The sequence below is a fragment of the Ischnura elegans genome, chromosome X (genome assembly GCF_921293095.1).
Source record: "Ischnura elegans chromosome X, ioIscEleg1.1, whole genome shotgun sequence".
Taxonomy (NCBI): Eukaryota; Metazoa; Arthropoda; class Insecta; order Odonata; family Coenagrionidae; genus Ischnura; species Ischnura elegans.
Window position 1 is genome coordinate 14003015 of NC_060259.1, and position 144179 is coordinate 14147193.

Sequence of the window (144179 nt, forward strand, 5' to 3'; positions counted from 1 at the left end):
TTCAATATGTTTTTCATTGTACTTGCAGTTTTTCTAGTGTTCAAACTACTCATTTATCGCTAGTGCTATTCTTAGGTTTGTTTAATGCTAATCATTTTGTTGGTTATGTATGTAATTTGCTATTTCAACTCTGTCCTTTCAACTGTTCAATTGTCATTAATTGAGCATTATTCATTAAGTGTTCTACGATGTTTGCATTTCTTAAAACTTTAATCTCTTTCCCTTTGAAGTAAGAACTTAATTTCTACTACATTGGTATAAAATATTCTTCACTTTTCTTGTTTTCTACTTTTGGGATACTTTCTTTCGTATAAGTGATGGATATAAACTTACAAGAACCTTTCATTTTAAGACTCCTCTGCCGACATATGCTATCTTAATGGGTACTCGTCATGAACTACTTCCTACGAAATAATGTCCTTCTCCTTTCATAATTAAATAATTATCTTCCATGAAATGATATTCAAAATTGCATGCTTATTTCTAGTGAAGTAATGTTATGGTCTATGGTTTCAGGATTAGCATTATTTTCCCTGTCCCAGAGGTGTTGCAAGATACATCTACCTCAAGGAATACTGGGTCACCCTCTTTGTCTGTAACTGTGGAGTGTTTACTTAAGTAATGGAATCTTTCTCCTATTACGCAAAGGCTGCTATCTCATGTTGTAATTGATATTTGTTGCTTGTGCATCTCATGTGCTTGTAGAATTGTTAACTTCCACAGATTTCATCTCTAGTATGTCATATTGAAATTGTTATTGTTGTATTTCTTTTACCAGTTATTGTATCAATAAATACCAATGTCCACTGAAGTAAGTTTCCGAGATCATTATTCTTACCAACCACCAGATCGCCAGTTGACTTTGTACATGAATCTTGTATTGTGGTTACTAGTTAAGTAACCTGGGGAAGTTCATCAGGAAGATTTTCCTACATTCATTGCTTTTAAGTTTCTCGCAATCGCAGTAGCATTATTAAGCCTGAATAGCACGCCCTATCGTGACGCGTAAAAGAACAGGCGCCGAGATGTCCATTCAAATTTCGCGGCAGCCTTGGACCACTGGCATAGATGGCACTGATGTATCAAAACCTATACGCATTATCCTTATGGGTATGTCGCCCCCTTGGTAACAGCGAACAGCAGAATACCGTATCGTCATGGCACGAACAAATGACGTTCGACGTTGCGAAATCAATTCAAATTGTTAAAAGTTCATTGATGTTTTGATACAGGGATTGGAATTCGTAATTTGATAGATATTTTTGACTCGACAGCTGCCTCAATGGATGCTGAAAGAAGGAATTGATCTGCAATCCCTTCCGAAAATACATTTGCAATTGTTATCACGACCCTCATGGTACTGGCGTAACTGAGGCCATGTCAAGTAGGTACCAGGGGTTTGAATACTTTTGGTAATCATCGTATGGTTTCTTAAGTGCATTGAAATTTTCTATTGTAGGTGAATGTGGAAGTTCCGAGATCATGCAAAATATCAAGGAGTGCATGTACGGCGAACTCTGCTATCGAAGAAATGCCCAGCATTTTCAGGAGTATCGGCATTCTCATTGTAAGACGGTTATTTTAATAAATAGGTATTGTTATTTGTGTGTATATACCACACAATAAATCGCCTAGTTTGATCATTGGAACTAACAATCACTGATAAATAAATTCATCAGCATCATAGACACACTTACCGATATAGCAAGTTCGGTATTACAATTATAAATTAAGGCAAATATATTCCATTTTATGTTATCGAGTAGCTTATTCAAAAGCCTGTGTCCCGTATGCGTAGTAGTTTTGTTGGTGTGAAAAATGTAGCATCAATTTTATTCCTATTCCTTGTTGTGTACTCTTGGACATCAGTCCCTAAAGGGAGCATATGAATATCTCCCACATAGCGCAAAATATCTTCTAGATTTCTACAAAATATCTAGAATGTCTTCAATCATGGCTAGAAAATATCTTGTAATATCTTCTAGACATCTTTTAAATATTATGTAGGTTTCTGAATGTCCGCTTTTCTGATTTCTACAAGATATTTTAGAGAAGATATTTTCTAGACATTCATATTCAAATAGATCCATTGGGAAAATTCAGGATAAATGACTAAAATATGATGCTTCAGTATAAAAAGAGTTTATTTTCAACGGACAGCAGGAGATGATGGTAGGGTGTCTCCTGGGGATTCTTCCTGAATATTGGAACCTCTTTGGAGGCTTCACCAGGGATATGAATGAATGATATTTGTATGAATGTGTAATGTATAACTGTGATTCATAAAAGGTTATGGCAATATTTGTTACGATAGTAAAAAAATTAGTTTTAAATTAATTGTAAAAAGCAGAGACTAGAATTTTGGCATGCCTTTTATTCCATCAAATTTGATTGGTTTAGTGATGGTAACTAAGCTGAGACAGTCCATAGTTACCTATCAATTTTGTTTTCATTAAATAGTAATAATAAATTTTGCTCAAATTGTCGATGTCTGTTCTTTCATCACAAATATTTTTGTTTTTTGAAATATATGCATCATTTCTTCGCATAATCGTTTTGTTAACACCTTGCGGACCGGTCACGGAGATCTCCGTGTTTTGCGTGCCGAACGCTGAGGACCGGCCACGGAGATTTCCGTGTTTTAACATGTGATAATAAAACTTACTCTGCTTCTTTTAATATTAGTTACTTATGTTCGCATTTGCTTCTGGTGTGTTTCAGAATGTGCTGTCATTGATTTAGATTAGTTTTATCCCATTCGAATTATAAACTTATTAATATTTTTACGATGAACGTAATCCACCTTTAGAGATTAGTAATGTATAGGAACAAAATGTCACTGAACCGTAACCTGTGTAAAAAACTCGAATAAACATTAATTTTTCTGTAACTGCATCTCTCTAAATTCAACAATGTTCTGAAATTACAAATTATTATATTTTAGATGATAAGGAATAATTTTGGTTGGATTTCTTCGGTCCTTTTCATTTGGCTCTAACATAATCTATTGTCGGTAATTCTCTCATCGCCTAATTTGCGTCATACATTATAATGTATGGAGCAAAGTAATTAATGCATATTTCACCTCTGGGTGCATTAGGCTGTCTTTCATACGCGCCATGATCTGGATTCTCACAAGACATCCTATCTCCAGCACTCAACGTAAACACATCAACGAGTCTCGAGGGCCAAGGGTCATTTCAGCGGGACCCTATCTTTTGGTCCTTGATAGAAAAGGACCAGATGGCCACAACGCTTATCTTTGTTAGTCTCTAATGTTTCCCTTTGCTTAGAAAGCATATTAGTCTCCTTTGGAACGTTCTTGAGTTCTTTACTCTCTTCGTTAGAGATCTGAAGTCACGTTGTTTAGTGAGGAATCATTTCCTTGGATGAAAGTTTGTGTACGTTTACCCTGTGAAAGTATATGCATACGTAGCCTACGTAAATTTCATTAATTTCCAGCAATAATTCCTGCGTATCTTGTCAACCAAAAAATTACTCCAAAAACAATAAGACCTCATCTATAGTAATGGCGTCAACTAGTGGTGGTGCTTGCGGGATGACGGAGAAGGATATATACGAAGAACTTTGTGTTGATGCATTATCAGACGTGCCAATGATTGTGTAGACGAGTGTGAGAGCTCAGATAGTGAAATTGGTTTTGATATTGGTGGAAGACAACCTAAAAGAAAAGCTGCACAGTAGGTTTACACTGATGATAGTGACTCGGATGCAAGTGATAGCGACGGTAGCTTAGTGAAAGACACCTCGGTGACATGGAATAAAATTGACCTTCCAAGAAGTTTGGAAGATTTTCACAGTGGCAGGAATTATCAATGCCCCTGATAATTTTGAATGTGTTTTAGGGGGGGGAAAATGTTTTTTGGAGAGGATCTTCTCGAAATGATGTGTAATGAGACCAATTTGTATCGAATGCAGAACGAAGGCAGATACAAGTCTTTGCAGAAAACTGGGAAGTGGAAAAATGTAACAGTGGGAGAGATGAAAGTTTTCTTAGCAATTATAATTTTGATGGGAAAAGTCAGGAAAGATTCAATCAAGGAATATTGCAGCACTGATGAATTTATCAATACACCCATTTTTAGTGATTTGCTCAGCAGGAACAGATTTGAACAAATTTGGAATTCTTGGCATTTCAGTGATAACGAATCAAATTCTGAATCTTCCGATAGGCTACATAAAATTAGGCCAATGCCATCATATTTAGAAAAATTTAAAACTGTATATGCCTAAACGTGATCTCTCCCTAGACGAAGGAGTAATACCTTGGAGGGGAAGATTGAGAGTTAGAACATACAATCCAGGGAAATTGGTGAAGTACGGATTATTGGTGTGAATGGTGTGTGAGAGTGAAAGTGGTTATATTTGCAACATAGAAATATATACAGCTGAAGGAAAAAAATTAGAGGAAACCATATTGACTTTTCTAGATCCGTATTTATGCCGTTGGCATCATGTGTTCCAAGATAATTATTACAATAGCGTACAAATAGCTGAAAATCTTCTAGTGAAAAGAACTCCAGTTTGTGGAACCATCCGTTCCAACTGGGGGCTTCCCACTGAATTTAGGTATGAAATAAAAAGTATGAAGAAAGGTGACTACACATTCTGTAGACGGGGGGAAGTTCTGCTGCTTGCGTGGAAGGACAAGAGAGAGGTGAGGATGATTTCCACAATCCATAACTTGAGTATGGGCGAAGGAAAGCGAAAGAGATGGACGGGACAGATACAGAAAAACCGATTTGTATTTTGGAGTACAATAAGTACATGGGAGGAGTAGATAAAGCTGATATGTACTTGGCTTACTTTTCAGTGCTAAGAAAAACTATGAATTGGACAAAAAAAGTGGTGTTGTGGTTGATCAATTTTGCCCTATTTAATTCTTTTGTGGTATACAAAACATTGAACACTTCTACCCGTTTGACCTTCAAAAAATTTTTTTTGGAAGTAGCCAAGGGCTGGGCTAAATGTGAGGAGGGAGGAAGTGCGTCTTCCAGCGATGATGACACAGAGGGCGGGATAGAAAGGCCGACTCAGCGAGCGCCTCGGCAGGATAACCCGGCAAGGCTAGCAGGGGAATGATGAAGCACACTCTAGAGAAGATAATGGGGTATGGGAAGAAGAAATATCCATCGTGGATGTGTCGAGTTTGTTCTGCTAATAAACTTAGGAAGGAAACTCGGTACAGTGGAACCTCGTTAAAGCGAGTACGGGCTATAGCGACACCCCCGCTATAACGAGAGATAGCCGATGCACCGTCAATTGACCCTATAATAAGCGTGTTAAAAAATTCGTTTTTACGAGATCCTTTCGGTGTTGGCTCTCGCCATAGTGAGGGTTTCACCGCCGGAAGACTTTCATCAAGACTCCTTAACCTCTGTAATTGCTAGCGATCTGTTAGAAATGAAGTTAATGGAGTGCTCAGTCTCAAATTTATGTGGTAAACTGTCGTTCGATAAATATAATGATTGACGAAACAATAGATAAAAAGTTGAGCTCTACGGCCTCAAGGTCAAATGGGGAAAGAAACACTCTAATGGCCGTAACAAGGGACCTCGTCACAGGTATAAACAAAACACTGTGTGGTATGCTGGAACGGGAAAATTTGCAGCAGTGACCAACCCCAGCCTCTCAACCGGAAACCCTTCACTTACACACGATCAACAGTGTAGAAACCTTCGCGAGGGTTGTGGGACCTCGCTAAGGCTGCTCACGTTGAAACCAATCACTCGCTTAACTATGAAGGAACCTTCGCGAGGGTTTTGGGGGGCCTCGCTAAGGTTGCTCAAGTTAAGAAACACACACACACACACAATCACACAATCAACACTTACTCCGTGGGTATAAACTCCGGGAGAATATGCTCAAAACTGAGCGATGGAACTGCCACCTGGACGGGAAAAGCGTACCGGTTTCGGAATCCAAGATTCCCTTCTCAACGCAACTGAGGACAAAGCTTCACTTCAACAAGGTTGAGTGACGAAAAAACAATAGACACCGCTGAAATATATGTAGAGGAGAGTGAAGGGGAGGGGAATGGTTGTGGTGTAGAGGGTGGAAGAGGAGAGGGGGAAATTGTGGTTGGACGTAAGGTATGGGGGGGGGGGCGGAATAGGAGGGGAAGAGTTAACGGACGGAGGTAAAGAAGGGGGGGGGGAAAGGGACGGTTTAACTTGGACGGAGGGTGGGGCAACGTGACGTAAGGATGACCGTTACGGAGTGGAAAATAACTGTGGGCGTAACGTTCTCAGTGCAAAAGAGAAAATAGAGAAGAATACGGGATGGGACCTTCGTCACTATTAAGGAGTTTCCCTTTGTTTTTATAAATGTAAATGCTCTCGTATGCGTCGAGGAAGTGTTTTGATGTTTGTTTCAATAGAGATAGGTTGTCTTGGGTAATTTCGTGGTCTGTGTCCGTAAGGTGTTGTGCAATGCTGGATTTCTCAGGTTTATTGTTTTTGTAATATGAGAGGTGTTCTTTGTATCTGGTGAGAATGTTGCGTCTTGTTTGACCTATGTAGTTCTTCAAGCTTCCTACATAGGTCAAACAAGACGCAACATTCTCACCAGATACAAAGAACACCTCTCATATTACAAAAACAATAAACCTGAGAAATCCAGCATTGCACAACACCTTACGGACACAGACCACGAAATTACCCAAGACAACCTATCTCTATTGAAACAAACATCAAAACACTTCCTCGACGCATACGAGAGCATTTACATTTATAAAAACAAAGGGAAACTCCTTAATAGTGACGAAGGTCCCATCCCGTATTCTTCTCTATTTTCTCTTTTGCACTGAGAACGTTACGCCCACAGTTATTTTCCACTCCGTAACGGTCATCCTTACGTCACGTTGCCCCACCCTCCGTCCAAGTTAAACCGTCCCTTTCCCCCCCCCCTTCTTTACCTCCGTCCGTTAACTCTTCCCCTCCTATTCCGCCCCCCCCCCATACCTTACGTCCAACCACAATTTCCCCCTCTCCTCTTCCACCCTCTACACCACAACCATTCCCCTCCCCTTCACTCTCCTCTACATATATTTCAGCGGTGTCTATTGTTTTTTCGTCACTCAACCTTGTTGAAGTGAAGCTTTGTCCTCAGTTGCGTTGAGAAGGGAATCTTGGATTCCGAAACCGGTACGCTTTTCCCGTCCAGGTGGCAGTTCCATCGCTCAGTTTTGAGCATATTCTCCCGGAGTTTATACCCACGGAGTAAGTGTTGATTGTGTGATTGTGTGTGTGTGTGTGTTTCTTAACTTGAGCAACCTTAGCGAGGCCCCCCAAAACCCTCGCGAAGGTTCCTTCATAGTTAAGCGAGTGATTGGTTTCAACGTGAGCAGCCTTAGCGAGGTCCCACAACCCTCGCGAAGGTTTCTACACTGTTGATCGTGTGTAAGTGAAGGGTTTCCGGTTGAGAGGCTGGGGTTGGTCACTGCTGCAAATTTTCCCGTTCCAGCATACCACACAGTGTTTTGTTTATACCTGTGACGAGGTCCCTTGTTACGGCCATTGGAGTGTTTCTTTCCCCATTTGACGAAACAATGCTTTGCACGATTTTTATTCAGTGCGGCGCTTATAAATTGTTTGAATAGTTAGTCGTTATTTGAGTAAGGAAATTTAGTGATGCAAAAAAACATCGCCTTTCGTCTGGATTTATGCTTACGTTTATCGGATAGATGTTTATCTGTCGCCGCACCACTCCTGTTCCTGTATATCTGTTCGCAACAGGTATATTGGCTATTATTTGCTCCACCTCCGGTAAAGCCACAATTCGCTATAGCGAGTGTTTATTAGTGTACCGTGGGGTGTCGTTATATCGAGGTTGCACTGTATATCTGTGGATTCTGCAAGGTTCCCCTGCACAAAGGAGCATGTTTCACCAAATACCTTACAATAACTAAGCACTAACACCTCTGGTAAGTAAAAAGCTTCAAATTTTAACGTTAAAAAGTAAACATTTTATGAGGGTTTTCGTGTAGAAGTGTCATTCAGGTTAAAGCTCCTTTAAATGCCCGGTCCTACCCGATGAGATTGGAATTAAGTACCCGGTCTGCAACGTGTTAAATTACGTACAGTATCTAAACTTCAGGTGCTTCTGAAGGCTAAGCAGTAGCCATACAGTCATAGAATAGACCTATTCTAGACATCTAGTGGATATTTAAAAAAGAAGGTACTGTTACTTTAAATCGCCCCTATAAACATTTGCCCGAAGAGTTGCCTTCACTTTTTTAGTCCAAGTGCGTACAATTAACTTATCTATCCATCCACCAAAAAGGTTAGCAGTTACAGTTTTTTTCAAGATTTGGGTGCTTTTTGGCTAATTTCATGGGACATATACAAAAAGAGTCTCCGCTCAAAAAGACATATGCTAGACATCTTTAGTAGATATTTAAAATATCCGAGGCATTGAAGACATTTTCTATACTTCTAGTAGATGTTTAAAATATCCTAGATATTGAAGATATTTTCTAGATATCTGGAAGATATTTAGTGCTTTGTGGGTTTGTTTTCAACATGAATTAGTGATTGTGGAATATATTGCCCATGTATTTTCTGCAATGGCAGCACTACTTACGAAAAGTTTTTTACTTTGTGGTCATTGTATGTCAAATCAACCTGGCCTGCACACCCACCATCTAAGATTTTCACAAAACTTGTTATGGTCTCATGTTGCTGCACGAATATGGATTATGTAAAAATTTCCCCTCCAAATGTCAGTATTGTGTGAAATATAAGCAATAGCAATTTGGCCATGACCTACGGTGCTGCTACACAGGATGCATGGTGATTTTTGTATTCACATACACTTCCATTTATGTTGGATGAAAAGTGATGTTTTTTCCTGCAGGGAGAAATCCTAAAATGATCCCATGATTAACACTAAATATTTTCTGCATGAAGTAGTTCAGCAACAAAAAAATGTAATTATGAAAAAACTCACTTGTTCCATTTTCATTTGTCTCTATCCACAGAGAAAGGCCATTCAAATACACATAACAATATCATGTAACGATCATAATTCATTTGCTTTTCCAAACAGGGGAAGCTGTATTCCATATGTATTGCTATTGCGATAAGGTGTAAAATGTCCTCAATTGTCATTGAGTAACGATTGTATTACAGCTCCATATTACAATCAAATTACTAATGAAGATTTTACTGCAAAGTGAAATTACAAATGCATATGAATAACTATTTTTTATAGTGTGCAATAACAGTGAATACCATGATTTTACGTGAGAAAATTAGAGGGTAAGTGGTAAATGAGTGGGGTTAAGATGTTGGACTGGTTGAGCTAGTCTCCCATGGACCCTCATCAGCAGGATCCTCCCTTGCTTGTGTCTTCAGCGGGGATATGGGTGACTTCCATGGTTGCAGGGGAAATGCCCCGAAGTAATCATGGCAGTACAGTTTTTAAATTCATAACTTTTCAATTTACGTGGTTTCTTGTGTTGCCATCAAATCAGCCATCTGGCAAATCAAACTACCATTTTTTGATGGATTTTCTGTAATGAGAAATAAGGTATTTAAGAATTGCATCGGGAAAGTGCCTATCAGACGTGGCAATGCTGCTGAGCAGGGCATTCTGTGGCAAGATTTCAAAAGGGGGGACTGTTACGCATGTCGTTTCCTACGGAAAGCCATACTTTTCGAGGTGATATCAGAAATTATGTCCTATGCATTAGCAGGTGATGGCATTATAGAAAAGATTGTTGCAAGGGTTACTCACATCCATTTTAACAGTGTTCTTGGTGTGACACCTTTATGTTCCTTGCATCACCTCCTGTATGGAATGAAAGTGAAAATTTGATCTATTATGTAATATTATTCTTGCTGATAAAATATTCAGGCTGCTATACACTGTGAATGATCATGCCATAATTCACGGGATCATGCGAGCAAAATGGAACATGTTCTAATTTTCACTGAATGATCATGCGCATGACGGTTCATTTGCAAATTTTGCCGCTAAGGCCACTATGTGTAAGGTGAATGATCATGTGGATGAAATCATTCTCTGTGTATAACGGAAAAATTCACAAATGAAATGTCATGCGCATGATCATTAAGTTAAAATCTGAACATGTTCTACTTTCTCACATGATCCTGTGAATGATGGTATGATCAGTCACCGTGTATAGTGGCCTTTATACTCTGCGAATGATTATTCAAATTCTTATGCAGAAAAAACAATTGTATACATGTTCAGGCAGCAGATTTTGACGTCTCCATGTTACAGATTTACCTGCTGAAAATTGTCTTTCGCAACACATTTGTGTGGCTGGACAAGAATTTCTCACCTAAATTGCAAGAATTGGAAACCTTTGGAATTTTTATTAAAAGTTTTATCAATGATTTTTATGGATCAATTTTTCTTTATTTTTTACTTTGTTAAAACAACCACAGTAAGTGATTTTTTTGTAAAATCAAGACGGAAACCATGCGCAATTAAGGAATAAATGAAAACTAACATCGGAAGTATATAGTATTCAAAAAGGCTATAAGGTAGCACTCACTTGTGGCATCAAACACCTGGAAAAATCGAAATTGTCCACTAAAACCTAAAAGTTGCATTACTTACATAGAAATATTAACGACTTTTATGTATTCTCTCAGTGTTAAAGTAAAGAAAGTGGAGTTAAGTACAAAAGTATTGGATAAAAAGTATGAGCTGTACAGTGGTCCACTCCGATTAAGGCGCTGGGTCGGAAGACGATTGGTCAGCCACTGCGGATAGGTATTCGGTGTCCACACCCACTGCTATAGTGGTTGACTGCTACATGTACAACAAGCTGAAATTATTAGCCCAAGGGACTAGAATGACTTATCGACTTTACAAACGATATTATTACGAGTTTCCTGATAGCACTTCCTGTCAACAGATTTCTGGACTTATTGGCCTCGACAGTTGTGCAACCAAAACTACGCGACTCGACTCGACATTGGTAATGCTACTCCAAGCACTTGAGAGGAGTACCAACGACTCGACTTGAATTTTTGAGTACTCGCATATCCCTGCTATTTTTAAAGAAAATAGTAGGCCACGGTATAGAGAAGTTCCTTGCCTTCCTTTTGGTGCATTTGATACATTTCATTTAAAATCAATGGTCCCAAACAAATTTTATTGGTCAGCCTAACTCAGGAGTGTAAACTTGGTCCATGTCCAAGTTTACATGCTTGCTTTTTGGGTGCTGTACAGCACATTGCGTGAAAGATTCCATCTGTTTCAGGGGCCATCGTCCTTAACTTTTAACTGAGCCCTTTTATGTGTTTTTGGAAATCAATGTGATGTAACTTTTAGGCGATTATAATCGTATTTATGCAAATAAATAAAGCATACTCTAAAATGTCCCTAATATTGCAGAGGACTTAATGAAATTTTGTCAAGAATATACCCCGGGATTATTTGAATCAATTGAAATCACTGGAGCTCAGACTTAAGCAAAATTCAGCCATCAGAAAGTATCTCCTACACACAGCACAAAATATCTACTAGACTCTACAAAATATGTATATAGAATGTCTACAGGGGTAACTGATAAAAATGGGCTCTATATATTTAGAGTATGGATGGGAGAGATAAAATGCCCAGATCTTTCGCTGCATAGCCTTCTCTCCTCTCGCCCAATGTTTTGGCTCTAGTCACACCATGCACACTGCTCCACGTTACGAGGGGCACACGACAATTCTGCCTCGTTGCTGTGAGTCAGTATATTCTTGAGGTAGGCCAGCACCTAGCGGCATCTCTAAATTATTACCAAACAACGTCTTCAGCTAACATCTGGAAAATATCTTGTAATAACTTCTGGACATCTTCTAGACATTTTGTAGGTATCTTAATGTCTGCTTTTCGGATATCTATAAGATATCTTGAGAAGATATTTTCTAGACATTCATATTCAAATTGGATCCATTGGGAAAATTCAGGATAAATGACTAGAATATGATAGTTTTTGTTATAACAAGAGTTAATTTCAACTGACAGCCTACTGGTGGAGCAGAAGATGATGGTAGGGTGTCTTCTGGGTATTCTTGCTAAATATTGGAACCTCTCTGGCTTTCACTTATTTCAAATGGGGGCTTCGTCCTCTGATTTCAAATTTGAAGTTTTCAAAGCAACTTATAATTTCCTTTTAGATTTCTCTAAGGAGTCTGCAGCATTATCAATGAATTCAGTGTCTTGCAGTATAGGTCTTGAAGAATTTTTAATGCAAGTTTTTGCCAACGTATTTAAACACCTTCATCAGGGCTATGCATGAATATGAGTTCATAACTGTGATACATATGAAAGGTTATGGCTATTTTTGTTACGATACTAAAAAAATTAGTTTTAATTTAAAAAGAAGAGATTATAATTTTGACATAATTTTTGTTCCACTGAATTCGATTTGTTTATTGATGGTAACTAAGCTGAGACAGTTTATAGTTACCTATCAATTTTGCTTAGTTAAATAATAATAAATTTTGCTTAAATTGTTGACGTCTACTCTTTTATCACAAATATTTTTTTGAAATACATATGTATCATTTATTGAAACAATCTTTTTCTTAAATTACTTTCAGTATCTAAAATTCTGGTATTGTTGACGGCTAAGCAGTAGCCATACTTTCGTAGACTAGATATATTCTTGAGATGTAGTGGATATTTAAAAAACAAGCTATCGTAGCTTAGAATAGCTTTTATAAACTTCTGCCAGAAGAGTTGCCTTTGCTTTTTAGTGCTCGTGTATACATTGATTTTATCTATCCATCCACCAAAAAGCTTAGCAGCACTTCTCTTCAAGATTCTGGCGTTTCTTGGCTAATTTCAGTGGACGTATACAATCAGTCTCCGCTCATAAAAGACATATTCTAGACATCTAACAGATATTTAAAATATCTAAGGCATTGAAGACATTTTCAAGACATCTACTTGATATTTAAAATATCCAAGACATTCTCTAGACACCTATGTGGTAGACATTTAAGATATTCAAGACAATGTAGACATGCTCTAGATATCTGGAAGATATTTTGTGCTATGTGGGTATTTACCTCAGGGAATGCTTTTGTGAGAAACAAAGAAGATCTGAGGGCTGAGCATAAAGGTACACCCCAAATCACATCACAAAATGAACATAAATCACTAAAATACACACCCCAGGTAGCACATTATGAGTCATTGAGACAAGTTTCGTGGTAAATAGAGCACAATATTTAAGATACTCCACCTCACTTTAATCTTCGTCATCACTGCTGTCATATCTAGCCCCGGCCGCTGCTTCTACTTATTGCTACTATCTACTGTTTGCTGCTTAGGCACTCGCTAGGCGCATACTGAAGTCATTCCTGCATTCTCTCATGAATTTCGTTCAAGCCCATACCTTACGATCCAGCACTTCCAGGACAAAAGACAGCCAGACACCGCCTCCCTCGTGGATAGATAGCAAGGTAACTACGTGAAAACTTATGCAAACTTATGGGCTCGGGTGTAAAGTATTATATCATGTGTGATATCCTTACTACATCTCCCCACCTAGTCGTTGACAACCGCAGTCTTTTCCCCCTCCTATCCCCCCTCCAAAATGTAATGTTGTCTCTAAAATGAAACTTAAAAATGAAAAATATTTCCTCTATCGTTGAGTGACCTAATTCTCTTCCTTCCTCTTATTTCCAACTGTGGATGTGAAAAGTGGTGTCACCCGGTCGCTTATTTACCAGCAGGAACATTGAAATTTGAGCCTTTTTATGGACTTGCAGCATTATTTCGGTATTATGTAGAGTTCAAGTAGGATTGTAAGAGAGACCCCACACGACCTTCCTCACATGTTGTCACTATGAAGTATTGTTGATGCGATGTTTAAGAGTATGCACATAAATGGGGAAATTGTGTCAGCCACAATATTTTGATAAAACATATTGCCATGTATTTACCATAGGCTTTAAGCCTGGTCCACTATTTCTCTTTGTGTTATCGGAAATTTCATATAATCGAGCGTTTACTGTAGCATGTACTTACCATTGCACTAAGCGAACTCCAACGAACGACTAGAGGAGTACTCTACCTTTTGTCATAACCCTGTTTCAACTGATGCATTTCTCAATCTCCTATTCTATCGTCTCTAAAATTTAATTCATAGTAAGCTGAATTCAATGTCTACTAAGTAAGACTTTCATTCAACGACATGGGAATGACCTGGCCCTATATTGATTCCACATGGGCATGCAACGGTTTGAATCTATGAAGTAACAACTCATAAAGATGGCGATCATGGAATTCCAAATGCCATTCAGCCATTTCTTTGTTTTCTCACAACCTGAGAGTAGCAAAAATGCAGCTTTACTGCCATTAGAAGACTACGTTGTCTAATTTAAAAGCCATGTTGACGAGCTGCTTATGCTTAGAGAAAAGCCTTGTGGTCTACCAGAGAATTTTCATTGTTGCATAAACGCAACAGTATTTACTACAACTAGTTTAATCCCAGCAGCGATGAAAGTGAATGACAAAAATAAACATGATTAATAACAAAATTTAGAACTAAGATTTAAAAAATTACAGATTGGAAGATTCCTCAAGAAATCTTTCAATTTATAGGGCTTCAATTCCAGGAAAAAGGCAAATTTTGAATTAAAAAAATATAATTATATTAATGAAAAAGACATAATAAGAACTAGGGATATTTCAAAAAGTCAGTAAACCAGAAAAAAATTATCTGAAGCTAAAATTTGTTCTGAGAATTATGATTCAATAATGTTACATTTACGCAACGCTGGGGATTAATGGGTTAAGAAACCATACATACATTGAGAGATGTAAAGTTTTCTAACTACATATGTACTCATTATATCATTTTTTGATAACAGAATTCAGTGGAAAATTATAATATAGGTGCTAATGGTGAAGTCAATTTTTGAGTTGTAGTGCTTTTTGTTTCACTTTCTAGTGGAAGATTTATTGGCACAGCAGAGGGGAGATGAAATCACGCTTCCCAGAGGATTCAGCTCTACGATGGAGTCTCATGTCCTCATTGAGCAGCTTAGAGTTCTGTCATCTATAAAAAGAAGTACTGAAAGGTCACATGTCAAACAGCCTGGCAACAACAGTGGGAATTCAAAGGAACATGTGGCTAATATTGTCAAAAAACCCCTGAAGCAAGTGGTATCAGAAATAGAATGTAATGCAGGAACGTCTACAGAGAAAAGGAAAATGGATCCTGACACAGTTGTATGGGAGAAAATGAAGAAGAAATGCAATGGGCCTGGGGAGGAAGAATCGGTTTCTAAACATGAATTGCCATTAAAAACTTTGGAAAAATGTAGGGCTTCCAAGTCATCAATCGACGCAGAAGGTGGGACTAGTGGAGTGAAAACCTACACCAATTCAAAGGGAAATTTTATTGAAAAGTGGGAATGCTCTCAGCCTTATAATTTATTCTTGACAGCAGTAACTGATTCACCTAGAACTCAAGCAGAGGGTCTCTCAGTAAAGTTCAAAGGTGAGTTGCATTGAAGTTTCTAAGATGAATACTGATAAACTTGGAATAATCTCTCTTGCTGTATTGTACACTAATGAATTCTATTTATATTCTCTAGACCTAATAGATCCAAGTATGGGAGCAATAGAATCATCAATGCAAATTAACTTCATGGTTGAGTTGGAGTGGCTATTGAATTATTATGAAAGGGCTGGTATTAGGTATGAAAAATTAATTTTTTCTCTACCTGAGAGTAACTATTAAATTACATTGAAATACGAATGGAAGTTCATATTTCGGTGCTGGGTGTAATGAGTATTACCCATAGAAAATATTTTATCTATGTGTTCATCTTCCTAGAATGTTTAGAAAATTGGTACTTCAAATTATTCTCTATGTAAAGTATTAAATTTGCATCTAATTTTCAAGAGAAGATCTTGGAAGTACAGCAGACTCCTGGTTATCCGGGTGCGGTTTATCCGTGTTGTGGATTATCCGTGCATGAGTTTACACACCTTCGATGTTTTCCACAATCTTTTTTCTTTCAATAAAATAGGACGCAAAAGCAGCAGGATATTTGCATTTTAATGCATGGCTACACCGGACCCATCATTTCCATTAGAATTCCCTTCGTAAAATGAATTTATTTACTTGCTGACAAGGAAAGTTTCAAGTCTACTTGGACGTCTGATCTAGCATTGCAGACTACGATCTGTAGCGGGAAAAAAACTGTTGAGTAATGTTAGAAGTTTTCTTCAATGATTAACCTATCGTAATTTGATAAAAATTTTACCTACGACCAATAAATGTATACTTCATGTAGTAAAAGCGCAATTATTGCCATGGATTCGCATCGCGGTTGAATACAGCCCTAGGGAGCCAGAGATTTTGTCGCACTCGGGCATGGTGATACCATGACTAGTCAAGGTCAAACTGGAGAGGAAGGGAATAGTGGAAGCAGATGCGTAGAAGTGAAGGCAATGGGGGAAGTGGAAGTAGAGATAGTGTGAGTCATAGCAATGCATCTGCTTGCATTGACAGTTTGCCATAGGCCCTGGTTTCCCATAACCACTGCTCGGCAATGAGGTGGTTGCGTGCCTTTAGCCATCACGGGAGATCCGCGTTCCAGTTTTCCAAGCATCGCAGTGCACAAACATGCTCAGTGATCACGGAAGTGCGTCCCACAGCGGCTGCATCGTGGGCAACTTGTGCGAGATGCCTGACAGTGTTGTTTCCAGTGTTGCACAGTGATTTTGAAGCATTCGTGCAAACCACTTTTCTGAATCCATGATCTTGCAGCATTGGATGTGTGGTTTTTGGAAACCAGGTATTAGGTACTGAGCAGTAAGAATAGGAGTGCAATCACTTTTTAGCTGCAAAAAAGATCGCACTCAGGAAAGGAAAGCTCTTAAGGCCACTTTACATGGTGAATTTTTATTTGAATGATCATTCAAATGAACCTGCAAATGACCATCATTCACCGTGAATAATGGAAATTTCCTGCATTCGAATGAAATTTTAAGCATGTTCTAATTTGCTTGAATGATTTCCGTGAATGATTTGAGTGCATGGCATCCATCTTGCCATTGGCACCACCTCGGAATTTTAAGATCATATGTGAAAACTTTGGAAACTTAAACTATATTTAATGATTTGAACGCTAAAGTTTGGGGTGAGAGTCCCATTTAATGACAGAATCTCTGTTTCTTCGGTGAACACATTCCAACGAAAACGAGCCGTGACGTAATAGTGGCCCACCTAGGAAGTCCCAAGATAGCACTGTCATTGCTGCGTTTGCACTCACAGGGTCTGTCGTGTTTTTTAAGTATGTAGTTAATGTGCGGCCGATGATTGTTACGTGATCAATATTTCTACCTAAAATGGCGTATCAACAGACCGTGAATTTGACGACATTCAGACCGTGAAAACCGGGAAAAAACTGAATTTTAACTTATTTTAGTGAGAGTGGGAACCCTGGTTCGTGTGGAACTGCTTTCTATACATTTGGAACTCCTTTTGAACGATTCGACAGGATTTCCAGACGTCATAATTGGTATTGTAACTGCTGTGCACTGAGAAGAATAATGTGTAACTGCTTTCCATACCTGTACTGTATCCTGTATCGAGACTCTTGGTTGGTTAAATTAAGGTATTCAATAGCAACTTCATGGCAAACGTCGTTTATAATGGTGTTTTTTTTTGGCGTTTCCAAGTAGATTATTAATGTAAAAACATCAAAGTATATGCTTTCAAAGTATATTTCGCACATAGATAAATGTTGAATTTTACAGTTTTTTTTTGCAAATTTTTTGTCAATGCTCTTGTTCTTTAATACATATTAATTATTTTCAAAAAAGTAGTATTTTGCATCGATTTATATACATAAAACAAACTGGTCGACGTATTGCCTTCCCGATCCCCGGGCAATGGTTTATGTCCATCTTTTGTTCCGTATTTCAGGACTTTTTTTTTTTTTGCAAAAAATGAATCCCTCCTTCGAAAATCTGTTTCAATGTCGTGGTATTGAGACAAGTTCAGATACCTGGAAAGGCCTTTTTTTGCATTTTACATAGGATTTTCGGATATTTAACATGACTTTTCAAGAAAAAAATATTAAAAAACGGAGGCATTTCACTCAGAAATGAACACCAAATGATCCACGCCAACCAAGTAAGACCGGAGTTAAGCTCTCGATGTGGACTTTCTTGACTACGGAATTGACTTTCCCCCTCACTTCCATTTGAAGTTGTACTCTGTGCTAAAACTGCAACTGCGTGAAGATCTGCGAGTGTTTTGTAATTGCATTGGGATTATTTATGGAATTGTGGCTTTTCCCTGTATAGGACCATAATTACGACCGCGCTCCACATCGCCACCGTCGTCTTGCTGAAATTTTCCAAACTATCGCCAGGAATTTTAAGGGAACTTTATCAGCCATCTTGAACTGCGACAAAGCAGTTTGCATGGTGTACAAATGAGTTCCAAAAGGGTGTCTGACTAGTACAAATCAGTTCCAACGTTAATTCCAAATGAGTTCCAAAGGTTCCAAAATTAGTTCCATAGCAGTTTCCAATGGAAATCCAAAGCAGTTCAAAATGTGTTACAAATGAGTTAGAAAGGTGTACAAATGAGTTGATGAGATGGTAGGACGCTATGACGTCATGAACTGCTGTGTACCGTGTTTCAATTCCACAGCAGTTCGAAAGCACATACAAATCAGTGGTTACAAAGCAGATACATGACAGTTCCAAATGACTTACACAGAAAAAATTTTTCCCTGAATCATAAAGCCTTTAACTTTAATTGCGAGCAATATCCTACAAGATATCTTGAGAGCATTCATAGCCTTGGTTATGGGGAAGTAGCAAGCAATGAGATAACATGGAGCCAACTTAATGGTAGAAAGTATGAGGATGCTGAAGCGCACTCCTTCAAAAATAGAGCAGGTCCCTTCCTTTTTTTCTCTTCCCGGTACCTTTCTTCTCTCGCACAGGAATGACCTTTGCTCGACTGCTGTGCACACGAAGGGACCCCAAACGTAAAAACTCATTGTCGACCGGCCTTCACCCATGTGGAGCCTTTGCTTTAAGCTTATTGTGTTTTTTTATTGGAGCTGGATGCTGCGGCATCAATACGGGACTCGTTCCCATAAGTTAGGATTTTTCTGAGCGAGAAACAACGTGCAGTTCTGCCCCAAATTATTTTTTCACTCACTTTATATTTTACTGAATCGGAAGGGAAAAGACTTCAGGTAACCATTTGAAGAGCAAGTTTCCTTATGATCATGTTCTAGAGTGCACTATCTTGAAGCATAATCATGGTTGCACTGCAAGGAAAATAACTTATTACTTCGTTACGGGGTCACAAAATGCACGATTTAACAGAGTGGTTTTCCGCTATCAATTCGTACCATTTTAATCCCTCTCATTACTTAGTACGTCATACTCCACTGAAAGTCAAAGCAATAAAAAAATATAATCAAGCGCACATGTAAACAAAGCATTCTGCCGTCTGCGACTTCCAAAACAAATCATGTGGTCAGAAATGGTCAGAAATATCATTAGAATCGAAATACATTATCGATAGTCCCATCAGTGCGCATCATTTCTGCGCAGAAAATTCATTGAAATCATTTACCAAAATCTTTCACCGTGTAAAGCCAGTACCAGCAAATGGATTTAATTCGAATGATCATTCGAATGAAAATTAACCGTGTAAAGCGGCCTTTAATGATTTTGGAAAGAAATAACAAATATCATGAAATGAGCATAAAAAATAATAGACTGATTGATTTACATAAATTAGGGATGGGTCGAATAGTAGATTTCTCGAATTCGAATATCAAATCATTGCTCGAATACCTCGAATATCGAATACCTCGAATACTAAACGATGAATGTGAAAATGTTTGACTAGGTCGCCTATGCAGCAGGAAACCCAAGATTTTGGCAAGTAATTGTGATTGCCTTTAAAGGATTCAAACAGGAATTTAGCTGATTAATGGAATATTTTAATTTTATGTAAACAGTAGGGTAGTTTCCTTCATTAAAGAAAACGAAAGGCATTGATTGTGATTCGTTACCCACCATTGGTGTATTCATAATATACAAATTATTTGGTTCTAGAAATACCGGTTTAGACCAATGGCAATGGTCAAATTTTATCCTCATTTGAAAAAGGCCAGATTGGCACCCATGCGATGCCACTCCAGGTGACATCACAGGGACCTAGTTTCTACACGAGAGGATAGGAGTTTTACATCGTCTGAGGTTACCAATGCATGCATGAGGCACAGAGCTCAGGGAAACATGTCTTAATAATCACTTATTAAAACTGGCTAAGGTCGGAAAGTTTTCTTCGTTTGATAAGGTATTAATAATCCTTATTTAAGCCAAGCGCTACTAGCTAGCATGGTACTCGGCTACCTGCTAGCATCCTGCATCGTATTAGTGCTCAGAGCCTCGCCCCAAGGTCACCTCACTCGCGGCAGCGGGAAGCAGAACGACGTCACGCGGAGTTTTTCCCGGCATTCATACTTACCTGTCGCGTTTTCGCGCGCTTGAAAATTTTCACTTTTAATTTAATCGCGAAAAATAGATATCGTCTTATAAAAATTTAAAAGCGTTAAATACGTACTGCAGGAGTATTAATATTTCGATTTAGGCAATAAAAAAATAATAGGAAAGCACCCTATTTGAGCATTACGCCAAAATGCTAAGCCTCCGTCGTATTTCTTCGTCTTTCCGGCATTTATTTTCCTGCGTAAAATGATTAAATGAAGTCAGAAATATGTCGTGTTTGGTCTTATTCTTTCTTAAATTACGCACATATTACTAATATTTCAATCCAATAAAAGTGTAATAACAATTGCCGAAAGTCATTGTTAGACTACTTTTGGGCTAGTAGATGACTCATGCAGCAGTTGACCTCCAGAAATGGGGAACTTCGAAGCAGGTAAGCAGAAAAAGGCCAGTGGGTGAGTAGAGGGGGGGGGGGCGTGAGACACGTTTTTATTGTTCTCGTGTAACTTGATATTTTTTTCGAAGCTAAGGTCTTCGTAATACGATCCCTTCAAGAGCTGGGACCTTTTGTTTGATTTCGGAGGAAATCGTCAGATTGGGTGGGGTGAATGCTGAATGGAGGGGATAGCGTAACGTGCGAAATGCACCAATGTTGCTATCCCACGGCACTGAGGTTCTCCTGATGGGGGAAACCAGGGATTTTCGGATTTTTTCACCCAATCATTTTAGGTTCCCCACGTCAAACTCTTTTCACCGCTCTAACCCGCTAATTTGATGTAGTTCGTCAGCTTGCCTAAAACCGTGCTGCATGCACTAAACGACTAGAGTTCTCCTCATTTTTCTGAGTCAACTACCAACGACGTGCGAGCGACAGTGCATGACGCGAAATTCAAAGTATTCGAGGTATTCGAGACGGTACCTTTGGCATAACTATTCGAGATCTCGAATATCGAATACTTTCTAGTATTTGAGGTATTCGAGTATTCGCGGATACTATTCGCACATCTCTAACATAAATGATGAAAGTAACGAGAAATTAAAGTGAAAGTTCAAATTATTCATGTCTTCTGATTAATTGTGCTGCACCTCCCCATCATTAGCCCGAATAATCGAGAGTGTACTGCGTTATATAATATACATACAGTGGAAGCCCCTTATGACGAGTACAGGATATAGCGATAAGCTCGAATTAGCGACAGCTACCCAAGGAACCATTTTAAACCCTATGATTTAAATGTAAAATAAATTCGTATCAGCGATAATGGCTCGATTACTCTCCTGCACCATTCGTTATTTCGGCAGGTTGACTTTTTGACCACATGCCGCATCTCTGGCATTCAATGCTATTAAAACTGCATTTTTTCCGCCAACTTCGACATCTAAATGTTCAATATTCCCCTATTCTTCTTTCCATAATTAATTTCTCGTGTATACTTTTCATTGCTCTTTTGTTGTCTCCTTGCGCATCCCGCAGTCAAGTTAAAAATTATTCAACCCATCTGCTAGCACCATGGCTGGTAAACGCAAGTCCTTGGATTTAAAACCAAAATGACAATTATTGCAGATTGTGAAAGTGGAGATAGTTCAAAGAGTGAAATAGCAAGGCGATTTGGAATTATTGCATTGACATTATTCACCATCTTAAAGAAAAAGGAACGATTCATGTGGCAGTGCTTCAAGAAGGGCGTCCAAGCACCCAAAAACACCTGCAGCCCGGAGAACATCCGCAGCTAGAAACTACCCTAGTAGAAAAAAGTGTGTTCATTCAGTGTTCTTTTTATGTTCATTTAATGTTCAAATTGTGTTCCTTCTATGTTCACCAAATGTTCACTTTATGTTCTTTTTATGTGTTTTGTGACAGAAAGAACATAAAAAGAACACAAAATGAACACTCGTCTGTGAACATAAAAAGAACATAATTTGAACACAAAATGAACACTTTTTTGAACATCAAAAGAACACAAAATGAACATAAAAAGAACATTTTGTTGAACAACAAAGAAAATGCTTTCACGGAAGTCCCATCATTACCATGAACACTTTCACATCTTTGTGAATCAGATATCAGTGTTTGGATAAGTTTCAGATCATTTTATTTCCAGCTTTTTTTATTAGAAACGAACTTATTTGTAGAAGCCAAATGCTCAGGCCTTATCCCTGTTTAGTATGCAATAAAGTACATATTGAGAGTGTTTTCAGGTGTTCCTTGATTGCATTCTCGGATCGTTCAATGTCCATTTTTTGATGATATGCCTTCATTTTGGGATAATTTTCCCGGAAATTCATTATTTTAAATTTCTAGAAATATTATGGAAAACTGCTAAAAAATACAGTTTTGTGGATTTCAAGATGGCTAAATTCAAACTAATTTTTGGTAGACAAAGTCTCCAAAATCATCTGTATTACTTGTTTTATGTAAAGCTACTTGTCATGACACATGAACTGCAGTTATCCACAATCACCTCCAAGGAATGAGAATTTTTATACTGGTTTATTTTAAAGAACAACAAAGAAAAATGTTCATTTTGTGTTCAACATAGTGAACATAAAATGAACATATAAAAAAAATGTTCAATTTGTGTTCACTATGTTGAATACAAAATGAACATTTTTCTTTATGTTCATTTTGTATTCCCTTTGAGTTCATTTTATGTTCACCATGGTGAACACAATATGAACATTTTTTTATGCGTTTATTTATAGTTCACCATGGTGAACATAAAATGAACTCAAAGGGAACACAAAATGAACATAAAGAAAAATGTTCATTTTGTGTTCAACATAGTGAACATAAAATGAACATATAAAAAAAATGTTCAATTTGTGTTCACCATGGTGAACATAAAATGAACACAAAGTGAACATAAAATGAACGCATAAAAAAATGTTCATATTGTGTTCACTATGGTGAACATAAAATGAACTCAAAGGGAACACAAAATGAACATAAAGAAAAATGTTCATTTTGTGTTCACTGAGATGAACATAAAAAGAACATAAATTGAGCATCAAAAGAACACACCAAGAAATTGGTGAACATAAAAGAACACCAAAAGAACATCAAAAGAACACTTGAACACTGAATGAACATATAAAGAACACCAAAAGAACACAATTTTTTCTACTAGGGTACCCTTTTCTCGTGGTTTTGCCAGCAAATAGCTGCGGGGATTCCTATCACTGGCCCAATAAATAGTGTAAACGTGTTATTTTGCATGAATGTCAGTTACTAAAGTCATATCCTGCCGCAGGTAGCCAAGTCAGTTGCAGTCAGCATTCTTATCAAAAAGTGTGCACTACTGCCGCTAGAGGTCTCTACATCTGCTGATATTGTATCTGATTGCGTGAATCTCTACGAAACTTAAATATTGCACTAACAGACAGACAAAGTGTGGACTAAATCTATCATTTGTCCTTCTATTTATTTCAAAATAGATTTCACGTATTTCCACCGAAGATAATTGATATGACTAATATGCTTTTAGATGCCGTAATGCTGGTGTTATTAGGTTTCATGATTCCGATAGCATTTGAGTCAGCTGTTTTGAAACACGATAGTAAACCATTCATACAGGCAGACTTAAAGCACATGAAGATTATTTCCACCTTTATTCCGCCATTAACCTGAAAAAGATAGAATTGCAATACTCATGTGGAACCCTAAAATTTCATCACGCTCCTTTGGTCGCCCAATTGCAGCCGCCACTCATCATTTTCACTACTGCTTGAAGGTCACTCTGCATAATTACATATGATTTGATGATAGATTGCAAGTGAATATGATCATTAGTGAATTAAATGTTCGAAAGTATGATTTAAATGGCTATCATGAAGCAATTTTCGCCTCTCGGCAGAAACAGCCGTAGTGATGCCTGTTGAGTGATTCTTTTGTGGTGATGTAATTGCCTTTGGTAACAAGGACAACTCACTATAGCAACAGATTTCTCTGTTCCCAATAGCTGTCATTATAAGGGGCTTCTACTGTATATATGTATATTTTATTCCACATTATGGTACATGAAATTTTGACAGTTAAGTTTTTGCAAGGTGGAATATAGGCACCCCTGTGGTAAGCACCAGTGTTGAGGTTGCCACTTCTAAAATTAACAAACTGACTGCTGGCTAGTGCGGCCAAAACAAAAGAATATGCTGTGACTTATAGGTCAAAGTACGCTTTTCTTTAACGTGTGTTCCTTTGAGAAAATTATGTTTTCATAGAACTATGTATTCAGAATCAAAGTTTGTCATTGGTCATATGTGGCCAAAATTGGTCACCTGTCGTTTGTGGCCAAAGTGTGATTTCAATGTCAGTGAAATGTTTCTTTTGATGGGACCAATCTGATGAGCAGGATGATCTCTTCGGCCGTTTGTGGTTCAATTCACTGGTTGGTCATTTTGGATAAATAATTGTCATGCATTATTTGTGATTTAGGAAGGATTTCCAGTTGTTTGGAACTGAAAATAGTCTATGACAAGGAGCTTTCACTGAGCCTCTCCTTTGGTTTTGCTCATATTTGGTCAGGTGGTTGTGGACATACACACTATGAAAACATGAATAAGTGCTAAATTTCAAGTTCCCTCTTGACCTCCAAGCCAAGGTTTGAGCATTCCCACGCCTACAATTGATGAGTGGCCCTTAGGGAACGACCCCCAGCAAGGCATCTCTACCGGCTGTCCCTGAAGGGAATTTATGCTTGTATAATACATATGTAATAGATATAAACGTGGAAACACAGAAAAAGGGGCACACAAATTTTTTGTTTTAGATGTTTCAGAGGGATAAACTACTATTCTCAATGAGAGAGAATGTATGGCTGCAGGCCTCTCTTGTTGCACTCTTGAGTGAGCTTGGGGCTGGGGGAGTTGGAGGGTTGGCGGAGGTGAGTGAGGAAAGGGGAGGGATTGGCTAGTGTGGCTTTGTGAGTGGTGCTTTGCGCGGGTGGTTAAAACGCTTGTTCCACCCAGATGAGTGCCGATCCTGAGTTTCCTTTGGGCAAGAAGTTCCACCGTTTAGTGGTGTCTCGATTCCTTCATGGCGAAACGCTGCCTCAAAGGTGGCCTCCTCATGCCCTCCGCCTGCCTGCTGCAAGGTGCGACGTGCCTCTCTTGATTCGCGGACACTCATTAGTCCCCTGGATCTTCCCTCCTTCCCCTTACATGCTGGCAGAGTGGATCTAGAGCGAGTGATAATGACAAGCCGGGGCCCAAATGATTCATTTGTCAATACAATTTTATAGTAAGTACACTTTAAGTGAAAAGAGGGAGGGAAAATAGGATTTTCACATGGTAAATATGTTGAAACAACTTTATGAGGTCTCGTCACTTTTCATGTCTAACAATCAAAGTTGACATTATGTCACCGGGAAAGGTGGTCCTCTCCATCCCCTTTCACTTAACCCATCTCCACATGTTGGTTTGCACCCTATCTGTGACAGTGGTGACTGGCGTGTAGTTGCAATAGTTCTTAGGTGAATGTGAAGTTAGCTTATGAATTCATGAAAATATTGTCAAAGTTGCGGAAAGACAGTGAAATCCACCAGATAGGAAGTGCGTCATAAGTTCTGCCACATTGCTTGGAACTACCTTCAATGAGAGGGTCCATCAAGGTGATTGTCTGCCACATATTGAGGACGCATGATGTTAGGCATGGCTCCAGAACATCAAATGGTGGTTAAAGTTTGGCAGTGAACTAAGGTGCTCCTCATACAGGGAATACGAGCTATGGAAAGGGTAGAAAGTCTTTATTATTAGCGCTACGACTTGTTCCAAACGTGCCATAAGGAATGACAAAAACCCCTGCAATGATAGTATTTGGATATAGTTCAGATAAATTATTTGACTTTCCAAAATGGACACTATAGACTAAATTATCTACTGCATAAACAATGAGAATCTCAGTCACTAAGCTTGGGCATTAAAAACAGAGGACTATTCTTCTCCATTCTTAATATCAATGCTTCCTTTTTCAATGTTGATTTCAGCCATGACTGAAGCTAGGATTTATCAAATATTTTGTGGAGACGTTATTGGTATTTATTGCATTGGATCCCCTATATTTCAATTTTTGGGCAACATATGGGTAATATCCAAAGAAAAAAGTTAGGTAGGTATGTCACAGGGATTAAGGTGCAAAATATGATAAATACTCAGCCAATATGTATGTCATAAATGAATGTTAGTAGTTGTTTGAAAAATTTTGAATGCTGTATTTGCAAGGGGCTGTCTAGTCATGTGTCATTGTATTGTTGTTATTAACTCTTTCAGCAATGCCTATTGAATGAAATTATTGAAATAAGGAAGATATAACAGTATGCAATTGTGCATTTTATTGATCTTGAATCAGCAAGATTGTTAGTAATTTTTTTAATGGAATTTAAGGAATTTAGCAAAGATAATTACAAATCCAAATTTTTAATTTGATTTTTGACAATGTAGCTACCCTGGTGGGATTAAATTTTTCTCATTTTTTTAATATGTTGTGGTTGTAATCCCCTACTCAATCTATAAGTAAAAAAATGTAGATATGGAGTGAAAAATATCACTCTTTTCATCCAATATGTCACACCTCCTGTAGATGCCCCATAAGTATGTAAATCAGGCTGCCTATCATCCTTCAACCACTTCTCGATATTGCCATCCTTGGGTACCTGCCTCAATGGTGCTGGAAGAGATGATAAGTCCTCCTGCTGCTCCTCTCTCCATTAAGAGAGGTGAAATATCACAGTCTGTGACAATAGGAAGGTATAATAGGGTGGTTTCCTATTATTTTTTTATTGCCTAAATCGAAAGATTATAACTCCTGCAGTGCGCATTTCATGCTCTTACATTTTCGAATGACTATATCTATTTTTTGCGATTAAACGAAAAGTGAAAAATTTCAAGCGCGCAAAAACGTGACGGCTAAGTATGAATGCTGGGAAAACTCAGTGTGACGTTGTTCTGGTTCCCGCTGCCGCAAGTGAGGTGACCTTGGGGCAAGGCTTTGAGCACTGATACGACGCCGGATGCTAGCAGGTAGCAGAGTACCCTGCTAGCAGGTAGCGCTTGGCTTAAATAAGGATTATTAATACCTTATCAAACAAAGAAAACTTTCCGACCTTAGCCAGTTTTAATAGGTGATTATTAAGACATGTTTCCCTGAGCTCTGTGCCTCATGCATGCATTGGTAATCTCAGACGATGTAAAACTCCTCTCTACTCATATAGAAACCCTGTGACGTCACGTGGAGTGGAATCGCATGGGCGCCAATCTGACCTTTTTCAAATGAGGTTAAAATTGACCATTGCCATTCGTCTAAACCGGGATTTCTAGAACCAAATAATTTGTATATTATGAATACACTAATGGTGGGTAAGGAATCGCAATCAATGCCTTTCGTTTTCTTTGATGAAGGAAACTACCCTATTATTGAAAATATCCATAAAATACAAAATTATCTGAGGTTGCTTATTTATGGAGTGAGCATTCAGCAATTACAGCAGTATTACCATCTAAGTTTTACCTAAGTATTTGAATCATCTGGTTTATTCCAGGAATCACTCTAACCTATCTCAGATCCTAATTCTTGATACTATAAAGAATCCTGGATTTCTAGTGGAATGATCTGGCAATGAGGTCTTCCACTGCTATTATCTGGATAAATGTCATCCACCAAGGGCTCTAGAGATGGGGTGAGTCATTCATTTTGCTGATTCAATCATTTTGATTCAAGTCACTTGAATGATTCAATCATTGAAGAATCATGATTCTTCTCTCACGTGGGATTCACCATTCCCCTTCATGAATCTTGTTCTCGATCCTCCTTCACGATTCGCGCATTTACTTGACTTTGAACTGCGTATTCGAGCACAGAAATATTTGGAGAATAATTGTGAATTGGCCTATCTATATTTCTTTAATAGTTTTCTATAATTAATTTTTTATCACATCATTGTCTGTGTCATTGTTTTATCTGGTAGGTCCATGAAATATTCCAGTTTATATTTGTATAGTAATATGGAAGTATCAATGTATTTTTTAAAAACAGTATTAAAATTAATTGTTTGAGGCGTAACTATGTGAAAGCGATTCATAATTAAATTAAGAAAGAAGAACTTTGTACTTTCACATTAATATTTAATCACGACCATGGTTTCAACGTTAGACGTCATCATCAGGTGACGTCATCGTCACCTGATGATGACGTCTAACGTTGAAACCATGGTCGTGATTAAATATTAATGTGAAAGTACAAAGTTCTTCTTTCTTAATTTAAAAACAGTATTTTTGTTTCTTCCCAGAGAAAACTTGAAATGGAAATCATACGAACAATCTTATTGTAAATTAATGTAAGAATTTTAATTTACACCGCGGGGATATTAATTAATTAATGGTGATATATTTCACCATTATTGGTTATATATATTATATAATTGTTCTCGTATTCCTTCTGTTCCATGTAACTAGTTTCTGAAAACCACACACCCGTGTCTGCAAGATCACGGATTCAGAAAATTGGTTTGCATGAATGCTAAAAACCGCTGCGCGACGTCGAAAACTATTCCTTCAGGCACCACACCATGTAGTAGCGCCTCATGCAAGTTGCCAAGCAACTGCTGTGGGATGCAGATCCGTGATCCCTGAATGTGATCATGCACTGTGATGTTTATATAACTTGAACACAGAGCTTATGTGAAGGTAATGGGTGCGCAATCATCCCATCACGCCACTGCGGTTATAGGAAAACAGGACTTTTGGCAATTTGTCTACGCAGGCGAGTGCCTGGCTATGACTCATGCTATCGCAACTCCCACTTCCCTCGCTGCCTTCATTTCTACCATTCCCTTCCCCCCAATTTGACCTTGACGAGTCATGGCGTAAATATGTCTGAGTGCAACAAAATCTCTGGTTCCTTTGACACGTCTTCAACTGCATGCAAGTCAACGGCACTAATTGTGCATTTGCGAATTGAAATATACAAATGTAGATCGTAGACAACATCTCTTAATTAGAGATTCATTAACAATTGGAGAATCTTTTAAAATTAATCAAGAGTTTTTTTTCCCGCCGCAGATCGTCTTTTGCATGCTAGAGCAGATGTTCACGTCAACTTGAAACATTCCTTGTCAAAAAGGAAAGAAAATAATTCCGTTTTACGAAGAGAATTCTAATGGAAATAATAAGGCTGCTGTAGCCTTGCATTAAAATGCAAATATCCTGGTGCTTTTGCATCCTTTTTTTTTAAAAAAGATTGCGAAAAATATTGAGCGAGAGTGAAAGTCATGCATGGATAATTCGCAAAACGGGTATATATATATATATATATATGTGTGGATGCTAATGGCTTGCTTTCGTGGCAACTTGCACGGGACTGTTCTATGATGGTCTATGCCTGGCAAGTTAAGTAAAAGCAAGAACTACAACTATGTTAGTGGCCTCAGGTATAATAATAAGAAGTGCAAGTTATGTTGAACTGGAGAGTACTCTAAATTGTTTCAAACCATTATACATAACAACATGAAAAAAACACAATGTCCATATCATATACATATGCCATCTGCTGCAGGGTATATGAATGCTGTGTCACTTTTGGGGTAGTGTTGAAAGTATTTGTAGTATAGTGTTATTTGTAGTATAGCAATAAAAATAATTCTTGTTTAATATATCACTGGGGAAGTCTTAGGATTATTAGGGAGAAGGCTGGGAAATTGGAATCTATGGCCACACTGATTTAATTCAGTTATTTTGTTCTTGATTCAACCTTAGTGACTGTAATCTAATCACTGCTGTTGCTACTCTGGTTTGACAAATTTCTCTTTCACACCAGGAAACAGCCCCTACTTATTCTGTATGGAGTTGAAGACAGTGCCCTCAAAGACAAGAGGATCCTTGGAGAGAATATCAAAGCATTCCACGTCAAACCATCTCACCCCTTTGGCCATCATCACACGTAAGCCAGAGTTTTTGCCTCATTTCTGTTTTTATGAGAGTGAGGTGCATAAAAGGATTGCTATGTCCCCACTGTCACTTACGTATGTATTTGTTTTTGCAGGAAGATGAGCATCTTCAAGTACACTGATGGGAGTGTTCGTGTGATTGTATCCACTGCCAACCTGATTGAATCGGATTGGGAAAATCGAACGCAAGGGTACAGTTCTTTATGCTTTCAACTGAACTCGATTATATGTAGGAATCAAGAGAGAGTGCATTGGGGCTAAGCTAGGTGAACTGTGCTTGCCAAGGCACTTTGAGATCACCTCTCATCAAAAGCTCTGAATTTTCTGGTGATGGTCAAGAGATGGCTGTGTGCCTGGCCATTCTCTCTGTTGGAAGCCTTGGGTCACGAGTGGGCTCAGTGACCTGAGATCCTCTGCTAGGCCATGGGAAGTGGTAAACCATTACAAGAGCACTACCTAATGCATATACCATTCCTTTGACTGGTTGGCTATGAAATCAATTGCCTACAATGCCTTTTTGGAACAAAACCTGTTCCATAATTATTGATAAACATTCACTAAGCGATACTATGCACCATTTCTTTTGAAAAACAGCTAAGTAACAAGGACAGTATTCAAAATGGCACTGGTTTTTCATTAATTTATGCCTAGAAGGACTATTATTAGTGTATGGTCTTCATTTATTCAATTAATCTTTTCCAATACTTCAATGATGCTTTCATCATGTTATTTTACATAGTTGATAATAGGGATTATTTTTTTTGCCGGAAATGGACATTTGGAAATTGTGCAAGCACAAAGAATCTAAGCGTTAGTGCATTATTTTTATGTCACCCATAATGGAAAAACTCCTTGGCTTGCTGAATTTTCTTCTCTTGGAAAATAGTTTTGTTGCCTCTGTCTCCTCTTCTCAACTGATTTTAGAAGCCATATTTGCACTACAAGGCACTTAAAGATAATGCCATTTACTTACTTTTTATCCCAATGGTTAGTTTGAAGGAGAGCCCACCTCAGATTTAGAAAATTTCACACAGCCAAGATGGAGGAGCAAATTCCTTTCCCTGGACCACCTCGCCCAGCAGGGATTTTGCTGGAGGAGTCCAAAGGCTTCATCAGAGATGTGAACCCCAGACCCTTCGGCCTAATGCTCTTAACTTATAAGCAACCATGCTCCCCAAAATGTAGTAGGTTTTTGCAATGAGGAATAGGTATTTATCTTACTCTACCCATACAATGGTTATGTAAATTTAGCCTAATTTTTTAACTATCACAAATTAATCTTGGAAGAGCACTGAGGTCATTCAAATGATGTAGTGTCACAGTATATATCCAGCTGTACATTGAGTGGCCCTCTGTTATGGGTATATTCTTCCCTTTTATTCGTGCTGAAGGTTAAGAGATTGAGTTGGATATGAGTCTTTCGCGCCCTCCTGAAAAACTTTCAGTTGGGCATCTTCGGCTCTCACGCTCATTGAGGAAGCCAGCCTAGAGCATCTGCTCCAATATCAAAGCATAGCATTGCGTGTCTAGTGATAGCATGGTGCCTTGATGTCCCTGGCTTATCCAGATATCTGTGGCCCACGAGGTTGGTTGGCATGCCAGCATTGTTTCTTGGTTTTGGCTAGTTTGCAGTTAGTTTGATCATCCGGTAAAAGTTACTTTGTTTCAAGGGGGGTGTTTAAAATCAATGATAATACAGTTCAGTGTATTGCTTGGCAGTCTCCAAGGGCAGTCTCCATTAAAGGCAGTCTCCATTTTTATGTAGTGCTCTCGAGGGGGATATTATTCAGTGAGTCTGCTTGAATTTATTTGAATGACTGGATATTGCACGATGACAGCTGTGCTAGCTAGGAGGTTCTGGAAACTCTATTTGGGCATAAAGTAATGAGGATTAGAGGAAGATTGTTGATGAAGTCTGATTGCTATTGGAAATTTATGGCTTTGTTGTGCAAGCACAAAGAATCTACAAATGAATACATTATTTTCGCTTCAATCGTTGTGGAAAACTCTTTGGCTTGGTGGGAAGTCTTCACTTGGAAGATAGTTTTTTTGCCTTTGTCTGCTCTTCTCTACTGATATAACTGTGTGAAACAAAGGTGGCTATGATGCAATAACCTTTTGATGCCGTAGTCAAGCATTAAAAATCAGAGGGGCAAAGCCGTTCTTTCACAAAACCAGCTCAGCAGAATGTCCATTGAATCAAGCTGGAATTCCCAGTTCTTTGCAAATGCAGAGTGGCATAATAAAACCTGGGCCAAGAACAGGGAAATCATAAATTTTTAAAGTTATAACATTGAAAATTTACTTCTTTTTTGGCCTTGACTGAAGAACCATTGATCAGGACTAACCATTATATATTTTTTGGTGTAATATCAATTCCTGGCATATTATTCTTTGTGAAAATACTTTTGTCATATTTTTCCTATCACATAATGGCCATCGACAAAAGCCACTTATTTAGAAATATAAATGGGAAATTAAGCCTTCAGTACATATAGTGCCAACTAAAGGAAAGGAATGAGGTTTAGCAATACCCTTCCAAAATCTATTTTCTTTTCTCGATCCATAATCCAATGCTCACAAAAATAACCCGAGTAGTTAAACTTAAAGGCTTCTTAAGTTTTGGAATAACTGTGCAGTATCCAATGATAATTTAAAGTAATATGACCAAAACACTTTGATGATGGAAAGAATAGTTTAAAAAGAATATGGTAGTTTCCTTCATCAAAGAAAACGAAATGCATTGATTGGGATTCCTTACCCACCATTAGTGTATTCATAATATACAAATTATTTGGTTCTAGAAATCCCGGTTTAGGCGAATGGCAATGGTCAGTTTTAACCTCATTTGAAAAAGGTCAGATTGGCGCCCATGCGATTCCACTCCACGTGACGTCACAGGGTTTCTATATGAGTAGAGAGGAGTTTTACATCGTCTGAGATTACCAATGCATGCATGAGGCACAGAGCTCAGGGAAACATGTCTTAATAATCACCTATTAAAACTGGCTAAGGTCGGAAAGTTTTCTTTGTTTGATAAGGTATTAATAATCCTTATTTAAGCCAAGCGCTACCTGCTAGCAGGGTACTCTGCTACCTGCTAGCATCCGGCGTCGTATCAGTGCTCAAAGCCTTGCCCCAAGGTCACCTCACTTGCGGCAGCGGGAACCAGAACAACGTCACACTGAGTTTTCCCAGCATTCATACTTAGCCGTCACGTTTTCGGGCGCTTGAAATTTTTCACTTTTCGTTTAATTGCAAAAAATAGATATAGTCATTCGAAAATGTAAGAGCATGAAATGCGCACTCCAGGGGCAATAATCTTTCGATTTAGGCAATAAAAAAATAATAGGAAACCACCCTATTGGTTATTTTTTCCACTCTAACTGTACTTTTTACATGCCTTCGCCCGTACTCAAACTTCCTCTGTATCATAAACACAATAGGGTGGTTTCCTATTTATTTTTTGAATGCCTAAATCGAAAGATTATTACTCCTGGAGTACGTATTTCACGCTTTTAGATTTTTAAATGACGATATCTATTTTTTGCGATTAAATGAAAAGTGAAAATTTTCAAGCGCGCGAAAACGCGACACTTAAGTATGAATGCCGGGAAGTCTCTCCGCGTGACGTATTTCTGGTTCCCGTTGCCGCCCTGCGAGGTGACCTTGAGGCGCGGCTTAGCGCTGATACGACGCAGGCTGCTAGCGGGTAGCCTAGTACCCTGCTGGCTGGTAGCGCTTGGCTTAAATAAGGATTATTAATAACTTATCAAATGAGGAAAACTTTCCGACCTTAGCCAGTTTTAATAAGTGATTGTTAAGACATGTTTCCCTGAGTTCTGCGCCTCATGCATGCATTGGTAACCTCAGACGATGTATAACTCCTATCTTCTCCTATAGAAACTAGGTCCCTGTGATGTCACGTGGAGTGGCATCGCATGGGCGCCAATCTGGCCCTTTTCAAATGGACCATTGCCATTCGTCTAACCCGGTATTTCTAAAACAAAATAATTTGTATATTATGAATACACTAATGGTGGGTAACGAATCGCAATCAATGCCTTTCGTTTTCTTTGATGAAGGAAACCACCCTATTTCTTAACCATTATTAAAATATTCTACTGGCTAAGGTAGCTTTACATGGGGTATTTAATAAGTATTCTAGCAGCCTACCCTCCCTTCATGGACTTCCCTCTTCAATTTTTGATATGGCCTACTCCCCATCATTCTATAACAATGAATCCTATTCTCTTCCTTCCTATCCTTTGTTTACCAACTTTCTACCCACTTTTTCTAACAATGTTTTCGACATCCCTGCTCAGTACTTGCTCCATCTATACCATCTGTCTCCTCAGTATCTCATCTAGAAGCTACCTCTCCTCACCCACCATGTCCAGCACTTTGTCGTTCCTCCCCCTTTCCATCCACTTTACTTTCTCCATTCTTCTCCACACCCTCATCTCGAATGCCTCCAGTCTTCTCTCATCCCCCTTCCTAAGTTCCCATGTTTCCTCACCTTAAAGCTTTACTCTCCAGAGCAGGCTACACTTACCTTTTCTTTAAACTCTTACATAATGATCCTAGATGACTAACCTAACCTATTTGTCCTTTGCTTTTCCACAAAAAGTTGATGTAATGCATCTCATCTAAGAGCATACAATGTTGTTTGAATTTCAATATTTATTAGTGATCACCTTGGAATTACACAGAAATAGTAAATATGTATGTTTAGGGTCACTCCATTTATTGGGAGATTTGCATTATCGGGAGTGGAGGCATTTTAGGGAGACATTTTGCTCAACTATATGGGAACGTTGGAGTTAAAAGCTGTTGCTGTTAAAAGCTTGTTGAGTGGGAGGGTAATTAGCTTTGGAGGAGATTGTGGGCCTTCTGCTGGACTGGGAATGTGTTTAGAAGATTTTACACTGTCCTTTGGAAACACTGTTTTTTCTGATTCACGCCAAACATCATGGTAATGGAGATTGTTATCCATGTGTTTTATGGAAGTGTTATCTATCTATTATCACCAATTAATTGTGTAAAACATTTGACAGATATGTAGCCTTTCTTTTTTCCATTCTTACAGGGTTTGGATCAGTCCGAGATGCATGCCCCTGCCAGTAGGTGCCAATACCAGTGATGGTGAATCACCAACCAACTTCAGAGCTGATTTGGTGCGCTACTTAAGTTACTACAAATTGTCTGCTGTTCGGGAATGGGTGGTCTTGCTGCAGAAGATAGATTTCTCACCTGTCAGGTATGTGAATGGCCATTCAGTGAGTTCTCCACAACAATTATGTATGTAACTGTCCTTTTCCACTTGCAAACGCTGTGGTTTTTCATCTAAATCAGACTTTTCAACTGAAATAACTGCACCCTGTTCTACTCTACAGAATGACTGCCACTGGCTCTTGCTTGACTCATACCCCATGATGCTTGAACTCTCAAAGTTAGTGGAATTTTTCATAAAGATTATTCCTCAAATTTCGTTAAACTCTGGTCACAGTCTGGCATTTAAAAAATAACCTTTCAAGAAAAAATATTATGTGTGGGTTGGCCACTCTCTGAAGAACCTGAAAAGAAGTTGGCTAACTTCATTTGCGTAGTGGAAAACCTGCATGGAAAATGATAATTGCAGAAAATTCATCTTTGTTGTAGAAATCTAAAGATGGTGATGTCTCATCATCCTCGTTATTTTAAGTATCTTTGACAACTGAACATCTGCTAATATGCGGACAAACATTTTGACACCTGTGTCAGTATCTGACTAACAACTTATTTGATCTCTAGAATTTTGGCTGCATACTCCATTTCTCTGAATTTACAGGTGGTCCTCGACTTTCTTACAATTCGCACTTTCGTACGTTCCAAATTGACACCTTTCACTTGACTTTGGTACGCTAAATTCGGACTTTCCGACATTGGCCCGTAATTTTTTGAAATTCCCACGATGTTTGCTGTGCATCCCAACATTCAACTGTTTCACATGGCAGTGTATGCAAAAAATAAAAACGTATACAATCAAGGGAATTGTTGGTTGTTGACTTTAATCTAGGTGATTTATTTGAGAGAGACAGTGCCTGCTATAGGCTCCTTCATCAAGAGAAGAAGAAAGCTGCAGTTCAGCCTTCATTGGAGAGACTTTTAAAGAATTTGACTAGACGTCATTAAACAGCTTTCAATAAAACTTGTAAGTTCTTCTTTCTAATTGTGTTTTTCCGTTTGAGGGCTGTTTAATTCATGTACACCTTCAGCAACAATATCGCAGGAAATATCATCCGCATTCCATTTGTCTTTTGTCTTTTTTGAATAACATATAAAATATCCAAAGTGAGGGTTCAGCAATTACATTGTGTTATGGTTCTTGATATGTCTTCTAATTTTTGTGGACTTAATAAGTGGATTGTCAACTTAAACGCCAAGAGGAAGTTTCTCTCATTACCCAACGGAGTTCTTTTTTTTTTTAACTTTTATTTACATTTGATGTGTATTTTCAAAAGACATTATATAATGTGAGGAATTTTATTAATTTATTATTAAACATTGGTTAATTTAAAAAAATCTGTTCAGAAAATAAGGTTTTAGTATGTATATTTCACTCTTTTGGAACATAACCCCTGATAAGTATGGAATTCAATGGTTCGACTTTCATATATTCGACTTTCGTACACGTTTTCAGGAACGCATATTTTGTGTGAAAGTCGTGGACTGCCTGTAACCACTCCCAATCCCCTTATTTTTGAGGCTTGATTTTTGGAAAAAATCCATTTGTGCAAAGTTACCCTTTAAGAATTACATGCTGAACATGTTTAGTACTCACGGTGTACGACTGGATAGAGGGAAACCACAATGCAACGAATTTGTTGGAACTGGGAAAACCATGTCTTTGCTCTAGGGGGTTTCGGTGTATGGAGGGAATATGCGGGTTGCGTCTCCGTAGGGGCACCCAAATGTTCCGTGTGCCTTATGATTCAAGTTGAATAAATTTTTCAATCTTCCTTAATTCACCTGTACTATAGCGATTTTTAACAATTTTTATTACTTGCCATCAAATAACGTGATTTTAAATCTGCCTATTTTCTTGGCATTTGTTAGAGATTTATGTTTATTTATGTACGATTAACGCAACATTGTTCATGGTTTACACATCGCCTAAATTACAGTAAAACCCCGTATTTGCGTTATCGGAATTTACGTTTTCCCGCAAATTGCAAGTTTTTTTCTGGGTCCCGTCATATTCCCTATCTCTCCAATGTTATTAGAACCCTGTATTTATGCCGTGTTTTTTTCGTTTTCCCGCCATGTGCATCACGACGTGCCGACTAAAAAATTTTTTTTGCGTACTAAAACAATTAATCGCGCATATCAGCCCTAAAAAACTGTCTTTTGGCTTCCTTTTGCGCATTTTTATTTAAAAATCCAAGAGAAAGAGACGTAATCAGAACTATTTTCGGGAAGAATTTGAATGTGGCGGGACAGAATGCCACTAACGTCGGAAAGTTGAACTACGTCATCTCGTTTTCTATCAGCGGCGAAAAGATTCACGATATGAAAGTAGGTGTTTTGAGCAATCGAGCTATGTATTAATTATAATGCAAGAACTCCTGAAGGAATGTTGACAATAATCATGTAGTCGATAATTTGATACGAGAGTTTGAAAGAAAACCAGACGTGATGAAACGTGATAAATGCCGGAACTATAAAACTTGGCCGACAACTGGGATCATTTGCGCTGACTTCATTCAACAGTTGCGTAGCAATTATGGGTTAATTAAAAACTTAAAAAACTTATTTAAACTTGAATTATCCCATTCAAATAGCAGTGTATAGCAAACTATTGTAACTTTCAAAAATTATGAAGTCCCATGACAGTTAGTACTACGCATTTGATCGCCGAGGGGTAGTTCAGATACTCGTGTGTTGCCGAGTTACCCTCAATTCGTACGGGAAATAGAATTGATCCGGCTTGAAAATGGAAATTCGAGGTGAAAAACGGACATTTTTAATTGACGAGAAAATGAAAATTTTAGAGATGGTTGATTCCCACACCGGAACCCGCATCGATTCAAACGCTGGCGAAGCAACTAGAATGTTGAGACTGGCAATCCGATCGGATTTCCAGTCTCAACATTCAATACCGTGGTGAAAAATTGCGACGCCATTGTAAAATATGCAAACCAGTGCGGACATTTATCGAAAAAGAGAATATATGTGAAGAATTCCATGTAAGAATAAATAGAACAAATTCTAAAAGAGTATTTTTTAGATGCAAAATCATCAAATGTCCCTGCAAATGGTGTCATCTAAAGGCCTGTTTACATAGTACATTATCCCGTACAAGTTAATGTCTAAATTATGAACACGGAAATGCACCGTGTATTCACCCAACTTGTGCGTATGCATGAACAGAAAATAGAACCTGTTCAAATTTGGTTCATGCATTCATAGTCGGATTTAGGGGCAGGGGAGGTGCCCCCCCAGATGCTTAAAAAAATAGACAAAATTTGAATACGGTTATCATAGGAGGATCTATGGGAAGGGGAGGGCACGTGCCCCCCCAGACACTTAAAAAATATGCAAGATTTTAAATACGGTCCGGTTATCATTGCGTTCATTTTGTATAACGTGGTATCATTGTGCCCCCCCCCCCCTCCAGAACAAAATCATGGCATTGGTTGTGCCCCCCAGCAAGAAATCCTGGATCCGCCCCTGATGGTCATCATTATGTTCGCTTTGTTTTGTGTATTACTCAAGGAGGCTCAATCATTTAATTCAATAAGAATAACTTTGATATAAAAATAAAGAGAATTTTGTAAAGTCATTGTTATATCTTGTTTTTAATCTCAATTAAGACAAGATCTTTTGCCTGTCAGGCCCTCTGTGCCCCTCCCAGAAAAAATCCTGCATCTGCCCCTGCCTACATTCGTACATGTCCCGTTCCGGCCCACAAAAATCATTCATGCAAGCAGAAATTAACTCATACGTGTTAATGTATCGTGTAAACAGGCCCAAAGGCCCTTGAGAAAAGGTATTTCCCCACAAGATTGGGAATCAAAGATTCCACGGCATCTATAATGGTTGGTTGGATAGATTCAAAAATAGGTAGTCTTGTATATAAGACGGTGAGTGGTGAAAGCAAAGATGTTAACATAGAGACAGCAACTCAGTGGAAAGAATCTGAATATATTAGAGTTCTGGAAGGTTACAGCCCAAAAGATGTTTTCAGCGCAGACAAAACAGGATTACATATTTTTTAATTTTTGCTGCCAGCAAAAACACTGTGCTTCAGAGGGAAACAATGTTATGGAATAATGCCAAGTGAACAATTAAAAAATTAACATTTCCAAAGCCAGTATATGAATAAAAGTGAAAATTCTCTATTTCCCACAATTTGCATTTTCCCGCAATTTACACTTTTTTTCTTGGGTCCCTAGAAAAGTGTAAATAAGGGGTTTTACTGTATATGAAAAATATATTCTAAATTCTAAATCTTCAACTATAATAGATAACATATTCACAAATCTGACCTTCAATAGTGGTACTGTGATAGAATCCCATCTTTCTGATCACAAAGCCTTAATAATATCTGTTAATATACCAGTTGCTACAAATTCCTCAACCAACAGTGAAACTCGCCCTAAAAAAGGGTACTTTACAAAAGAAGCAAAGGATGAATTTTGTAATATTTTGCAAAAAACCAATTGGGAATTAGTGTATGGCACTAATTCTGTCAATGAAAAGTTTGACACTCTTCTCAATATTTTTCTCACTATTTTCAATGGCTGCTTTCCTCTACAAGCAACCAAATCAAGAAAGCTCCATAATAAATCTTGGGTAACCCCAGAGATTTCTCGTATATCAAAGGAATTAAAATTCCTTTGGTCAAGATTTAGAGATACTAATGATAATAGAATAAAACACCAGTATTCAAATTGTAAAAAGTTCTACTCCAAATTAATAACTGATACTAAAAGAAATTTCAACGTTAACTCCATTTCTTCTTCTGAAAACAAATCCAAATCAGCTTGGAAAATCATCAACAACTACTCTGGTAAATCACAGAGAAAAAATTTTATTGACTCAGTCCTTGTTGATGAGGAACTGGTGTCTAAACACAGTGATATAGCCAACCATCTTAATCACCATTTTCTTAGCTCCCTTGAAAATTCCTTGCCCACAAATCTTGCTCCCCAATCACCTAGAGGCCAAAACATAGTCACATCAGTAGCCAAAAACATTTATCTCTATCCAACCTGTGAAAAAGAAGTGGAACAAATTATAAACAAAATTAGCAAAAAAATTTCAGCTGGCTGGGATGAGGTGCCATGCTCACTCCTTAAGGGGAACTGCAGTAAATATATTTTAGCTCCCATTACCCACATTATCAATGCTTCTCTGTCTTCAGGTGTATTTCCCGAGAAATTGAAATTTTCAGTTGTCATGCCTCTATACAAAAATGGGGATCACGAGGTAATGGATAATTATCGCCCTATATCAAAAATCTCTGTATTCTCTAAAATATTTGAAACTATAATTGCTAACAGAATAATGGAATTTCTAATAAAAAATAGTATCTTATCTAAGTCCCAATTTGGCTTCTTAAAAGGGCATTCTGCTGAGCTTGCTTTTTACAAATTTCTTGATTCTGTACTTGATGGTCTAGACAAGCACGTTCACACACTCTGCATATCCTATGATCTTAAGAAAGCTTTTGACTCGGTTGACCATGTGATTCTTCTTCATAAACTTCACTGCTATGGGCTAAGAGGTATTGCAGCAGATTTAATACAATCTTTCCTGTCAAAGAGAATGCAATGTGTAACTATTTCTAGTAGTAATATGAAAAAATGGTCTTCCTCCTATCGGGAAGTTGTCAGAGGGGTTCCCCAAGGCTCCATCCTGGGACCACTGCTATTTTTGGTTTATATTAATGACCTACCTAAATCGTTAAATGGTGAAGTATTTATGTATGCAGATGATACTAATCATTTGATAAAGCAGGCAGGAAATGTTGTTCTACCAGCTCAGGAGGCTGTCTCAAATATGGAGAGATGGTGTTCCCTGAATAAGGTTGTAATAAATAAGACTAAATCATCCTAAACGTTATTTCATCCATTTCAGAAAAAAATTGACCATAGTCCATACATTAAGTTTATGGACAGTAGTCTTAGACGTACCACAGATACTAAATTCCTAGGCTTGTATTTAAATGAAAGCCTCAGTTGGGACAGTCATATTGACTATCTTGCCTCTTCAATTGCCTCTGGTTGCTACTTGATCAGAAGAATGATAATATTAACAAATACTGACACAGCCATCACGCTATATTATGCTCACATATATAGTAGACTGAAATATGGCATTGTAGCATGGGGAAATTCCCCTAAATCCGAACGAATCTTCAAATTACAAAAGTGGGCCATACGAATTATTTGTAATGCAAGACGAAGAGACAGTTGTAGAGACCTATTTAAAAAACTGAAGATTATGCCTCTGTCTTGTATTTACATGTATGAGTCAATATTATTGGTAAAAAATTTTGGAGGTAAATTTAACTTGAAGACAAATGAAAATGTTCATAATCATGATACGAGAAAAAAATCTAATTATATAACTAGTACTCACAACCTTTCTCTGTTCAGCAAAGGGCCTGCATATATGGGATGCAAATTGTTTAACAATTTACCAGATGGAATAAAAAATGTGCAAAGACTAGAATGTTTTAAACATAAATTAAAAGAATATTTACTTGACAATTGTTTTTACAATGTAAAAGAATACTTGTATAAAGACATGTAATATTGCTGTATTTTGTTTAAATTTCTTTATATATGTACTGTCACTTTATTGACGGGGCCTATATATGTCACTACATATCAACGGGACCAATAAAATATTTATTTATTTATTTATTTATATTGTAAAGGAACATTTCAAATAATAGACTATTTTTGGCCTTTTTGATCCATCTCACATCCAATCACTGCACCGGCGAAAGTGGTCGTTTTAGGCATAACATGCTCATTGCTCTCGGGAATGCATGTACTGGAAATGGTGTTTGATGGATAAGAATTATAAAATCAGACTGAAATCCATAATAGCAGTGTAAATGCGGAGTGGAGAGCAAACATTTTTTTTGCAAAGTGGCGTGTTCCTTTAGGATATATGTCAGAGATATTAATTGCATCAACAATATGACCTAATTGTCTCGATAAAGTACTAGTATTCCTGTAATTAGCTAAACTCTTGTATGAATCCTTTAACGAATATCATAATTACACGGAAAAATCCTGTGTTTCTTGGGACATAGGCAACCTAGACGAGCATTTCCAATTTGATCGTTTAAAATAAAAGATACAGTGTCCAGTGTGATGCAGTGGAAATCTTTGATATTCAGCTTAGTAGAACCACTTGTCTGTTTCCACACATTTTTATTAAAACCGACCATGGTTTCGGCAACTTGTGCCATTATAAAGGTACATAGCCTTGGGTGACAGCCTTTTTATATTGGTTTTCAGGAGTAGGGGAGGGGAGAGGGAGGGAGGGGTTATTGGGGTGTGTTCATTCCAAGGTTACTGACGCAAGAGGCTTTCGGGGCAATCCAAGGCCAACTTTTGTCCTTCGCTGAGAGCGCCAAGGAAATGATGCGGTTATACATCATGTTCATTTTCAGCGTTGGAAAATCCCGCCTGGAGTAATACAAAGTTATGTTCTTCATTCATCTCAATGAGTTGCAAAAATGATACACAAACGGTTGACATGAGGTCATGCTGTTGAGCGTGAAACTGAAAACATCGCAAATCTAATTATTGCTTCCCCCCTTCGGGCTCTCAGTCATTTTTCAGCCTCATTTAAGTACTTGAATATCCCCCTTGGTTCAGATTTGCCGCAGAAGGATACCAAAACCACAAAGGTATGGCAATCGCCGCCTATGCCCAACTACTTTTGATTAAGAAAGACGATCGCCGCAGATGTGAACATAATCACGAAAGGTCCATAAAATCAGTGATAGCATTTGCTGCTTTTTTTTACTCTCCTTAGAGTAGAGACCTATCTATAGACGACTATTCTACATCAAAGACGCAGCCGCAACGCGATCGATCACTGATTTTTTCCGCCAATCGAAAGCATGCAGAGGAGAAAACTTAAGTTTTGTGCCTGCAAAGTTTGGTATTGTAATTACCTTGCATTATTTTTGATTTTTACCTTGAGCTTACTGCTTGAAAACCAATACAAACCATTATCATCGAAGCAGTTGGCAGCCCTCAGATTCGTACATTGTGTTGCTGACATATTTTCTTGATTTATTAGCAAAAGGAGGAGGCATATTTGGTTAAGGACATTATTAATTGTTGGTAAAGCTAAGGCATAAATATGGAACCCTCAAGAAATAAAAAGAACGCAGAAAACTTATAGTGAGAAAATTACTTATGACATGGAGCACAATATGTCCCTTTCCAAAACAGATATTGCTAAGTTCAATGGAATCTCATTTTCAATGTTAAAAACAATGTTGGCATCAAAGGAGAAGATATATTCCTGACCCTGTCATACGAAGTCATCATGTGTGTCCTCAGGAAAGTATGCAGGACTTGAAGAGATATTGTTTGCCTTTTTTAGGGATTGCTGCGGAAACAAAATCCTTGTTGATGGTCCAATTTTGCAAGAGAAGGCAAGAAATGTGGACCTCACGCTAGGGCTCAACGGAATGGTTAGGCAATCTCAAAAAGAGTTAAACATTAGCTACCAGGGTGAATGTGGAGAAGGGAAAGTAGATCATAACTTGTTTAGCAAGTGGCATCAAATTAATGAGTCAATCATTGAATCCTTTGCACCACAAGACTGATATAATGTGGATGAAACAGGTGTCTTCTGGAAAGCTCTTCCTGACAGAACAATGCATCACAAAGGAAAGAAATGTCATGGAGCACAAAGCAACTTCGGTATGTTTTTGAGGGGAGTAGCAAGTGGAGCCTTCACTTCTCTGCGTTGGTAATGGCACTGCTTAAATACTTAAACGCCGCTATGATGATAAAAAAATAGTCTCATGTCTATGCTTGTCACAATTAAAATTAACGAAAAAGTTGACGCCGTATGATCACATTGAAGGCAACAAAATATATAGCCATCATGAAGCCTTGAACCCTGGTCCCCTGGGTGGTAGCCTTAAATGCTACCACTACCCCACCTGATCCTTCTGCTGAGTGGTGCGATATTATAAAACTATACGTGGATTGTGAAAAGTACGGCATGTAAATTAATTAATTACAGCCAAACTAAGGCCCATTCAACAGAACCACTACTAGTTCAGGGATGTGTCCACCATTCCGAAGGCAATAAAAAATACAGCATTGAAAAAGGTGGAGCAAGGTTCGTGGTCTCCCCTCGTAAGTATTGTAATAATTAAGGGCCATTTTTATCCTGAAAAATATACTCCTCCTCAATACCAACACTTGATTTTAAATACCGTATTTGACGGCATATAAGACGCACCCTTATTTAGAAGGCCACACACAAGGGGAAAAAGTATCGATAGTCCGCGCGACAGTAACTTAAAGTGTGGTCTCTTTTTGTTCTCACGTTTCGTAAAAGCCAAATAAACAATCATTGAATGCAATTACCAAACGTATTTTTATTAAGGAAAATTAACAAACGGCACGCTATTTTGAACATGATATGTAAATTTCAATAATGAATAAATGAGTGAACGGCAAGCAATCAAACATAATACAAAATAAAGCAGAAACAATAAAAAACACAGATTCAAGGAAAACATTGCCTATCATGAGATTAGACTTTAACCACTTTCAAAACCATAAAAATCCTTTTCACTATCATCATCATCATCAAAAATGAGAATATCGTCATCACTACTGTTTCCGTCATCGCTAGTATCACCTTCTTCGAATAATGCGTCATCTTCTGTTCCGTCAAGAGCATTACTGATTCCGCACTTCTTAAAGGACTTAACAATTATTTCAGCCTTTACGTCCTCCCAAGATCTTTTTACCCACTCGCACACTTGTGAAATAGAGGGCCGCTTCATTCTACCTGAGGGTGTGAGGGCGTGATGTGCCTCTCCTATCCACTCGTTCCATCGTTCTCGCACTTTTTCCTTAAATGGCTTATTCACCGATGCATCTAAAGGCTGCAATTGGCTTGTCAGTCCACCAGGAATGACAGCTACCTGGTTTTTTAATTCTCTCGCTTTATTCTTTATGGTTTCAGTTCTATGGGCGCTAAACTGATCCAAAACCAAAAGAGAGGGTTTTCTTAAGAGTCCACCAGGTCGCCTCACCCATACCTTCTGTAACCACAGTTTCATTCCAGCTTCGTCCATCCAGCCTTTCGGATGAACATGAACAATTACATCTGTTGGAAGTTTTTCTTTCGGATGAGTTTTTCTTTTGAATATGAAAAACGGCGGTAGTTTTGTGCCATCAGCAAAACATGTTAGAACTACCGTATATCGGGTTTTTTCATGACCTGTGGTTTTTATGGTTATTGATTTAGACCCTTTAATACTCACAGTCTTGTTGGATGGTACAGTCACTTTCAAAAGTCGGTCCACATACCTGGCGCAGCCGTCTCTGTTATTCTCCGAAGTCGTCCTTCGCGTATTGCTAATGCGTTCCTTGTCCGATGGGGACCGATTTGATTGGATCGGGTTGTGCAAATGGTGCAAGTTGACTACTTTAACCCTCGCCAAAAGCCCCAAGCACGATTTCAGAGGTAGGAAGGTCCCGATGAGCCTTCCCTCCACCCAGCCAAACAATTCCACCATCGAAGAAAGCGGAGAAGAATTTAAGCATTTTTCTGGTTAGTAACACATCGTGAGAGGAAGTGAGAGGGACATCCGTATCGTTTGGTGCATTTATACAGCACATTTAGTACAAATAAAATTTTCAGAACATTTCAAGCATGATACTCCAATATTTTCTTCTAAACATGGTCTTCATGAAATACGAAAATATGTTACGCCAATGTTAATATTGTCATTTGTGTCACGGCTACTATCATGCTCGCGTTCACCCATGTCGAAGGCGAAGGATTTCAGTCATTTTTCAATGTTTACAAGTGAAATATCAGTTACTCCCCAAGTTTAAGTTTATAAGGAGTTCAAGTAGTGCCTACATTTTGAATACAGTAACTTAACCCATTCTGTTAATATAAAAGAGGAAGAAGTATTTTGAATTTTTACCTAGAAATACCACCGGCAAAGAAATTGTTTTATGAGAGAAGATGATTTTTGCATTAGATTTTTCAGATGAGCAATCGGATTGCCTTAAAATTGCTTTAAAGATAAATGTAATTTTTCAGTGAAAGAAGTAGCGAGATATTTATGGGGATTGAAAAAAATTGCAAGCTTTCAGGCCGCAATGCGTCGTAGGAAATGTTGTCCTTTTCTTTCTGTGGAATACTAGTGCATTAGTATTGTTCGGTGTTTCTTAAGAAAATTAGTGCGAGCAACATCAGCCTGGCATTATGATTCTGAGTCAACCATTTACGGTGGTCATGAAAAAACAAAATTTACCTGCCCATCTGAAATGAAAAAGGGAGTATATTTGATTATTATGAAAGGTATCTGGATAATGTTGGAGTACATGAAAGTATTTACGAATCACCCCGCCTGTGCCCCTCCCAACTTGAACTTACCACTTAAATTAACAGCGACGCCCATTCACATTAGAGCCCTTTCATTCTATCTATATCATTACCTTCACCCTTCTCCTCCCTCCGTATATCAAATCTCTCCTCTAAGGATAGCTCTTCTTCATTTCTTTTCCTCTTCGTGCATCTCACCTTTTCCGTTGTTTTTTTTAACTCACATCTCGGTTCTTTTCTTGTCCATCTTTCGTCGTCGTCTAAGTTTCCGCACCGTCAATCGCTACATCACAAGCTTTATATGTAATAGCTAATACATATCGTTTTAATTAATTGCGCAGAAACAGTCACCAGGTACCCGACACGGTATATTTTTATCGGATGAAAACTATGCATGCGTAGTTTTTTGTTTGTAGGATAATGATCAGTATTTGTTCACCCGTAAGACTGCCACAAGGTATTCATTACGTGAGTGTAAGTTCTATTATTGGAGCGAAACCACTGATACATAATAATGTAGAAGACATTGACATGCATGTTATCACTGGGCGCCAATTACGAATGACTTTAGCTGAAAAAAAGAAACAAAAACGGGAAGGACTTAGGACCTCTCAGCGAAAGGGTGAAAGATAAAATATGTACTAAATGTGCCTTAAAATGGTAAGAAAAAGGCAATCAAGTCATGTAATTAATGTTTCCAAAGGTTTTTTTATCTATCGGAAATATATTTATGATAACTATTTAGACATTCCAAATTTCGATGAACACGAAGAAATGTTAATTGCTTACTGATACCTGGAATATATTAAACATTATTACGTCCTCGCAGCAGTCGTATAAGCAGTCGTTACAAGCATTTTCTTAAGGAAATGTTTGTAACTACTGGAATAAATATCATAACGAATTAAACGTAATAATTTGGTGCACATAAGTATTTTTATTTCTCGTATGATGAGACGCGTATAAATCTGTAGGATAATATATATCCCAAGAAAATGCCTAGGAGTGATGAATGCGCCTATCAGTGTGTCTAAAGCACTAACATATAGAACAATATGCATTGAACGTGTTTGGTAATAATGTGTTAAAGGTGTAATCTAGAATGTTATTTTGGTGGCAACTTTTAGAATACTCTTTCAGACGTAAATTCCGATTTTCGTTTCTTCCTTATATGTGCATTGCGACGCAGATACGTCCCGGTATTTTTGAGTACAAGCCAGACTACAGACCATATGTCTCAGAGTACTATCATGGTGAGAATAGCGTGACTGAGAACTTTGCTTCGTCTGTGTTCTGGCACCGGGAGTCGGGGAGGTCGGATAGGTAGAATCTAGGAATAAAGAGGAATGCCTCGGTAAGATTTTGCGGATGGCGCGAGTAAGTCAAAGTGGCCCATTTAAGGCACAGAAGGCATAAGCAATACACGAAGTTCGAGCGTGCCGGAGAACGTAGTTGCTCGCGCTGGCCGTGGGGACCGACTTTTGAAAGTGACTGTACATCAAATGTGAGTGGAATTTCATCCAAATTTCCTATTTGACCGAGCTCAAAAGAAGTTTTCTTGCGTGCATTTATAACAAACCTATGAAATGCTAGTATTTTTTCTTCATAATCTGCTGGCATTTTCTGTGCAATAGTTGTTTTTGTGTGCATTGATAAGCCTTGCCTTTTCATGAACCTGTAGCACCAGCCCTCAGCCCTGAAAAGTTCTGATTCCCATGTTTTTCTGCAAATCCTTTGGCCTCATTGATTATCATTTTGGTTGAAACACTTATCCCAGAATTCCTCTTATCTATCACCCACATTTTTACGGCATTTTCAAGTTCAGGCCAAGATGGAGCTGGGCATCGAAGGTTATATTTTTGTTTCTTAGCAGTCTTCAGTTGATCTTCCTGCAGTCGCCAAGTACGTATCATTTTTTTGGTAGGTGGTGGACCGAAATGCCTTGCTGCTGCTCTGTTTCCATGCACTTTGGCGTAGTTTAACACTCCTAGTTTATACTGAATTGTATAGCTTAATCTCTTGTTTCCTGTAGTCATATTTTCCTGGGTATTTTTTTTAAACAAACAGTTTTAAGCACCGATACCGACACATTTATACAGAGTAGCACCGATACCGACACATGTGTCGAGCGTCATACGTTGAACGAGTAGTACAACTATGTGCTACTCCCCGCTTCTCCGCGCCGAGGGCTGAGTGAGCGCTACTAGTTTCGTTTACTTTTTTACGGGAACGGTGCGGTGTCGGAAGGAAACCACCCCAGTTCTCTCTTTTGAGCTATATTTTTGTTGGCAAAAATTGATAGCACCAGTTTTGTATAAACAATGTATGATGGTAGCCCCAAAACAATTTCACTAGGGGTACCTATATATTCCGCCATACTTAAAGGATTTCCTGTTGTAATGTAATTGTATATGACTGGAGTAAAGTTATATTATTATAATTATTATTTGTCACTCTCGCCAACATTGTAACATTTCCGTAACCGCGGCCACTTTCAAACAAGATGACTTTTCACCAGCTGCAGTTCAAGGCAAGGCGCCGTCTGATTCAACTTATCATAGGTCTCTATGGATGTCTTCAAATGAGTCGAATCACACCGTTGATGTCATGGCGCCCAATTCCAATTCGATCCCGCGATGCACCGTCTATGGCATAAAATAGACGCAATGCTACATTGAGGCCGCTTTCAGATGATAGGACTTTTCGCTGGCCACCATTCATGTGAAATTCAGGCAGCTTTCAGATGAGACGACTCTCTACAACGTGGTGTGCCATGCCGTGAACAGTGGCAAATCGTTTCGAATGAAAGTGGTCTTACGATTGAATCATGTACCCATACAGTAATTCTTCGACATACGAGCAAGATGCATTGCAAGAGCTTGTTTGTACGTTGATGAATCTATGCAAGGTTTTATTTTGTGTGGTTATCCTGCAGAATGAAACACTGCATTAGAATTTTGTGTTAGCTCTGGGCTGCTCAGTTTATCCATGGTGTCCCTGTACTGGCGTTTGGAGGAGTTAATTGTTGAGGTTATAAGAACTGCAACAGTGAAGCATGCGTATAAGTTGTCAATGAAAGTAACAATTTAAGCTACATCGCAGAATACAGAATATATTTTGAACTGATTCACAAGTTACAACAGATTAGCGGATGATGTTGACAGAAGTTGGGGAAGTTTCACTATTGATCCTGAAGCTATGCAGCATTTTTGCGCGGCCCTTCAAAATCAACATTGACCACTACTGTTTACAGGGAACGCCTGCTCAGTACTGCAGGCAAAATTTCTGCCAAAAAAGAAGAGATAATACTCAGGTAGGGTAAAATTGTTGAATTTTTAGAATCAAAACCTGGAGAAAGAACCAGTAGCTACCTGATGTAATGTGACATATTGGTAGATCATGCATTTTTTTAGCAACGTGTTATGTAAACTTTTTTACTCTGCAAATAAAATTATGGAGATGATCTTAAGTTTTTTATGGAGCTATCCTGCTAATTTTATGTCTTTAGTGAAATTATTTTCATTCCCTTCTTGCGGTTGTTCATTTAAAATTGCCATTAATTCAGATAGTAAGAGTTCATCCTTGTAACTGAGTATTGAGAAACGAGAACCAATGGGGGAGAACCAGACCGGTACCGAGAACCACAAAAATTTAAGAAACGACTCATCCTTAATATTAAAGTTAAAAAGAAGAGCTTTGTGCTTTCACTTGAATATTTATTCACACATTTACTCGACCGTGGTTTCAACGTTAGACGTCATTATCAGGTTGAACGTTGAAACTGTGGTCGTGTAGATGTGTGAATAAATATTCAAGTGAAAGCACAAAGTTCTTCTTTTTAATTTTACTAATGAATTGCTTTCACAAAATTACGCCTCAAACAATCAATTTCATCCTTAATAAATACTCTAGCATAAATATAAGTAGAAAATGTTGCCATATGTAAATATGGAAACATACTTATAGAAAGGTGAAAGAAAGAGATAAAAACACAAATGCACGACATTGAACACAGCAGTCATACTGAGATGAAATGATTGCTGAAAACAGATGGAAAAAATTTCACTTTGACCAAGAACCGAACCATGGACAACTTGCTTTCCAGGCAGTTGCTCAGACCATCTAGCTACTGAGATTACTGTACCACCATCCTCGAGACAATCGTACCTTGCTTTAAACATCGAAATATCAATTGGTTGTCCTAGTGTGAGGGTATGAAGTCTTTCAATAGATTGAATTAACGTGTCCCTACGAGCTTTCTTCAGCTTAAGGAAGTGTTGACCACTTGCTTCATCCATAACTTCACCTGCTGTTCCCTTTACCTTTTTCATTATCACACAAATATGAAATAGATATAGCACTATTGGATCACAGATCCAACCATGAGATATGCCAGATTCTCATCCGGCTCGAAGGACCAACAAATGTCTGGGCTAATATAATTTCACAAAAATATGAAATTTAAAAATTCGCCCTAAAAAAACAGATAAAAAATAGACTGTATTATGATTATAATAATAGGAGAGAGAGAGATGTCCACCTACCTTTGGCTGCATTGCCTTCTCTCCTCTCCCCCGATGAGTTTGGCTCGCGGTCCTCGTCACACCACGTAATGCACTGTACTGCTTCGCCCACACGACCCTACTACCTAGTGAGTCGGTTGAACTCCCTCGCTCCTCTATACCCTGGGAGCTCTTATGTCATCCATGGGAGCAATTATGTGATAGGCCGATACCTAGTGGCCTCTCTCTCAATTATTACCAAACAGTTACCCAATAGCCCACTGAGTTCGCCAAGAGATTGAGTTGGCTGTGGGGCACCTAAAACTATACTATTTGCCTCAATGAATTTTTCATCCTCTGAATCACTTCATCTTCACACAAAATTCACCCCTGTGGATGAATGTTAGCAGTTAGTTGTGCACTTGAGGGGAGTTGTGCACTGCTGCCTAGACTGCTGTTCGTTTCTTATACTTGTGCCCTCCTGTCTCCAATCCTGTTTTTTTTCAGGGTTTGCCTGGTTGCATCTGTGCCTGGCTCTCACCAAGGCCCTGACTTTCGACACTGGGGCCATCTGAAAGCCCGCCATCTCCTACATAGACACTGCTCGCGAGCGTGCCGAAATGAAGGGGGTGGGGGCGATCCGTGGCCCTTGGTAATCCAGTGCTCATCTATTGGATCGCTTGGGCCCTCTCCCTCAGCATGGCTGTGCGGGGAATTCAGGTCAAGCCTTTCAGAAACCATTGCATCTAGTGTGGGGACAATGCCTAACCTCAAGCAGCCCACTGTCAAAGTTGTGAGTAGGACAGTTAACTCTTAATTATTCTGGCTAATGATGGGGAGCAGGAGTAAATCCTCTTTCATATCTTGGTGGAAATACAGTAGTATCTCACTTATGAAACTTTCAGCGGACTACCAAATAAAGTTTCTTAAGTGAGGAAGTTTCATACGTGAGGTTTTACGATGAGGGAGAGTGAAACTCTTTTCATTCCGGTCTGTTTTTTCCAGGTTGCAATTGCTCATTTGGAGGCAAGAAAATGAAGCCTAATAATCTTATTAACTGACAAGTAGCACCACAGATGATGTTTTAACTGAAGAGAAACATAACTTTGCATTCCTGAACAATGTTTTCCACGGTTGAACATCCTGGTCGAATTGTTAACATTTATGGCACTAAGCCGTAGGCCTGTAACACTGGAGAAATTTCAGAATGGTGGTACCAAGTGTTCAAGGAGAAGCCCTTTTTCAAATACAGTTGGCTCATTAATAGCAGTTTTTAGGCAGTTAATTTTATCACCTGTTGACTAACCAAGATCAGAGGTTGAAAAAATGAGATACCTAAGGAAAATCATCCAAATTAGCCTCATAATTAGGGAGCAAAATTTCACAAACGCATCATGAAGGCTTTACACCATAAGGGCCCAGGTTCAAGTCCTGGCAGTATCAGAAACTTTTCAGAGATGGCCCTATTCCTGCTTGATTGTTGTGTGAAGGGCACTTCCAGTGCAACACTGCCCAGTAGATGAGATGTTAAGCCGTGATTGCTTTGACACCTTTGGTTAACTAGCTGGCTAATGCTGACACAGGGTTTCTATCAACCATTCCCTTCCTACCCATACCGAATGGCAAAAGTGACCTCAGCAGTCTGGTACCTCCTCCAAATACAATACCATAGACAATCCAGAACGCATGGAACTGGGAAATCCCAAAATTAAAATTTTCTCGGTGTTTATATAACTTTTTTACAGTGAGCAATGTAACTAACTGCTCAACTGCCATTAGGGCCGCGAGTGATGAATGAATAAAATTATCTTTAGATCCTAGATAAATCTCTCCTCTTTTTATGTCTACTTATGTCATTTTTCAAGCATTTTTGTAATATTTCACGCCATCAATTGTAATCAGGGTTTATTTTCTTTTCTGTCATTTATTAATTGTTGTTACAAGGTACCTAACTGGCCAGTAGCAGTAGTTTAATTTTTGTTATTCAAAGAGTCATTTATTTATGTATTTTGTGGAACATTTCCTAATTGAAGTGCACATTAAACGTGTTGTTAGAATTGTAAACTGTTACGTAAGCCTTCATTATTTCGTACGCGCCAGCCTCCATTCAGCAAGTGAACCTACCCCAACTTACTTTTCCATTTCCTTTTCCCCCCCCTCCATTTCTCCTTGCCCTCGAACCACGACCCGCTTACCTTGAGCGATCCCTTCCAAACTATCCTCCCCCTTCCCCTCTGAAAGTGAAACCCGGACGGACGGGCTGGGTTACAATATCTTTTCTTATATTACCAATTTTAATTCAAATAGTTTTTATTGCAGTGCTGTGGAAACATTTCATGTATTTTTTCAATGACGTTGCGGGCGTTACACTCAAAATGGAACTTTCTTGAAACAAGCAATTTTAATCATATCGTTATGAATATTGAGTAGGCTTTTCATTGTAGATAATGAAGACATTACAGTGGAAGATAGAAAAGGTCTTCCGAGACAGGATCGTTCTACCACCTTCCACCTTTTTCATCTGCAGAAACAAATGCGATAAGTTATTTCACATAACTTCTGCGAAAGGTACAGGAACTATAAACGTACACCAAATGAGAATTTGGGGCATTAAATAGCTGTGATACTGTTTTATCAGCAATAGTTTGAATTTTCAGCAGAAGTTACCAAAATAATAGATTGATCACGTAAATGCACAGCATACATAGAAAAATGGCTTCCTCGTTTGTGCATTGGGATAATATTGACAAAGTAATGCTTTGGATGATTTTTATTCAGTTCGGCGCTTATAAATTGAATGGCTTGTTTGTTATTGAGGTAATGTAATATAGTGATGCAACAAAAACACTGCCTTTCGCCTGGATCTATGCTTATGTTTATTGGATAGAACTGTCTCCGTCGCTGCACCAATCCTGTTCCTATATAAGTAGAGGTCCGTGAAAGTGGTTTTATTTTTTGCTTAAATTTATTTTAAAACCATGTGATTTCGGTGTTATAGAAAATCTTGGTGGTTTTATCATAATGCTACAATTTTTCCATGTTTATAGGAGTTTATTTTATGGTACACGTTTCATGAATACTTATACTTTTATTAAGCATTTTAAATAACATTTAACACAATTTTGATTGTGCAAAATTTCTGATAAAACTAAGTGAAGGAAATGGTTCAAATTATTTGGTTCAAGGCATATGAATGGTTCAAGTATGTAGGCTTGGTGAATACGATCAGCAAACGGCAAATTCCCACTACCTCATATGTGTATACTTCGAAAGCCATTCCAGAATTTTTGGATTATCAAGTTTCTCTACACTAAATAAAGCCTATAAAAATTCTTCAGTAGTAGCAACAACAAGCTCCTCCTTCGCTGTCTTTGACTGAGTGACTGTGTGTTCAAATGATAGCTGTCGTTTTGCGGGTCCCCTTTCTTTCGCACATTTATGTGTATTGCTACTGATGTGCTTTAACAATGTGTCACATCTTTCAAATTCAAATCTTTTATCACAAACCTTGCTCAGTAATACTCAGTCTTTCACATAAAATTCTTCTGAGCTGAATTCACTTGCCCTGGTATGAGCAGTATCACTAGCTTTTGGCATTTTAAAATTTCTATCCTTCGTTCAATATTTAAAGCTGGAACCATGTTTAAAAAAAACTGTCATTATGGTGTTTTCAAACTGAGTGCTGGGTAGCTATGGTATAACCGTAGTACTGTATAATTGACCGAAATGTTTCATTTCGTGGGTTCCCTTTCGATACCCCTCACCCAGGTGTTGAGGGAAGGTAGGACAGCAGCTAGAAACAGCAATGCGTCGTCTGCTGCTCCCCACTGCGCATGTGCGGCTCAACCAGCTTCGCTCAGCTGGATAGGTGCGTGCCGCTGGGAAGGTGGGCGTGAGGTGTGTGCTTCAACCGAGTGACTGGTAGTCATTGTCGACAAGTAACCCAACCGCGGTCTACTGAGCCGCAGCCAGCTTACATATATTTTGCAGTTGAATTATTCGAGGAGAATAAATTAAGTTATAGCAAAATGAAGCCAGGATATCTTTTATTCCTGCACTCAAGCATTAGTACAATAATTATTACAATTACAAAAATTTTGAAAGTGATTGTTCATAATATATGTTGCTTTTTAAAACGTAGGACTGAAAACCTGCTAATGTGAGTATTGAATTTTGGACTAGAGGGAATAGTGAGTGTGACTCAATTGTGAGTCCACCCTAGTGCCTACTTATCATTTTTGTTTGTTGATTGAAATTGGTCTGCTCCCATTGCACAGGTTTACCCAAGTCTGAAAAACGTCTCCCAGAGCTATGATGGTCTCCTTGGTGGTGCTTGCCTTCCATACTCCATAAAAACTCATGTGAAACAACAATGGCTTTCAGATTATTTACAGTAAGTTTATGGTATTAAGTGTGTTTGGCATTTTAGCCCTTAAGATGTGGTGGCCAGTTTTCTACAGTGTTTGATTCCAAGGCGAGGCCTCCTATGTAGTAATCCTTAGGTAGTAATGCCCTGTTTTCTTGAGGATCTTGGCAATTAGGTAATGTTGAATGTGACTTGTGAAATATCACAAAGCTATTATGTTCAATAGACCCCATGGATCCCATAAAACCAGTACATATTAAGTACATGTTAAGTTTTTTTGTGATTTTACGCTTGTTTCACTACTAAACGTCAAAGGAATGTATGAACTTTTAATGATAGGCTGCAACTGCTGTCCAGGAGCAGATTTTGACCGTGATCATAATTTAATGATGATGAAATGCTGCTAAAAATTCAACTGTGCAGATAGGATGGCGAGTAGAAAATCTGAAGAGTCTGAAAATCAGCTGATATTACTAAAAGTAATTGGGAATAAAATAATGTAGGATCTTACTGGAAAAGCTGTTGACTACCAGTAGAACAAGCCGATCAAGTGAAATTATAGATAGGCACCTTAAAAAATGAGAAATGTTCCAAATGTTTGACTTGACTGACTTTATTTAGTTGGAAAAAATCATGAAAAAAAAAATTGTGAAATTTATAGATTCAATGTTTAAAGTCTCATCAAATGAACTTACTATCATGATTGGGTACTTTTGTCCCTGGGTGCCTCAATGGCAACACATAGGGAAATTTTTTATGCATCTTATTTTCAAACCATTAAGCTGGAAATAATTTTTTTATATGGGTTCAATTGTATATTTTTGTAGTTTGTAATTTTAACTGAGTGATGCATTACCCATTCCATGGAAATTGGATTTATTGATTTATAAATCCATGGAATTTTCAATCCTAAAAATTTATACTATTTATGTCATGATTTATGCTCCTATAGCAAGATGGTAGATAAAAATCGGTGATCCACTGGGAAACAAAAGATATTGATTGGGGTTACCAGGGAAACAAAAATGATATTGTGCCCATGGGGATGATGCTGAAAGCATTGCATCTGATGTAGAGGATAGCAGGGTGAATTCGATGATACAGGAAGTGGAAGTTGAAAATTTGGTTCAATTTGTTGCCATGAGAAGAAATTCCCTTGGACCTTTGGTTTTCTGGGCCTCTGTGCTCAATACTGAGCCATCCAGGCTCCTGAATTCTCATGGCATTGTACCAAGGCTGATGATGCTAGATTTTATGCCCTCTCACTCCATCAAGGAAGGCAATGCAAGGGACTTGAATGAAACCACTACCAGTTGAGACCCTCGAACTTGCACTTAAGCTGCAAATGGTGGTAATGTGTAATCAATAATGCACTTAACCTGCACGTGGTGGTAATTCAACCCATCCCCATGAACGGTGGTGAAATTGACATAAATTGGAGAAAAAATTACCCTAGGTCAGGAACCAAACCACGGACATTTGCCTTTCTGGGCCACTGTGTAGACCACACTGCTCTCTCAGTTCCAGAATTCCCATGGCAATTGTATCAAGGGTCATGGTGATAGATGTTGGGCCCTCGCAGTCCATCAGGGATGGTAGTGAGGAATTTAAGACTTCAATGAAGCCCCAAGTGGTGGAGAGCCTCAAACCTGCACTAAAGAATGGCTCATGGCAGTAATGTGTAATATTTCAAGCCTGCCGCATGTTATATGTGAGTACAGTAGACTCTCGTTAATACGAGCAACATTATTACGAAGTCCTTGTTATTACGAAGCAAATCTTTGTTCCTGACGAAAAGGCCTATCCAAGCTATAGGAGAAGTAACGTAATTACCAAATTACAAACCTTAGTCCCGGTCCTGGCAGTCACAAAATGAACTTTATTACGAAGTTCCACGCATAAGCAATGGCATTTAGGTGGATATTCACTACGCTAAGTTTTAATAATCCTGCCACGTTTAAGTTCTCCTTGTGCACTGTGACCAAGAGCGTCAATTATGATTCTTTCTTCACCATACACACAACATCATATAATAAGCTTCATTCCTGGGGAATCATAGTGACCAACTCATTACAGCTCGTAAATTTTATGTACTGTTAGTCCTCTTCCTATGTACATTCGATTTATGAACTGTCAGAGATACCAGCATTAATTCAGAGATACGAGCATTCAAAAATTTCAAATTTAGAATTTGGCCCCTTTTGATTTGGCCGTCGCTGCATGGTGCGCTCAGATTATGCCTCGCACTCGGGGCATTATCGGAACAATGTATCATTGAATCCGGTGTGAAGTTAGGAACTGTTTAGCGTTTCGTCCGTTCTTCCTTGCCTCAGAGAGCAATTTTTTTTTGCTCTAGCTGCTTTGCACGCCCCGCTAGATCAGTTCGTCACAATTGTTATGCTGTGTTGCATTCTGCAGGATAACCGTACTCCTCGATGCCTTGCATACAATCCAGCCGGCGAGAGTTGTCCAACAACAGCACAATAGGAGGGGTGGATAACCATGCGCCAGCATGGTTTACAGCCAATGGCTGTCCCCCAAGTGCACCTCACACCATCGCCTAGTCATACAGCATTGTCAAATGTATCGAGAGCACTGAAATGAGCATGATCCACCAAAACATGCCCTTTCTTCGAATCACCCAAATGAGCGATTCTCCTTCTGGGTCCTTGACGCTCGTCCTCCCTTGCGGCTCCCCTCTTCACCGTGCCCTTTGTAGGTGTTTCCCTTTCTTACCTGGCAACGCTGCCCCGATCTAGACCATTCTGCCTCTCATCGGATAACTCTTGCCGGCCGGACTGTAGGTTTATCAACTTAGGAACAAGGTCTTGGAACGCATCTAGTTCGTAATAGGACTTACTGTAGATATCAACCCTCGATTACGTCATGCCGCATTCTTCTCTCGAGAAGCTGAAATGAATCTTCTTGTTTATACTTATTTCCACATAATTTAATCGCATTTATCATGTACGGTTTTTGTTTGACGATTCCTAAAAGAAATTTTCATACAAACATTGTTAATACGAACCTCCGGTTTTTCAGTCCCGTGAACTTCGTAACAACGAGAGAGTACTGTATTATGCATATATTTTAGAGATGGGTCGAATAGCAGATTTCTCGAATTCGAATATCGAATTCGAATATTAAATCATTGCTCGAATATTCGAATACCTCGAATACTAAATGATGAATGCTGGAATGTTTGACTCGGTTGCCTATGCAGCAGGCAACACAAGATTTTGGGGAGTAATTTTGATTTCCTTAAAATTATTCGAACAGGAATTTAGCTGATTAATGAATAATTTAATTTTATGGAAACGATTGGGCATATAATTAATTCAACTAACATCGCTTTACCCCCACTCCTGCTGCCAAGTGCTAGCTGACAATCTGAGGCATTTTGCAAAATACAAGCTCTTTTCCACCGGATTTTCTTCAATTATTTTCAGTCCATCTTTGGGAGTTCTCACGAGATAAGAAGATGAATTGGAATTGCTATCAGGGAGACACCAAATATTCTGAGGAAATATCCTTTTGCCTGTGACTGTAACAATACAGATTTATAGCACCACTCATAAATTGTAACTTGATATATGTTTTCGGAAAAAAATACCGCATCAACTTCCGAGAAGCTCTGCTGCTCATATCGAGTTTCGCCAGAATGCTAAGTCTCCGTCGTGTTTTGACATTTATTTCTTTGCGTAAAATGCTTAAATAAACTCATAAATACGTTGTGTTTGGTCTTATTCTTTTTGAAATTACGCGCACATTACTAATATTTCAATTCAATAAAGGTGTAACATCAATTGACGAAAGTCATTCTTAGACACCCTTTGTGCTAATAGATGACTCATGCAGCGGTTGACCTCCACAGAAATGGGGAACTTCGAAGCTGGTAGGAAAAAAAAAGGTCAGTGGGGGAGGAAAGGGAGGGCCCGAAACACGTTTCTATTGTTCTCGCGTATTTTTTCGAAGCTAAGGTCTTCGTAATATGATCCCTGCGCGAGCTGTGACCTTTTTTTTCTTTTGAAGAAGAGGAAAGCCTCAGAGGGGGGGCTAGTGCTGAATGGAGAGGGATACCGGACCTTGGGAAATGCGCTAATGTAAGTATCCCACGGTACTCACACAGCAGTTGACCTCCAGAAATGGGGAACTTCGAAGCAGGTAGCCAGAAAAAGGTCAGTGGGTGAGAAAAGGGGGGAGGGCGTGAAACACGTTTTTATTGTTCTCGTAACTCGATATTTTTTTCGAAGCAGGGGTCTTCGTAATGCGATCCCTGCGCGAGCTGGGACCTTTTGTTTGATTTCGGAGAAGAGGAAAGCGTCAGAGTGGTTGAGGCGAGTGCTGAATGGAGTGGGATAGAGGATCGTGGGAAATGCCCTAAGGTTGCTATCCCACGGCACTGAGTTTCTCCTGGTGGGGGGAATTGGGGATTTTCGGATTTTTTCACCCGACTACTTTCGGTTCCCCTCGTCGAACACTTTTCACCGCTAAAATCCACGAATTTGATGCAATTCGTCAACTTGCGTAAAACGGCGCTGCGAGCACTAAATGACAACAGTTCTCTACATTTTTCCGAGTCACTGCCAACGACGTGCGTGCGAGTGTATGACGCGAAATTCAAAGTATTCGAGGTATTCGAGGCGGTACTTTTCGCATAACTATTCGAAATCTCGAATATCGAATACTTTCTATTATTCGAGGTATTCGAGTATTCGCGGATACTATTCGCACATCTCTAATATATTTACTTGGATAATTCTAAAAATGATTTGCCAAAATGTTGTGTCTGAACAAGTGACACAGTCATTAGTAAGGGTGCAAAGATAATAACACAGTCATTTGACTTGAAGTACATTGGAATTGAGGAATTCTGGTGATAATCCTAATCATATCAAATTAATTTCCACAGGTAGTTGCTGTCTTTGCTACTCTGGTGACTATAGGTACTTGGAGTGGCATTTGAAACCTATAATTTGACTATACACCCATGTCTCGTATAGTGCAATTTCGATTAGCGCAATTTCGATATAGCGCAAATTCGTTCCTCGGGGAAACATTGCAACGCAGTGTAGCCTAATCAAAAATCTTAAACGCTCTCGTGATAAAATGTGAACTTGCGCTAAGTACACACGAAATTTCTATCATTTTACGCATATTAATATTATTACTTGCCTCAAATCTTCTCTTTTGTTTATATATTAATCGAAATCCTTTGCTGTGCAATCGCCAAAAGTATTACTCGTCATTGGGTCCAGATAGCCGGCCTCCCATAGTAATTTATCTCGTCTCCTTAACAGAATGACAATAGTTAATTTAAATCATTAATTAAGAGTTAAACTAGAGGAAATGAGTTTTTTAAAAGCAATACGGTTTAAGACAATTTTTGCCGTCATAGGTTATCGGTTGATTGACTTCCTGGGAGAGGGTCTACGCTAAAGCCTTCAAGGTCATCGGTATTCACGGGGGAGAAATGGAGCGGTGGCCAAGTTGCGCATGAATAGCATCAACATATAAGAGGGTCCCCTATAGAGTCTCAAACACAATAGTTTCGTTCCCTCCCCGCAGTCGTAGGCCCTATGCGTCTCAAGAATACTCGCACAGTTCAGCAGTAGAAGGTGATTTCGATAGAGCCATGCAGAGTAAAAACCAATAGAAAATGGCAAAAAATGGGAATGCGGGTAGAAAAATCAAGAATTTATCAAGAAAAACCATAAACCTAGAAGAGAAATTGATATAGGTCAATTGCTTTGAAAATGGAGAACGTCAAAGCGATATTGCGCGGTAGTTTAAACGCATGATGCCTTATTCTGAATAAAGACGAAGTTAAAACATCAGTGACCTCAGCCGCACCAACTTCAACCGAGCGGTCTACACATACGGAAAGTTCATAGTGAATCAGTACAAAAAGACGAGAGTGGTAATCGCTCCGAGACATTTAGTGAAAGCTCCGGTTGGTTCCAGAATTTAAACGGCAAGCAGGTATTTTCAGTGCGGCGATATCAGGTGAATCTGCAAGTGTTGATAGCGCAGCCACCACAACATTTTCTGATGAACTCCAAGCTGTGATTGAAAGTGGCTCCTTTCCCCCTCAACTAGTTTTTAGTGTTGACAGGACGATATTCTTTTGGAAAAGAATGCATTCTCGTTCATCCATTTTCAGGGAAGGAAAACCTAGGTCAGGTTTCAAGGCTTTTAAAGACTGTTTCACGTAGCTGCTAATGCCTCGGAGGACATCAAATTAAAATGATTTATCATTCATAAACTCCGCTAGCTATGAAATGGCATTCAAAGTAGCGTTTGCCTGTCACTTCGATGAGCGACAAACGGGCCTGGGTGACACAATAGTTGTTTTTAGACTGGTTTGAAAAATCGTCAACTGCCGGCAATGCATTACGAACCCCTGAGATATCAGATGTTAGCCCACCCGCACAACAGGAGGGAATTTCAAAAGCACGTACAAAATTTTCTAACACGAATTAAAGTCTTTGAATATTTGCCTACTATTTTTAAAGATACTTTAAACTATAAACATTTATATAAATAATGTTTTTTAAGGCTATTTATGGGAATACATATGTTTTAGAGGAAATTCAATACCCAAGACCTATGCTACCAGGAACGCATCCCTATCTTCCCAATGTTAAAACGCTCTCGTATAACGCAAATTCGTATAGCGCAAAGACCCCAAGGAACGCATCCCTTGTGCTATACGAGACATGGGTGTACATATCTAACCAGACCACAGCATACTTATTGACTTTGCAGTACACTGGCAGCTTTAGTTATTAGGGCTAGTTTTGCACTAATACTCAAGAACGTCCATCCTTAGGTCTCATGATATGCTGCAAATATGGTTACTATTCTAAGGTACTTTGTTACTTCTTTGAATTGGTCTCCAAAGTATTCCTACAGTACAAAATCTATGTATTTCTTCACGTGCAATTTCTATTATCAATGAGTCTATTATCAATTTCTTATAAATAACATGTCCAAATATGGCAAAAGTGAAAGTGAATAATTAATGAGTTATTTGAATTGACCGACAAACCTCTGCAACATGATTTTTTGATCTATTATGCTTGAGATACTCTCCTATTTCATTCTGTTTATGTTGCTTTATCATCACAATCCATTGCTTCCTTCCTATCAATAGCTTCAAAAGCTAAATCATGTTCCATTCACATTCTTATCCAGGTGATTATGGATTCTTTTGGTAATTTAGAGACAAGATATACTTGCTGGTATGCAGTGGCAGATATGTATAAATCTTAATGGAAATCATGCTTGATTGAACCACAACCTATACCTGGCAACAAAATTAAATTCTTTAAAACATACTGAATAAAGATACTGGGTCAAAATTTTCAAATTGAAACATAATTTGTTATAGTTTAGTCGGTAAACTTTCTATATGCATGGATGTTTTGTGGAATCATCTAGAGTAATTCCAAGACAAGAGATTTTACCTATTTTTCTAGGTCTAAGAAATTTGGGGCTTGAATTGAAATCCTTAAATCATTATCAAAGAGATTTGTTTTTATATCCTGGAGATATTCAGGAAGTTCTTTATTCAATCAAGTCACTAAGGATTGTGGAATTCTGTGTTAGGCTGAGGAATGTTAGTGATTGATTTGTTGCAGTGGTTGGAGGAGTGAGGGGAGGTTCCGATCTCGAGCCGTCCCTCACATCAAGACCTACCTGAGGTGGGGGCTGGGTGCGGGGGGACGGCGGCACCTTGCTTGGTTCCTGCTCACCAGTGCCAACTTGTCCAAGGCGGCGTGGGGCTCTGTCAACAAGGCTGGCTCCAGCCTCTACATCATGTCATATGAAGTGGGCGTCCTCTTCCTCCCAAAGTTTTTCACACCTGCAGAGGTAAAGTGGTGCCAATTGTGGGATACGATGAAGCCCACTTCAATTGCCACTTTTAATGCTTTCCCCTTTTTATTTATTTTATCCTCCCATCTTTTTAATATCACTGTGTTCAAAATATTCAGGTGTTCGTTTGTATTTTTCATTCATTTCATATTTCATTCAATTCATAATATGTAATGTTTAATTCATCTGAGTTCTCCATTGGCCTGATGAATAGATTAATACCCAGAAAAATACATATCTCCTGATTTGAGGCAGATGTTTGATTGCTTCCATGAGCACTTGATTATCGTGGTAATATTTATTCACTCAATTATTTTTGGTTGAATAGGCATAGAATGTTGTCATCTGGCCACTGGAGGGCTATAATGAGCACTTGAGGCTTCTTGTTTCTGACTGGCCACTTGAATTCCTAGTCATAAACCCCAGTCACTCACAGAGTACACTCATGATAAAGAAATAGGTCAGTACGGCTGAGCCCTGGAAATTCCTGGAAAGAAATGGAAATTCACACCAAGGACTTCATTTTTCTGCTGATTTTGTATTCTTCTGCTAGAGACAGCTTGATACTTGATACAGTTGTTAGTTCATTATGGTGCTGAGATTAGCTTGTTAATGCTATTCTCATGATAATGATTTTGAAAAAGTGCTTGGATTCAAGGTGGTTTAAAATTCAATCAGATATCAAATACAGAAAAAGCACTATTCATGATTAAGTGACGAGAAAATGAAAACAGTGTCAGCCTCCCGGTATTACTGATCATTTGTCCTAATGGATATGGTGATGTGGTTATATGCCTTTTCATCAATGGCTCATGATGGTATTAGCGACGAAAGAAGAGTCTACTGCATTAATACAGTACACTCCCGATTATCCTAATGGGCTAATGATGGGGAGAGACGGCACGAATAATCAGAAAACATGGATAACCCAAACTTTAACTTAAATGTCTTGCAATGTTATTAATTTACGTAAAACAAACAATATAATATTATTTATGCAATTATTCTGTTATTTTAAAGTGCTTCCCGGACTCAATGAGAGCTTTCTTCGCCAGTTCGCGATCTTTTTAGTGGCGATAGCATGGTTTTACTCGTATTATTAATGCTCCATGTAAGACCTGGTTTCGAAAACCACACTTCCGTGGCTGTGTGATCACGGATACAGTAAAGTGCTTTGCTCGAATGCTTCAAAACCACTGCTCGATGTCAGAAACTACACTGTCAGGCACCAAACCACGTAGTCGCGTCTCGCACAAGTTGCCCGGGTTGCAACTGCTGCGGGACGTGTATCCATGATCACGGAGCGCGGTCGTGCACTGCGAGGCTTGGAAAACAGGAACAAGGTGCTCCCGTCAATGCAGCTAGTGCGCGATCGCTTCCGTTTCACGAAGGGGATTCTAACGAAAATAATGAATCCGGTGTATCCTCGCATTAATGCAGCAATTCTGATGATTATATGTTTTATAAATATTGCAGAAAAAATTGAGCAAGAGCAAAAATCATGCATGGATAATCCGCAACCTGGATAAACTGCAGCCGGATAAACGGGACTCTGCTGTACTAGCACCCATGAAGTATCCAAAACTATTTTAAACTTGCACAGATGTTTGAAAAATACCAGTAAAAATATCACTATTGAAATTTTAATGACTATGTAAACTCGTGTAAGAGATGTACCTTTTTTCCCAGATATTGCTGCCGAAAATGGGGGTGCGTCTCTTACATGAAATTGTTATCTGCTCGCTGGTCGCAAATCCAAAGGAGAACTGAGTGGCCTTGGTTTTCAGCATGAGTGAGTCATCTAGAAACTAGGTCAAAAACAAGTGGGAGGCATGCTGCTGTGTCGATACCTCAGAGGTGAAAATGGGAAAGGTCGTAATGGGTTTTCACTTAGGCCCTGCTCCGGTGGGCTCACTAATTTTGCTGCCATGGCATCCCTCAGCATTTGTACTCCAAATAGTAATTGCATATCAAACTTAGAGAAAAGCACAGTTCAGAAGGACAATAGCTGGTTAATATTCAACATCTGTCTTACTGAGTAATTTCTATAACACCAAGGGGCTGGTTTTTCAAAAAACATCTTCAGATGCTATGTTAAGGATTATTCCAATTGAAAATTATATTGGTATTTAAACCTGCGGTTTGAAAAATTCAAATGAGTGTGTACATTGTTGAACTAAATGGCAGATTGAAAGAAATTGGAAATGCTTATAATTGAGGAGCACTTGCAAATTCTCTAATCCACTAAATTAAATGCCAAACGTACTGCACCAAAAACTGAGCTTAGTGGCAAGCACGCCTGCTGAAATATTTAATCTATGCTTCCACTTATGCATTAATTGCATTACTGAACGTGAACATTTACCCCTTATAGAATAGGTAGAGGGGAGGGAGCATGCTCCCTCTGTCTTTCAAGCAATGATGAAGCAAGGTATGAAGTCGTCCGATCTTGCATGTGACATCGTTGCCTTCAAAGCGAAGGCAGGTGAGTTATGTGATGTATGCAGTTGGTATTGCCAATAGTAGAAATTGTGGTGTTTGGACTACGTTGAATATTAGTAGCCTCTTTGTCACTAGAATTCTTTGTGTCGATCAATTTGAGCTTAAACTTAAATGTGAACAGGAATGCATTGTGTTTGGTCTCACTCTTTTTTGAACCTCATGTGTGTCATATAATTGGCAAAAGCCATGGAGATGTCTTCAAGCCCAGTAGGTGACTCACCCAGTAGGCCTCCAGAAACTGGGAGAATTGAAGCTGCTAGGCCGAAAAAGGTCAGTTGGTGAGGCGAGGTAGAGATGAAATACGTTTCCATTGTTCCCGTGTAACTTGATATTTTCAGTTGAAGTTCGTGTAGTCTCAGAAAGGAAAAAAGTCAGAGGCATGGGCTAATGGAGGGCAAAGGGTGGTTTTGTGAAAGCTATGACGTGGTTACTTTTGGCGTGGTTGTTATCCTATGGCACTGAGATTCCCTCGATAGTTGTTCTATCTCTTGGGAAGATTAACATAATGTGCCTGTTGCATTTTGTCTTAAAATTTTCTGCAGCTGAAATTCTGTGGCAGTACTGACTCTTTTGATATTGATGTTGCTGACAATTTATTTATAAATACAGCAGAGTCCCGTTTATCCGGCTGCAGTTTATCCGGGTTGCGGATTATCCATGCATGATTTTTGCTCTTGCTCAATTTTTTCTGCAATATTTATAAAACATAAAATCATCAGAATTACTGAATTAATGCGAGGATACACTGGATTCATTATTTTCGTTAGAATCCCCTTCGTGAAACGGAAGCGATCGCGCACTAGCTGCATTGACGGGAGCACCGTGTTCCTGTTCTCCAAGCCTCGCAACGAGTGACCATGCTTCGTGATCATGGATACACGTCCTGCAGCAGTTGCAACATGGGTAACTTGTGCGACACACGACTACGTGGTTTGGTGCCTGACAGTGTAGTTTCCGACTTCGAGCAGTGGTTTTGAATCATTCGTGCAGACCACTTTTCTGTATCTGGGATCACAGAGCCACGGATGTGTGGTTTTCGAAATCAGGCCTTACTTGCAGCAACGAATGAGTACAACCATGTTATCGCTGCTACAAAGATTGCGGACTGACAAAGAAAGCTCTCAATGAGTCCGGGGAGCACTGTAAAATAGCAGAATAACTGCATGAATAATAATATATTGTTTGTTTTATGTAAATTATGAACATTATAAGAAATCGAGTGGAAGTTTGGGTTATCCGTGTTTTCTGATTAATCGTCCATTCCCTCCCCTTCACTAGCCCATTAGGATAATGGGGAGTGTGCTGTACTTTCAGTACTATTTCAATTGTGCCATTCCTATGAAATGTGTCGGACAGAAGTCAAAATTTCCAATGCATCACTTTTCTAATGAACTGATAAAAGCCCAGCGTAACTTACACTCTCAGTGTAGACATTTCGATCCATCTTTGAAACCTCTGGACTTGCAAAAGGTTACAGAATTCAAAATGGAAGTCTCTTGCTCTTGGCGTAAAAAAAATGAAAATATATGTAATTCAATCTTCTAGAAATACTGTGAAAGCTGCCTGGAGCTGAATTAATTCTAATACAATGGCAGTCATCATCATCATTCAAATGTTTTGATTCTTTTTCCATCTTGCCTTTACATAATTATGAATTTTATGAATACAAATGGATTTTTCTCATTACTTGACCCTAGTGCATCATTTCTGCTCACACCAACACATTCCAAAAACTGAAATCTAGATATAATTTATTATTAATGTTTATATAATTAATGTAATTAAATGAAATCTAGATTTCATTTAAAAGTTGTAAATGATGCTCAAAAGACAAAGAATTCAATTCTTACTTTATGTCTGTTGAGAAAGGAACAAATATTTATTTCGAAAACTGACTGAATGAACAATTGAATGACCTTACAACAAAGATGGGTTTTATAAGACGAGGGGGTTCGGGTACCTGCTCTTGGATGTCGATGGATGTTTGATGGATATCTTGGATGTTTTTTTCGTTTTTTATAGTAGTGCATAATGTTGATGCATAAATTCCAAATCTCCTTGCAATCTCACTCTCACAACACTAAACATTCTCAAAATTGTCAATAATTCCGATTTTGGTTTATATTTTGTCAATAATTTCGACTTTGGGAGGGTTGGGGAAGGATAGGTGGCTGGCACAGAGAACTTCCTGCCCATTGAGAAGGGAAGTGTATGGTATGTGCTATTGTAGTGCTGGCTTTGGTTCTACTAGTCTAGCTTATCCCACATACCTTGAGATTCTGCATATAAGATTTTATAATTTTCCTCATTGACTTAGCATTAAAATGTTGCCAGATTTATTTTCATCAAAAATCATCGTTACCGCAAATAGATCATGCTACTTAATTTTGAAGTAGGTAAAACAAAGCTTTTTTGCGTTTTCAAAATAAAATGGTAAGATGATTACTGAGCATATACCTTATTGTTGCCCTATTGTGGATGTAGAGCATTGTAAAGAAAATGCATAGTTTCAGTGTAAAGGAAAAACCTCACAATTTCTTACGTAAAGCTTGCAGATTTGTTGTAAGGAACGAATATGCGAGTAGGTGTCATGCAAAAATGCACGTGATAAGAGCCTTGATTAGTGAAAGATGATGAAAGGGCATTTTGTTACAGGGCAATATGGAGACGTGTGAGCAGACATTTCCATTGGATGAAGCAAGCGGTGGATCATCAGCACGTGTGTTTCCATTGCCGTTTGACCTGCCGCTCACCCCATATGGCCTTGGCGACAAAGTCTGGACTGTTGAGAACCTCATGTGATATGTGCTCCTTTGAGGAATTTCATTCCAGTCTCCTGATTGGCTTTGTTATATCACTCTATTTATTTTGAAATATAATTAATTTTAACATAAATGATTAACTGGTTCATTTAGATGTAAATATTTAACTTTCCTGTTGGACGACAATTCCAATATTGAGACCTCAAAACATTGGTGTTTAAAGGCATGTCGAGGAAATATTTTTAATACAAACTTTTTACAACTGAAGAAATCCAAAGGGATTGACGAAACATGATTGGCATTGTCATCAGTATTAACATCTGGTCATGCATATTTAATGCATAACATTCGGAGTTCATGTGATCTAGAAACCATATTATTCATGTAACGCCAGTGGTGGCGATCAACGGATTCGGCTGAAGGAAGGAAGGGAACCAATGGCAATGACAGACAGACAAACGGTGGATGGCGCTTATTGTCTATACTCGATTACTTACCACGTGCGACTGCCACGTGCCAACAATACCTCGATGTCTCGGCGTACCCCTCATGATATTCTCCAAAGCCCTCATTGGCTCCCGATGTCGTCATTGCATCGCGCATCTAGGTTCAAAGTGCGCTGCTGACTCTGTCGGTGAGAAGGAGGTACAGAAATGCAAGTGGGAAGAGGGAAAGTGGGCAGGAGTGGGTGGAAGAAGGAATGCCTACGCAGGCAGAGGCGCATCTAGGGGACAGGATGGGAAAAGTACAGGGGATAAATGATGAACACAAAGTCTTAGGCTGGTCAGCAACATTAAAGTAGGGATATTTTTAACTATGACAGCTTGGGAGACCAAATGTCAAGTTTTTCCCTAAATATTTTCAGTATCTGGGTGATATTGTTAAATGCATTCTCAAAGGCAGTCTCTCTGTTAATCATAACACATGACTCTAGCATATGATGCTGCCTTACATTAATAGCAATATCCCATTTTTCACCATCACTATCAATAATGCATGTTATGTTCAGGCAAAGTTAATGAGTTACTTGTTACTGTTCTAAAGGTTGTATCAACAATCATGTCAGTAAACAGGCAGGGAGATTTCAGGGCATTGGGTTGGTGTGGTGACAAGTGCGTAGGCTTCCTACCCTGTGGGCCTTTGTTCGAATCCCGGTGGTGGCAGAGAAATTTCAATCTCTGCTCGACTGTTGTGTGGAGGGCACTGGAAGTGCAGCACTCGGGTGGGACATTAAGCGGTGGTACCTATCCTTGGTGCCTATTGTGAAGAGCAGGCTAATGCCGGCATTAGGTTGCTCTTCACCCTTCCTTTCCCTTATGGTGCAAATAACCTTAGCTGTCGGTCACCACCACTAAATACTATACCACACTCAGTGTTTCAAAGATAAAAATTATTTATTTCTTTCGGAAATAACATGTATCCCATGATGTACTCAACAATGTGAAGATCTAAATGGTAGTTATCTGAAGAAACCATTCAGTTGCGATGGAAAATAACTATGGTACAGGTTGTTAGCACAACAAGGACTGAAATTGTCACGTTGACGGGCTGCGGTATTCCTACTATTTTATGGTACCGCCTCAATTTTTTCTGACTTTTTAATATATATAAGTAAATTGATCAGTTTGAGAAAATATTATTGCAACTTACAGCACCCTAGTACCTTGAAGGACTCTTATCCATGAAAATGACGGGTAGGAAGTACATATTTCCATTCATTGTTATTTTTCCTTATTCAAATTACATACATGATTTCTTCCATTTTACCTTTAGTTACTATTCTTGCTGTATTTAGTAGCAATTTATGCCTTGTAGTGTATTTTTTAAAGAAAGCATATGCTATTTCATGTGCTGAAAACATTGGTGCACCAAATTTTCCATGCTCCTGGTTTTATTCCTTTCTTCACATTGTTATGATCACGTAAACCTGCTTGTTCACTTCTGTGTCATCAGTATCAATGCCTCTTATCTCTTGGTTTTGTGATAGGAAGAAAAATATTGTAGGCTATGTGGGATGGAACTGATGGGCTAATTCACTATTTTTTATTATTGCCGAATGCAATTGATTGATTTTCTTTTTTTAATCTTCTCGAGCTATGTGTGGTGGAATATTGGTGGGCTTACCTGTTTCACTGAAAAGTTCATTACATCACCGATTCTTGGCAAGCGGCTCACCTATTCCCAGCTTCTCCTCAGCCTTGCACACCCGTCTCATGTGGTTCATTGTCATTAGCACCCTCATGAATGATTCTTTCCATCAAGGATAGGGTATCTGTGAACAACATACTGAAACAGAAATTTAATAGCCTCAGTTACTCATGGGTGGCAACTATGATATTTTTTCATTTTAAAGTTATGAGAAAATGGCTGAAGGATGAAGACTTTTTCTCTAGAACTGACCTTCTCCATCCATCTACCAAATTTGGAATCAAATTGCAATTTTGGGTGTGGAATGAATGACCTCATTACTATCAGCTCATTGAATAAGTAAACCTATAGAAGCAGGTAGGAAAACAAAGGAAATTGGTCTATTATGCCTAAATTCTTGTTTTTTCTTAAACATTTTACTTTTTTTGAACTCTACCAAGGTTATCTCCTGTTATAAATAAGAAATTGATGCCCTGAAATACTTGAGAGACATGTCCAGTCAGCAATTTTTGTAGAAAAGTGGGTGGGGTGGACCTCTTATCTCCCTCTAGGGAAAATGCTAGGTGTTCTAGCATATGATGAAATTTTACTGAAAGGAATATCCTTTGTGATTCCAAATGTTAAGTAAGAAACAGAATCTCCTTGGCAATAGTTGGAGCTTGGAAAAAAGGCCCAGGAAGCGGTAGCAACTACTAAGCATGTGCAATGGGAAATTGGTTCAGAATATTTCTATTCTTAAATTGGTCGCAAACCTATCTAACTTTTTTCAGCTGACGACTAGCTAGGGGCAAACTTTATGAAATTTTTTTTACCTTCTTTGGAAATATGACATGCCCACGGCAACGTGAAACTGGCTGTGGAATTCCTTCATAAGTTAGCAGACAAAGCCACTGCTTGGCTGTTAGAAACATCATTGTGAAAAAATATAGAAGTACTTCCATGTTATGCTCTCTGTCAAATTGATAAATAGGAGAAATTAAACTAAAAAAGAACTTTGTGCTTTCACATTAATATTTATTCACGACCATGGTTTCAACGTTAGACGTCATCATCAGGTGAACTCTACAGAGGTCCATCACATCCTTTTATACCAGGCTAGGAGGGGGGGGGAGGTAATTAGGTTGGACGGATTGGTCAACAGAATGAATCGCTTTCACCAAGTTACGCCTCAAACAATCAATTTTTAAATAGGAGAGAAATAAGCTTTGCACCATGTTTTGGAGCACCAGAGAGGCTATAACTAGCTATAAGCTAATGCTGCACAAGCGTCCATGTCTCGGGAGAGATCCATTGAGCCCAATGGAGAACTCTATCAATAGATTGTCATGCTTAAACATCAGTTCACAGTGATTATGTAATAAGAAGCAAATTAATTGATAGCTTGGCACTTTTTAATCCATTACTATTCTATTTACTAGTTAAAATGAGTTTTTATGTTGACATATGTATTCCATTTTTCAGAAACATTCACTAGAAGATAATGAGGATCTTACTGTCTTTCATTTGATCTCAACCTTCCTTGACCATGGTCTTTGTAACTTTTCCACTCATCGAAATCCATTGAAGAGTGCTCTCTTATTCACAACACCGCAATTAACTGTGATACCCAGAATTTTATGCTTCTCCCACAAAGTTTAAATTCAAAATACAGTAAGAGATGGGATGATGATGTGAATCATTTGAGAGCAAATTGAAGTTGTCGGTGTAAATGATTTGAGGTTGGAGGTGAAAATTAAATAAATGATTGTGCTTAATGCAATTTACAACAGCAGCGTTTGAATTGCATTATTGAAATTAGCTATGATTTATCTTTATCTTTATTCATCCACGGCGAGGATTGGCCCTCGCGGATGTTGTATACAACACATTTATAAAAACATTCGATACAACGAAACATACAAAACATGTACATTGGATGGGGTCACCATTACAACGTTGGTATTTTCAAAATTATAGACATTCATATTAAGATTTTTTTTTATTCATCCATACATTATTCAATTTTGCTGATGGTATTGAATTACATGGATATTGTTACAGTAACATCAGATTAGGATACGTCTGCATGATGCCACAAAGCCATTTATCATCATTTGCAAATTTAATAATCATTTGAGTATTTGATGCAATTTAAAATTGCTATCTCCCTTTTCCTGTATTCTTTCTTTGAATGGCTTTCTTCCTGCAATGCAGGTGGTCGTGTTAAATCCCTTCAGAAATTTGCTACTGGCTATGATGGCATGTTAAGTCAGTATCCCATGGTCAAATTTGCATCAACATTTTTGGACCAAAACTGTATTTACGGTAGTATTTAGTATTGCTGGTGGCATACCTAACTGAAAACCACAGTCAAATCCTGATCTAGATTTAAATTCAAAATCTGAATTTTTTAAATACAAATTTTATGCAGGAGTATAGCTTCTAAAAAAAACGAATTTTGAATATTCAGTAGAGCTTCAATTATCTCTGATTCGGTTGATTGTTATTAGGATTATCAATAGCTTACCTCCCCAGATAATCCTCCATGTACTCCCCTCCCTTATTCTCCATTTCCCACAACAACTATTGTGTAGTAAATTCAAATTGATATCAAGTCAAATTACACGGAGAAAGGATGACAGCGGAATCAGTAAAATTTGCAATGAAAATGATCACTCATGCATTTTTCGTCCTTTGATTTTATCTTCTGGTTTTCAGCTCAATGAGAACTGACAGTCAAATCTGAACAGTAATTAAAGCAAACAAAAATTTTAACCCAATGATTGAAAAAGATGTTTAAACCTATGACAAATACACATGAAACCAATTTTCTGCTTTGAAACCTGACTTTGGCTGGGTGATAACACATTTACCACTCTTGAGTTCACACAAAGAAAAATTAGATTTAATAACATCGTTATTTTCTGAAAAATTTTCGGAAACGTAGTTGAAAGGAAATCATCATAGGTTAAATCTAAAAAATGGGAATAAAAAGGATTGTATCTATTAAAAGAATAAAAAAATAACCCTTAAAAAAATTAAAGTGAAATTTTCATTGGTTTATGCACAAAAAAATTGAAAGCGGATTTCCAAAAATAATACATAGGTATCCACTGAATGATACATTTAGGGTCTTTGAGGGTTATCTCGAGCGAAATAACTACGTGTCGGTTGTGCGCTGCTGAAGGGCAGCGCCGATGGCGAAATCCGAGGCATCTGTAAATAGTGCCAGCGGTAGGTCGGGGTTGGGGTGGGCGAGCATGGTGGCCGGTGCCAGGCTTTGTTTGCAAGCCTCGAAGGCTTGTCTTTGTTCGGAAGTCCATTGCACTGGGTCCTTCCCTTTCACTTCCCCCCCCCCAAAAAATCACTTAAAGGAGCCTGGAGGGTAGCTGCGCCCGGGAGGAAACGCTGGTAAAAATTAATTGCCCCTAAAAAGTGCCTCAGGCCTGTGATTGTTTATGACAGCGGGTACTCCATGATCACTTCACCTTTTTCAGGCAAGGGAGTCGAACCATCACGAGAAACACGATAACCCAAAAATGTCACCTCTGGTTGGGCGAACACGCACTTGACTGGATTTATAACAACACTGTATTGATTGAGGCGTGTGAGCAGTTGGCGGAGGTGCTCTTCATGTTCTTCCTCAGATGCGGAAGCAACTAAGATATCATCAACATAAGCAAAACTAAAGTCTAATCCTCCAAGCACTTCATCCATAAAACACTGAAATATCTGTGCAGTGTTACGTAGGCCAAATGTAATGAATTTAAACTCAATAAGCCCGAATGGAGTTTTAATGGCGGTTTATGGAATATCCTCGGGAGTAATGGGTATCTGGTGATACGCCCGCACTGCATCTATTGTTAAAAACACGGATTTTCCAAGAAGGTTGTGGGAAAAATCCTCAATGTGAGGCACGGGGTATTGGTCGGGCATCGTGCGTAGGTGCAATCGCCGCAGGGACGCCAATAATCTCCCTTTTTGGGCACAAGGTGGAGGGGAGATGCCCAACAGGTCTCCGAGGGGCGTACCTCTCCGTCTCGCATCATGGCCTCGAATACCCGTTTTGCAAACCGGAGTTTGTCGGCTGAAAAACGCCTCGCCTTACAGGTGTGGTCCGTATGTGGTGCACAGTGGAATGCGATGTCTGCCTGGGTGTACCACGAGGATGGATCACATTAGGGAACTCCGCCAAGATACTATGATACTTGTTTCCACCGCATGATGTAGGGGAGAGGGTTTCGCACTATGCCGCCGCTAACCTTCAGTGAAGTCGTGCTGTCGAAGAGCCGTTGATTACGGATGTCCACCAGGAGGCCGTAATACCTCAAGAAATCGGCTTTGACACATCCGCCACCACGAATCTCCACACAAAATCCCGGCGAAGGCCAAGATTTAGGTGCTGCTCAAGCCAGCCGCTAGACGCTACTCTCTGGTGATGGGTTGCTCGTGATGGATTCGTTCAAAATGATTGAATCACCCAGTGATTCAAATGACTCATGATTCATTGCGCAAAATAAAGTCGATCATCAATCAGCCCAGCCCGACTTCCGGTTCCATGGTCGATCATCAATCATCAATCAGTCCGACTTCCGGTTTGTTCTGTATTTGGATCAATCATCAATCAGCCAGACTTCCTGTTTATTCAGTGATTGATTCTAAGTTCTTACATTTGGTGTGAAAATGTCTGGCGTTGTACTTTTGTGAATCCAATTGATGTTTTCATCCGTACCTATACTTCCAGAAAATCGCTTTTTTCACCCACTTCGAAATATATTTTTAATCTCCGTACTGTATTAGCAGCGAATTTCATGAATATCAATTGACATACGATAGAGAATTTGTACACGTATTTAACCCGTAATTCCCCTGACTGTACGTTAGGGCGGATCGGAAAAATCGATTTTTTTTCAAATCCATCTGGCCCAATGAAAAAAGTTGTGGGACGGATCAAAAATAAGGCCTGAAAATTTTGAGACCTCGCTCAAATGCAATTTAGGGGGGGAGGGTCAAAATTCGAAAAATATAATATTACATGGCCATTCCCTACAGATTTTGCCGAGTTACTGCTTTATTCGAACAAAAAATTTCAAGCATTGTGACATATCTGCTACCGCTTAACCACAAAATGCCTCATTTGAGTCCTCGTCCGCGAAGAAAATATTTCAACGCCCACGCAGCGTCGCGGATAGAAGAGCGGCAGGCCGATCCCTTCCCCTCCCCGCTCGGTTCTTCCCCTCCCACTCCTCGAATACAGCAAAATTCATCCCGCGTGTACTCCTGGGAGGGCGTTCTTCTTTGATAATATAAATCGGAAGATGGTAGAAGGTAAAAAAGGATGCGTAGTGAGACGACTTGTCCCTTATTAGGCGCCTCGTCGGCGTTAAACAAATCGATGTCACTAACTTTTAGAGAAGTGAAGAAATATTTTTAGATCCGAGAACGCAGAAAAGGAGTCTACGGTCTATGAAGAGGCCTCTCGAGTGGCTATAAAGGTGCGCGAACTTTGGATGTGCGCTTCTCTTCCTGTATTGTCCGACAGCTGTGACTAAATGGATATTGGGTCAAGGCCGCTCGCCTCTCCCACGCCGCAAATGCGCCAAAATTCACATCAAGTGCGTCTTCCTTTGTCAGTCTAACTAATATTTGATGTTTCAGCATCGTCTGTGGAGGAACAATCACGAAGTAATTACTCAATTTACTTTCCAGTCTGTATTTCTTATGTCAGTGTCATTCCTCGTCTTTCGCTATTGTCAACAGTTTGGGTGAATTCTTTCACGAATCTCTCGTCCGCTTGTATAATAATGGAATATTTAACTTCAAATTTGAAAGTTCATCAATAGATTTTTGAATTTCCACAGGGATAAGGCCAGATGTAATTGGAGGTACCGTGGTCTCTCTCCAATATATCATCAGCGGGTAGTCCTTTACGTCGATATTAAAATCCAGCAATTAAAAAATCTCGGATTGGTTGCCATACGCATCCTTCATCAACGCAAATTGGGTCCCTAGATTGCCCTCCCAATGTTTACGTCGCAAATCTAAGTCAACTCAGTGCAATTAGCAAATTGATCACTGCAAGGGATGAAGTAGGATTTGATGCTTTCCCGGCGAATGATGCGGGTAAACTCTCCTCGGGATTCAACGAAGCTCATCCCTGAGGATGAGCCCTGAGTCGGAGCTTGAAACGTTGGCCATAATGGAAAAAATAACCCGGTGGGAATCCCGAGAAGAGCTTACCCACACTGCAAGTATGTTGGAATTATGCTGGTAGCAGAGGGATGATGCCTCATTTTTGGGCGGTATTCACTTGGTAACATCATATTCAAATCCTTATTAATTTTGTGTATCTACTTTTCACTCGGAAAGGAAGCGAGAATCGCAGATTTTATAATTTTTGCTAATCCTCCGACTGGGGAGGCAAACCCCAAAAAGTGGGACCCTGTTTTTTTCAACGAGCATCACATGTTCCTCTCTTTACTTGGATTGATAAGTCCTCTTGCCCTTTTTCATCAGACAAGAGTATATCTTTCATTCCATCAAAATGGAGCCCTCTAATGACACCCTTTGATACCTCTCTTTCCGTATTCTCATTAATTAGCAGCCTTTTCTGTCCACGTAAGTAATTCTAGTGCACTACCTTGGGTGTATCTTACGAAGTTATGATTTTTGCGTCAGCTAAAGTTGCTCGGACGAACATTGTTGTTGCTTGGTTCTTGCATATACCTCTATCACAGTAGGCAGACGCATTTTCCCCGTAGAAGTTCCAGTTTGAGTTTAGTCCTTAAAGTCCTTAATGTTCATAAGGAACGTAGAGATACAAATCGGCTGATTTCTCATCAGCTTAATTTTATTCGCACAAATCGATGAAGAAAATTTTTGATACTATTTTCCCGTACAAGAATTTGACGATGTAACTCAGCGCTCTCCGATGATTCCATTTTTTCCCTCTGTTTTAGAGCTTCTTTAGGATTCAATCCAGCAGCCATCACCATTCGTTTCGTCCGCTTGTCTCTCAAAATATTTCTTAATTAGGGGGAACCTAATGCTCCTCCTTGAACTTACACGCATAAATATCGCATAATTGCAAATTGCAAATATAAAGGAGAGCGCTGTCAGGAAAACGGCAAATACGGCGTGGAAGAGAAAATACGCATTTTATTGGAAATATCTTTTTTGCCGACTTAAATCTGTCTAAAACTTTTGCATTCCCTATTTCGAAAGATTGAAAATTGAAGATACGAAAAATGTAAAGCGTTCTTCCAATGCAAAGATTCTTTCATTTAAAGATAAACGACGCTTAATTATAAAAATTACTTTCCCAACCCCATGAAATATTTCCATAGTAAACATGAGTCATAACCAAGAACTGTCTCCGGAAAACAGCCCCGTGGAAGAGAAGAGAGACATTTTGGAAATTATTTTTTTCTCATGACTTTAATGTGCGAAAACTTGAATGCCCTAGTTCATGGTAAGGACATATTTTAACCTGAGTTAAAAATACATGCGACCCAGTGACGTCATGACAACGAACGCACTTTCCTTAATATTTTTAGAAGTGAAATATTACTCTATGCGTTTTTTATTGCAAGTTATTATGTGCATTTTATTACAATTGTTTTTGTTATAGTTACGAATGTATATATTAGAAATTTTGATGCAAAAAAATTAATAAAAGTGTTATTTGACTGTTATGTCTTTTGCTGAACCGGGCGGCGTTCCGGCGCGTTCTGGCACCATGACACCACTGATCTCCATTTGTTTTAACTTTTCCACATCCGGCCATGGGCTTGGTGGTGAATCGTTGACTGCACTAACTTCGCCTCGAGAAAGATCAGATTTAATAAAATTGTTTTGAAATAAAATGGCAGTTACAATTTTTCATTGTGTAAAATCAATGACACAATGCATGAAATCTTAAAAAATGATTAAAAAATCTATGCAAGTTAAAAATAATTAAATTACTCTCTAAATAATTCGCAATGACCTTTTCATTGGGTTATTCACGGAAAATTGAAAGCAAATTTTCCAATCGAAAGTAATTTTTACAGATAGATGAACGATGCTTATTTATGAAACTGAGCATAGGCGGATTTAGGGGGTGGGAAACCCCCAGGCGCTTAATTGTCCCCCCAGGCGCTTAAAATAAAGACAAAATTTTTAATATGGTTATAATTACATTCGTTTTAATTTGTGTATAACGGAGCCTCAGTCATTAAATTCCATATTATTAGCTTTCATGTTAAAATGAAGAGAGTATTTCTGTTCTAGTGAAAGCATCTTATTAAAGCAAAATGTAAACAATGTTGGCGGCACAGTTGTACACTAGATTGGAAGTAGCGGGGGGAGGGGTGGAGCCGTGACGGTCGCCTGGCGGCCATGTTGCCATCTCCCAAATATGAAGCCGGTGTTTCACGGTCAAATTTGCATCAAAATTTTTGATGCAACGGAACGGGGGTGTCCCACGATGCATCTCATTTGGACGAAAAACAAACGAAAGACGATATTTATGTAAACAAAAATGGAAGCTTGTGGGATTGATGGATTTTGTCTATTTTAGCTGTCGAAATTGTCTGAACAGGCCTCTTGAACATTAAAGAGGCGAAAAAAAGAAAACAGAAGGAATGGTGAACTTGGCCTTGGCTGGAAAGGGTGTATGAAAGCGTTGGAATAAGCGTGCTAAACCTGTTGGAGGAGTTGGTCGCCGATGCTCCCGTATATTATCGATAATAATTGACGATAAGAGAGGATATTTTCGTGTCCCTTATCAGCAAGGTTGAGGGCAGAATAAAACGCCGGGATACAAACGTGAGGCAGTTTATTCCCGCGAGGAAAATGTTATTAATAAATGCTGGACGTTGTAGTTGAGAAGATATTATGAATGGTGCTGTGAACGTGCATTGATATCACATTTTTCCTCTCCTAATCTAGTAGTTGCTAAAATAAGGTCCTTATCCTATAATCATAGTGATCGAAACGGGCAGCTGTAGTGTTTCACAGGTATAATCGTCATTTCATATTAGTCATTTCTCCGGTTGCTCACTCGCTGGGATTGCATGCCCTCCACAAAGCTAACCTGTAGAATTCGGCCTCGATACCTTAAGTAAATCTTTTATTCTTTCAAAAACATCCCTCCTTGTATTGCGATTCTAAAGATCGCTCCCTTCTTATTTAATGTCAACTCATTATTTCTGTTTTCCTAGTTGAGAGTTTCCATCGCCTATCGAGGCGAATTTTTGCTCATTTTTACTTTTAGGACCACACCAGGCGATTCACAACAGTAAGTTTTTCATTTATTTTAATTGCAGCAAGCATAGACATGAGAAATTTTTTTTTCATCATAATGGCGTTTAGGTATTTAAGCTGTGTCATTTCAAACGCGGAGAAATGAAGGCTACACTTGCTACTCTCCTCAAAAACATACCGAAAGATTAACGGGGAGCTATAACAGTGGCTCTTTTTCGAAAAAATGACATTTTTCGGGGGGCTTCTTGTTATTATATTGGAAGGGCTACGTAAGATTTTTGGTAGCGGCGAGCACAAGACACATTTGGCGTAATTGTTGGTTTTAACCCTGCAGCGGGCGTGACTGCTATTTTTACACGACCGGGCGAATGGCGTACTTTGCCCATGATATGTGCATATATGATAACACTCGATTTTTGTTAAAATTAATATTTATTTGTAGTAATTAGTTCAATCATGTACATTTATAGGTGATACAGATATAAAGGTACACAAGTGGTACCGATGGTACACGTCCGATCGCGCGGCGTTATTTATTCGCCACGGGGCACAGTGGGCTGAAATCGAAAAAAGCTGGACAAAACCTCGAAATCGATTGTTGAGTGCGAAAATTGAAACCTTGCAAAGTCGTTATCAAGACATTAGTGCATTTTTTGACGCAAACCGTTTTTCATTTTTTAAACAAATGTCTTAGTCTCAAAGTTGAACAAATTTCGCCAAAATTGCCCGCATTGAATTTTTTTCGAAATTCAGCATGTTGAAATTAATGCCACACCTTATTTAGTAATTTAATAGAAACAAAAATTTACAATATTATTAAACAGGTTATTATCATTAATTCTTGTCAACTTTCACGACTTAGTTGTATTATTTGTGGCCGATACGATACAAAATGGCGGACCCTGTTTTTCGTCGAAATTTTGTGTTCATGTAGGATTATAAAAAAAGTATCACCGAGTTACCTCGAGATATTTACACCATATATACAAAAAAACCTATAGGGTATGATACCAAAAGGAGAATTGCGACCACCGGCGACGCCGAAATTGAGATCGAGTTTTCGAACGTGCGGCACAGTTCGCAGCTGGCTGTTGGCCACGGGGAATGTCATGCTCGACAGATGTTGCACCTTGAATATTTTAAAGCAGATTAATTGTATAAAAGCTATAATATCTTAGTACAACTTTTCATTTCCATTTCATAAAACTTAATTTCTTTGCTGTCTTACGATATTTATCGTCGATACGATACAAAATGTTGGACCCTGTTTTTCGTCGAAATTTTGTGTTCATGTAGGATTATAAAAAAAAGATCACCGAGTTACCTCGAGATGTTTACACCACATAAACAACAAAACCTATAGAGTATGATACCAAAAGGAGAATTGCAACCACCCGCGACGCCGAAATTAAGATCGATTTTTCGAACGTGCGGCACAGTTCGGAGCTTGCTGTTGGCCACGGGGATTACCGTGCTCGACGGACGTTGGAAAGTGAATCTTTTAGCAAGTGAATTATGTAACAGATATAATTTATTCAGTGCCACATTTATTTTACATTCCATATAACTTAATTTCTTCGCTGCCTTGCGATATTTATCGTCGATACGATACAAATTGGAGGACTCTGCTTTTTGTTGACATTTTGTGTTTATTTGGGATTATAAGAAAAGGATCACCGAGTTACCTCGGGGTATTTGCGTTAAATTACATCAAACGTTTTAAAGTGCCCATCCAAAGAAATCTACTACGACCGTTAGCATCAAGCAAAATAAAATTCGATGTTTTGGCCGCGGCAATGACGATATCTATTTTTCGCGATTAAACGAAAGGTGAAAAATTTCAAGCGCGCGAAAACGCGACGGCTAAGTAGGAATGATGGGAAAAGCTCGTGTGACCTCATTCTGGTTCCCGCTGCCGCAAAGTGAGGTGACCTTGGGGCGAGGCTTTGAGACTGATACGATGCAGGCTGCTAGCAAGTAGCAGAGTACCCTGCTAGCAGGTACTCTGATACTTGCAGCTGCTCTTGGCTTAAATAAGGATTGTTACCTAGCAAACGAAGGGAACTTTCCGAACTTAGGCAATTTTAATGGGTGATTATTAAGAGATGTTTCCCTGAGCTCTGAGCCTCATGCATGCATTGGTAATCTCAGACGATGTAAAACTCCTATCTACTCGTATAGAAACTAGGTCCCTGTGACGTCACGTGGTGTGGCTTCGCATCAGCGCCAATCTGGCCTTTCTCAAATGAGGATAATATTGACCATTGCCATTCGTCTAAACTGAGGTTTCTAAAACAATATAATTTGCATATTATGAATACACTAATTGTGGGTAAGGAATCGCAATCAATGACTTTCGTTTTCTTTGATGTAGGAAACCACCCTATTGGATTGATATTACTAGTAGAATAGTGCTAGGATTAATTAAATATCCCTCAGAGAGCCGTAAAACTCACCATTTTGAATCGTTTGTCCTAAAATTCCGCCTTGTATTAATCTCGCACCTGCCGCTTATCCTGGTGGGTATTCCATACCCCCACACACCCCGGTATTAGTTGCACCTAAACCCAGCCTTAATTCCTAGCTGCGCCCCTGTCTCTGATAGTACTAAAAGTGTAATAAGGAAATGCCATTCGATGTTAATAAAAATAGAAATTTACCGATCAAAATATAAAAATATAAATAGAAAATGCCAATGCATTGCTAAGGACACATAATAAAAATAGGCGATTTCAAATTCATAAGAAATTTGAAATTATTTATTTTTTATTTGAACTAAAATAAAGATGCATAAATTTATTCATAGAAAATAACAAGTTAATAAAAAATGCCAGTGTTAAATTGAAATGGAAACAATATTGGTATTTGCAGTAGCTGAAAAATAAAAAATTACACGTTAAGCGAAATTTCACGTTTCTATTTCTCTTAGCTACATGTAAACTTAGTATGCAGTAAAAGTAAAATAAATTGAATGTAACAAGATCTACACTTCAAAAAATGAAAAAAACACTTTCCAGAAGGTGTAAATTACAAAAATAAGTAATTTAAATTTTTCATTTCTCTCAATAGCAAATGGTCCAAGCAGTTAATCAAAATTATGTATTAATAATTTAATTGGAAATGAAAACCTACAAGAGTATAATCATATATTAATAAATAAAATAAGTTATATTATATTTATTAATATGTGAAAATAAATTCTTCCACAAGGTGAAAATGCAAAAAAAGAATCGCAATCAATGCCTTTCGTTTACTTTGATGGTACAGTTATGTGTCTGTGAAAATTCTACGGAGTTTAAAGAGAGGCGCACAGGTGTATGCCGCGTCATGTATCGGAAATTGCCGTGACGTTTCGTGACCGACTGGTGGTCACTTCGGGTGTGGTCCAATGAATGCTACTTTCGCTACCAGACGCTACAGACGGAAGTGCTCCGGAGGACCGGTCCATGGGCGCTACGTTTGCTACGAGAATTTCTTTCCGGACCGGTCAGGAGCGAAGTCAAAATGGCGGAAATGAACGAGGGTGGGCAAACTGGGATTATGAAATCGAAGAGATGGTTTTAATAGGGAAGTACACTAGTGTTTCAAATGCACCAAACACATTTTAAAAACTAGAGTTCAGAATAACAAAATGTCGTAAAACCACAGTTTAAATCCTAGTAGTGTATACTTGATTCGAGATAACCGTCCGAAATATGGAAAAATTCCAAGGCCGCTAAAACGGGTGTCCATGTTGAATATTGGCCGTGACGTCACAAGGCAGTATCAGAAGGCAGCCGTTCTACCAATATTCTTGCATGGAAAACTTACTGAATTTGAGGATATCCGTTTTTTGCAGTCATAAAATATCTTCAGAATAAATATGTGGCTGCTTCTTTTTTGAGTACATGACTTCATCATGGCACATTGAATCTTTAATAAATAGATGATGGTATTTATTTTTCGCTGGGTATATTTTGGTACAATTCCGTTTATCATGCCAAAAAATTTTTTTGTAAGAACTGAGTCAAACTAATGGACCTATTTCAGACGTTTAATGCAAGACTTATTCGTTGCGTATGTATTCACGCCGGCCGGAACGTTCGCCCTTCGCAAATAGAATCATGGGATGTTAGCCGTATTTCCGTGCTGGCTGGTTGTTGCTGTGGTTTGCTGTCCCGGGTGGGTTCAAGAAAAGTTAATATTGGTTGGGAGAAGGAAAATTCCAACGATTTACCATTTGTTGATATATTATTAATCACTGAATTTTTAAAAATGGAGGAGAGGTTCAACACCTTATTCTATGTAATTTCGCAGATATTGCCGCAATATTTAGTTATTTCGGACTTATTATTAATATTAACCCACTCTAATGTATGTTTACTGCAATACCAGGGAATCTTACGGTGACAATGCGATTGGTCGCGCACAAATCCGAAGAAACATTTTCAATAACATTTTCCTCGAGGATCAGATCCTTTATCAACATTTTTCTGTGGCGTTCTCTACGGACGACTTCAGTTGGAGTTTCCTAGCTCTCTTCCTGTCACTTTGGCAGTCAAATATCCTGGGAATTGTTCCAACTTTCGCCCTGAGCTAAACATTACCTCCTATCAATTTGTATTGCATAACATTTTCAAAGTAATTTGAAAGACAATGGATTTTGGAATTAACTTTTTTGTACGAATACGTAAGAAAATTCAAGAAGGGCATAATTCTTAAACCAAACTACTTTCAGTTTACACATATACTACCTAGGTCTACGCGGAAGATGCTATGTTTTGACTCAACACACTTTCTGATATGAATGAGGTACCTATTGAGTAAATTATTATAATATAAATGCGTCATAAATAATCTTACAATACCTTAAAATGATCTTCAAAACAATTTATCATCGATAGGTAAGAGTCAGGAGCAGCCTTGAACCATTTATTCCGTATGGCTTGTGCTTTAGGCACGGAAATGAATATCTTCTCCAGGCTTTCGTTTCGATATCAAGATGCAATTTAGAACAAAAAATCCTTTATAATTCTTTTTTTAATTCATGCTTTCCTTACTAGCCGACATTTTTAGGAAGCCAACTCCACCGATTCCCGGAAACTCTCGCCACGCTAAAGAAGGCGACGGAATACAGCGATACTCCACTGCGTGCACTTCCTTGTGAGGTCACATTTCAATCAAGAAGGAGGCACTGTGTTTCATGAAATTTTCCTACTTTCAAAACGTTTTAAAGTGCATACCCCAGATGCAGAAAATAAAAGTGACTATACTAATGTTTCTTTTTCAGGCTAAGCTTTCAAATTCGGCAATAAAAAAATTAGTCCGCTTCCCTATTGAGAATTGAGGCGAATATGGAAATTGAATATTAATAAATGTGTTCGAATATCATTAAAATGCATTTTATTTATCGAGGTTCCACAAAGTAAAGCAAGAAACTTTGGACCGTATTTCTCACACTTACCCTCCCCTACCCTCCGGTTCGAGTTGTCTTTCTATACAGTTTTTCATAATCATCCTACAGATCTAAGGCCTGTACATCACAAATTATCAAAATGGTTTTGCATCGCACACGATACATAACGCCGTTCAAACAGCTGCTGATTTGTTGCCCGTAGTTTAGGAAAGTATTGTCATTAAAATATATTTTTATTTCTATATTACCTTGTGCGTGTTCAAATGCTGAATGAATTTTGTGAAATTCTTCTTGGCTCGCGGCTGAGTTTAAAGCCACCGAGTGCGTCCACCGGGTTGCGGATGGTGGGTCGACCTTTAGATATAGAGGTTAGCTGCGAGATAAGCGAGTTCTCTCGTCGAATAAGCAGTCGTGGACAAAAAGCGGCGGTATTCTGAGGGGGTATTGGGCTACCCTTGGGTAAGGTAGACCATTTAAAAGATACCAAAACCTGTGAAGATACCGTGACTTGGCGACTGGGGGCCGCCAATAATTATGCCTCTCATCACCCGGGGGAGAGGGCAGCAGCTCATCTTCACATGTGCGAAGGTGGAGACCATACTGGTCGGTACAGCGACACACATTCCACTACGGGCGTAGTAAAATTTACTTTAACGGCTGTAGTACTGCGATGTGGAAGGCAAGGGGAAACCACCACATTATCATCCCGAGGAGTCACAGCTACTCCACTCAATTTATATAATGACATGATGGAATTCTCTCGGGTAAAATATTCCGGAGGTAAACTAGTCCCCCATTCGGATCTCCGGGCGGGGACTACTCGAGAGGGTACATCGGTCAAACGAGATAGATTGCTACGGATAGGAACATGGAACGTCAGATCACTCCGTACCTGCGGTAATCTAGAGAACTTGAAGGTGGAGATGCGAAGAATGAACCTCGATGTATTAGGCATCAGCGAAATGAGGTGGCCCCAGGAAGGAGACTTTTGGAGTGGAAGCTACAGAATGATACACACGGGATCGCTAAATGGTAATGCTGGAGTAGGCATAATGCTTAGAAAGAGCGCCGGGATGCGTGTTAAAAGCTACCTGCAGTTTAATGAAAGGATAGTAATGGTGAAGATAGATACTAAACCCGTAGCTACTGTAGTGGTACAGGTTTACATGCCTTAGTCAGATTATGAAGACGAAGAAGTAGAAGATGTCTACCAAGATATAGCGGAAGTTATCAAGCAGGTAAGAGGGGAAGAAAATCTTATTATTTTAGGTGACTGGAACGCTGTCGTCGGCGAAGGTCAAGACGGAATAATAACTGGGAAATATGGGTTGGGTAACCGAAATGAAAGAGGAGAAAGGCTACTTGAATTCTGCACGGAGCACAGGCTAGTGGTTGCCAACACTTTATTCAAAAATCCCCTGCGAAGAAGATACACGTGGAAGATGCCAGGAGACCGTAGAAGATTCCAAATCGACTACATTCTAGTGAAACAAAGATTCAGGAACCAGGTGAAGGACTGCAAAAGCTATCCAGGGGCAGATATCGATAGTGACCATAACCTAGTTATGATGAAGTGCCACCTTAAATTTAAAAAGTTGAAGAAAGCCGTGAAAAACATATGGCAGGTTGAAAAATTGAGGGAGGTTCAGCATCAACTGGCTTTAAAAGAGGCTGTAGAAAATAAAATAGGGGAGGATACGACCAACAAACCAATGGAAGAGAGTTGGAAAACCATTAGAAGTGGTCTGCAGGCGGCAGCTGAGGAAGTTCTTGGTAAAAGAAGAGTCGTTATGAAAAAACCATGGATCACGCAGGAAGTATTAGATCTCATTGAAGAAAGAAGAAAATACAAGGCTGCGAAAACAGAGGAAGGACAGAATCGTTACAAGAGGATAAGGAACGAAATATGTCGTAAAGCGCGGAAGGCTAGAGAAACGTGGATGAAAAGCATTTGCGAAGACGTGCAAAACAATCTTAAACATGGAAAAGTAGAGGCCGCTTATAGGATAGTGAGGAACCACTTTAAGGAAAGGGCGTAAGATGTAATACCCTTAGGGACAAAAACGGAGAACTATTGATTGAAAACGAAGAAAAAGGGAAGAGATGGAAGGAATATCTGGAAGATTTGTACAAAGGAAGTCGCCTCAGAACGAATGCTATCGAAAACGAAAGGGAAGTGGATGCCGATGACATGGGAGCCCCAATTTTAAGATCGGAATTTGATGCGGCTGTAAGAGACCTCAGGATAAATAAAGCGTCTGGCATTGATGATATTCCTGCAGAACTAATCAAAAATTCAGGAGAGAAGACGTTGAACCAGCTATACAAAATCATTAGTGAAATGTATACGACATGTGAGATACCAAAGGATTTCGAGAGGAACATTATAATCCCTATTCCTAAGAAGAAAAGAGCAGAGAAGTGCGAAGATTTTAGGACCATAAGCCTTACTACACATGCATCAAAGATACTGACAAGGATCATCTATAGAAGAATAGAACGAAAAGCAGAAGAGTACTTGGATGAGGACCAATTTGGATTCAGAAAAAACAAAGGCACAAGAGAAGCAATATTGGCCCTAAGACTGCTCATAGAAAAGAGAATGGAAAAGAACAAGCCAAAATTCGTTGCGTTTGTGGACTTAGAGAAAGCATTTGACAACGTGGATTGGAGCACAATGCTTGGAATCCTAAAGGAAATTGGGGTTCTTTATAATGATAGAAGAATCATCCACAGTTTATACAAAAACCAAGTAGCCGTGATAAAATCAGGGCCCAGCTGTGAAGAAGCAAGAATTAGGAAAGGAGTGCGACAAGGCTGTACATTGTCACCCGTAATTTTCAACGTTTACATTGAAAAAGCCATTAATGAAATCAAAGAAAAGGAATTGGGAGTGAATATCCATGGAGAAAAAATTAGCATGCTAAGATTTGCCGATGACATAGCCGTTATAGCAGAAACAGAGAAGGATTTGAAAAATATTCTGGTTAATATGGGTACGGTAATGAGTAGATATCAACTGAAAATAAGCACGAAGAAAACCAAGATCTTAGTATGCAGCAGAAGAGAAGAACTCAAGACCAACATTAAAATAGGGAGGCAAAAACTGATAGAGGTGGATGAATTCTGTTATTTGGGAAGCAAGATAACTAGTGACGGGAGAAGCAAGAAAGAAATTATCAGCAGAATAGCCCAGGCGAAGAGAGCATTCCACCAAAAGAGAGACCTGCTTACAGCGGGAAACTTAAATATGGAAGTAAAGAAACAATTTATAAGAACCTACATCTGGAGTATGCTCCTATACAGAAGTGAGGCATGGACAATAGGGCGGATCGGAAAAATCGATTTTTTTCAAATCCATCTGGCCCAATGAAAAAAAGTTGTGGGACCGATCAAAAATAAGGCCTGAAAAATTTGACACCTGTAGGTGAACCCCTGACCCTCGCTCAAATGCAATTTAGGGGGGGAAGGTCGAAATTCGAGAAATATAGTATTTTATGGTCATTTCCTATAGATTTTGCCGAGTTACTGCCCTTATGGGCAAATATTTCATGCATTTTGACGTATCTGCCACCGTTTAGCCACAAATTGCCTAATTTGAGTCCGCGTCCGCGAAGAAAATATTCCAACGCCCACGCAGCGTCGCGGATACAAGAGCCGCAGGCCGATCCCCTCCCCTCTCGCTTCTACCCCTCCCACGCCTCCAATACAGCAAAATTCATCCCGCGTATGCTGCTAGGAGGTCGTTTATCTTGGATGATATAAATCGGAAGATGGTAGAAGGTAATAAAGGAAGCTTAGTGAGACGACTTGTCCCTTATTAGGGGCCTCCTCGGGGTTAAACAAATCGATGTTACCAACTTTTAGATAAGTGATGAAATAGTTTTAGATCCGAGAACGCAGGAAAGGAGCCTACGGTCCATGAAGAGGCCTCTCGAGTGGCTATAAAGGTGCGCGAACTATGGTGACGCTTCCCTTCCATTATGTGTGTGACTAAATGGATTTAGCGGTACAACAGGAAGTACTAAAACTTACGGAAAATGCGAATAGGCCAAAAGTAGAGTTTTGCTGAAGTACAAAACTCAAGCACTTTTGAAAGAACATTTGAAATTATGCGATATTTCTGCGTGTAAGTGCAAGTAGGAGCATAAGGTGCCCCCCAATGAAGAAGTATGTTGAGAGTCCAGCGGACGAAACTAAAGATGATGGCTGCTGGATTGAGTCCTAAAGAAACTCGACAACTGAGGATAAAAAAGTGAATCGTCGGAGAGCGTTGGGTCGACCTCGTCCATTCTTGTGTGGGAAAACAGTATCAAAAATTTTCTTCATCAATTCATCCGAAGAAAATTAAACTGAAGAGAAATCATCCGATTTTTATCTCTACGTTCCTCATCAAATAAAAATTCAGGACTAAACTCAAACTGGAACTTCTGCGTGGAAAATGCGTCTGCCAAATGTGATTGAGGTATATGCAAGAACAAAGAAACAGCAATGATCGTCCCCGCAACTTTAGTTGACGCAAAAATCATAACTTCGTAAGAAACATCCAAGGTAGTTTGCAAGTATTACTTTCGTAGACAGAAAAAGATGCTAATTATTGTGAATACGAAAAGAGAGGTATCAAAGGGTGTCATAAAAGGGCTACATTTTTATGGAGTGAAAGACTATACTTTTGTCTGATGAATAAAGGCAAGAGCACTTATCAATCCAAGTTTAGAGGGGAATGTGTGATGTTAGTTGAAGAAACAGGGTCCCACTTTTGGGTTTGCCTCTCCCGTCGGAGGATTAGCAGAAGTTATGAAATCTGCGATTCTCTATTCCTTTCCGAGTGAAAATTAGATACACAAAAATAAAAAGGATTTGAATGCGATGGTGAATTGCAATTGGTGATGGTGATGGCAATTTGCGGCTAAACGGTGGCAGATACGTCAAAATGCATGAAATTTTTGCCCTTAAGGACAGTAACTCGGCAAAATCTATAGGAAATGACCATAAAATACTATATTTTTCGAATTTCGACTTTCCCCCCCTAAATTGCATTTGAGCGAGGGCCAGGGGTTTACCTACAGGTGTCAAATTTTTCAGGCCTTATTTTTGATCGGTCCCACAACTTTTTTTCATTGGGCCAGATGGATTTGAAAAAAATCGATTTTTCCGATCCGCCCTAATGGACAATGACCGCAGCGGAGAAAGCAAGGATAGAGGCCTTTGAAATGTGGTGCTAAAGAAGAATGATGAAAATCAAATGGATCGACCGAGTTAGTAACGAGGAAGTCCTAAGAGGGTTAGGAGAGAAGAGAAGCCTCATGAAAACCTTAATAAGAAGACGGAACAACCTTATAGGCCACATCTTGAGACATGATGGCCTGATGAAGACAATCGTCGAAGGACAAGTGGAAGGCAAGAATGGAAAAGGAAGACCCCGAACAAAATGTATGGAACAAGTAAAGAGAGATGTGAAAGAGAAGAAATACGTAGGTGTGAAAAGATTAACTGATAGGAGAACTGAGTGGAGAGCTGCGTCAAACCAATCCTAGGATTGTTGACCACTGATGATGAATATCAGAAAATACTTGGTTACTGTATAACGCGCTAGTTACCTCTTTCGTCAGCTGTAGATAGAATTTTTAAGTTATACCATACTATGAATTAGAATTTGAATTGAATCTAGAATTTTAGAAGAGAGTTTTGAAAAAGAATCCTCAAATTTAGCTAGAGTTGATACACAATCAATCACCTCTTTTTCATAATGCTATTGAAGTTATTGAAGGTGATAAAATTTTGGTAATCGAAGTAGCGAATGAAGTTAAACATTTAAAATTTCTGTATCAAAAGCGGTTAGAGAGTAATTTTCTTCCGTTAACCGTCGGTAAGAGTAAAAGTGAGCTCGAAGAACAGGGGGCAATAAATTGTGCAAATATCATGAATCAAGTTAAAAATTTTAAACTAGCTGCATAGATTATTTACAAGAGCGGACGCTTCATTAAAATTATATTGAACATTTTCATTGGATTACATTAAAACATGAACTTAATTGGAATGGTGTATTAAAATCATTCGATCATTTTACACAAAATTTCCCATATAACAATATTTCCGAAAATGATCTTTTTACTGAGGTATCATTATTAAAAAAATATATTGGTTAGAAAAGGGTAAAATCTTGGGCTTCAGCACGAATCTTGGTACAGCGCAAATGGTTATAAATATTTCATCATTTGAAACGAAGCATATTCCATACAATAGTGCACTAAAATTAAGGAATATTCTTCGCCCTTACCACAAGCTAATGCTGCGACTGAACGCCTTTTATTCTACTGTGAATGAAGTGTGTGCATCAGAAAAATCATCATCAAGTGTTGAGACTGTGAAAGCAATTCAATGTGTGAAATATAACTAAACAAATTTGTGTGAAACATTTCATGACCTTTTCCGCAAAAGAGATGTAGAAAAAAATCACCCAAATATAAAAAACATGCCGAAGAGAAAAAATTATACTAAACTTAATTTTTAATGCATCATTATTTTCGGGTTTCTCGGGTCCGAAAACCTAAGAATTGACATCTTGGTCAATGAAATTCAGACTTTTTTCTATCTCGATTTTTTAAACATTGAAACCCCATAAGGCAAATTCAAATTTTTGGTTTGGACCCACATTGTGAGGTCGAAGATCAAAATTGTAAACTTTTGCTTTCACTCAACAAAACTTAGGACCTTTCCCCATAAGTGTGCCAATTTTCATGAATATTGCTCGATGCAAAGTTACTAAAATTACAGGCCAAAAATGACACACGACCCTTGGGACAGCCTGTATATTAATTTTTTAGGAATGTCCCCGTTAGGTTAATCTAATAGTAAATAACTAATATTTCTGAAATAATTTTGCCTTTTTATGGATCCCTCCCTTCACTCTTTGTGAGATATCATGGGATATTTGCTCCACGCCTTCTTTCTAATCTCTCGTAGAATTTTTTAAAATGCGTATTTTCAGTGTAAATACGTTAATCTAGGCTTCATTGTGTTGGATTTATAAATAAAACGATTTGTTTAATTATTTTATTGAAGAATACCGAGATCGCAATAAACTGGTTTTTGCGGAAAAAATTACGTGACACTTGCCAGGACCCCTTCTTTTTACCTAGAGGGGGGAAACCATGGTCTAGGGGGGGAAGGCATGATCTAGGAGAGGGGGGGGCAAGCCAAGCTGTGACATTTTAGCATGGAAAAGATGAATGAAACCAACGTTTTAAGAAAATTACAACAGCGCCTTATTAGTTTACGAGATTATTTCCTTGAAAAACCAGTTTTATTTCAGTTACTTATCTTATACTAATACATATCATTTTTCGTTGGTATGAAGAAAATTTGTTGAATACTTTCGTTTCAATTCAGTACTGATTTTGCTTAAAGACTTTTGCGTTTTTTGTATCTAGGGGGGCAGCTGTCCCCCTAGATACAAAATCCCCCCCCTCGCTGGGTACGCCTATGTTTACATATGACATTCTTAATCAATGTATTTAATACGATCGCTTCTCGCTTTATCCTGATATATTTAGCTTTTTGCGCACAGTTCATCGTAGAAATATATTTTTTAAGTCTATAATCCTTTTGCGTTCCCAATTGCGCTATTCGAGACATGGGTGTATGTAACTGCATCCGCTTAAATTTAAATTTTTAGTGCCGAAATGATGTAAAATGTAAATTCAGGCATGTCAATTTTCAAAAATTTTCCAGCCCCAGGCCATCCCATCCCCCCAAAGCATATTCCTAGCTATGCCACTGGCATGAAACACATCATGTAAGTGTTCAACTACATTAATAATGGCGATTTAAACTTTATAGGTTTAAATTTCAGTTAAATGGTAAACCCTTAGTATGTAGAATGATCGATATAAACATAATTTTCAGGCTAATAGTCACTCAAATTTGTGTATACTGCCAGTTTCATCAGGAAGTACAGTTAGTGGAGCCAGTGACTACAGGAGGGGATTCGGGTGGCACAAAGTGGAAAGCTAAATGGTGTGACCTTGACACTATTGAATGCCATGAGGACATATTTGATGCTGTGATGGTTAGCAATGGGCGAGTTTTGATGAGCTAAGAGATAGTATAGCCTAATTTCCAGTAAATTCCAGTTATTTAGGTCATCAAATATTCAGGGCAGCCACATATTTTGCCTGCCATGCAAATCAAAATTTTATCCCCATGAGTATTCTCCAGGTAGTTGGGAGAAAAAGCTGAAAATAGGACTCAGGTGGACTGTTTGATTTATAGTTTTCCCCTCAAACAATATTTTGTAGCTTTTTGCTTGAAAGTACCTATTGAAATCTACTAGCTAACACATATTCTCTATGGTCAAAGCATCAGCAGCATGATCCAGCTGAGGCTACCGGTAGCTATTTGGTATTCTCCATTTATTATGAAGCTATAGAATACTTCCATACCCCCTACAAAGCTATTACAGTATTCCCAAGAAGTGTGCTTTCAAGACTGGCCTCTTCAACTATCTATACCATCAATGTACTTATGAATTCCTGTGAATTGCCGTGAATCTATATGAATTGTCTTCTGTTCTGACCTGTCAGTATTTTGTTTGGCAGGCTAGCTATTTGTTGTTCTTCAGAAAATATGTTTTTGGAAATGGTTAAATATAAATTATTTGATACTATCAATTATTGGACTCTAGCAAATTAATCGGACTTAGTGATTAATTTTGTAACTATACATATATCTCTCACGGTATGCCATCAATCACAGCTTGTTTACTTCATTAATTGGAGTGCATAGCTTAATGAAAAATGTTGTTTTTCATCATTTTGATTTTGGATGAAATCATATCCAGCTTGAAGTAAAATAGTCTTGCGAAGACAGAACTCGGATTCAGTGATTTTTATCGTTGTTTTGAGAGACATTGTGCTAAAGTGACAGTACTAATCCAGGTGCACAGGTGATTGCGCACCAATTATAATATATCCATTTTTCAAAGATGGATTTCCCTTTTGTGCGATGAGTGCCTATTAGGGCGGATCGGAAAAATCTATTTTTTTTCAAATCATTCTGGCCCAATGAGAAAAAGTTGTGAGAACGATCAAAAATAAGGCCTGAAATTTTTGAGACCTCTAGGTGAACCCCCGACCCTCGCTCAAATGCAATTTAGGGGGAAAGGGACAAGATTCAAAAAATATTTTATGGTCATTCCCAATAGATTTGGCCGAGTTACTTGTAGGGCAAAAATTTTGTGCATTTTGACGTATCTGCCTCCGTTTAGCCACAAAATGCCTAATTTGAGTCCGCGTCTGCGAAGAAAATACTCCAACGCCCAGGCAGCGTCGCGTATACAAGAGCGGCAGGTCAATCTCGTCCCTTCCCCCCCTCGTTTCTTCCCCTCCAACGCCTCGAATACAGCAAAATTCATCCCGCGTGTGCTGCTAGGAGGGCCGTTCATATTTGATAATATAAATCTGAAGTTGAAGGAAGGTAAAAAAAGGATGCGTAGTGAGACGACTTGTCCCTTATTTGGCGCCTCGTCGGCATTAAACAAATCGATGTTACGAACTTTTAGAGAAGTGATGAAATATTTTTAGATTTAAGAATGCAGGAGAGGAGCTTACATTCTCTTCCCCTCTTACCTTTTAGCTTAATTCTTTGCAAGGGTTGTGTGGGCTGATAGGGGGGGATAAATTTTCAAATCAAATCTTTACCTCTACTGCAAAAATCCTCCACTATCGCCCACCAAATCAAATCCACTCATTTAGCAGCCCTAGTAGTACTAGATGAACAGATAAGATTTGGAGAGAGATTGTTGACAGTTCGTGCAGTTGAGGTATCAAACTGTCAATGAATTGATCTTCTCAATTCATTTTTCCGATGAGGGAAAATTTACTTTTCCTTTTGAAGAATTAGAGGCAGATGACCAAATGGACAAATGCACATTCACTGCAGGCATGGTAGAAGAGGCTTTACATTCCATATATGAAGGTGAGGGAACAATCTTATTTTTTCTGATGTTTAAATCATCATTCTTTAAATAATGCATTGTTATTAATGTCATTTGGGATGTAATCATCTAGGTGACAGTACTACTTTCTTTTCAGTTGCTACCAGACCACAACCCCACAATACCAGATGATTCAAGAGTAGAATAGCCAACTACCCTAATAGGGATCTGCTAGTACTAAAACAATTTCAGTCGATTCGAGTACATAGTTGGTTTTCGTCTCAAGTGTTTTGAGTAGCATTGCTAGAGTCAAATTGAGTTGAGTAATTTCTGTTACAGAGCTGTTGAAGCCATTAACCCAGTGGTTTACAAACATGTATATAATCTCCATTAGTATTCTGCAAATGCCTTTACTTAGGGCTTTTCCAAGCCTTTTGGATACACATATTAATTTGATTTTCGACGTATTACTTGGAATTCATTTAAATTGTGCTTTAACTGTTAAAGATACATTTATTTCCATTCATCTCCTAATGCTGACACAATAGGGTAGTTTCCTTCATAATATCCTTTCATATAATATAATTTCAGCCTGCCAAGCTGAAGGTCGCGGGTTCGAGTCCCGCCTGGATAGATTACCCCCTGCCCAGGGCTTGAATGTCAGTTATCGTCTATCCTCGTTATGTTCTATCCCACCGATGTTAAGGCCAATCAGTGCTGTTTTCGGGGTTAAATAAATAAATAAATCGATATCGTCACTCGTAAATCTAAGAGAATGAAATGCGAATTCCAGGAATAGTTATCTTTCAATTTAGGTAATAAAAAAGTAATAGGAAACCACAATATTATTTAAAAATTTTCGAATTTTTTTCCTATCCTTGTATACCCGTCGGGTCACCGAAATCCGATTGAGGATTTTGAAATTTAAAAAAAATGCTTTTTTTTCACAGCCTAATGCCGGGGGTCGAATGAAAAATATCTTCCCCGCTCATGTGCCCCACAGAGTGACAGGAGTATTTTGACGATCCCGCAGCGAAAGGGTTGAGCAACTGGCGATGATCTGTGCTGGAGGGGCCTCGAAGGGCACCGCCGTCAGCAGGCTCATTGTTACATGGGTTCCTTCTGCCATACTTAAAATTATTGTGCATCACTTTTGAACTAGTTCCCGTTGTGCTTGAGGCAGGCCCCATTATGTCTTCATTCATGTTTTTAATCTGCACTTCAATTTCTCTGGAAGATATGCAGTTAATGTAGGCTGCATTTTTCGGTTTTCAACGCGTCGTGGTGCGTTGGGGACAGCAGTTTCTCCTGCATTCCAGCAGGCATCTTCAGGTCGAAGATGCCTGCTGGAATGCTTGGAGGCTTTACTTTTGAAGTTACTGTTCTTTTTTGTTGTATGAATTAAGGTTAGACATTATTTTTGGAAAGCGTTTTAGTTGCATAAAAGTTTAACTGCTTCATGTAGTTTTACTCCAAGCTGTTTTTCTTTAATTGAATTGTCCACTGTTCCCTGTGTAAAAATTCAAGCATAAACTGATGCTGTCAGCCATATGTCTGTTTATTCCTTTTTTCCGAACCTTACCTCATGTGGGAGGCTATGCCTTATCATAAAAATTGGGGGGAGCTCAAGTGAGGAGGGACACTCAATGGATATGTTCCTTTAGCGTAACTTTGGGTGAATCCATCCCTGGATGAGTGTGATTCCATGTGTATTGTGAATATGGGCACCAAAAGTTGAGGTAAGATTTCACACTTTACCAGCAAATACAATGGAAAAAATTAAGATCAGTATGTTTGATGATATGGTTATCTAGACAGTGGCGCCGACTCCACTAGGCCTTTAGGGGGCCCGTGCCCCCTCTAAAATTCGTTATGGGTTTGAGGAAAAAATTGTGTCAGGCTTGTCGATTTTCCCCGGAGTGTCCATATATCGAGATTAGAGTTATCAGGGTTCTAATGTTGATCATATGACTCTTCTAAAATGGTTAAAAAAAAAACTTAAAACTCACTACTTATAAAATTTCCCGGGGCAAGATCCCCAGTTTGGCCCCCCCCCCAATATTTTTTGGAAGTCGGCTTCCCTGTATCAAGGTCCCTATTCTGAAGTTCTACTGTGCTAAGATGCAGTGGCATTAACTAGAAATATGCTTTGGAGGGGATTTTGGGGGCCAGTGGCACAGCGAAGGGGGAGGTTTGGGGGATAAAACCCCCCCCAGAGCTCAGAGAAATTTTTAAGTTTAGTCCATTTTACTTAATTAGATTGATATTTCTAATAGAATAGTGTAAGGATTAATAAAATATCCCTCAGAAAGCCGTAAAACTCACCATTTTCAACCATTTATATTATAATTCCACAATTTACTAATCTCGCACCTACCGCTTATCCTGGTGGGTATACCAAACCCCCACACACCCCGGTATTAGTTGCACCTAAACCCCCCCCTCCAGCCTTAATTTCTAGCTGCGCCCCTGGTGGGGGCCACGGGTGGAACAAGGAATTAAGGCTGAGGGGGGGGGGTTTAGGTGCAACTAATACCGGGGTGTGTGGGGTATGGAATACCCACGTATGTAGGTGCGAGATTAATAAATTTAGGAAATTTTCTCAATTGAAACGCAATTGCGCAATGTTTTTATTTATCATTTGATAGCATTTATTGTCAACACACGAATCACCCGTTGCTATGCATAGTTGAGGAAAAACGGATTCCCATATTTATCCGTTCAGCTAAATATCTTTCTTATATTATCGTTTCTTTCGGACCTAGAAATATCATACGGTTCTTTATATGTCGCTATGAAAGATATCCATTCTCAATTGTTCAGGCAATCCAAGCATTTAATTATATAGAAAGGAAATGCTCTAGCAGAATTAATTACGACCAGCATTCATTTAAGTCTTTTATGGTTCGGGGGAAGAGCGAATTCCCACATTTATCCTCTATGACGAAATCTGTCAAAAATCTTGTTACTGTAAGATCCGCGGTGATTAAATTGATGAGGGTTTTTATGGTTAACGAATCGACCGATTGATAAATAATCATTCTCCCTTGGGGACATGCAATCCCCTTTTAAAAACTATTTGGCAGTGCGCTCAATGGGAATAATTTCTATGGATTCCGTACACGAAGACATCGTGAATAATCGCTAGCATTCACACGAGCGGTTATAACACGATGCATCACTGCAGTTCAACTCGCTGCGTAATCGCAGAAAAATCTTATCGCGTTGGATTTTCTCTGCGTGAAAGCGGCAGTATGCCTGGGATTTCGAATTTGTGTTTGTTTATGGAGAGCTAGTAAGTATGCAAATATGCAGGTGTGGTTCTAATGGGAGTGTCGAATGCTATTTATTCCATTATTCGCTATTATTTCGAAGTTTTAAGCTTGGATATTTCGAATCTTCACCAAACATGAGATAAATGTCAACCCTATATATTAGACTACAATCACTGAGGTGCGTAGATTAGCATTACACATACCCAAAGAATCACTGTAGATCCCGTAACAAGTCATCGTGAATGATCGCTAATATTTTCACTCGCGCGGTTAACATGACGAACAACTGCAGTTCGGCTGGCCGCATTTTCTTCAATGTTTGCGGGCTTAAAATTACAGTGAACTGTGGCCACGTACTAACCGTAGGAAGAGATCGTGAGTCTTTAGGCCTTCGGCATGACGCAATTCAGAGTTGAGGGCGGAGAAAAAATATCGCATCGACTATGCGAAGCGACTCTGAATATCGTTCAGTTGCTGGATAACCGTGTGACGAGAGTGTCGAATTTTATTCACGAGTGTGCCTTTTCTGTCTAGTGAAGAAATTATTCCCCTGTTCTGATAACGTGAAGGAAGTGCTTTACACTTATCGAAGATGTTAATGTTTCGTGGCACAAAGTGAATGAGTGCATTGGTGAATGTGGATTGATAAAATAATGCGAATTTGGAAATCGCTGGATTAGCGCATGGTGCATATAGTGTGAAGTGTGTTCGATTGTGTACGTGCGGAAGCACGTTGTGGTGATTGTGTTGTATTGTGTAGCTTGTAGGGTTAGCATTAAATAAATTAAGGAAGAAAAGTATCAAACGATTATCGGATCTTACGAGATGGCTTCTTTCTTGTGGAAAGCGTCTAATGGCTCCAAATATTAATAAATAAGCAAGTAAGGATAATTTTCATCTTTTAAAACTAATTATATTATATTTATCTATACTCTTGCATGTGGGAATAAAATTTTATTTGTTTTATTAACCACAATGAGTGTATTTAGAATTCTTTATCGCCAAGGTGTAGCATAATTATACTATAAAATCCACTTCTGACTTACTGATTTATACTAATGTTTGGTGTGAACGGGACTAGATACGAAAAAATCCTGGAATCTACCCCTTCCGAAATTCTAGGAAAATTTTTAGGAACACAATATTTTCTATCTAATTTTAATCAAGCAAAAGTAAGGTATCACGTAAACAAATCCTTATTGTTAGACCAATAGAAATCCTCTTCCTGCATCCCCTCCGTGGCGAAATCGGCTAGTGCGTTCAGCTCTCAACCGAAAGGTTGGTGGTTCGAGCCCAGCCGGGGCGTTATTTCATTTTGTTACATGCTTCGTCAATAGTTTTATTTTGTTTATGTATGGTCAATGAAACGAAGTCGTAAATGCGCAATGTTAATTTTTTGATAGCACTTGTTGTCAACACGCGGATCACCTGTTGCTTTGCCTTCATCGAGGAAAATGTCCTCTTGATATGTAACTTCTCGTTCTGAATTATTAGAGTTTATGACGTCTATTGACACACAGGTTTACAACACTTTCCGCCTAAGATATTAATGATAAAATCAACTGATTTGGGCGTTACTTGATGGAACGATGAAGTATTCATGGTGAAACAAAAACCAATTACTGTTCAATAAACTTTTAATCTTTTGCTGTCATTTAGTTTCGACGTCTATACCGTCTGCCCTTCTTGATAATGACGGTATAGACGTCGAAACTAGTTGACAGCAATAAATAAAAAGATTGTGGGTCAGTAGGCACTTGGTTTTTGTTTCTCCATAAGCTATTAAAGTTAATTAGCGAGCAATTTTGTTCGGAGGGGGTCCAAAACTAGGTGGGAAAGTTTGAAAAAATAAAAAACAGGGTAATAAGTAGATGGTGTACAACTAATTTTAACACTTATCATAATCGAAAAAACTTCATTTTTCATAGAAAATTTTGTTAATTCATGATTTTCCAATATCTTGATATATTTTATTCAGCAAAGTAATTATTTTTTTTATTTTTCGGGGGGGTTCCGGACCCCCTCAACCTTCCTCGTGGCTATGCAAATGTCATTTCCTTTTCCCCAACCTCGGGAACCCCGTAGTTGCCTAGGATATGCCTGACGAAACGGCTACAGGGTAATCAATATACAGCAAAACGCACTTCCGACCACTGACTGACTGATTCATAGAAATATTTTGGTGTGAACGAGACGATATACAAAAAAAGTCGTCGAATCGATTCCCTCCGAAATGGTCTCAAACCCTGGGATAAATTATGAAAACACTACACTTACTATCTATAACACTGTTGCCTACCCCTGCCTATAATTTTTGAGAGTCAACAAAATCGTTTTCTAACGTAATATTTCGATGCCAGACCACGTGATGTGTCGATAATCCGATTTTCAGTCCAATAGGAGCAATTCTGGCCAAATCTTGCATTTCACTATTTCGTGAATTTTTATCTCAACAATGGAGGCTGGTAAGCTGTTGCGTCATAGGGTCTAACAATAGTTATAAAAGCTGGCGGAGTGACCGGAAAAGGCGAGAAGCCTTTTTCAGGGGGAAGAGGGTCTGGGGGGAGCAGACCCCCTACAACGAGAGAAAGCGATTACAGATAAACGAATGATTTAAAAAATAACGTATTTTTCTGACAAGGAGACTTTGCGTAAGTGATGTTGAGAAAGAAGACGAAACCTTTTTTATTTGAAAGTAGACGCTTAGATAGGAATACTGGTGAAGGTTTTTGTCCATGTAAGCCCGGGTTTGAGAGAGAAAAGCATTTAAAAATTTAATAATTAGGCTTTAATTGGATTTTGGCAGCAGCCCCGACGAACACTAATATCACATATGTGCAAATAGTAGGCCTATTGAAACACGAATTAAAAATTACGGAGGCGATTCGCATCTGTTTTGTTGTTGTGGCATTAGTCGTGAGGTTTGGGAGGGCGTTCAGTCGTCTTGGAGAAGGGAAGGGGATGGAACCCGTAAAAAGATTGCAGTTTCACTTGAAACTACACGGTAGCTACATTCTTTCACTCACGTAATCACGAATATTCCTGTTAATTTCAGCAAATAGTGAAATATGCGAATGAAAATAATTAACATGGAGGTGAAATATACGAATTTCTGCTCCGCGGGCATTCACGTATACCAATAAGTACGCTTTTAATTTTAATAATATGCAAAGAATGCTGTTAGAAATAATAATAATAATATACAGAAGCATATATTAAGGAGTACAATAAGTTATTAGTCTACAATATAAGTTAACTAACCTATTTCTAAGTAAGTCCTAACGCTGCCTCTATAGTCTCGTCTTATCTATCTCTGTTATTTTATTTTTATTATCTGATCTACCGTAGTATGTTGGCGTTCGTAATATATCTAACTCCCTCTATAAACATTCTCATTACTTCTTCACAAGGATACAAAAATTGTGGGACCAATAAAAATAAATTGTTTTAGATAAAATTTGGGGGGTTATGACCCCTGTTACCCCCCCCCCCCTATATACGTGGTTAGTCGCATCTGTTTTCGCAGGATTTGGTCGTCAGTGAGGGTGAGTTGTAGTACAGCTATGGGGTTGGGGGGGTTGGCACCCCTGTGTAGATTGCAATTTCAAATGAAAATTCCATTTTCTTCACTCACGTGTTTACAATTATTTCCCCTGAATTTCTGCTCCGATGCCATGCTCGTACCAATTGTGGACACCGTATTTTCCCTTGCTTATTTCTCATATCCGTGACAGCAGCCCAGACCAACACCAGGATCAATGCCCAGGAAAAAGATTGGTACAGCATCACTGTAAAATTACACCAAAGAAAAAATACAGCATTAGGAAGGTTTTTGGAAGTAGATATAAGTATTAGACCTTGCATGAAACCGGTAGCTGGATTAAATATTATAGAATTATCGTTATCTACATCAATTGCTTGAAATATATCCATAAGATGATTAAATAACGTAATGGTAATCTAAGATGTCAATAAGTGACCACCTTTTTTTACATGGAATAAATATTACTGAGATACAGGAAGGTAATACGAGAAATTGAATAAAGTACTTGTAATATATTATGGGACTGAATTGTGGAAAACAATATCGATAATCCATCCAATGCAACTCGATAAGTTTATGGAATATTAATGAGGGATGCGTAATGACACAGCAGCTTATAATGCGTCATTGAATTGTTGCGTTGGGGCATAGAACTATATTTGAGCGGATTTACGAGAATATAATTATAATGTCATCGATCTCTCAAACGCTGCCTCAAACGGGAGGTTGCTATGGATAGACGTAAACGTGGAGAGGACATACCACTCGAACAGCTCATTCCGTACTCCCAATTCTCTCTAGGCAGTAAAGCAGATCAACCTTAGGATCATTTCCCGGAAAAACGGCGATGAAGAATTTACCTTTAAAAATGCACACAAGAGACCGACACGTACAGCCTGTTTTAACGGAACATCAACCATTACGACTTAACGTCTGAATGTATTTGAACGCGTGAATGAACACGAAAGTGCACCGGATAAACACCCAACTTAAACGAATGCATGTACTGAATAAAGAACCTGTTCTAATTTGGTTCATTCATTCGTGGATGTTCCGTACATATCGACCGATTTCGTTCATGCATTCACACATTACCTCGTTCGTGTTAATGTACCGTTGAAAGATGCCTTTAGAGAGAAATGCCAATGAAAGAGAAACCGATTTTCCCGCAGATAAAAAGCAGGGCGGCCAGATATTTGTGATGAGATGTCACGTCAAAAAGTGCAGCAAATTGAACCATATAATGCCAACAGTTGACCGTATAGATGTATTTAGATTGGCAATTTGCCAAACAACGACGAATCAAGCAATGGAATGCATATTATACGATGGCAACCATAATAATAATACACATTAATAATATTTTACTCACGTACCCAAAGTCTTTCAATCACGTTAATGTCGTCCCAGCAAGCCGCTGTTTGCACCAGGTTTTCTTCCAACTCTGACCTCGCATGCGCACGTTATTTCACTGTTTTTTAATTTCTCCAGCAAACTCTGCGTGTACGTAAAATAATCACGATTCTGCATCCGTGCATCCATTGGGTTGTCATACAGACGTCAATGGAGTTAGAAACAGTTGTCCGTTGATGTAGACAATGTTACGCTATCGGTGAGCAAGCAGTTTGAAATGACACAACGAGTCATATGGTGTGATGACGGTTAAGAAGACCGTTGAGTTGTGGGTGGGGGAGGAAAGTCAGGGAGGTGGGGAGGATTTGAAAATGGAATGAGGAGTTGAATATAGCATTTAAAAACCGTCGGAGAGTCAAAAGGGCCCAGACACTGAGACAGCCGAAATTGTTCCGCATCACAAAGAAAGCAGACGTGACGTCAGGAAAACAAAAGCCAATCAGTGTTCGTAAGCTTTGATCAAAAAGTGGCGTAATAGTTTTTTAAATTATTTTAAACGATTTTATTTAAAAATATTACATTTTAAAATTAATTTAAATTGAATATCACTTATTAGCTGAAAACTGATACTCTTTTTTTATTTTTTAACGAAATAAATCAGACTCAAATTTTCGTGACGTCATAAACGTTCTTCACTCAGGTGACGAATCGCACCCGCGGAGCTCCTATCAGTTTCCTGCTAACCGCCGTGGAGTTAAGACGTAAGTAAGCAAGCCATTCATAGGTTAACGTTTTTATCGTGTCATACATATGTCATTGCTATAACATTTTATTGTTTAATATATCAGAGAATCTGCTTTTATTAGTGCTTATAATAATTCATGAGTTTCTGTGCTTTATTGTGATTTATCCCGCCTTTGATTATTTTTATTACCCTATGCAAAGAACCTCAAAGGTTTGAAGGTAGCGTAATTGTGATATATTCGCCAGTGATTTCTGTGTTTCCATTGTTCCTGCCAAACGATAGGACTTAATTGGGGATATATTCTCTCTTTTCGATTTTCAATTCGTCCCCTATTCATTACCGCATTTTCGCTTTCACGACTTTGAGAGTTATTGCGAGTTTAAATTGTTCATAAATTGAGTTCCATGTCTAGTTATCTAGTTTAGGTAATGTCGTCAGAATGTTTCGCATATCAGATGTTCGTAAATAGTAAGTTGCAGCGATCATATTGCGATCTTATTTTCACTAAGGCGGATTCTGATTGATTAGCCCTGATTGCGATAATATGTGAATAGCTTACGAAATGCTTTTCCCCAAGGCTATACCTTCTTACTACTCCGGTGATTTCATTAAGAGATTTTGAGAATAGTTTACATGAAGGAACTCGTCCCCCATCGTGTGGTTTAAGCTAATATTATTATCTAGCATTCTCGTCTTCGTAGCTATTGCCGCAAGAATATTCCGAGTTCTGTGGGGCTTGTCACCGAGGTGATGGAATTCTCGCAAGGCTGCCCCATTTGACCGCCGACTGCTACGCCCAGATGTTTTCAGTCACAAGATGTTGTGTGGATATCTCACTGGATTCATTCCTTAATATTTCGTGTTGATATTTGAAGTAGGTGTCTCTCTCCTTTGTGTCGTCGGCAAGCATTTGTGATCGCTTAAATTTATCACAGTTATTCGGAAATTTCGTCCGAATGCAACCGACAAAAGACTTCTTCGCTAGCTTTCTCTTCTTTACCGTTGAATCACACGACTGTTGCAATTAATAAGAATTGAATTGAATAATTAAGTGGATTAACTATCATTTTTCACTAATTTTTAATTTCTGATATAAACATTTCCGTGTTCACAATAGCCGGACGTTGCTTCGATAATATTTAATACTTCGTATTTTGTACTCTTGGTTTCTGCTTGATGATGTTATTATGTTAATATGTGTATATTTCTTATTATTTTCAGTAAATTGTTTCCGTGTGAAAATAGTGCAGTGTCAGTTACACGAGTATGGAAATTCTGGGAATTATACGTATTACATCTACATCTACATCTACAAATTACCCTGCGAGCCACCTCTAGGGTGTTTGGCAGGGGGTGATCAATCACCAGCATGCAGCATGCATTTGGACTCCCACATGCACACCACACCGTCCAAGAAACGTCCCGTATAATAACAAACTATACTTAGTACTATATGCTGTTAGAAATAGAATATAGAATAGAAATTCAGAAACATGCAGTAAGTTTTACATAGGTTAGTAGGCTACACTACAAGTCATGCAATCTATTTACGCGTTCTATTGCTGCCGTTATAATCTCTTATTGATCGTGGAAAAAATGACATTCGGAATCTGTCTGTTCTGCAATGTATCTCTCTTATTTTATTTATATGATCTGATCTTCCGTAGTACGTTGGCGTCCGCAAGATATGGTTAACTTCGTCAGAAAAGACACTGCTCTTGAATTTATCTAAAAGGTTTAGTCTATTTTTCAATCTACGGTCCGACAGAGATTCCCATCCGAGTTTATCTAAGAGGTCAGTTACACTAACAAGACTATCGTAACGACCTTTCACATACCTGGCAGCTCTTCTTTGCACGCGTTCTAACTCTGTTATTAAGCCTTTTTCATGAGGGTCCCAAACACTGGCAGCGTATTCCAAATGTGGTCTAACGAGGGAAAAGTAGCTAATTTCTCTCACTTTGTCGTCGCACTTTCCTAATATTCTTTTAACAAAACCCATTTTACGATTAGCTTGACCGGTTATTTCTCGAATATGTTTATTCCACGATAGATCATTATTGAGTCTAACCCCTAGATATTTCACAGATTCAACTGCCTTTAACTGCGTGCCCCGAATGACATAGTTACGCTGTAGGGAGTTATCCTTCTTCCAGAAATTCATTACGACGCATTTTTCCAAATTTAATTCTAACTGCCAAGCATCGCACCAAGCTTGGATAGCAGCAAGGTCATTCGTTAGTTCATCTATATCTTTGCTGGAACGGATTTCTCTGTAAACTACAGCGTCGTCTGCAAATAATCGTAACTTACTCTGCACTACTTCGCCAATGTCGTTTATATAAAGAAGGAATAGGAGTGGGCCAATGACACTACCCTGAGGAACGCCAGAAGTCACTCTAACCTCATTGGAGACTGCACCGTCTAATACTACTCTTTGGACGCGGTCGCTCAAAAATTCTCTAATCCAGGAAATGACATCTTCGTCTAGACCGTAAGATTTCAGTTTTATTATTAACTTTCCGTGGGGTACTTTATCAAATGCCTTTTTGAAATCAAGAAAAATCGCGTCTACTGGAATGTTGTCTTCCCCGGAGACTAAAATATCGTGGGCGAAAAGCGCTAACTGAGTTTCGCACGATCTGCTTTTCCTGAATCCATGTTGATTTCCCATTAATAAGTTTTGCGCGTCTAGGTGTTTCATTACCGAGCTGACTACGATGTGTTCAAGGACTTTGCAAGAGATGGACGTTAAAGATATCGGCCTGTAATTAGATGGCTGTTCCTTGTCTCCACTTTTAAATATAGGCGTTACATTAGCGATTTTCCAGTCATTAGGTACTTCGTGTTGCTTGATGGATTTACTGAATATTAACTGCAAGTAGGGGGCAAGTTCTGAGGCTAGTTCTTTATATACGCGAGAAGGGATTTCGTCTGGACCAGGTGATTTATTTGGACTAAGCGATTTCAATATATTTTCTATTCCGAGCGTACTAATGTCAATAGCTGGCATCTTATGTAGACAGGGATTGTCATCGGTCTCGGGTGAGTTTTCAGAAGGCTCCGTGAACACGCTCTTAAAGTAGGAATTTAATAAATTGGATTTATCGTAACTGCTTGTCAACACATCTCCATTGTCGTTTCTCAGCGAACATACGGTAGATCGTTTACCTTGAACTTCCCTAACATATGACCAAAATGCTTTTGGGTTATCCTGTAACTGCTCTACTAGTGTTTTTCTTTTAAAATTCGTGAACGCATTCCTGAACGCTTCCTTCGTGGCGGCTTTAGTCATCCTATATTTTTTAATTATTAGCTCGCGTTCATTAGCGTATAAATCCGTGCTGACTTTTTTCATTTTAGCATGACACGCTCTCTGTCGCCTCAATGATTTTCTCACTTCCGCGTCGTACCATCTCGGTTCGCTGCCTTCTTTTATTATTTTACTAGGGATGTAGCTATTTATTCCCGAAGTTACGAGCGAAAGAAAAGCTTTCCAAGTATTCTCTACATTTAACTTTAATACTGATTCTTGAAACTCGGGGAAAGCATTTTTCATATGACTCTTAAACCCATCAAAATTAGCTCTTTTAAAAATGAAAACTTTACGCTCTTTTTTAAAGTTTACAGCGGTATTTAGAGAAAACTTTGCAGTTACTACCCTATGGTCACTTATTCCTTCGACAGTGCCAACGTTTATTACCTGATGTGGTATATTTGTCGCTAATAAATCAAGAATATTTTCTCCTCTGTTTGGTGCGGATGCTATTTGAAACAATGAATTAGATGTGAAAGTGTGTAATAAAGCCTCGCAGATCACTTTATCCCTCCCACCAGGAATGAAGCTATAAGTTTCCCAATCTATAGAAGGTACGTTGAAATCTCCACCCACAATCAAGTTTCTTTCAGGATACTTGGATGCTACGCTGTTTATTTGATTTTGAAAATCCAACATTGACGTTATATCTGAGTTAGGTGGTCTGTAATACGAACATAATAAAATAGTTTTGAATTTTGGACATTTAATTAAACACCACACAGATTCAACGCTGGTCTCAGTTACGGTTATCGCTTGGCTGACGATTGAATTCTTTACAGCTATAAAAACTCCGCCCCCAACTCGATTAATTCTATCTTTCCGATAAACAGTGAACGATTTTGGGAAGATCTCATTGTCTGAATCATCATCTGTTAGCCAACTTTCTGTTCCAAAAATGACGTTACACTTCGTACTATGAATTAAATGGTGGAATTCGGGAATCTTATTTCTTAAACTACGGCAATTAACCACAGCCACGATTAAAACTTCGGAAGTAGTAATATTGCGATTCGGGAATAATTCTGATTTGCTTTTGTCGAATAGACTATTCACAGGCTCTATACCGCTGATAAATGGAAATGCATGTCTTATTGACACACTATCAAAATGACTTGAGCCTTGACTGCCTTTGAACGTGTTGCTCGTCTGACGCTTCTCGTGCTTAAATGTAATACCTGAAACGCTGATTTTTCTCTCTACTTCTCTATTCTCATTTCTGGAAGAATCTTTGTCTGTGAAAAGTTTTGAACTTACCCCTTTATTTTTCAACCCACTAATATATCTACACTCTGCCCTACTCTCTACTCTAAAAAAGACCTACAGTGCTCAAATATGCTACTCGCTACACGACTAGCCGACTCGGCCGTGTAATGGACTCCCGAACGGTTCAGAGGGATCCGACACGATCGGATTGCCGGCCTAAGGTCCACGAAGGAGGCTCCGATGTCCGTGCAGAAACGACGCAGCCTCTGGTTTATGCCTTCCACTCGGCTCCAAACCAGAGAACCACGATCGATCCTCGGGACAAGACTACAAATCGAAAGCTCAATGCCGACTCCAATGGTCCCACCCACCCGCTTCACTTCGGAATTCAGATCCCGGAGGGAATCTAGAATTTCCTCAGATCCACGGAAGGTGGCATCATTGACGCCGACATGAGCCACGACCCGCAGTCTGGAGCACTTCGTGCCCCGTACCGCCGCACCAACCGCCTGCGTCACCTGAGGAACACCGCCACCAGGGATGCACCATGACGTTACACGGTCGCTTACACCCTCGCGGTCTGCCCTCTCCCGTAACGGGACCATCACACGACGGACATTGCTACTCCCTAACACTATGATCCCCCCCTTCCCACTCTGACGCCCCTTCCTAGGTGCCGGTTTCGGGGTAGGAGTAGGCACGTCAGGCACCTCGGAGTTTCCATCCGACAGCAACTGGTACCTGTTCGAGACGGGGACGGGATTTGCCTCAGCATCCCCCAAACCCCGTCTTAGAGTGACACTACCACCGTCCCTCCGAGACACGACCCTCCAAAACTCAGATTTACGGGGTGACGTGACCCCCTCATCGAGAGATGGACCTCGAGGAAGGCTCTCGATCGACCAGCCGCTATTTGCAATCGGGCGAACCCGTGCAGCCCCTGTGGCACGGCGACCTTTCGAAGAACCACCCCTCGGACCATTCCCCTCAGCGGTATCAGCCACCCTTTCAAACTGGGCCCGAAGTTCCCGCACCATCGTCTCCAACGTGGTAATGCGGTCTCCGAGAGCCTCGCATTCACCGGCGTTTTCAACTCCGGCAACGGGTGACCTACTCGAAGGCATCCTATCACTATCGCAATTTTGGATTTCAGAAAAGCTTACCTGACGGGAGATACGCTTAATAGATATTTGAGAGAGTAAAACAAACCGATAAACTTACTAGCTTGTCTCTTTTAATAGATATTTGAGAGAGAGTAAAACAAACCAATAAACTTACTAACTTGTCTCTTTTTAAACGTAAATAAGGGAATGTAGTTACCTGGGTCGATTAATGGGTTTAAAACTAGAAAACTATATAGTTTCAAAGAAGACTAATTAACGAAATTAAGATATAACTTAACGTGGGACAAATAGATTAACGATAATAATCAACAAGAGAGCAAAGACGAAACTAACTAGCTAAAATATAAATTCCCCGCAATATGATCCCCACGAAAGAGCAAAGCTATAAAAAGGGTGATAGACTAACAAAAATTTATAAATAAGGGTAAATAAGTAATAAAAGTACTAACAACAATATATAAATACGCGTAAATAGACTTTAAATAAATAAGTATAAATAGACTTTGGATAAATAAGTAAAAAAGAGTATATGAGTCCTTGAGATAAAAGTGTGATCAGTTGCAATGCGTTTGGTGAAAGTATATCCTAACACATGAAAAACGCTAACAAGGCAAAAATATCAAAACCGCACTCGAAAATGCAATGGAAAATAACTGAAGAAGAAAAAGGTCAACCTCCTACCCTCTAAATAGTCACTCGAGTTAACCGAAAGTGGAAGAAACGGATTAGCAAAAGGGATTGATAGCAGGGGGGGAGGTGTGCCTAGCTCTTCAAGGACGCAGGTGTTGTTTTGAGAGGGCTAGGAGTGAAGGGGTGAGTCAATGACTAACAACAAGAGGGACGGAAGAAACTACCTGTGTTTCAAGGGGAGATATGTGCTAAAATGACCACTACTGGAGAACGGAACGAGAGTTTTCAAGATCACAATGAGAGTGCTGCGCTACGAAAATTACAATAAAAATCCTAACAGTCAAAATAGACCTCAAAACAACGGTAAAACAAATAATATATGAAGAGCTTTATAACAGAAAAAAAAAACAATATGTATATATATCGTTAGCCTATAATAAGAATTAAGAGTTAGGATTACACACCTGATGTAAAAGAAAGAGGGCAACTATCACAAAATTACTTAAATAATATTAAGACACTATTCCGATAGAAAAATTAAATCTAAAGCAGCCAAATATATATTCTACTTAACGACCGTAACACCAGATTAGTAAAGGCGCAGCGACACAAATAAAGATAACGTGCAAATAACTATGCAATAAATAATACTAAAGGGAAGAGAAAAATTTGAGATATACGTAAGTTTTCTACTTATCACTACTAGCAGATACTCGATAATCACACGTCGCAGGAACCGGGATCAAACAAAATCAGGATATTCACTCACTCTCACACACCACACACAAAACCCACACCAACTAACAATTAATATTGCACCCCTATAATAAAACTAAGACTAAGTTAAATATCCTACGCTAATAAACAAATAAGCTACGACAATATATGTCACTGCACTATATTGCACAAGCAGCAAGACCCAAGCAAGCAGCAGCAAGCGCAGGTAGCAGGAGCAGGTAGTCAGGTGGCCCTGGGGAGCGCGCAAGGGATGCGTCCGTTCCGGTCAGGAGCTGGAGGCAGAATGAATTACGTCGGAGGGATATCCTGAGGGGAGAAATGGTAAGTGGATTTCATTTTTTAATATTAGACATTATTTCATTATGTTATATGCCAAAAAGTTGCCATTGGTGTGCTAATATTTACTTGAAATTGAAGAAATTGTTTTTTATTTGCACGGGATTATATGCTTTCGTATACGAATTGAAGATTTTATTTTTCTTTGGCTTGTTCCTCCGTGAATGGAATTGTTGGCACCATTGCAGGGAAAATACAAAATAAGATCGATAGATCGTTTTATGCGATTAGATTTTTTTGTGTAGATCTCAAGATGCAGGTGACGGATTTTTTTCAATTTCCCGTTGCATGGTTAATTAATTTGTTTCAAAACTAATCATTTTACCAATTAGTGGCTTCTGAAACTGTACATACACTTGAGTATTCGTCATTGATATTAGCGTCTAATGAATGGGCTTTATGAGCGATCTTCTGTGCGTGTTTGCATTTGGTGAAGGATTGGTCTCATTCATTTCGCTGTTGATATTATTTGGGAACAGTGGATTGTTTCCTTGGTGACATTTAACACGTTTATGCCTCAATGCTACTTATTGATTCGCCTGCTGTTATTCGATAATATTTTAAATAGTGATTAAGTAATTTAAATAGTCTTGTCTAGTTGGCATTTACTGAAAACCTACTCATTAGCCTTTGATGAACTCCCTTCTTCGCAAAGGAATTACCTTTTCATATGTTCTTGCGTCGATCTCTAGTGTATGTTTGAAATCATCGCGAAGTCTCCTAACATAACTTTTACTTCTTCCGAATGCATTCTGTTATTAAATCATTTAAAGAATTCTTTGTCATTAGGAAATCCTTGCTATAGATATACAAGGTTAACTCCCAAACAACCTATCCAGCTGTTTTCATTTACACTGCGAGACACCTACCGTCACTTTATATTTTTACCAAGTCATTCTAACGGGCATTCTTTCGTCGCAAATTCCAGATTTGGAGTTAATTGCCTCCGCAATAAAAAAGGCAACATAATGTTAAGCAAAATATATGGTTGAGAGTACGATTGAATGAAGATAACTTGGCTGCTTACTACTTTAGGAAAGAGAGAGACGATGACCTTCAGATTTCTTGGCTTGAATTTTAGTCTTTCGCAAAGCTTCGCCGATTGAAAACACTGGTTGGTTTAGGTTCTTCTTCATTTGAAGGTCGACCTTGTTGATGCAGACATGACTCCAAACTTAACTGCATTTTCAACCATTTATTTAGTTTTTTGAATCATTGTTGGATGTGAATCTCATTTCTATCGCAAACACTTTTACGTATGGAATTCTCAATCGTAATTTTTTTCTTTTTCTACGAATTATTACATCTGTAGTACTCTGCATGAAGAGATGCAGTCTGAGTAAGTGACAGATGAATTTTCCTTTCTCTTGGACTATTATTCTTTCTTTTGTTATGCAAAAAAGGCGTGTGGCAGGGGGTGTTAGGACACCAGCCGTTAACACAAACAAAGAAAATGCTGTAGCGAAATTACGACTAGCCTTAATTAAAATTCCTAATGGTTCGTGAGAAAAATGAATTACCATATCTATCCGTTCGGCAAAACATCTCTCTTAATTTATCGCTTCTATCGGACCTGGAAATATAGTGCGGCTCTAATATTATGTTTTCCGTGTCGCTCTTAAAGATATCCATTCTCAATTGTTCAAGCAATCTAAGCCTAGCGCGCAGCCTCCGAGTCTCCAGCGGTTCCCAGCCTAATTCGCTTAACATCTGAATAACGCTGTCTGTACGCCCGTAGCAGTTTTTGACGAAATGCGTTGATATCCTTTATATTTTATTCAGTTCGCGGATTAAGTCTTTCTGCAACCGATCCCATTTGATATCGCTGCATATTCAAGGTGCGGTCGGAAGAGTGCGAAATAGCACCTTTCTTTTACTTTCTCATGCAAAAATATTCCCACAATACGGTTGACGAATCCTAATTTCTTCAGGGCTCTGCTTCAAATATTCCTTATATAAATTCCACACGACTTGCCCCCTTTTTTATCGCCTGCGTAATAAGAAAATAAAACACAATTTTCTGCAAAATATGGTTGAAAATACGATCAAATTATTCTAAGTTGGTTGCTTACACCTCTGTGATAGAGAAACGCTGACCTTCACAGTTAATCGACTGGATTTAAGTCTTCGGGAATCTTTGCTGGTTCCAAAGACTGGTGAGTTTAGGTCTTTGTGTGTTAAACTTTTAAAGGTTGTTTTGGTGTAGATGCCATGACTACAAACATAACTTCATTTTCAAACATGTCTTCATTTTTCTTTCTATAGTCCGAAGTGCATATAATTCATACCACAAAAACTTTTAAGTATGAAGTTCACAATCGTCATTTTTTTTTATAGTTAATTTCTTCTATAATATTCTTTGTCGTTATATATTGCCTGTGTGAGTGACAGATGAATTGTGATTTCAGTTGGAATATGCGTATATAGGCACTCCCGTATTTATCGTACATCAATGCTCTTTATTAATTTGTTTAGATATTTGTTTTTTGTTTTGTGGCCCATGGATACCTTTGTTTTGGTTACTATCGTAATGAAAACGGTTCTGACAATTTTTGCTTCGTTCACTTTTATAGGCGGTGATTGCGTAAAATCAAATACATCACTTTTCATATTTTATCATTGATTCTTTCACAAATTGGACGTCATTTGGTATTTGCTCAGTTATTTTTCTTTAGGTCCACCTTGTTCTTGTACGTAGCCTCAAAAATTAAATTCCTGCAAGTTTATATTTGGTTACTTACGTTAACCATATCGTTCGTAGTGTCCGCAATCATATCCATGCATCAGCACACAACACACAAAACTATTCAGGAATTTCTTCATAGAAACAGGACTAATCATAGTGAATTGTTTTATTTGCGAGGAGATAAGAATTATATGTGCATAGAATACGTGGCACATCAAAAATATAATTAATATGATGGAGGCAACGTTATGTAGAAATCTGGTTAATATTTTACCGTGAGCGTTTTCTGTTGTTTTTTATAATCCCAACTTTAAGGTTGAAATGATGTTTTATTTTCGACTTATTTCATGCGCGGGAATTTTGTATCAATAATGCGGTCATAAAATAATGGTGCTAAGTTGCGCGTAAATTTATTACATCCACCTTTATGATGCACATTTTGTGTCTTTTTAAGTTCGATAGACTTAGTTACGAACCAATATTTTGCGAAATAAAAATGAGTAAGGCTTTACATATTTCTATATTTTGTGCCTTTTTGTGTGAATTTTTTGTTCTTTTAAGCTCAAAAGACTTAGTTACGAATCAACATCTTGCGAATAAAAAATGAGTGACTGGTTACATAGCATATCTATCGGAGAATAGAATTTGTTACATTGTTTTGAACCGATGAATGATCTTCCATTGCGGGTATTTGTCTATTTTTAGTTTGAGTTTATAGTGATTCCAGTCCAATGAAGATGTTTGTTTTAATTTCTTAGTTATCCCGTGAATAGTGTTTTATGGAGTCTTTCCTATGCTTTGGCAAAAGAAAATCTATCCAGCAAGCCGCCGAATATATATACAACTAAAAAAGGTCGTCATATTTAAGAGAATACTTGTCATACTATCCCTTCCAAGGTATTGCTATTGCGTTCTATTTCACATGCTGCTAATACTCTATGGGCAATTCCATTTGTGACGGAATTACCTTTAGAGAAAATTGTGCATGATCAAGAAACATTTATGAAGGTGATTTTCATGTACATAAACAAAATTAATTATCGAAATACCTTCTAAACAAGCCCATAATTAACATATGACGGAATTACTGCGAGTTCAACCTCCAAAGTGCAATGATTTTAAACATCTTCAAAGGTCTGTTAAACGAAGTATAGTTTGAACACTTTTAGCAAGGCTGTGAATAATATTTCAAACATTGATTTCTTGAAATTCAATCACTTTGCTGTTGATTTATGCAGATAAAATATTTCCAGCCTAAATTTTAATTTGTGAGAAAAAGTTGACATTTTCATGGAAATGCCCATATACTAATTTGGTCACCTGGCTTGAGTCTCGTGTACTTAGGGCCTTTTGGAGGCCCACTAAAGTACCTTGAAATTTACCACGACCACATCCTTGTCCCTTGTGGACATCACACCTTGTGAATTGGCGCAATCGAACGCCTTTTGTCAAAATGCCGCGTAATTCCTTCTGTATTACCCTTAGAACTTTGCTAAGAGTCGCATAGTGCCTCGCGTGGTTGACTTTTGTATCCTTGGACATGAAATCAATCAGCAGGACACACTTCCTGACCCAGAAGACGTAAACCAATGATCATGCCCGATGATTTGAGAATAGGGAAGTTTCCTTTCATTCCTTCATGAAAGAAAACGAAAGGCATTGATTGCGATACGTTACCCAACATTAGTGCATTCATAATATAGGTACAAATTATTTGGTTTTAGAAATCCCAGTTTAGACGAATGTCTATGGTCAATTTTAACCGCATTTTAAAAAGGCCAGATTGGCGCCCGTGCGATTCCACTCCACGTGACGTCTCAGGGACCTAGTTTCTATTCGAGCAGGTAGTAGTTTTACATCGTCTGAGATTACCAATGCATGCATGAGGCACAGAGCTCAGGGAAACATGTCTTAATAATCACCTATTAAAACTGCTTATGGTCTGAAAGTTTTCTTCGTTTGATAAGGTATTAATATTCCTTATTTAAACCATGAGCTACCTGCTAGCTGGGTACTCTGCTACCTGCCAGCAGCCTACAACGTAGCGGAGCTCATAGCGTTGCCCCAAGGTCACCTCACACGACGGCAGCGGTAAGCAGAAATTCGTCACACGGACTTTTTCCATCATACATACTTAGCCGTCGCGTTTTCGCGCGCTTAAAGATTTTCACTTTTCATTAAATCGCGAAAAATAGATATCCTCATTTAAAAATCTAAAAGCGCAGTGAGGGGGGGGGGTTTTGGGGGATAAAACCCCCCCCCCCAGAGCTAACAGAAATTTTTAAGTTAAATCTATTTTACTTAATAGGATTAATATTGATTATAGAATAGGGTGAGGATTAATAAAATATCCCTCAGAAGGCCGTGAAAATCACCATTTTGAACCATTCATCTAATTTTTTTCCCGTCGGAGGGCCTTTGCACCTCCCGCTTACCCTGGCGGGTATGCAATACCCCCAAGCCCCCCAGTATTAGTTGCGCCTAACCCCCCCCCCAATAGCCTTAATTCCTGGCAAGCGATACACGATAGGGAGGCTAGTTTTTGCGTAGTGCTGTATTGGGCGACTGCAACGCTTTCGCTATAAAAACGGCTGTACCCAAAACTACTGATATATATACTTGCAAACATAGGATTCATCGTGCTTTCAAATCCTATCGGATTCATTTCCCCACTCTGTTGGTAAACCTCTGTAATCAATGCTGTTGGTATAAATAAGACGAGCTGCGCCCGCTCCCAGCGGGCTTCCCACGCTCTTTTCAATGCAGGTCCACTGAGGGATGGGCGCGTTTCTAATTTTGAAATGTAGAAAAAAGGCAGGGTCTTATGCACAAATTTAATTGGAATGTTCATGTACAAATTGAGGTCAGAGGACCTCTTGAAACACAGCATTGGAAGTAACTACACTATCCTCTGTTAAACGCACATGAAAACTAATACTTACGTATCAACAGGAGACTTGAATGTGGAATCAGCTGCATTTTGATATAAGTTATTTAAAGAATGCGAGATATTGTTGCAAATGAACAAATGTATCAGTTTGTGCGCCGTTAACGTCAGGAATATTTACCGTTTTTTTAATCATTAAAAAACCAATTTTAGGAAACAGTAGCAATATTTAGGAAGTAAAAAATATGCCGTCGCATGTTTTCTGATAAATTCTGTGCATTTTGGTACCTCATTTGTAGAGTTTGGTTGTGTATAAGTTGAAAAAAAGGTATCGATACAGTAGAAATAATATAGAAGATGGACTCATCAAAATTTTCCATAATCATTTATCTGATAGGTATCATGGTTAAGCGTAATGTAAAAAAACTGTTAACTTTTTACTTGATCGAGTCGCAGGTCGAAATAATAGTTCATGTAGCTGCGAGAGCTCAACTCAGGAATGCACGCATTGGCTTTGACGGAGAGTGTGACAGCAGACTGAATAGCGATTGATTGATTAATTTATTGAATCAGCCAAAGTTGATTCGCCCTTTTGCTATAAATCGGTGTTATTGGTTTAAAAAAATCGATTTTTTGGGAAGCGTTGCGAGGAAGTTAGATCGATTACGTAATAGGGGACAGTTTCCTTCATCAGAAAAAACGAAAGGCATTGATTGCGTTTCCTTACCCAACATTAGTGTATTAATAATATACAAATTATTTGGTTTTTGAATTCCCAGTTTAGACGAATGTTAATGGTCAATTTTATACTCATTTGAAAAGGGCCAGATTGACGCCCATGCGATGCCACTCCACGAGACGTCACAGGGACCTCGAGAGGATAGGATTTTTATATGGTCTGATATTACCAATGCATGCCTGAGGCACAGAGCTCAGGGAAACATCTCTTAATAATCACCTATTAAAATTACTTAAGTTCGGAAAGTTTCCTTCGTTTGATCAGGTATTAATAATCTTTGTTCAAGCCAAGCGCTACCAGTTAACAGGGTACTCTGCTACCCGATATAGCATCCTGCGTCGTATCAGCGCTCAGAGCCTCGCCACAAGGTCACCTCACTTGACGCTGAAGCAGGAACCAGAACAACGTCACACGGGGTTTTCCCAGCATTCATATTTAGCCGTCGTGTTTTCGTGCACTTAAAAATTTTCAATTAAGTCGCATTGGACTACTAGATGTCCTTGCGCCGCTATAATAATATCGTCGTGTGAGCACCAAGCGAGCATAAAGTATCTATTTATTTTTTTTCATTTCGGGGGGGGGGGGGGGGGAGGGACGTCATTTCCCCCTTCAACCCCCACCCTGGCTACGGCCTTGTTGAACTCCTTAATCGTGTGGAGTTTTTTAGACATCCTAAATGGAAACAAATACGCGAAATTTGAAACTCTCCTCGTGATTATATGTTGCATCGAATATTTTTCCATATGCCCCTCGTACGTATCAAATATCCGCTTCAACATAACTGCAAACGATGCCACTGTGTATTATAAGTCAGTTTTTTTCATGTGTAAGAGATAACTGGTTCCTTCCCTTGCATGACTTAGGAAAGCTCGTAAGTATACACTATATGAATCAGTGAGTATGCTGGCTTGGTGTTAAGTAGAGTATATAGCAATATAAATTCGGATGATTCCAACCTCTCCGATGAATTTTTTTCTGAGTCATAAGATGGCAGGAACATATTTTTGTTACCCTTTTTAACGAATATTGACCACTGCTGTCCAGGGCCGCTTCATCAATTAGGCACAGTAGGCACTCTGCCTAGGGCCTACGGACTTTTCAAGAGCCTTCGAATGCCAGAACATAAAGTGAAAACAAGTTCAGATTGCCAGGAAAATTCAATAATGTTTTTATCAAAGTAACTACATATACATATAACCGTGTGAGACGAGCACCTGTGCAAGTCAAGCTGCAGTGCTGTAGATCTGTAAATTACAGTATGTTAACTTTTCGGCTCTCTGTCTCAGGAAAGTCACATATGACGTCCTCAAATGTCATTTCCCTCATCAAATCCTTTTCAATTGAAAGTAATGCCAGGGAGGATAGTCGTGTTTGTCCCTTCGTTGACCGAAGATACTTTTTTATCAATTTGAGTTTAGAAAAGGAAACTTAATTTAAATTTTCTTAAGAAACAAGAACAATTAACAATAAACAACGAATGCGAAGCGCATGATGTAACACCGGAATTACAACATCATCACTGCATAGAATAATTAACAATGCGGAAAGTTCATTTAGATTTCCAATAGCAAAGAAGTGTGGGTGGAGTTTTGAAAAATATTAAAAATGAAGTCGGGGAGGGCTTACGACTTTGAAAGTGCCTACGACGACCTTAAAACGGCCCTGCTGCTCTCGTTATAAAATTTTTCATGACAAAAATTCATTTTGTATTCCACGGATATCGTCATTCGAAACAAAGTCTCATTTCAAGAAGAATTTGGGAAATGTTCGAGACAGTTATTCTTGTCCATCATGTTCTTTTTCGAGTTACTCGAGTGCTCTATTGTTTTCAGTAATATGTAGACACCCACGAGACCCACTTAACTGGGGCCGGGTTGGTTAAAAAGTTGTAAGGTTGGCTCATGAATCAACCTGCATCCTTAGCCTTCACGGCACTTAGAGACTTAGGGACACGGGAAAGTTCGTAATGAAACACTATTGAAAGCAGTGAGTGAGTATGCTCAGTTGTAAGGCAGATGATTTTTCACTGTACCATTGCTATTGCTATTGCTAATGCTGCTAATTCCATACTGATTTGGTCACCTGGCTCGAGTCTCGTGTACTTGGGGTCTTTTGGAGGCCCACCAAAGTATCACGAAACCCTGAAATTTATGACGAGACTTTTCTTTAGATGAAGCGCTTTCTTGCCTGAGGATTTCCTTCTTTTGACCTCAGAGGAACAGTTGATATTATGTTCGGGGAATTTTCACACTCACAACAACACAGTCCTTGTACAGTCGGTTTCAAAAGTATTGCAAAGATTTTAGCGGCACCACTTTCGCCGCAGTTTGGAAATTGAGTTTCGTTATTGTCTATGGTACCAGTGGGAGAGAAATTTGAACAACAATCCCATCTCTCGCAATATCTTCATCATTACTACATCTTAAAAGAGAAATTCATACGTGATATGAGCAATATTTAATGCTACATAAATTGCATAGCTCATGCTTGGTAATAAATCCACCTTCGCAACTTTAAATCACTTTTTCATTTAAATTAGCCTATCCGTCGAAGTACATTTCCTCACAATTAACTGTGTAGCTTTTCAAAGAGAGATAACGAAAATAAATACGTATAAAATAATCGCCGAACCATCACTGCAAATATTGGCAATGTGTGCTAAAATTCAGTTTGATTTAGTGACACTAGAAGACTGGTTCGTTCTCTTGAATGACTTAGGAAAGCTCGTAACGAAACTATATTGAAATCAGTGAGTGAGTTGGCTTAGTGGCAAAGCAGATTATTTTTCACGGCAGCAATTTCGAGTTGGAGATTCATATTTCTCCGAAAAAGAATTTCCGAAGCATATGATGGCGGTACCATATTTTTTCTTATCCACTTAAACGCAAATTAATCACTGCTGTCGTTTATAAATTTAGAATGGCGTAAATTCATTTTCTTTTCCACGGATATCGTCATTCGAAACAAAATCTCATTTCAAGAAGAATATTGAAAAATATTCCAGACATTTTTTTCTTCTCCATCACGTTCTTTTTCGTACTATACGAATGCTCTATCGTCTTCAGTAATATGTAGACAGCGATGACTCCCACTTAGTGGATGTAGTCGAGTCGGTGAAAACGTGGAAGGTTGGCACATGAAGCAACCTGCATCCTTAGCCTTCGCGGCACCAAGAGCCGACGAGGACGGAAGCGGACGAAACTGAGCTACCGAAGCAGGAGTCAAACTCCAAGATCGAATGCCCAATCGAAATAAATATCACTGGATGGAATGCACTGAAGAAACTCACGTCCCTGCTGGTATTTGGGACGTCGGAGTTTTTTCTTTCGGGCTCCGTGGCGAGGTTTTTTTCCTATCCTTGGATTCACATTACGTCTTGCTGTTTATGTCTCACTAATACTCAGTTCAGTAGCCGATTGGGTCTATGCTATTAGTAGTAGATGTGGTAGAGCTCTGTGAGAGATGGAGTCCGAAGTAATTACACGTTTTTCAATTTTTAAAAGAGGCATTTAAAAAAATGAACATATTGTATATGCACATTGCTCAAAGAGGATGTAAATGGCGAGTGTATTTAAACGACGAAAGTTATTAAAGTAATGATTCCATGTACAGTTTGTGGATTGGGTTAAGTAACATGCTAGGAAAGAAAGGTTAAAGGGTTCAAGTCACGACTATGCAAATAAACCTACTAGTTGGTAAAAGGAATTAGCGCCGTGAGAGATTCATGCAAGAGTTATAACATGCCAAGAGAAGCATGCAAATATATCAAGCATTAGCTAAGCATAAGCTACTAGTTGATAATACTAGCTATAGCTAGCATTGAAAAATACAGTATGTTATTAACTGTAAATACAGAGCCTATTTAATTTAGTCCGTGTAAAGTTATTCTAGAGCTAATTTATTAAGTAGTGTGAGGTGTTGGGGATGTCGCATGACTACTGAATTCTCAAGCGATTAATTATTCGTTGAAATGTTAAACTCCTTCCTTACATAACCGTTCGGGCGGTTGACTGTAGAGTGATTTTTGACGACCTTTTCTGCATCTTCAGGCCTTATTGCGGACTCAGTAACGGTTCATATGCGATGCATCACGGCCTCTGCTTTTTCCACCATTTCAAGGAAAATTTCTTCGAAGTTCGGCGGAAAACAGAGGATCAGGATAACATAAAACCTTATTTTTCAATTTACAACTACCAGTGTGTGCATGGCTTATTGCATATAATAGGGTGGTTTCCTATTATTTTTATTTGCCTGAGTCGGAAGATTATTACTCCTGGAGTACGTATTTCACGCTTTTAGATTTTTAAATGATCTGTCTATATTTCGCGATTTATTGATAAGAGAAAAATTGTCAAGCGCACGAAAACGTTACGGCTAAATATGAATGCTGGCATTAGCTCGTGTGACGTCATTCTGGTTCCGGCTTCCGCTGTGTGAGGCCACCTTAGTGCGAGGCTATGAGCGCCGCTACGATGCAGGCTGCTAGCAGGTAGCAGAGTACGCCGCTAGCAGGTAGCACTTGGCTTAAATGAGGATTATTTATTCCCTATCAAACGATGGAAAATTTCCGACCATAGGCAGTTTTAATAGGTGATTATTAAGAGATATTTCCCTGAGCTCTGTGCCTTATGCATGCATTGGTAATTTCAGACGATGTAAAACTCCTATCCTCTCGTGTAGAAACTAGGTCCCTGTGACGTCACGTGGAGTGGCATCGCATGGGCGCCAATCTGGCCTTTTTCAAATGCAGTTAATATTGAACATTCAATTGACCGTCTAAACTGGGATTTGTAAAACCAAATAATTTGTATATTATGAATACACTAATGGTTGGTACGGAATCGCAATCAATTCATTTCGTTTTCTTTGATGAACGAAACTACCCTATGACTCCGTTGAGCTGAAGAAATGATATTTTCGAATGAGTTGCTATGATACGGTCACTTCCCGAGATGAAAACTCGGCTAATTCTTTAAAATCAAGAGGGAAATTATGAGCGATCGTTTAAGAAACAGGAAGTGGGTCAAGGTGGTTTGGTTCAAGGACGAGTGGTGTTAAATGGACAAGAAGAATTCGCTATGGCTTTTTGGAGCACTTCAACTCACCATTCACATTTTCCTTTCCCTTATTTCGGCCCCACTATAGTTGTTATTAGTTTCACGTGCGATGCATCACGGTTTAATCCTCCTCATCCATTTCAGGGACTAATTCCTCGAATTTAGGCGAAAATTAAAATATAGAGCCTCGTAAACCCTCAGTTTTCGATTTTGAAACTTCGGGCGTCCGTACAATATTTGTACTTCATCCGAAACATTGAGCTAATTATTGGTTGAAAAGAAATGAAATCTGAAAAAATGTGCATTGCACTTTAATTAATTTTTAAATATTGTATCAACACGAAGGTAGTATCGTACTTTCGAAGTCTGAGAAGTATTTATTAACCCTATAGTAAGTTATATTAACCCTAAGGCGTTTTCTGTTGTTTATCTAAACCAGATTTTACAGATTGAAATGTATTGTTCCACTGAACGGGTAAAGCGTGTCAATAATATGGATATAAAATTATGATGTTGGTTTGTTTACCAATTTATCACATCTACATACAGTAAAACCTCTTTACATCGTAATGGAGGGGACCAAAATTTGTGCAATTTGATGTTTGGAGGTTCCCTATAGAGAGGTTTCTGTGAAAGGCACCATTTTTTTCATATCTTTCGGAAATGAAAGGCACTACGTCTTCTTAACAATTATATTTATGTGTTTAAACAAACATGCATGTATTAGTGAGCATATATTTATCATCTAATAATTACAGAATGCGAGCGCTATCACGTGATTTTTACCATGATTCGGGAGAAAACGATGTGATCTCTTTTAATTCAAATTCAATGTAAAAAGGTTCACTACATAGAGGTTTTACTGTATATTACATATGATTTTTCTCATTTAAAGTTAAATGACTTAGTTACGAACCGAAATCTTGCAACTAAAAAATGAGTTATGGATTACAAATGCGAGGGTCGTTCGATAATTCCTTAGAATTTCCGAGAGATGGCACTCCTAATATCAGAAATTATTTTTTCCCCTGTAAGCATCGTTCTTGACTCCTGTTATAGCTGTGAAAGCTGTTACAGTTTCAGTTCAATCCATGTCACAGTTTCATTGTTGTTGCGTAGTTATGAAAAATTAAAAAAGGTTCAGGGAGTTTCTTCTCAAGGCCTGTTCACACAATACATTTACATGTTCGAGTTAAGGTCTGAATGTATGAACTCGTGAATTAACACGAAAATGCACCGTTTAACTTGTGCGAACGCATGTACTGACAATAGAACCTGTTCTGATTTGGTTCATGCATTAGTATTTATGTTCCGTTTCGGTCCACGAAAGTCATTCACGCAAACAGACATTAAGGAACTCGTACGTGTTAATGTATCGTTTGAACAGACCTTTTGTCTGAACACCAACGCTGATTTTCACTGGGAGATTTCTCTTAAAATGGAAAGGGTTTTCTTGGTTTACGCTATGCTTTATTAGATGTCAGAGGAACGTAAGTTATTATTCTCCAGTGTAATAACAGAGTGGCTGAACGTCTTCCTATTTCATTCCGCCATTTAATAGATTCGTTACCTGCGCGCTATGAACCCAAGTTGACCTTGCTGGGCTACCGGTTGTTACCTTGTTGGTTGCCATGGCACAATCGTGAGAATCAGTGGCGTAACTATGGGAATTAGCTTTTGGGGGGATGAGGGAGCTATGGGGGTCATGAGGAAGGTTATTGGGGGATACACCCCCCCCCCCCAGGAAACGGGTATTTCAGGAAAAGTTTTGAAAATTAACAGCCTGAAAATGCATTTTACACCATTGTGGCACTTAAAATTTAACTTTTAGCAGATACAGTTATTATGTATCATATCCAGATAAGATTTTAATATAATTTTTTGATTTCTCAGAGGGTTTGGGGGGGTATTGCAACCCATCCTTCCCCCCTACAGTCCACTGATGAGAATCATTGGTCAATTACAAAGAAATGGTATTACAGGAGTTGTTGGGCGACATGGAATTCATTGTGGTATGCTTGTGCATGTCTCTCATTTGCTATAGTTTAGTGAAGGAGAACCACTGCAATGGAGAGAGAACAGGAATTAATTGTGGCTTGCCACTATATTGTCACACTTTTTGTGGGAAGGCTGTTATCATTCCGTTTTTTAATGTTTTTTGGCCATAATTTTACGCATAGTCGAGCCACAGAGTAAGGACCATATCTAAACTGTTATTCTTCATTCCGAGAATATGCGTCAAACGGAAACCACGAGATGTGTTTCTGGGAAGCATTCATTTGTTTATTTATTTATTTCATCACCAAAAACGGCACAAAGACCTCTACATTGGCTGTTAATTAAATAAATAATACCTCAAAGATAACAAACAATAGCACAAAAAAATAAAAACTAACAGAAAACAAAATTTTTAAACATAACAAGGGGCAATTAGACAATAGTGAATTATTGAGATGGCATTTTAAGGTGGCTTTGTAACTAGTGGCAGAGGAATAGAGGTCCAGGGAAGTTATTTTTGAAGCTATGGAGTTAAAACAAGGAGGGGATTTGGTAGAAGAGAGAGCGTTGAGAGATGGAAAGACGGAATCGCGGAATGTGAAGCAGAGAGTTATTTCGTAAGGGGCGAATCCTGAGGGAGGAATGGATAGCGTCACGAGCGTAATATCTGAGTGCGGGGATTCGATGGCGGGCAACAGCAAGAAAGAAGTTTACAGGACGATTGAGCAAGTTTAGAGTAGTGGGGCAGGCGGTAGACCAAACTGATGAGCAGTATTATAGTATGGGGAGAATACATCCGAAAGAAACTGTTCTTAAAGCGGTAGGGTCGTGAAGGTCTGTTAGTCGATATAGCATACCATAACAATGGCCATTGCTCTTTTCACGATCATCGAAATATGATCCTGAAATTTTAATTTGTCATCAAAGATCACACCTAGGTCGCAGTGGGAGGTTACAAGATGGAGAGGCTTATTTTAAAGGCTGTAAGTTAAGTAAGCTATTCATCGTGTCATGCTAATGCATCACAAATATCTTTTTTCTCAGAAAAATAATCATTAATTAAAAGAAATAAATTAAATATTTATAAAAATAGGATGAAAAATTACTAAACGAAAATAAAAGTTAGCATTTTCGAAATCTCCCTCCCGATCACGAAAAGTGCATGAAAGCCTAAAAAAATAGGGGTCATTCAATTTTTTAGAGTTACCATACCGACAAATATCTTTTTTCTCATAAAAGTAAGCTTTAATAAAAAGAAATGTAAATAATTATATTCATCATTAGTCTCCAAAACTAATATTTTCAATTAAAACTAACCTCTGACATCAGACAATTAATATTTTTATTTTTAGGTATATCAAATAGAACTATTTTCATATTAATGAAACACCCTATATCTATAGGAATTACCCTTCCTCCTAAAAATCTTAAAATAATATCATTTAAATACAAGTACTATTAGTAGGAAATTAACCCACATTGATGAATTCTAAATCCATAGCACTTTTCTGCCAAAATAGTAATAAAATTCAATACATAAAAAATATTTTTCAATTATGGTCCTTTCGTACTAATAACTGATATTAAATTGGGGATAGAAACCGACCTGACTTAAACCGGTCTGAACTCAGATCATGTAAGAATTTAAAGCTCGAACAGACCTATTAATTAAGCTACTGCACCTAATTATTATCTTAATCCAACATCGAGGTCGCAACCCTTCCCGTAAATATGAACTCTGAGGGAAGATTACGCTGTTATCCCTAAGGTAACTTAGTCTAATGAATTGTCCCACGAATCGCACCTAAATGTGATGACAATTTCTTGTTTGCTATCAATTCCACTTCTTATACTCCAGCCGCGATTTCCTTTCTCGCCGCTGTGATGTGATGATAGTCCTTCGCCGTTAGGCCGTTTTTCCACAGTCTCGCTGCGAACGCTCGTCTTTTTTTTCCTTGGACTGTGGGTACCGGGGTCGCTCGCTACGAGGCGTTCGCGTCGCACAATTCGACGCGAGCCGTGGCCGTGCGCTTGTCGGTAAAATAGCAGTGCTCAAAGGTTCCTCTCCCCGTGCTGTGCGTAAAGTGGACGGATACCCAGTGGCGGCTTGCCCATATAAGAACTCTCGGACGCCGCCCCTCCCAAAGATTTGAAAAAGGAAAAAAATTAAATACCCATTAAATTATAATCATACATCTAATTAATCAAGGTGTTTTTTTCAATCGCATGCATCGAAAAAGTAGGATATACACGCAAAAATAGCGCGAGAAATTTTAATTTGTAGCCGTGGGGCGCTGGCCAGAACGTCCAAATCCATATTAACGTACAGTTACATGATATGGTGGTAGTGGTGGGGGCTGCTCTTGCTATGACGCGTCTAAGCTTGTGCCTTGTGGGAGTCTTTGGACGCCGTTCGAGCATGCGCAGAGCGACGTAGGTATCTAGTGAGTTGACACCGCCGCGACGCCCGGTGGCCGTCTAATCTTGGTGTGTTGAAGAATACCTTGTTTTGGTGACCACTTGACTTATTATGTGTAAATTGTTTTAATGTTAATAGGCCTAGTTGTAGTTGAGTTAATCGAGTTAGTGATTATTAGTGTTTTTGTGTTAGTGATTGTTTTGTGTACTAGTAGACTCTACATGAATTGAAAAACTCATTAAAATACACAAAATATTCAAAAATGTCAATGGTGGAGTATGCCCCTCCCTGCATTGGACTCACGAGCCACCACTGTGGATACCTGTGACGTCTGCCTCGTACCATGACAGCACACAATTCTGCACTGCAAACCAACGAACCTCCACAACGACACTGTCATCATGGATAACGATGTCTTGATCAGACAATAGGGTAGTTTCCTTCATCAAAAGAAAACGAAAGGCATTGATTGCGACTCCTTACCCACCAGTCATAATATAGGTACCAATTATTTGGTTTTTCAAATCCCAGTTTAGACGAATGTTAATGGTCAATTTTAACCTCATTTGAAAAAGGCCAGATTGGCGCCCATGCGATGCCTCTCCACGAGACGTCACAGGGACCTAGTTTCTATACGAGTAGATAGGAGTTAGTTATACATTGTCTGAGATTACCAATGCACGCATGAGGCACAGAGCTCAGGGAAACATCTCTTAATAAATACCCATTAAAACTGGCTAAGATCGGAAAGTTTCCTTCGTTTGATGGGGTAATAATAATCCTTATTTAAGCCAAGCGCTAACTTTTTTTATTTTTCAAAAACAGTAGCTTTTCATTGTTACTTTATATATTTAAAAATTAGCGATTAATGTTGTTCAACTCATTCATAAAGAAGAGAAAAGTCCATTTTTAGTGTAATACACATCGATATAAATATATTTTTGATGCTAAATATTAAAAAAATGTACGAATTCAGTAAAAATGGCTGGATTTTTCAGTAGGGCTTTAAAATTAGCAGCCGGAACTCAAAGTGTTAATAATCACCGATAAATCAATTAGATAACCGTGGATAGCTTCTGACTTATCCATTCACACATTCGTAACCCATTGAATCTGCTAGTCCCAGGGGCGCCAACTGCATGGGGCCTCAGGGGGCCCGAGCCCCCCCAAAAATTCGTTACAGATGTGAGGAAAAAATGTGTCAGGCTGGTCAATTTTCCCCGTAGTGTCCAGATATCGAGACTCGAGTTATGAGGGTTCTAAAGTTGATCATATGAATGTTATAAAAAGCTTAAAAAACTTAAAATTCACTACTTATAAAATTTACCGGGGCAAGGTCCTCGGTGTGGGCCCCCCAATATTTTTTGTAAGTCGGGACCTCTGGCTATTCCACTGTCTTGTTCTCTCAGAAGAAATCTTTCTGTGGTCTTACGAAGTAGTGGCGCAGCGAGGGGGGGGGGGGTGATTTGGGGGATAAAACCCCCCCCTCAAGAGGTCAGAGAAATTTTTAAGTTTAATCCATTTAACATAATTAGATTGATATTACCACTAGAATAGTGTAGGGATTACCAAAAAATATCCCTCAGAAAGTCGTAAAACTCACCATTTTGAACCATTTATCTTTAAAATTCCGCAATTTATTAATCTCGCACTTACCGCTTATCCTGGTGGGTATTCTAAACCCCCACACACCCCGGTATTAGTTGCACCTCAACCCACCCCCCCAGCCTTAATTCCTAGCTGCGCCCCTGTTCCGAAGGGGAATGTTGAGGAGATGATCATGTATTTTCGTTTCGCTGAGGCACATGAAGGAGAATCCAAAGGAAGGCTTCCAATGATAATTATAATGATTTATAATAATTTATACTGTTGCCAAGGAGGGCTGCTGTTTTGTTTTCAGGTATCCAAGAACGAGACTGTGATTGTTAAGGGCCTCTCTTAATGGCCATTAATAAATTAATTAGATAAACGTGGACGTATTCTGACTTCTTACCGTCTCCGCATGCATAGGCCATATAATCAGCCAGTCGAATCTATTTTTCTCTCAGAAGAAATCTTTCCGTTATCTTCCGAGGTGGATGTTGAGGAGATAATCCGATATCAGGTATTGCCGTTTCGTTGAGTCACATGAACGAGAATTTAAAGGAGCTTTTAAGAACTATGTCGTTTTAGATAATATGTAGACACCCACGAGCCCCACTTAACGGTGAAAACTAAGAAGGTTGGTACTCAAAGAAAACTGCCTTCTTTGACTGTACGATGCAAAGATTGTGTCTTAATGTCGGCGTCAAAATTATGTGCAGCAGATGCCTTTAGAAACAGCGTAATGACTAAGTTTGTTATGTAGCCAGGTGGGTAAGGGATGAGTATCGACCGATTGTCTCAGGTTCGTTTCTCGGAGTCGACATTTTTTTTCACAATTAGTTTCTACTATTCATTTCACAGAAGCATGCTATTCAACATCATTTTCATGATTTTCACAGAAAATTATGTTTTTCCGCGTTGAAATATTTTGTTAGCAATACGGAAGAGTCCGCTGTTTTCTTAAGTCAGTGCACGGGAGAGAACCAACCTCCTAGCATAACAAAATCCAACGAAATTGTAACATGACGTTATATTACTTGCCGTGAAATCGCCGAAGACGTTTCATATTTTGTACGTTCTGTATGTCCCATCGCGAGATTAAATTGTTAATCGTAAGACAATATACCCCTGCGTATCGGCCTATTTACGAGAGAAAGTAAAAGTTCTGGCGGTGGATTTTTTAATATACCATGAGCTGCACATTTATTCATGTAGTATTAAACATTTGACATCATCATCACCGGTCAACAATCCTAGGATTGTTTTGACGCAGCTATACACTCATTTGTTTTATCAGCTAATCTTTTTATACCTACATAAGTATTCCTTCTCTTTCACATCCTTCTAACCTTTTTCCTTCTTACCATCTACTTTTCCCATGGCAATTGTTCAGGGATGCCGACTTACAAAAAACTTTGGGGGGGCCCAAACCGGGGATCTTGCCCCGGAAATTTTATGAGTAGTCAGTTTTAAGTTTTTAAGCATTTAAGAAGAGTTATATGATCAGCATTGGAAACCCTGATAACTCGAATCTCGATATCTGGACACTCCGGGGAAAATCGACAAGCCTGACACTTTTTTCCTCACACCCGGAACGAATTTTTGAGGGGGCTCGGGCCCCCTAAAGGCCCCATGGAGTCGGCGCCACTGCCATTGTCTTCATCAGGCTACCATGTCTCAAGATTTATCCTACAAGGGTGTTCCGTCTTCTTGTTAAGGTTTTCATGAGACTTATCTTCTCTCCTACTCTTCTTGGGACTTCCTCGTTACTAACTCTGTCGATCCATTTGATTTTCATCATTCTTCTGTAGCACCACATTTCAAAGGACGCTATCATTGCTTTCTCCGCTGCTGTCATTGTCCATGCCTCACTTCCGTATCGGAGCATACTCCAAGTGTATGTCCTCATAAATTGTTTTTTTACTTCCATATTTAAGTTTCCCGCTGTAAGGAGGTCTCTCTTTTGGTGGAATGCTCTCTTCTCCTGGGCTATTCTGCTGATAATTTCTTTCTTGCTTCTCCCGTCACTAGTTATCTTGCTTCCCAAATAACCGAATTCGTCCCCCTCCTCTATCAGTTTTTGCTTCCCTATTTTAGGGTTAGTCTTTACATCTTCTCGTCTACAAACCTCGTTGTAAGTCTCCTGGAATGCTGTAGCGATAAAAATATTACGGGAGATGTGAATGTTATTCAAATTTCCCACCTAAAGAGTCCACAGAAAATAATGGAACTCCATTTCCGTACTGCTGTGAAAGTGCAGCCGCTCAAATTCGTTGCGATATTTTTCAATTCGACTGTACATAATACCCCGCAAGCCGAATCAATAGGATAATTCTTCGTTTTAACTTTTGCGTCGCGTCTATTTTTGGGTGAACGCAACGTTTCCGGACAGATGCTGGTAGCTTTCTCAAAGGAGAGCTCACCCAAAAATCGGACCTGGAAATATTGTGTGGCTCTAATATTATGTTCTCTGTGTCGCTTCTAACGATATCCATTCTCAATTGTTCAAGCAATCTAAGCCTAGCGCCCAGCCTCCGAGTCTCCAGCGGCTCCCAGCCCAATTAGCTTGACATCTGAATAACGTTGTCTGTACGCCCGTACAGTTTTTTGATGAACTGCGCAGCCTTCCTTTGTATTGTATTCAGTTCGCGGATTAATTATTTCTACACCGTATCCCATGTGATATCGCTGCATATTCTAGGTGCGGTCGGGCAAGTGCGAAATAGCACCTTTCTTTTATTTTCTCATCCCAAAAATCTTTCAGTTTATTTCACTGCTATTTATTTGAACCAGTTGAAGAGTGTCCTCAAATTTACAGCACCATCTTGCATACACTGGTGTTGCTTTACTGAAAACCAGACGGGAGTGTGTACTTATTTAACGAAAGTTATTGTATTTATTAAGTTTACTAAGTATTAAACTATTAAAATTTTTGGTGGTCACGCAAAGCCGTTGGCCATTGTAGGTAAGCTAGCGTGAATAGGCCACTTTTCTCTTGGTTTTTTTATAGCCGAATTTTAGAATCAAATTCCTTCAGACACAGCATTGCAAACTTACACTAAAGATACTGATGATCGGTGCTAAGTCTATTTCATTCAATATCGGGAGACAATGTTGGTTGTTGATAATAAAGGCTTAAACCCAAACGACACATTGTTGACATCTTTCTCTGCCATTAATTACTTCATTGGGTTTCGCTACATGATTTCAGCGAACTTATTACTTCACCGAATACCGTATGATGGCAGCACCATGCAAGGGAACGTATCAAGGTCAGTAAAGGACCTGACCTTGGAATGCTTACTGACCTTGGAACGTATGTCGCAATTCATTGGAAGGAACTGGGTAGTATCGTGATGTTCGGTTTTGAAAAATGTTTGTCTTTTATTGGAATTTCTTAGAAAATTACAAAAACCTAGGCCTAACACCTAGTGCCATGAGCCTCGGTATAATTGCCATGGGAGATAAAGAGTAGTGGTCTGCGCAGTGGCCCGGAAAGGCAAAGGTCCTTGGTTCGATACTCGGTCCAGGGGAATTTTTTTCTCATGGCAATTCTTGTATATTATCTGTTTTTGTTTTCACGTTAGCTTGTATCTCATGTTTTTGCATTTGTAAATAATTCCGGTCCAATACCTTGTCTTGTCGATGTTATGATTTCTGCGACAACTACAGTTTGCGCCGACGATAATCACAGGTCAACAGTGGTTTTGGTGCCGGAGCTTTAAAAGCTGATTTCAAGTATAATTGGGGTGCTGAATCCAAATATGATATTAGTTTTTTCCTATCAGCTCTAGTTTTCAAGATACAGATATGTTGTTACTTACGTAAAAAAATGTTCAATATGATGATATGGGATAATTACATAAATGTTGAAACCCACAAAATATAAAGACTTGATTTATTTATAGGAATGTTATAGCCCCTACAATTACAATATTTTACAACACAATTGAATACAAATAGTAAATTTTTTTACTGAAATAAAACACTTTATAGAAAAAAAGACGTAAAAACGTCACTCAACATTTCGGAAGCTTCTTTTGCGCGATTTTCTTGCGTGCACTTTGTTAAAACAGTCTCGTTTTAAGCACCAGCAGTAATCTGCCATCATATGGTTATCCCATCTTCCTTGGTAGCAATCTTCCATTGTTTTGATTTCCTGGTGAAATCTTTCACCTTGTTTTTCACTTGTGTCGCCTATATTTTCAGGAAAACAGACTAAGTGACTGTGTAGGTAGTGAAATTTTATGCTCATATTACATCCAAGTGATATAAAGTTAGTGAGCATATTGTTTACCAGCTCGAGATAATTCTCTCATTTGTGATTTCCCAGAAAATATTTTATTACAAATGAAAGCCAACTGTTTTTTTCAATCCCATTCATTGACTTGACAAAAGCAGGATCCTTTGTAAGTTGTCTGATTTGTGGCCCATCAAAAATACCAGATTTAAGTTTTTCTATACTTATCTGCGGCATTTTTATTGTTATGTAGCCGAAGCATGGTCCATCCTTGTCAAGAGCCTTTAAAAATTGCTTCATTAGGCCTAGCTTAACATGAAGGGGCGGTAGGGTGATTTTCTCCCGTTCAACTAAAGACTCAGCAATAATGTTTTTACCCAACAATTAAGTTTTCTCTCTTTAACCACTCCTTCTTAATCCAGTGGTTTGTCTGTCCCTGCTAGCACAGAGACACAAGAAACAAGGATATTTTGTGTTGCTAAATTGCTGCCCAAGAAGAAAGTTCACCATTTTTAAATCTACACAAATCACCAAGCGATATCCCTGGTATTTTATCTTCTGTAAGACCAATACTATTGTATCATATTCTTCTTTCATTTCAGTTGAATGAGCGATTGGCATTGAGCCAAACTTGTTAACATTGTGAAGAACACATTTTAAACTACGCTTGGAGCTATCAATGAACAAACGCCAATTACTAGCTTCATATTGCGGTAGTCCCATTCCTTTCAGAAGACCTCTAACGTCTAAACAAAATGTAACATTGTCTTCTTGAGTAAAGAAGGGTAGAGGATCCTTTTCCCTTGTGCGATAAAAATTCATTTTTGTACCTTGTTCCATTAAATTCTTTTCATGCATCCTTGAAGCTAGTAGTTCAGATGCTTCCTTCGATAAGTTCAATTCTCTAACAAGGTGGCTTGGTTCATCTGGATTAAATAGTTGAGGATTTATTGATACTGCCTCGTAGTCACTGTCACTATCGTCAATAGAATCAGGAATGCGTTCACATAGCTCATATTCATCCTCACATACATCTGGTAATGTCTGAAATAGTATGATCGGGATTTCTTCTGATTGGGGTACCGGGCGTCTAGCTCAAGGCAAATCTGGATATTTCCACTCGTGGCGATTGTTTCGATTAATTCCCGAATCATTTACCATGTAAAAATAACAGTCATCAATATGGTTTGCAGGTTCTCTCCAAACCATTGTCACACCAAACTTTAAACTTTTCCATTTTCCTTCAGTCCACTACCGCTGATGTTCTATACATGTTTTACACACAACAATCGGTTCCCACTTTTTACCTTGGTCACCAAGCTGAACACCAAAATATCCCAGGTATTTATTTATTTATTAAATTATTCAAACACAGCCATAATGGCCTTTACATTGAATACAAAACATAAAATCTGCAGCCTTAACAAATATAAACTATTAAAAAAACTATAAAAAGGATATAAAAAAGAAAAAAAAAGGGATTCAGTAGATGGCTTTTCGAAGCTGCCTCTTGAATAATCTTATGGGCATTGAAAGATCCAGGGATGGGTGAGTACTCGAAATGGAATTGAAGGAGGTAGGGAGTCTGTAAAAAAGTGATCTCTGAGAGAGAGAAAGACGGAATTTAGGTTGGTGTAGTAGGTGGTTATTACGGACGGAGCGGGTGGGAATGTGGAGTGAAAAGAAAGGCAGCATTTCTGAGGATCGGAACTTGCCATTTAAGGCATTGTAAATGAAGGAAATATCGTGGAAATTCCTTCGGGAGGATAGTGGGACCAATGATAGGGCAGACATTACTTCAGAGCGAGAAGAATTACGGAGGTGAGGTACACGGTGTCGGACTATTGAAATAAAGAAATTAACTGGGCGTTCAAGAATTTTAAGGTTGGAGGGGCTGGCAGTGGAGTAAATAACGGAGCAGTACTCGAGGATTGGGAGAACGCAACCGGTGAAAATAGCTCTCATGGCGATTGGATCGGTAACAGAAGTGAGTCGATAAAGAACACCCACGACTGACATGGCCTTGGTTTTCATTTTATTTAGGTGCGGAAGAAAAGTTAGTTTGGGGTCGAAAGTAACACCCAGGTCATGGAGATGGAGGTATGCACGTTTCACAAAGTCTGTAATGTTTTTCCTATTTTCTTTTAAAGTGTATTCCCCACATATGTAACAAAACACATCACAATGATTTACACAGCTTGTTTGAATTGAGCTCATTTTTAGAGGTTGCTTTACAAAAACTTTGAGAATTTGAACATTTGTTTTCGGAAATCCCCTTACTCATTACTTACTCCCGCCTCTCCATTTTCAAAGACACGCTCTCTTTTTACCCTGTCCCCCCTTTTTTACTCTTCTCCACTTTTCTACGATTCTTCCCACGTGTCGTTATTCTACAGTTATGACTAGGGGTCCTTTTCCAACATGGGTTTCCCACTTCCCTTAGTTGTATCTTTTCCCTCCACTCGTCTCCACTCTGTACGCCTGTCTCCCCTTTCTTAAACACGCCAAATCCTCCCCAACCCCTTTCTCAAAGGTATAAAGGTGATTTTCAAAGTAAATACTGCAGAGTGGTTATGAATTAGTTTATTTATAGATTGATTTAAATTTGAAAAATATTTTCTGAAATATATCAAATATTTAAAAGAATCTAATCATAAAATGCATCGTATCTAAAAAAGTAGAGCTGTTACATAAAAACGGATATCATATTTGGATTCAGCACCACACATATTGTTAATATCAGCTCAAAAGCTCGCGGCACCAAAAAAAAAATTTTTTGTTGGCCTGTGAATTGCTTCTGCTCGGAGTGACACGCCGATTCGTGAACATACGAGTGTATTCAGAATGTAACGGGAAAGATAAGATCATTTCTATATTCGTGTACATAAATGCTGTCACCTTCAAAATATTTCTCATTAAATATAATACACTTGTGAGAGCTCTTCTTCCAATCCTCGGAAAAATTGTTCTTTCGGATTAGTCTTTAGCTCCGCCAGTGGTTTCTTTTAATTCCATTTTATGCTTGTAAAACGACAATCCTTTGATATTCTCTTTGTTTTTGGAAATAGGATGAAGTCACTCGGAGCCATGTTTAGCGAATAAAAGGCTGGGTGGGGTGTAGCTTATTTTTTAATATTTTCTTTATTTTCCGTTTCTACCTCTTACAATTTTCTACGGGGTGAAAAATGGATGTCCTAAAAATTTCTGCCCTATTGTTTAACATTTAGAGGTCACTAACAGAGGACAAATAAAAAAGCAATAAATTTCCTCAATTTTAGAAAATAGCGTCATTTTCAGAGGCGGCGCATAGTTTTACAGAATTTCGGGGAAAAATTTCGTACCATTTTTACGTCCGCTCAACAGTTTTCCAGGAATAATACAATAATTTTCCGCTACAGCTATAGCCGCGCGTCACACCCCTTCGAGGGTCAGCTGGTCGCCGTACTAACGGTCAGCTGATTGGTCCTGCGCTCATATAGCTACATTCCTATTGGCCAAATAAATCACCAACAAACAATCGAGTGCAAACGGAAAATCGCCGAGCTCATGAAAACATGTCTTACCTTTTGCGGCTTAAAAAGACTAAGTAAACAATGAATGCAGATTAAATTATTAAAATAAGACATTGCAATATTTCCACTGAAGGAGACGTCGCCAAAGTGATGTTCAGGATCTGGATACGGATGTTATTAACTGAAACTATATAGGTAAGGTAGAAAAAGTGCCACGGCTTTCTTCCACATAGACCCAGGTTCGATAGATATTCGCTTGTAAAGACTTCGCGCAACATGACATCCCTTGAGTAATCGCCATGGTAAGGCAGTATTCGGAGTTTCGTTTAAAATCCATAAATTGATATTAAATTTAAAAAATCGCGAAGTAACTAAGTAAAGCGAATGGGGATAAAATGTAACAGTGATTTCAAAAATTAGAAGAGAGAAAAACACGGCCGTATTTAAGAGGTACCGATTACTCAAGGGATGTCATGCTGCGCGAAATCTTTACAAGCGAATATCTCTCGAACCCGAGCCAATATGGGAGAAAGCCGTGACACAATTTCTACCTTATCTATATATTTTCAGTTAATAACATCCGCATGCAGATCCCGAACATCACTTTGGCGATGTCTCCTTGTGAGTTTTAATATCACACAACGCGCTTCTAACGACGAGTGTTGTTTGTAATTGTTGTTTGTAACGACGAAACGCGTTGTGTAATAATAAAACTCAGCGAAAATATTGCAATGTCTTGTTTTAATAGTATTTAGAACTTCCACCATATCGTGCCCAACATCATACAAGATATGCAGATTAAATTATTTCTGCATTCTGCAGGTGCATGTTTACCAACATAATGAAACAAATTTGACAATCAGACTATCCAAATTCCAATCCTTTAATTTTCTGAGAACACGCCTCGTACTTATGCCGTAGTTGGCAATGTAAGACGCGTTTTCCCCGCAGAAGGCCCAGGACTGATTCTAGTTGATAATATTCATTTTATGAGAATCGTGGTGATATGCCGTTTCCTATAATGTTGAATTTTCTTCGAACGTCGATTAGAAAAATTCTTGATGCTCACTTAATTTTCCCCTCGAAATTTGACGATGACGACTTGGTGCTCTCCGAAGATTTAGTTTAATTAGTTTCTTCCACAATCGTCGAGTTTCTGTAGCATCCATTTCATGGAAGACGAGATCACGGGAAGAAAAGATGTGAAACACGCTGCGGTATTCATCGTTATACTTCATCTCCTTCCTTGCGCTCCGAGGAACTCATTTGTCTAGAGACCGGTTTTTGTCTTCAAAACATCAGGAAAGTAAGGAAGGTGAGAGGAAGAAAGCGATGATAAGGAAGTTGACAAGAACGTCAATTTGAAAACAAAAGAATATCGAATGCACCACTACCATTATAGAGACCACGCTACGATGAAATTTCGCGGAATTTGATTGTAGCTCAAGTTCCCAGCTGTTTACTGAGAAGTTCTGAATTTTGGTGGTTTCAGTTGATGAATTTTCTCGGTATGATCATGGCATTGTGTCGTAGACAATATAGACTCTGTGCTTAGCGTATGCTGATGGGGCATGATTCCAAAGAGTTGTTAAGAGTTCGTTTCGCATAGTAGCGAATGATTTTTCGAACCGGGAAAAGTATGATTTGAAAAAGGATAAAGAGAGGGGTTAGTTTTATGTCTTTCCTAATACATATTTTTGTTCGTCATGAACCAGGGTGCTCCGACAGTGGGGTGCTCTCATAAAATTAAAAAGGTAATTTTTTTACAAGTTTAGATAGGTCAGTTAAAGTTATTAACGTATGCCAAATATGACTTCATAATTCTCAATATTCCTGTTACTAGGGAGCTTCAAAGTTCGAAAAAATTACTGAATTCTTTCGCGCTACAAAAACGCCCTGATACGTCAGAATGCGAGTAAGCAGTTTCGCTCCATGGCAATAACAAGCAGTAACGACGATAACAAACAGCCACGACGATACTGATTCATAACGTGATGGGTGTGTTAAAAACAGATGTGAATAGTTTAAAAGTTTTTTTTACGGTACTTGTATTGCGCAATGGTTGACTCCGGCTTCGTAAAGACGCATTCTGGGAACATTCCGAAGGTAGATTAATTCATGGCCGCTTATTTCTTCTCCAGTAATGAAGATTTCTCGGCGCGGAGTTGAGGGGCCGCGAAATTGAATTGTAACATAAATTAAATCAATAATCTCGTTCGCTAGTAATCTAAGGCTTGGTTTGTCTTTCATTTGACTACTGTCATTTCCTCATTGCTTTTGATGTGTTCTTGGTGCAGTATTGGAATAGGTGAAGTTAACGTTTTGGAGAAATAAAACGGATCATATTTTACGCCGATTTACTAAGCATTCATTATGTCTGGAAGAGAGACATGCCTATGGTGTTTCAGCAGTTTGTTAGGTTCAAGTGTTGATAAATTTGAGCGTTTGCACTGTTGGGGCTAAAATAACACCAGAACATTAAGTGAGAACAATAATCTCACACTGTGGAAATCGCCGTGGATGAGGAGGATGAAAACGTAATAAGCGCTATTTGTCAAGATTGTGCTGCATCTTCCAACATGCATACATCCTTTATACCTGTCAATTATTCAGGATAAATATTTCACATGATTGATGATGAAATTAACATATAAAAAATTAATTTTATAGAGAGATACATAGGTTTTTCTAAAACTGGGGCAAACAGTCTATTGGCACCACGTAAACCTATTGTTCACTGGACTCTGACGTCACGCTCAGCCAATAGGGCGATGGGTCGTTTTGAGCGCAAGATTAATATTCAATTTTCAAATTGGAATTTTACGAATAACAAGCAGGTTAGGGAAGAACTGCTTTCACTGTAATTTTCAGCGCCAAGGATATTTTTTAAAATCGCATAATCATCCATTTTCAGTGGAATTCCCCATTCTTCTGACGATGAAGTTTTTTGCTGATTGAATAGAGACCAGCACGAATTAAGATTGCAGCGGATGGGCAGTGTATATTCCGTCAGAACCTAGGTTGCATAATTAGACCTCAATTGAATTTCTACCGCCTCGTTCCTGAGAGAGACAACCTTGAGAAGGAAAGTCAATTTTCCCGCATTATAGTAAGGCACAGAGCCGCCATATTCGTGTTAAAATTCATTGAAATTCAAATTCGTTGTGTCCCTTCCATAAGCTTTCCCTTCCGCCATATTTTTACCGATTCCCGATAATGGCTCGCGTCTCACGTTAGCGTTCATTGTGTCCCGGCCTTTACTAAGGTATTCGTGATCATTAGACGACAATAAAGGAAATAAAGAAATAAATAAATATAATGGAAAACAGAGAGATTTTCATATGTCATTCTTTCCTCGTGCTATTGAGGGTAGCAACGGTGTCTCGATTAATAAAACAAATGGCGTCACTCGCTTGGTCGTATCATTGCATGTTTTTTTCCTTCCATTGTTCTAACTTTGATAAGATTCATTCTAGGAATTTAAGCAATCTAACATTTTCTGATATTTTCAGAATGATACCATTAATTTCAAACCATTAGTACACCAGGATATCTTCCCGAACCATAAAAGTTTAAAAAAATTGTATTCGTAATTTTGTTTGAGGATTTGCTTTTTATACGTAAACAGCTGTTGTCATAACATCCCATGCCACGCACCTTTTATGAGGATTTCGGGATAGAACGTAGATGTAGATGAAATCGACGAAGATGGCAGTTAGAGCGTTCTCTAAGTCTAATTTAAAAGTTTGTTTGATAGTCTTCGTATATATTTTACTCCGCAAGATGCATCAATAGGCTTATGGCAGGGGATGACAAGGCTTTTAATAGACATTAACCTAGAGGAGAGAGTTAAGTGTGTGTTGTGGGAGTTTTGACGCTTGTCTAGTTTATCTAAAAACTAATTAATTGTTCGCAGGAAATCAAATTGCTATACGTATCTCTTGGGCGAATTATCTCTCGAATTGTCTCGTTTCTGACCGATCTGAAATTATAGTTCGGTTCTTGTATAATGTACTCTTTTCCACGCATTTTAAGTGTCCTTCCTCGATTTTTCAAGCTGTCAAGAAGTGATTTCCAGTTATTATTTTATTTGCCCATGTCTCACTATATATTAACGGTGTGTGCTAGTATTTAGTTTGTGGATATTCATTTATTATTGATGTACTTATTATAGCATGTGTATTGTGTTGGCATCGGAACCGCTTCGCGATCTCGCATGTTGTGTGCAGACGGTTTTGCTGAGCGGTCGTATTCGTGAAAGCAATGAAATGGCGATACTCTGTCACATTGTCATGGAATAAGTTTCTTTTAACAATAAGGGCATGTCTTGTGTTTCATTAACTATATATTGCTTCTTCGTCAAAACTTTCGCGGGTGCTCGTCATTATGATTAAAAACTTTTTGGGCTATGTCGCCGCATCAATTCTTTGGGTGGCCCCAGCGTTTCCCGACAGAGGCTGGTCGCTTTTTCAAGGAACTATGAAGAGATGAGAATTTAAAATATTTCATATAGGTATCTGTGTTAGCGGGTGGGGGGAGGGGAGCGGGAGGTTGGGGGAGTGCGCTGCTTCTTGTTTTTTTCTCACTACGGGTTGCCAAGTACGGCTAATTTTAATGCCGGTATCCCTGTCAAAATTATTCTTATCTTCTTTGGATATTTCAATAGCTTCTCGGGCGAGTCTCTGTTTAAAACCTTTTTACTTTGGCGAGGATTTTGGCTTCCTCGAGGTCCATTGTGTGCTCAAGCGCTGCGTGTTCGGCTATGGCGGACTTTGTTGACTGTCCCATTCGAATCGCTCTCTCGTGCTCCTCAAGGCGTTTTTGACCGACCTGCCTGTTTCGCCGAAGTATTAGTTCCCGTACGTCTGGCAAGGAATTCGGTAGACCCCTTCCTCTTTTAGTGGAGTTCTATCCTTGACGGTGTTTAGGAGATGCTTTATCTGTGTGTGAGGCGAGAAGATAGTCCTTATCTGGAATTTTCGTAGGATATTTCCTATTATGTCAGTCGTCCCCTTAATGCACGGCAGGAAGGCTTTCTTCTGGTCGCTGAGGTCGTTTGTGGATGAGTTCGCGGCTTCTGCGGTGTTGTTTTTGATTTCATTTTCTTTTTGATTACTTTATTAAGAGTGCGAGAGATACCTCTGTCGTCGAATCCATTTCCCCGTAGAATGGCCTCTAGCTTCCGTCTCTCTTCGGCAAAGTTTTTTCTGGTCACTTATCGTGTAGGAGCGGTGAATCGAAGTGTTTACCACTCCATTTATTTGGGCTGTGTGATGGTGAGATAAAGCGTGCTGGTACCAATTTATTACTGTTGGTTTTCGATACAATGTATGCCCAAGTGTTCCATCTGTCTTTTTTTCCACGAGAACGTCCAAGAATGGAAGTTTTCCGTCTTCCTCCACCTCCAGTGTAAACTTTATGTTGTCGTTGATCCCGTTCAAATAGGTATAGAATTCTTGAAGCTTTTCCTTGCCGTGTGTCCAAATTATAAAAATGTCGTCGATATATCTTACCCAAATCTTAAGGCTTGTGGGCGGCGGTCAGAATTGCTGTTTCTTCTATGCGTTCCATAAATATGTTTGCAATTGCTGGGGAAAGAGGGGAACCCATCGCTTCTCCAGACGTCTGTTGATAAAAATTATTCCTCCAAAAAAGTGCTCTTAAGGTAAATCTCTGCCGGCTTGATTTCTCCGAATCTGTCTTTGATGACATTTACTGCCTCGTCACAAGTAATATATTTGTGAAGTGCGATGTCACGTCAAAGCTGTCTAGGATGTCTTCTTTTTTTGACCTGGATGCCACTAATAATCCGAAGAAAACGATGAGAGTTTTTCACGCATGATTTCGCCTCTTCTACTGCGGGCTGTAAAATCGGCGCCAGGTATTTCGCTAATTTATATGTAGGTGAGTCAATGGCGCTGACAATGGGCCTAAGGGGCACTCCTTCCTTATGAATTTTTGGCAGGCCGTAGAAACAAGGAGTTTTCGGATCCTGTGGGTTGATTCTTCTTCTTTCGGCGGGATCCGGTACACAAGTCTTTGTTATTTCTGTCACTATCCTTTTGTATCGGGAGGTTGGGTCTCTGTCGATCTTTTGATAAGGTCTTTTCGGAAGTAGTTCTTCCATCTTCTTATCATATTCTTCTTTCTCTAGGACGACAGTCGCCTTGCCTTTGTCTGCTGGTAAAATCACGATGTTGTCATTTTCTTTCAATTTTCGAAGGGCTTCTCTCTCTGCCATGGCGCATGGGCGATTGCATCCCCCCCTTCTTTGCCAAAATAGTTAGGCATAGAGTCGCTCACTTATCCTGTTTGTTTAAGTTACGCTGTGGAACAAATTGATTTCGGAAGTGGATACAGAGTGGCCCCTTGATTGCAAAGCTTAAATTTCTGTTAACCTCATTTTATCTCGTTCAATCAGGCAGTATATTTTTCCGGATGCAGTATTTCATCCTCATGCCCATTAGTCTTACATTTTCTCATCGGATACCTTGTGCATGGAGGCAATTCTTGTCATATTATGCTTAATATTTGAATGATTATAATCATGATGCTTGGATCATATATTATATCATTATTTATACGGAACAAATTAATGTGGAATTTTCAACTAACGAAATGCCATTGGTTTATCCTTTTCTCAGTGCTATTAAATTAAATGCCTTGAAAAATTTATCATTTTATCTCGTTCACTCAGGCAGTATATTTTTCCGGATGCAGTATTTCATCCTCATGCCCATTACTCATCCATTGTCTCATCGGATACCTTGTGAATGGAGGAAGTCTTATCTTATTCTGACCTCTGATGCTGTATTGTCTTCTCTTTCCTTGTCTAATCTGCAGAATCTCAGACATAAAACGGACTTCAACTTTGCACACAACATCTTGAACTCGACTTTTGACTGCCCTGAACTCCTCTCTCAGTTAAATTTTAGAATACCGACTCTTTCCACCCGCTCGCTCTCTCCCTACTCCATCTGCCTGTTATTCCCAGGATTTCCCTAACCAAGCGCTCACCCTTATATCG

At 38.8% G+C, this 144179-nt stretch overlaps 1 protein-coding gene across 2 annotated transcripts; it reads left to right on the top strand.

Moving 5' to 3' along the window:
* The first annotated feature begins 1167 nt into the window (after nt 1-1167).
* On the top strand, nt 1168-69191 carry LOC124170929 (probable tyrosyl-DNA phosphodiesterase). Of its 2 annotated transcripts, XM_046549989.1 has the most exons (11): nt 1168-1384; nt 1460-1567; nt 14954-15505; nt 15603-15705; nt 30311-30433; nt 30536-30631; nt 35530-35700; nt 52058-52343; nt 55828-55943; nt 63560-63791; nt 68952-69191. In XM_046549989.1, the coding sequence occupies exons 1-11, from the start codon at nt 1378-1380 to the stop codon at nt 69096-69098; spliced, it is 1941 nt and encodes a 646-aa protein (XP_046405945.1). In that variant the 5' UTR covers nt 1168-1377; the 3' UTR covers nt 69099-69191. The 2 variants fall into 2 exon arrangements, with proteins under 2 accessions (XP_046405945.1, XP_046405946.1); XM_046549990.1 differs by lacking the exon at nt 68952-69191 and having other exon boundaries at nt 63543-63597.
* Nucleotides 69192-144179: the final 74988 nt, after the last annotated feature.

Bases quoted from the DNA above. Each gene is read 5' to 3' on its own strand.
- LOC124170929 (XM_046549989.1), top strand. The intron at 1,568-14,953 runs GTAAGACGGTTA...TTCACTTTCTAG, and splicing joins GGAGTATCGGCATTCTCATT to TGGAAGATTTATTGGCACAG. The intron at 55,944-63,559 runs GTAAGTTTATGG...GATTTGTTGCAG, and splicing joins TGGCTTTCAGATTATTTACA to TGGTTGGAGGAGTGAGGGGA.